Consider the following 144,179-nt stretch of genomic DNA (forward strand, 5'->3'; position numbering starts at 1 on the left):
ACGGGGATGGGGACAAGCATGGGAGAGCAGAAACAGTATCACCCAGATCTTCCTGGTAGAATTGCCGCAGCTCAGAAAGTGATCATAATTTCCGTTTCAAACGGTCTGGATTTGATACAGAATCTTCTGGCGTGGAAGCTTGACTGCACCGATTATCTGGGCGATGTTGCTCAAGGTCCTCCTCCATGGCTTTCAGCCCCAATTTCCTTATCTGTAAAACCTAAAACGAGGCTGTGGTGAGGGGGAATCGGGCAAGGCAGAGTGGGAACTTGTTAAACAAGAGCTGTTCTTGTTAAAAGAAAATGAATCATTTTTCTAATTCCTAAGACATCTTCAGGTTTACTTGTGCCTTCTTAAGAATTCTCAAACACCGCAGTAGTTTTCTCTACTGATAGTGTTTACTGCCTCCCCTCCTCCCGCCCTGGCCCCCCAAACCCCCCACCCCAGCCTTGGGCTGCGGGGTGGAAGGGGGGAAGACTGGGGCAAACCTTGCCCCAAGGCCCCCTGGCCTCCTGGCACCGTGGGGCCTGTCATGGCGGCCCAGCCACAGCTTAGGTGATGATCTCAGACTGCAGAGCAAGAAGAATGGAGCGCGCTGGGGGTCCGCGCAGCTCACACGCTGCCCCACCTGCAGGCCCGCAGGCAAGCCGGGCGGGATCGCCGCTCCGTGGGTCCCCGCCTCCAGCCGCGCGGGGCCCACTCGGACCCCGGGCTCATCCTCGCGCTCCGGTGCCCACCTGGGGAGGCGGGGGTCCATCCAGGCCAGGGGCGCAGCCCCCGAAGCCCAGGCGCGCTTGGCCTGGGAAGGACGCCGGCCTCCTGGAGCGCCCCCGGCCCGCGCGGGGCCCGACCGGCACCCGGCCGCCTCCCCGCCCCCTCCGCGCGTCGCCCCGCCGCCTTCGGCCCCCACCCACCGCTCCTCCCCTCTCCCCACCCTCCTCCTCCGCCCCCTCCCCTCCCCCTCCGCCTCGCCCGCTGCTCGGAGGAGCGACGGAGCCGCCCGGGCCGGAGCGCAGGCGGCGAGGCCACCGCACCTGCAGCGCGCTCGGCGGCCGCACGGGCACCTGGCCTCCTGCCTCCCGACCTCCTGCCCCCGGGCGCGGGTCTCCCCGGACGCCCGAGCCCCCTGATCCGCTACGATGACCACTTCCCTGCAAGATGGGCAGGGCGCCGCGGGCAGGGCGGCAGCCGGGGAGCCGCCGCTGGCCGCCCAGGTGTGCGGCGCTGCCCGGGGGAGGGGCGACGCCCGCGACCTGGCGCGGGGCCCCCGGCTGCACGCGCGCGCGCTCCTGGCCCCGCCGGACGGGCCCCGCGGCTGGGCGGCCGACAGGTAGGCGGCCCTCCGGGGCGCGGGGGAGTGTCCGGGGTGGCGGCCGGCGCGGGGGTGAGGAGGCGGTCCTCGGGGGTGAGCCATGTGCCCAGAGCCGGGCCAAGTTTGTGAAAGTCTCTGAAGACGAGTCCCTCGGAGCTGGCTGCTGCCCGATCGGCGGGACATTGCGATCTGGCAGAGCCTTATAAATAGCATCGCCGGTTCGGGGAGAGCACCCGGGCTCGCGCGCCTCTGCCCATCCGTGTCAAGTGGGAGGCCGAGCTGCAGGCCGACCGCCCACCTCCCTTCCTTCTTCCTGGCCCCGTATTGAAAAACAAATAAACAACGCCTTTTATTTTTATAGATTTACAAAATCCTACCGTAAACGAGTTCACCTCCCGCGTAGAGTCTTACGGCGACCCTGAAGGAGGAGAGCAGGGATGGACACTTGAGCAGTCTTGCTGTTCAGCAGGAAAGCATAGAGGCTTTGAAAGGTTTCCCAATTGCCACAGCATTCAGCTCTAAGTGCCTTTAGAGTTCACAATTTTACACGCACGTTAGAAAAGGAAAAGGTTGCAACAATACACGATTCTCTTAGTCCTTTACATTCATACATTTAATTGGGACTTCTTTCAGATGTTCAAAGTGCTTCAACTTCACTGAAGTTAAAATTACTTTCAGTGGACTAGATATCCCCACTAGCAACTTCTATCACTTACCTCCTCAAAAACACTGCCTCGCGATTTAGTATCTATAAGTACTTGAAAAACCAGCAGGCTGTGTGTGGGCAACATTGTGAATGAAATTTGAAGTGAGATGAACCACAGCTATAATTAATAAACCATAACTTCCAAAAGTGATTAGTAAAATGGCATAGGGATGCATTCACTCTATTTTTATAGACTTCGTCAATTCAATGGATGCATAACAATGCCTAACTCCTATGGGTGATTTTTGCATTCATAAATATATAGTATGTATTTGGGCTTCAGGGAAATGATCAAAGTGCTGGAAATGGGGTTTCCATGCCTGGTGACTTTTTACCCGCCCCCTCTTCCCAAAGGATAGGATACTATACGTGATTGTATATTAATTAGCATTTTATCTTAACCCACAGAAAGTACATCACAGACTGTTGTCACAGAGTGGTGCATGTTAGCCTTAGCTTTTTAATTCTGACAGCAATTATATTTTACTTTCTGTTTTATATAAATTTCATCCTATGTTCTCTTGGTGTAGGAGAAAAAAGAAAGATCTTGATGTTCTGGAAGTGTCATCTATTCCAAACCCTTTTCCTGAGCTATGCTGTTCTTCATTTACATCTGTGTTATCAACAGACCTGTTTCCCCAAACAAATTCAAGGAAAAAACAGGTATGCATTTAAAAAATCTTCTAATTCAAAATTATCAGGAGTTCTACATCTATATAGTCTTTACAATGCTCAATAACTTGCAATATTAATAAAGGCCTATTTTAAATAACTCTATTGACTGACATAGTTCTTTGGCATTATTTGCCCTTAAGGCCTCAGTTTTCACAGTTGTATAATGGGAATTTAAAACTTACCTGTCAGGCCTGTCCGGGTGGTTCAGTGGTTGAATGGTGATCTATGTCCCAGGAGGTCACAGTTTGATTCCCAGTCAGGGCACATGCCCAGGTTGTGGTCTTAATCCCCAGTGTGGGGCATGTAGGAGACAGCCGATCAATGATTTTTGTCTCATCATTGATGTTTCTCTATTTCACTCTCCCTCTCCCTTCCTCTCTGAAATCAATAAAAATATATATTAAAAAAAAAAGGTTAGCTGTCAGGCTTTTTGGATGGTTTAAATGATAAAATATCTGTATAGTGCAGAGTCTGAGAGCTATTATTCACAGAGTAGGTGGAAGAAGTCTATGGGATAACTAGATTATTAATTGTAGGTCAGGAATTGGAAAGGGGGGGCAGTGATATGGGGGATGAGAAAGGGATTGGCTGGTTGTTTAATACCAAACCAACCTCATTTACTAAAGGAAAGTGATATAGTGAATCTGTGGCAGAGGTAATTGGAGTTTAGGACCCCATGTCTCCTTTATTTCAATGAATTCCTCTTACTGAAGGCAGAAGGCAGATGACTTGTAAGTGATCATTAAAAGGAGGACTTTTATTTTTATGATTTTCTTTCTTTATGAGTTTCTAGTGTGGGACCGACTTAAGCAAATTAGATTTCAAGGTTGAAGCAACTAGGGGGAGATCCATCACAATTACACATTTTGCAAAAGAAAACAAACAAAAAAATCAGTATATTTTAGAATAATCCTATCTCTTCTTAATATTCTTCCTCCCAGTTTTGAATCAAGAAAACAAGGAGAGGCTTTACTAGGCAAAATGTATCTTGTTCTTGCAGGGTAGAAGCAGTAAGTTTAAACAGTCAGATGCTTGCAGTGAGGAGAGAGAGGGATCATTTTCGCCCATCTGTTGTTCCCTTTCTTTTTTTCTGCACTTTTACTACCTGTGGTGGGCTTGGTAATGTATGTTTATAGTTTTAGGGATGGAGGAAATGCCCTAGGAAAGAGATGAATCCTTGGTAACATGTAGTAGTAATTCCATCCATGGGATGTTGTGTTTTGACAGAAGTCTGGTATAACAAAGCATATATACTTCTCTTTGGTGGAGGGAGGGTGAAATTTAATTGGTGCATGTACCTTTGGAGAAGGACTGGAGAGAGTGGGAATAAACATTCCCAGAGCAGATGAATGTTATGAGTTAGTCCTTAAGCGGTGGGACTGAGACTTTGGACGGGGAGATGAACAAGAAAGAGACTCTCTTGAGAACTTTATTGTCAGAGTGAGGTTTAAAGGAAGAGCCCAAGGGAAAAATGCCATTCTGAAATGTCTGGGCCCGTTGAGAGCACGGCTTTTTGGGATATAAAATGGATGACAGATTTGACTGTGTGTCAATGTGGTGGAAAGAATTGATTCTGGATTGTCCATGTGACCCAGAATGGGAGAAGGAAATGTCTGGTGGAGTTTCACAGACTCCCCTGTTTATGGAGGGCTTGTTATGTTCCTTGCGCCTAGGCCAGTGATGGCGAACCTATGACACGCGAACTCATTTTTTTGGTTGATTTTTCTTTGTTAAATGGCATTTAAATATATAAAATAAATATCAAAAATATAAATCTTTGTTTTACTATGGTTGCAAATATCAAAAAATTTCTATATGTGACAGGGCAACAGAGTTAAGTTAGGGTTTTTCAAAATGCTGACACGCCGAGCTCAAAAGGTTCGCCATCACTGGCCTAGGCTCTGAGACACTGAGCTAAGCAAAAAGGCCATCCAGAGGGTGTTTACTGAGGTGGGGCTTCGATTTGGGGTTGGGTTAATTTTGTGAATGGATATTGAGAATGCCTGTGTCTAAGAGATGCATCCATGGGGCAGGTTTCTTTTGAATAGAGAGATAATCAGTATTGTATGCTTATGCTAATAGAATTAAAAGAGAAAGAGTGGGTGTTGAGGTGAGGGTTAAGCCAAGCTGTGCCCTATGTGTGGCTAGTCATCATCCTAGAGTAAGACATCTTATCTTGGGGAAGGACATTTCTTCAGATCAGGCTTATTAGCAAATGGCAAGATGGGATAAGGGTGCTGTATTACTGTCTCTGACTGATTTCTTGCTCAGGCCTTGTGCCCTGTTTCCCCAGTGACCTTCTCAGAGAGCTCCGCACCCATACAGACAGCTGTGCTGTTTCATTTCATGAGCAGAGTTCTGGCCTGAGTCCTGGGGACCAGTCCCAGAGGGGCGTTCCCACCAGAAAGGGCACTTCCTGTTGATCTCTTCCTCCAGCCCAAGGGTTAGGGTCTCTAAGTAGAGAAGGCTGTCCCAAAGTGGAAAAGAGGAAGGTTCTTTTTCATATATTTTTTTAATGTTTTCTTTTCCCTACCGTGACTTTGCCTTAAGAATTTATCCTTTGTTTTAATTCCTTTGTATATGCTCAGTTCTTTGGAATGAGTGAAGTTTTGGGAACCCATGATTCTATGTCAGTGATTTCCCCAAGGTTGTGTCTTGGTAACACTAATTACCCTTTTACAAGATGATATTTATGGACCAGTTGTCTCTGATCTTTGGTTGAGATGATGCAAAAGACAGTATGGAATAGGTACTATTGAATATTATATGTGGGTGAAACATTCTAGGGAACGATGTCTCTTTCTTTATATTCTCTCTTTCTTTTGGTTTGACTATTCCAGTCATTTTAGCAATTCTTTCTCCCCTTAGAAATGCTAAATTTTATGTGGCTTTTCAAAACCACAGTCAGATCATTTCACAGGGTATATGTATGTATATATATATATATACACACACACGCACACATACATACACAATATGAGTTGCCTACATAATTCATGAGTGGTAAACTGCAATGAAACCACAAATAAGATATGCTTTATCTCTTTTTGCAAATACAGTATCCCAGAGTATTCAATACTGTTGGCATCTCGTATTTCTTTTTTAAATGAGAGCTGGAATAAGATAAAATCTGGATTCTTCACTTACTCTTCCATTCTGGTATTTTTATAATATTGGCCAGATATATTTCCCAGGCATATTTCTTTGTGTTCACCAATAAAGCAATTTCAAAGTGTATCGTCTTTTTGTACTTGGACCCGGCTCGTATAGTAACTCTGGTTAATTGCTTCCCAGGACTATGTAGTAAAACTAATTCAAAATAAAACCTCTGAAGATTTTAAAGATAAAAAGACACCCGTGAAAAATTGTGTCATGGAATGTTCGTGCTGGAAGAAGTCTTCAAGATCATCTAGTCCAGCGGTTCTCAACTTGTGGGTCGCGACCCCTTTGGTGGTCAAACGACCCTTTCACAGGGGTCGTCTAAGACCATCCTGCATATCAGATATTTACATGACGATTCATAACAGTAGCAAAATTACAGTTATGAAGTAGCAACGAAAATAATTTTATGATTGGGTCACAGCATGAGGAACTGTATTTAAAGGGCCAGAAGGTGAGAACCACTGATAGTCGAATGAACTTCTTTTACAGATGAGCAAATAGAGGCTAAGAAATGCTTTGGCCAAAATCTGGCTTTCTTTTTTATTTTTAAAATATATTTTTATTGATTTCAGAAAGAAGGGAGAGGGAGAGAGAGATAGAAACATCAATGATGAGCGAGAATAATTGATTGACTGCCTCCTGCATGCCCCACACTGGGGATTGAGCCCACAACCTAGGCATATTGACTGACATGTAATCGAACTGTGACCTCCTGGTTCATAGGTCGAGGTTCAACCACTGAGCCATGCTGGCTGGGCAAATCTGGATTTCTTGAGGCTTTGACCATCTTTTTTTGAGGAAGATACAATTTCCAAAGAAATGAAGAACCATAAGCGTTCTTCAAGTAATAAACTTATGGTAGTGTTGTTAGTGATAACTCTGCCCATTATGCAAGAGTAGGGGTGACAAATACCATTTGTTAATATTCTAATAGCTAAGGACCTGAATCTTTTTTATTTTTTGACAAAGATAACTGTGTCATTGTGTTTTCCCCTTCTAGCTTTCTTCTCCATCTTCAACCTAACATTGACAGGAAAAATTTACCAAATAATTAGTCATCTCACCAAATAAGATTTATTAGCGTTGCTAATAACTAGCTTTTGTATGTAGTTTATGGTCCACAGGATGTTATCTCACAAGCACACCAGTAAGTGGGTCTCTTATCCAAATTTTAAGCTTTAAAAAAGGAAATGCAAAAGCCAGAAGTGATTTGCCTATACATCTGCAGTTTAAATAAAAGGAGATCAAAAAGATGATTGTGTCTCAGTGTGCTTTGCCTCTTATCACACTATTTCTAGTGTATTCTGTATGCAATTAAGCCTTTTTGTTACTTAAGAAAAGTGAAAAATATCTTCCAAATAATTAAGAAATGACTTTTCCATAAGCTCTGCCTTAGAATTTTTTTCCTTTCATTTGTCAAGGATGATAAAAGGAAGTTCATCTCTTTTCCCAAATTAAGGGCCTCTTCTTTCAATCCTTTGTGATTAAGTAATTATTCCATTTTGTGCAGTGCTGAAACTGTGGGTATAATCCATTAGCCACACTCTCATATACTCATTTCTCCAGTATACACAATAGAAAATAATAAACTATAGCCCATGTTCCCGTTTATCAGGTTTAGCAATTATCAAGATTTTTTGTATCCTTTATTTCATTTATTCCTCTTTAAAATTTTTACTGACTTTGTTGAAATTTTATAAAGTAAACCCTGTACATACTGTTGATTGTATCCTTACCTAGTTTTGTCTGAATCTCTGAAAAACACACACATTTCCTTAAAAGGCCATTATTCCCTAACAAAAACATTAATTTACTTTTAAAACCATCTATAATCAAATTTTCTCATTTACAACCATCTATAATCAAATTTATCAGTTGGAATGGTACATCAAATGCTAAAATTATAAACTGGCTGTATTTCAAAGTCTTTAAATTAGTGCTTCGGAAATTTAAATTTATTTTCACATGAAACGACATTATAAGTTATATTTAGGCCACCCAAGCCATTTTACAAAATCCTATTTGATGTGAAATGAAATGCAGATATCATGTAAAGGCAAAAAAGAATAATAGAAACAGTACTTGCTTCTATTAGGGTTTGAAACAAATACGTCTTTCCAACAGCAATTACTACTTTTGAATGTTGGCACTTGATGAATATAATTTTTCTTGGAGAGGAATTTGAAAGTACACAGATCTTTGTAGCAATATTGAAGCAGGCTTTAGAACAGTACTTCTCAAAGTGTAGTCACTGGACCAACCTTCCTCAGAATGAGCAGGGATGCTTGTGAAAAATATAGAAACTTGAACCTGTTCCAAAACCCACTGAATAATAACACTGTGAAGGGCATAGGAATTTGACCTTTTATTATTTTTCTCTTTGACATATGTACAAAATCAGGGGTATTCTTATCCTCTGCTGCTTTCAAACTCTGGGGGCAATCTGACTTTTTAAAATTGTGGACAATTTCATTTAGTTGGTGAAAGGTAGGAATACTACAAATGGACTTCAGTCGCTATTTTGACCTGGTATTGATTGTTTGGAGGAAACAGAACCTCACATGAACTAGCCTGAAAGGTTATGTTATAGTGCTTCAGGGCCAAAAGTTCACTGATCTCATGAGAAATTGGAATTGGAAACTGGAAAGTCAGCAAAAATCACCACAGCCACTTCTCCCTTCTCTTTCTTTTGTTCTCCCCCAAGCATAGCACATAGTCTCTGCTTCGTGTACATCGATTTCACTTCATGACATTCTGCAGTCCTGCTTGTTTTGATTGCGTGTCAGTGCAGGTGTCCCAAACGGCCACCCCGATTGGAATAAATATTTCATCCTGGTAACTGACTGGAGTCTATACCTGGACAGAGATTTTAACCCAGAGTGTTAAATTCTTATTCAGTCAGCTGTGGTCAAAGGGACATAGGGACCTGGACCAAGGCTCACTAAGCAAGGGTTGTGGGAACACCTTTTGTGAACTGGAGGTGCAGGTTCAGTAGGTATAGTATAGAGTGGTGGAGAGAAAACAATGGACGGCTAGTGACCCAGAAAAAAAGATCCCACAAAACAAATTCCTATAATAAGTGTATGACGTGGTGACCCATTGATTGGTTTGGCTGACCAGTTTCTTCACCTCAGATCACTTAATTCACTTGAAGTCTATTTATTTGATATGGTTTCAGTTGGTGCCACCCGTCAGTGATGGGAAACCCCCTTGGCCATTGTTCTGAGCTTGCATCTTAGTGAGGCCCTCAGCTACCAACTCTAGTTTCTCCCTTGTTCATGTTAGTTACCTTCATTTGTAGCAGAAGACAGCTGTCTCTTCCTATTTTAAAACTTAAATCCCTGGAAAATATTCTGTTTGTCAAGGTTTTATTTCCAGTTCGAAGATTGCCTCTAAGTTTTGGTTAATTTGAAGGGTACATTGTAGTGCATTTGTCTCCAATATGCGTTTTGTTTTCCAGTTCGTTGAAAGCTCAGCTTCTGGTTTGTTTTCTCCTTGGGGCATATATTAAGTTCTATCAAGAGAAGGAAAATTGAAATCATTCATGGTTCAATATCAACGTGGATCTTAATTAATATAAAAAAGATTTCTGCAGTCCTATGCATGTTGGTTTCAAAAATATCAGTTTATGCCTGGCTGCGGGGGCTCAGTGATTGAGCATCGACCTATGAACCAGGAGGTCACAGTTAGATTCCCGGTCAGGGCACATGTCCTGGTTGTGGGGTCGATCCCCAGTGTGGGGCATGCAGGAGGCAGCTGATTAATGATTCTCTCTCATTATTGATGTTTTTTTTCTCTCTCTCTCCCCTTCCTCTCTGAAATCAATAAAAATATATTTTAAAGTAAGCCAGGTTATAGGAAATAGTAACAAATTATGTTGTGTAAGCGTTTGATCAGGGATAAGCAGACTTGGGAATTGTTCTTTTGGCACCTAGAGAAAGGACAGCTCAAGGGAGAACCTGGGAAGTGACTACAAGCCTTTGCCAAGGCGTGGGAGCCGAAGGGAAACTTTTGGAATGAATTCACAAGAGAAATGGGAGAGCCAGTATGGGGAGAACAGCCATTAGTTCTTGCCCTTCCCTTTGGTCCCACTTATTTAGTATTTTCTCAAAGCCGCAGAGAAAATAAGCACACAAAGAAGGATATTCTGAACAAGTTTATGACTGTTTCTATCTATTCCACAAGATCATTTGTAAGTTGGCTGTTTATTTACATGCATTTTCCTATAGGTGTAATGTTACATGTGGTGGTTAGATTGGTATGGCAGTCAGTAAAAAATTTTCAACCCATTATAGCTCCAAAGAATAGTACATGTACAACATCCTGTATACCATTTTTAATAAGTTTCTATGGAAAGAGGTGAGCCAATATGATGTGATTAAAAGATATTAGACTGGGAATAAAGAAGCCTAGTTTTTTTTCTTCTCTTTATTGATTTTAAGGTATTACAAATATGTCCTTATCCCCACATTGTCCCCCCACCCCCCCAATCCTGCCCTCACCCTCAACCCCTGTTGTCTGCGTCAATTGGTTAGGCTTATATGCATGCGTACAAGTCCTTTGGTTGATCTCTCCTCCTTACCCCCACCCTCCCCTACCTTCCCTCTGAGGTTTGAGCATCTGATCGATGCTTCTCTGTGTGTAGTTTTTAATAGGGTCCTGCTGCTGATGAGTGAGTGAGAAGAGACTGTTGCCTACACTTTCTGGGCCTTTGAGCGCTGCGATTTCTTCCTGTTCTGAGAGCAAGTGATTCCAGTGGCTCTTGAAGAACTAGTGACTCCATGTAGTACATACAGGAGTCTTGGGAGGTTTCTTTGGTTCCATTGCCCCAGAAGTTCTTTTCTAAGCCTTTGTTCCGATCTTCCCACAGGTTCACCACACCTCCTTTGATAAAGAGTCCATTGGGATTCCATGGGGCAAGGAGCAAAGGAGCCACCATGGTGGAAATGATGGGGGCAGGCGGGGCTAGTTAAACCACAAATTGTGCGTCAAAGTCAAGGTCCAACTATTAGAGAGTCAGAAAAGGTATATCTGGAAGTGGGGCCAGATTAGGTGGTACAGTTATATTTAAACTTAGATGTATGGATATAAGATTAGATGTGGACATTTGAGGCTGATGTAGGTCCAGTATGTACCTGGCTGTTCTCCACTTTCAAGTCATCCATTGGTTGCTCAAACCAGAAACCTAGGAGACCTCTTTCTGATCTTTGTCAAGTACAGCTCCATCTTTCATCACAATATACTAGAAGCCATAAACTTGTCTCTGTCTCCACTGCTATCATCCCAAGTTAGGTCCCTGTCTTTTCCTGTACAAAAGCCTCATAAATGGCCTCCTTGCTTCTACTTTCACCTGTTTTGGTCTATTCTCCATTCACTTGCTACAGTAAACTTTCAGAAATGTAGATCATATCATGTCACTCCCTGGTTGAAAACTTTTCTATAGCTGAGAATGAAATCTAAATTCTTATCTTGGCCCATAGGTCTGTACATGGTTTAGCTTCTGTACACCTCTTAAAACTCACCTGAATTCTACTCTTTGTTCATTATACTCCAGCCATGGAAGGGCGATCCTACGCGTTTGTGAACTTGGCAAGCTTTTTTCTACTTCAGAGCCTTTGGCTTGATTGTTTCCTCTGCCTAGAACCTCTTTTCCTGACTCTTCACATAGCTGACACCTTTTTAATCTTAGCTCTCAGTACAAGATCATCTTATCAAGGAGGCCTTTTTTTGACTAGTCTACCTAAGGTATCCCTCTACATCTGTAAAGGGTATGCATTTCCCCATTTCCATATTTCAAACACTAAATAATTCAACTATGCCATTACTCCCCCACCTCCATCACACAACCTGTTGTATTTTCCTAGCTGTACTTACCATAATCTAAATTGTCTTTTTTATTTATTGGGTCTAATTATTATTTTCCTCTTTAAATAGAGTGTGGTAGGCTCATTGTTTTGGAGTTCTTTGGGAAAAGAATAGATAATTGGGTTATTGAAGATAATTAAAACCAAATTTTAACAAATTGTATTTTGACATATTATTCTAATCATGATCAATCATTTTCGTCCTCTTTTCATCAAATTAAAAAATATATATCCAATTATATTAACAGAGTCTATGAACAAAGATAAAGTTATATGCTAGAATACTGGACCAACTGGATTTAGTAGCATATACATTTTGCTTTCATTACACACATAAGATCATGTGTAATGAAATTAATGACATATTTCTGACTTTATACATTATTTCATAGAGTTATAAGTGAAAAGTGCTTGATGGACTGCTGTACTTTCTTCCAGCTTACTTTGTATTAACAAAAATTTAGCCCTAACTGATTTGGCTCAATGGATAGAGCGTCTGCCTGCGGACTTAAGGGTCCCAGGTTCGATTCCGGTCAGGGGCATGTACCTTGGTTGCAGGCACATCCCCAGTGGGAAGTGTGCAGGAGGCAGCTGATCGGTGTTTCTCTCTCATCGATGTTTCTAACTCTCTATCCCTCTCCCTTCCTCTCTGTAAGAAATCAATAAAATATATTTTTTTAAAAAAATTCACACATTTAGCAGATTTAAGTGGAAATATCCATTGGGTTTATAATATAAGTCTTTCAGAGCAAGGGATTGGTGTTAGCACATTTTTTAATTATTAACTATTAATGGCATAGTTGAATTATTTAGTGTTTATAATATGGAAATGGGGAAATGCATACCCTTTAGTATATAAGACTTTCCAAGGGGTGTACAAAATCATAGATTTAAGAAAATCTGTTTCTAAATCCCCATCTTCCAATGTACTTTTTCCTAAAACTTATCTTCCTGAGAACCCACCAGTGTTCACAATAACCTTCTCACCTGGTGCATTACCCAGGGGCATGTAAACCTCCAGGGCATCACATACAGGGAAAGCTTCTTTTAATAATTAATCAAAGCACCACAAATCAGAAGCACTGCCTATCTTTTTATGCCTTACACATATTTCTCTGAAAGGGAGATAGGGTTAGAAATAAGAATTTTGGCTAGTGTTGAAATGTTCTGATTTAGATAAATGATGGTGTGATGGGAGTAATGACAAATTTTATTTATTTTTATTTATTTATTTATTTATTTATTTATTTATTTATTTATTTATTTTTGTTTTTCAGCTTTCAATTATTGACTTCAGTTCTTCCCTCTCCTGTTGTCAGAGAATGGATAACCTTTGAGGGAGAGTTTCCTAAGAACAAAGCAATAGTGCATCAGGGAGAAATATTGAATGCTGAAAGTGGCCTTTGGTCATGTAGTTAAATGTATTTCCCCTGTTCTCAATACTTAGGACCCATCAGTAGCTGAAGGAAAGCACACTGACAAACACCTGATATGATAGAGGTTACTGCTGTGGCGAGGATCCTTGGGAAGCCAACCTGAAGAGTGGCTTTGCCTGTAGAAAGTTTACTAGGGAGAGCTCATGGAAACATTGCCTGTGGGAATAGACCCAGGGGATAGACACAGTGCAGCCCCAGCAGAGACCTTAGCCAGTCCCATAGGAGCTCTGGATCTGGGATGACCCTACAGAATGATTCACAGTTAGGGCCGAGGAGCTGGGCTGTCCAGGAAGGACTCTCTTCAGCCTAGTGCAGTGGCTCGCAGGGAGGGTTTAGCCAGGAGGTCTTCATGGCTGACACTCTAACAGCTGGGAGAACGAGTGCGTCAGTGCTGAAGGTTTGGGATGGTGTGCCGCAGCATCTGCCACAGTCAGTAACTGACTCCTTTAAATGTAACAGAAATTCCTTCGGGGACTACCACAATTTTTAGATACATTAGATAAAACTCAATGAAGTAATATGTACATAATTTTTTTTCAGATTCTGTGTATTTTATTTAATATAGTGGTTAAAACCCATTTTATGAAATCATATCGTGAGATATTTATTTGTATGCTAGTCAATTCCCATTCTATTTTATTAAAAAAACTTTAATATTTCTTAATTTCTGTTGACAAAAAATATGCTAGCTGCTAGACTCATTTTTTAAAAAACATACACCTTTTTCTTTCATTAAAAACATAAAGACATTTTTATCACAATGTAATTCCAATTAATGGGGCTATTTCTAATTTTATACTGATTTTTATTTAGTTAAATAAAAAAGCTGAAAGTCAAGGTGGAAATGACACTCACGCAAAGGAATTTCATGCCCTTTTTGACACTTCATCATACTCCTCAGAACTCTTAGTTCTGTATTTAATTTTGATTGCTTTCAGCCATTTCTCTTATAAGATATAGTCAATAATTTTCAGTAAAGATTTTTCTTTCTCAGAATGCCTATTGATAATCTCTTATTGAGAAAAGTAAAGCGGATTTTATCTGATAGAGACTCTAATTGCTTTACTGGATGATGGATCATTAAAAAGATTCTAGCTCAGGTGGAATTTAAAACCGACATTGCTTTTCACCACCTCTGCACTCTTTTCTCTCTCACCCAGATTAATTTTTCTTTCTAGCTCATCATAGTTTGTCACATATATGTGTTCATTCTCTGCCTTTTCCCATTAGGAAATAAACCTTAAGAGAGGGTAAGGACTTTGGTTTATATATCACTGAATCAGTGGAGACTGCAATGCCTGGCACTGAGTACATTTTGCTGAATGAAAGAATAAATGAATGGGGAAGGACCAGAGAAGCGGTTGTTATTAAGGACAGAAATGAGGGAATATTTTGGAATTTACTGATAGTTTAATATAAATGATAAAGAATTTGCAATGAAACTTAGAAAAGTGAAAGTAACTAACTTAGTTTAGTTACCACGAGGGGTCTGATATTGTTGTTAAAAGAGATCCTAGAGAGGATAAACATTTAAGTATTGATTTGTCACTTTTAGCACCTTCTAAATTTGGGTCATCCTTACTCAGAACAAATTCTATTTTTTTGTCTCTTTGGTCCCCTTGTAAGCATTTTCAGTTTTACCAGCTCATGTGTGCCAGTTAAGAAGCATGTATACTTTATGGGGCTGAGTCCAGTAAAAGCTTTTCGCTCAACCCCCATTCACAGTGGAAGATTACTTTCATTCTTGGGAAGGGTGACATCTGCGTGTGAAGCCCAGTATTCAGATGAAAGGGTACTTTGGTATTATTCAACTGTGTATTGGCAAGACTCAGGCCAGTATCTAGTTTCTCTTTAGAGACATTTTGCATTATATTACAGTACTCTTACTGTGCTGTGCCAGGGAAATTAAGATCAGCTGGAACACTCTGTAGGTCATTGGCTTGGAGTCTTAGGGCACTGGGAACTTGATGTTTTGTTTTAATGACCTCATTTAGGCTGAACCTGCCTTTGTTCCAAAGGCATAAGGGCCTCTTACAAAACCAAGTCTGCACCTTTAGAGAGGTTTAGAGAAAGTGACCAAAATATTTAAAGGCATTGGGTCTACGTCCAGGTAAAGAGTACTTGATAAATTATGGCTCTTGAGTCAAGAAAGACGAAGAGGCACAATTCAAGTCTCCTCAACTTGGTTGTAGCCATTAAATGTCATGGTATCCGAAACCTGTTTGGGAGGTGGAAGGAGGTAGTTTTAAGAAAAATGGAAGGAAGAAATGTTGATGGTCATGGGGCTTGTGCTCAGGTAGATGGTCTCTGTAGAGATCTCCAGAGGACATCACCCCTGTGGAATGAAGCACCTCCTGCATATTTCTCCCAGTGGGACATGTATATGCACGTGGGGTGTGTGAGGATTGTGGGAGGGCCGTGCGGGAAGTTGTATGATGAACATGGAACATCTTTCTGGAACATAACTTTTAATTGAAAATAGGGGGAAACAGTTTTATATTTATAACAGAGGCCTGATGCACGAAATTCATGCAAGGGGCTTGGCCCTCGCAGCTCTGGCGTCATCCAGAAGGATGTCCAGAAGATTGCTAGGCGGTCCAGTTTAATTAGCATATTATGCTTTTTTTATTATAGATATTTATATTTATATTTATATTTATATTTACACTTACACACTCCTATTTTTAGAAATAGAATTCACAGGTTATGTGTATATTTAAGACAAATTAAATACCTTAGAGTTATTGCCTACCCTGAGATGGACAGGGCTATGTGATTACTTTCTTTGCATTCAGTAGTTCTGGTGAAAAAATTAAAAAAAAAAATTAGTGTTGTTTTCAGTTCTGTGGGAAGTGGCTCTTTACAATCCTCAAGAGATTTGGTTATCATCTCTTTTTTCCCTCTCAGTTCTTCTCTAGACAAGGTTCTTTATCTCTAAAGCTTCTCTTATTTTATTAGTATCTATGTCATTAATATTGAGGATATTGGCCCAACTGGAGTGGCTCAGTTGGTTGAGCATTGTCCTGTGCACTGAAAGGTTGCTGGTTCCATTACTGTTCAGGACACATACCTGGGTTGCTGAGACATCATACTTTCATGGTATAACTGATGTGCCTGATGGAACAGAACCTGTTTTAGATTTAAAAAAATATTTGTATTGATTTCAGAGAGGAAGGGAGAGGGAGAGAAATATAGAAACATCAATGATGAAAGAGAATCACCTCCCACACTGGGACAGAGCTCACAACCGGGCATGTGCCCTGACCTGGAATGGAGCCATGACCTCCTGGTTCATAGGTCGATGCTCACCACTGAACCACACTGGCCAGTCCTGTTTTAGACTTATCCAAAGGTTTCTTTCACTTAGCATTAGCTTGGACTCAATTAGTTTAGTTCTAAACATATCAAATTGTAGTCATATAAAATTTAAATATAAACATGCTTTTTACTTCTTTGAGAAAAATGATTCTTCAAAAACAATTATTAAGACTATATCCTGGATTTGGAGGTCGGTGCAGTTATAATGTAGTGTGATTTCTCTTATGCTGGTTTCTAAGGGGCATACATCCTGCTTTTATGTTAGTGATGATACAATTTTCAAGGTATTTTTGAACATGTTATCATTTCTATCCTTTGAATACCTGACTATAGTAGGTATGTGAGTTAGTTTTATCTCAGTTTTACAGATGGAAATGGATAGGGTCAAAGATCAAGGGTTAAATCGTACGGTATTGCATGACAGAGCCAGGACTTGAACCCAGATTTTCAGATTTCAATTCCAGCCCTGAATGCCTAACACAAAATTGATAGGTGAACTTATATTTAAAAACTAGACACAAAATCAATATTGCAGATTTTTATATGGTGAAACATGGAGTGTGACAATAATAAAAAGAGTTGTCCTTTAAGATGCACATGAAACCCATCCTTAATATATTCTGATATCCCATGACCTCCAGTTTTTTTCCTATGTGTTGGTATATTGCTTTCAGGAGACCAAACCTTTTCATTATGGTTTCAAAAAATGTCAGAAATCCTTATTGTTATTTTTTAATTTGTAGCATTTTGAATGATTTTTAGAAACCAGCAGGAAAATTGGATGATTCTCAAATCAGAATGTGTTTTGACTGAAAGAGTTTAGTTATACTCTGAGGTGTTAAATTAATTTTCATTGACAGGCCCTTGCCTGGGATTTAATTGAGATTTAAGTTAGTAAACGTCCTGCCCTGTGGCCTAGAGAACAAGGCCGAAGTAGATGGAGTGAAGAGGAATGTGTTTTCTCTTGCTTTTATTCTCTTGGACGGAACCCACGTCACCTCAGAAATTGATGTTTGGTAGTGGACCTGTCCTGCCACCTTAACAAGTCCAACACCCATCGTTAGAATAATTACAGGTCTATAATGTCAGTGTAGAGAATAATGGTTTTAAATCATGGGATAAAAAATGATTCAAATATTTAGAGATAGAATTAAATTCCATTATAAAAAAAGTTAGTAATCCTTTACTTATCAATATGATTACCCATTCATCTTCGAAAAGTTGTGGGCTTTTTTTGTTTTGTTTTGTTTTGTTTTGTTTTGTTTTAATCCTCACCTGAGGATATTTTTCCATTGACTTTTAGAGAGAGTAGAAGGGAGGGGGAGAAAGAGAGAGAGAGAGAGAGAGAGAAACATCAATGTGAGAGAGACACGTGGATTGGTTGCCTCCTGCACGCATCTCGACCTGGCGGGGAATCGAGCCTGCAACCAAGGTAGGTGCCCTTGACCTGAGTCGAACCTGCAACCCTTCAGTCTGTGGGCCAATGCTCTATCCACTGAGCCAAACCGAGCAGGGCAAAAAAAAAAACAACAACATTTTTTTATAAGGCTTTAGGGTGGCAGTTTTCAAATCTCCGTAAGCATGTCACATACCTGGAGTTTTTGATATAAGCATAAATTATTGGTCCTCATTTCTGAGCAGTCTCTTTCCATAGGTGTGGAGTGGGGCTGAGTTACTAAAACTTTTAACAAGCACTTGCCTGGAGAGTCTGATGATTCTGAGGCAGGCTCTCTGTAGAACACTTTGGAGGAAACCATGGTATAATCTGATTGAAACAGCAGTTGGCAGGGCATTTCCCCTACAGAGGAATAATTGGGAAATACACCTTCCTTTCTGGAGGTGGTCTTACTTGTACCTCCACATACTTTATACAGTATACGTTTGTGGTTCTGTAATATTTTTTCTAAAGGATAAATCTTGTCTAAATATTTTTTGCTTCATTTCAAAGCTGATTAGCTTTTGGTTGAACTTTAAATTGCATTATCTTTAAAAGATAAATTGTATTTGTTGTTTGAAAATGAACCTCAGTGGCAATGGGAATTGTCGGGGCTCCATGACTGTGAAAGTGGTTGTTGAAGTAGGTCACACAGGGGCGCTGTTGAGATATATTTTTGTCTGTGGTTAAGTTCCAAATACAGACAGCAGAGGGGGCATGCTTTAAATGACCCAAAGGATCTGTGACCTGATTGTTTTAGTCTAGATTAGTCTAGATCAGCGGTTCTCAACCTGTGGGTCGCGACCCCTTTGGGGGTCGAACGACCCTTTCACAGGGGTCGCCTAAGACCATCGGAAAACACATATATAATTACATATTGGTTTTGTGATTAGTCACTATGCTTTAATTATGTTCAATTTGTAACAATGAAATTGGGGATCACCACAACATGAGGAACTGTATTTACGAGTCGCAGCATTAGGGAGGTTGAGAACCACTGGTCTGGATTGTATTCATTCATGTCATTTAGACTTTTAGAGAAATATCATTCATTGAAATAAACGATCTATTTAAGAAAGGACCACGTGATCAGAAGCCTTTAGCAGTTAACTATTTGACAAAAAGTATTTTAATCATGTATTTAAATAATTCTGATTTCTATTCACATTTTCATAATACATTATGAACAATGGTTCTAGATACCATTATTCTTAGCTGCAAGAATCTGATATGCTAAAGTGTTATCATAAAACTGGAATCGACAGATACGTCCTATACATTATTTGTTGAATAAAGTTTTATAGTGTTTTGCTTAAGAATTAAAGATATATGTAATTCAGGTCATATTATATGATTAAAAACATTTGAAATAAATCCCATATCCTATAACTTTTTTCCCTCTCCTTCAGACTTAGTGTGCATGTAAATACTTTATTTATATATAACCTTGATATTTGCATTTTATGTGGCATTTTTACATTCATACTTTCATCAATAAGTGTTTAGTAATAATAGAATATTATTAATTATTGTATTATTTTCCATATGAACAACTATAAACCTGCTTTTGCCCCACCCTATATAACTAAGAGAAATTATAGGCATTTCTACTAGATTGTAAACCCTTGATAGGTGGGCTTGATTTTTTCTTTATAATCCATTTTCACATAAATTTGAAATACTTAGCAATATTAATCGTATTAATGAAAAAAGATTAAAATGTGACCTCTCTCTATGATTGCATATTTGTTCTACAAAGAGGTTGAATGCACCGAAGATTATTTTGAAAGAGGTTGAATGCACATTCCCCGCATTTCTAGCTTCTGTGTTTAATGCCAGTGTCTGTGAAAGTTAGTCAGTTTTTGCCTTTGGTTTTCTCTTTTACCATTAATGTTCACTCTCACTGATGGTCTGGGGATACTGCCTTACACTCTTGTTATGATACTATCAAAATGTGGAGCTGTGCAAAGGCACAGGTGTGATGTGGTTAATTCATTAATAATGAGGGAAATATCTGACATTATTTCTATTCATTGGAGTAAGATTAAATAAATGAAAGTTTTGTAGGTTATTTCAAGGATTCAAGGCTAGATATTGGAAATTTTTTTTTTCAGCTAGTTTTTGATAACAAGTGAACTATAGTTCTTTACTGAAGCAGAGTAATTTGCACTGTGACCATTCCAGCTTTCCTCAAGGATAAGACAAAAGTTATGCTTTAAAGTTCAAGGTAATTTTTGTTTTTTATGTTTCCTTGAGCCTGATTTGAAGTGTAAAAATAAGATTCCAAGAAGCCCCAAGTTAAAGAACATATTATTCCACAAAATGATATCTTTGTGTATTTATCAGTTTTTTGCTCTTGCTATTCTAAACTATTTTCTATTTTTATCTTCTAGACAAAATGTACTTTAAATAATCCTTCAAGTACTCAAGAGGGAAAACACAGCAATGAAGGAATCCCAAAGAGTAATTTTAAGAGAGACTTAGACTATGTAAGGAAACATTTTATTAAGGCTCTTGGTAATTCTTAGGGTTTTTTGTTTTGTTTTTTAGGACAACTGGAACTAAAGATATTTGGATTCTTTAGACATCCAATTGGGCACAAATTCTTTAGAAACTCAGTATTTCAAAAGATGGAACTTAACTCTATTTGCCTTACTAAACCTTGACTCATTAATGTCATAGCTTTTATAAAAAGCAACTGTTATGTCCCTAATCGCTTTTGTTTGGGAAAAATGTATATGTAATTAGCATGTTCCAAGTTGAAAGTTGATATGTAGGTAACCAATATAGAATGCAGAAGATTGGGGAATAGCTGGTCAAAGTGGCCGGTGCATGAGATGCCGAGAGAGAAGTAGCACAATGAGAAAGGAAATAAGGAAAATGGAGATGGGTATTTAGGACAATTTTCAGAGACTGAGGAATATTCCTACTTGTTCATAATAAAATAGTTTGAAGAGTACATACTTCATCACATATAAAGCGCCTACAAAGAAAGCAAAGGGAAGAAGGTTAGTCTTACCATGACTTCCCAGAATACCTAGTGAATAGCAAAGTATGAATCAGAAAGTCTTACCACTTCCAAAAGAGAATGCCTGTCTGTACACATCCTGAAGAGTTTTGATAGACTTGAGGTTCTTAAAGGGTTTCTGTGAGTTTTGGCTTCTTACATGTATAGTCAGCAATAAATATCATTCAGTGATTCAAACTGAGGATGACGCCTTCAAGGAAATTACTTTCCAGGCGTCTGTAACATCATTCTACAAAAACAATTATTCAAAGACTTTACTGGTGGAAATTCAGATAAGGATGCTGAATAAATAGTTCCATCAGGCTTTGTGTATGTGTAAGTAAGAAAGCTCTACTAAAGCAGCATAAAACAATACAAAAAAATGTTTGGTGACTGGAAAAAACCTTGCCTGATTTCTTACATCAATCTATATTTGTGAAAGAATATAATTTTATTTTATATTTATAATTTAAATTTACATTTCAATAATTTATTTGATTTTGAGATAGGCCTGTAGAGCTATAAACTTCCCTCTCAGGACTGCTTTCATTGTGTCCCATAGGTTTTGGATTGTTGTGTTTTCATTGTCATTAGTTTCCAGGATGTTTCAAATTTCTTCTTTGATGTCATTGGTAACCCAATCAATATTTAATAGCATGCTATTCAGCTTCCAGGTGTTTGAGTATTTTGGGTTGTTTTTATTGTAGTTTATTTCTAATATTATGCCATCGTGGTCTGCGAAGACGCTTTTTATGATTTCAATCTTCTTGAATTTGGGGATACTTTGCTTGTGACCCAATATATGGTCTATTTTTGAATATGTCTTATGAGCATTTGAGTAGAATGTATATTCCCTGGCTTTGGGGTGAAGTGTTCTGAAGATGTCTATTAAGTCCATCTGATCTAGTGAGTCATTTAGGATTGCTGTATCTTTGCTGATTGTTTGTCTAGAGGGCTTATCCAGTGTTGTCAGTGGTGTATTAAAGTCCCCTACTATGATTGTATTGTTGTCGATCTCTCCTTTGATATCTTCCAGGAGTTTTTTTATGAATTTGGGTGCTCCTGCATTGGGTGCATATATGTTTACCAGGGTTATATCTTCTTGTTGTATTGATCCCTTTAGTATTATGAAGTGGCCTTCCTTATCTCTTGTTATGGCCTTCACTTTGAGGTCTATTTTGTCCGATATAAGTATTGCTACCCCAGCTTTCTTTTCCTTTCCATTTGCCTGAAAGATATTTTTCCATCCTTTCACTTTCAGTCTGTGTGAGTCCCTTCTAATGAGGTGGGTTTCTTGTAGACAGCAGATGTATGGGTCATGTTTTTTTATCCATTCAGCCACTCGATGTCTTTTGTTTGGAGCATTTAGTCCTTTTACGTTTAAAGTTATTATTGAAAGGTACTTGTTTTTAGCCATTTCTGTTTTTGTGTGGCTGTTTTCTTTCTGAGCTTTTTATTTCTTATTTTTATACCAGTCCCTTTAGCATTCCTTGCATTGCTGGCTTGGTGGTGATAAACTCCCTTAGCCTTTTTTTGTCTGTGAAGCTTCTTATTTCCCCTTCAAGTTTGAATGATAGCCTTGCTGGATAGAGTATTCTTGGATTCAGTCCTTTGCTTTGCATCACTTTGTAAATTTCTGTCCATTCTTTTCTGGCCTGATGTGTTTCTGTTGAGAAATCATTTGACAATCTAATGGGAGATCCCTTGTATGTAACTTTCCGTCTCTCTCTTGCAGCCTGTAAGATTCTCTCTTTGTCCTGAACATTTGCCATGGTAATTATGATGTGTCTTGGTGTGGGTCTTTTCGGGTTCACCTTGTTTGGGACTCTCTGGGCTTGTGTGACTTTTTTCTTCCCCACCTCAGGGAAGTTTTCTGATATTATTTCTTCTAATAGGTTTTCTAATCCTTGTTCATCCTTCTGTTGTTCTGGTACCCCTATTATTCGTATGATGTTTCGTTTCATGTTGTCCCAAAGCTCCCTTAGGCTCTCCTCCTGTCTTTTCATTTTTTTCTCCAATTGCAGTACATTTTGGGTGTGTTTTGCTTCCTTGTCTTCTAATTCACTAATTCGGTCCTCTGCTTCACCCAGTCTACTGTTGATACTTTCAATGGAGTTTTTCATTGCAGCTATATCACTTCATTTCTTCTTGGGTCTTACTTAAGTTGTTGATTTTTTTCATCTGTTTCTTCTAGCTTCTTCCATATGTTATCGATTTTTTCATCTGTTTCTTCTTGCTTCTTGCAGAGGTTGTCGATTTTTTCCTCCATCCAGTTTATGCACTCTAGGACCCTTATTCTGAATTCTTTTTCTGTCATGTTGCATGCCTCTGTATTACTTAGCTGCTTTTCTGGAGAGTCCTCCTTCTCTTTCCTTTGGGGGTTTCTTTGTCTACCCATGTTTGATCTCACTGACATATCTAGACGTTGAGTCATTCAGTGGTTGCTCCCTTGGTGGCAGTGACTCCTTGGTCTGTGGTTGCTCTTCGGGCGGTTGCGGTAGCAGCTGCTCTTCAGTTGGCAGCAGCTCCTCTGGTGGGTGCTGTTCACAGCTGTGGTGGCTCTTCTGGCTGGTGGGGCGAGGTTTCACGTACAGCTGCTGTTCCTCAGCAGAGGGTGTGGTGCTCAGGAGGTTGCTGTTGCTTGGATCTGCTGCGTTGATTTAAAGGCACAAAATACAACACAACAAGGCACCACGTACCAGGCACTATACACAAATATATTCACGATATTAATAACCCCAAATAAAGGTGACCACCTGAATTAAGAGAATTAGGGGATAAGGAAGAAGGAAGAGAAAAAGATAAAAGAGAAAAAAGAAAAGAAAATTAGGGACCAAAAAAAGGAGTGCAAAAATGAAATTGGGAAGAAGGAGGGGGGAAAATAAAAGCGAGAAAAGAAAAGAAAAGAAAAAAAAAAGAGCGAAAAGAGAGAATGAAGTGGAAGAGGGGAAGAGACTTTTTTATATGAGGAGAATACTCCCATAGAACAGCCATTAATCCCAACAAATTCCAGCAACAGCTCCCTGGAGATGAATGCAAACTAGAAACAATCAATAATATAATGATGAAAATAGAATGGAGAACACTAATCCCAAAATAAAATAAAGAGAAAATAAAATGGCACTTTAAAAAAAAATGGTAAAATGGTAGCAGTAATAATACTGGTTAAAAATAAGAAGGTAGTAATTAAAAGGGTAAAATCAGGTGATGGAAAAAGAAGGAAAAAAAAAGAAAAAAAAGAAGAAAAAAAAAGAAAAAAAAATTGGTTTCTTAGTTAAAAGGTGAAAAAAGAAAAAAAAAATTGCTGTAGTGAAGGTCCTTCGGTTCTTCTATTCTTCAGTGTGGCTCGCCTTAGACCTGCCAGGTATTCAGGAGAGTGTTGAGTTTCCCTGCGATATACTGTTCCTCTGTGTTGTAAACCACAGTCCTTATTTTAAAGCAAGCCGCATTTGTTTCCCAGACTGCCTTATTTTGTGTTTAGCAAAGAGTCAGTTTGTGGGTCAGCCTCTGGGTGGCAGTGTTCTGGGGTTGGCCTCTGAGGCTATAGGGCCTCTCTGTCCAGTGGAAGTTCACTGCCCAGAGCTGGCTGCGTAATAGTTAGTTACTGGCGCTGTGTTGCTGCTGGGATTGAAAATCCCTCTATAGGCCAGACCCTGTTAACTCCCAGGGACTGATCAGGTTATTTTAATCCTTGATCTCCTACAGGGTGGAATCTGGGTGTGGCTGTGCTCCTTGCCTGGGGGCTGGGGGGAGGAGTCTCACTCTCTGGAGAGAATGGCTGCCCCAGACCTGGGCTCAGGGGTGTCTCAGCACTCAATTCGCTGCCACCTCTCCCGGCCCCCCTTCTCAGTCTCTCCCCAGATTCCACTCCTCCGCACCCTCTCCCTCTCTTCAGCACAGGTGAGTGTCTGTATCCGAAATGTCCCATGAACAGGATTCAGTGAAAACAAACAAACAAACGCCAGCCGCGGAAACGGGAAAGGCTTGGTTTCTGTAAGCTTCTTCTCTTACCGGGACTGCATGGTCTGGTCAGCTCTTCAGGCTGCCCCCTTTAGGCTCAGTCCTCCGTGATCACAGAACCCAGCTCTCAACTCCCCCGGCGGCGCCAGGAATCCCGCGGTTCTCCTTTCCCCCGTCAGGGGCTGTGCCTGTCCCAAGGGACGCGGCTGTCTGCCACGCGGTCTCCCTCCGACTCTCTGGGCTCAGAGGTCTGGCAAACTTTCCTGCCCAAATCCCTGTTTTTTTTTTACCTTTCCAGGGGAGTTCTGCTCTTCCCGGCTGCAAACCGTCTCACCAGCTGAGCAATTTCGCCAATTCGGGGTGGATGTTACTAGTTTCAGCTGCTCACTCCATTTGCTCCGGGACACAACCTGGGATGCGTCTGCCTATACAGCCGCCATCTTCCGTCTCCTCAATAATTTATTTGAACTATTAAATATTATAGAAAATTAGGAACTATATACAAATAAAAGATAAAACTAGAACTACTGAACAAAATCTAAAAACACAATTGTGTTGCTTAGAGATAACTCCTGCTGATGTCTTGGGCATCTGGCCCATCCTTCTTACCTTTTTAATGCATCTAAACATAATTTTAAAAATATTTATCAAATACTCTATATTGATCTAAAGTCACAAGCTTTTAGCAGAAAAGGGCTTTACTGAGGATTTCTTTTCTTGTTTTACAAATGTAGGGATTGAGCCCCAAATGAATTGAATTACTAGCCAGTACTTGGCTGTAATCCTTTATCAACCAGAGTGAAGGCAAGAGGCGAACCTGAGTTGATCTTTGTACAGTGTCACTAAATGCAGGTCCCAGCCTTCCTTTAATTTCTCAGATTGTTAGCAGGTTGCCATGCACACAAATGCCAGACTGAGAAGATGCAGGCTGCTTGAACACAGTGTGCCCAGTGGCTGATGCCAGCCACCTGCTTGGATCCCAGCCTGGCAGTGCCCAAGAGACAGGGCCTCCAAGTCAGAGCTGGCTTGTTCATGGTTGGGCCCCAGAAGCCTCTCTCAGATCAGTAGTAGCCTATGAAGCAGAGCCCTGGACCAAATTTACCAAGTGTGGGGCCCAGCTGCCCAGAGTAAAAGCTACTCTACTGCTTTGGAGAAGGCAGTGGGGTCAGGAAAAGATTTCAGAGAACTAGAGAGAATGATGGAGAAGTGAACTGGTCTGAGGCCTTCGGAAACCTCTGGCCTCCAGACTAACTGCCTGAGGATTGGAGGATCCCAGTCCTTCCTACATCAGTCCTCTAGTTCTCTGAGGATTAGCAAACGAATAAAATGGTGTTGTAGGACCCAGGGGGACCTGGGCAGAATAACTTTTCCCTTTTCCCTCTTTTATTGAAAAAAGTAAGTACAGTTAAGACACATTGAGCCCAAGGCTCTGCTTGAGGTGTTATTGATGTGCACAAGGTGGAGGCAAAGAAAAGGTAACTGTGTTTTGTTTCGGTTTTTTGTTGTTTGTTTTTTTTTAGTCTTGAAACACCCCAAGACTTTTGGTACTCAATAGACACTTTCAATGCAATGTTTTGGTCAAAACCCCTTACTTAATGGCCTGGGATGGAAGGCGGCCTCAGTGAGATGCTGACAATAAAAGCAAACACTAATGTAATCTGCCTGAGAACTTTTTCCATCCCTAGTCTTAGAAAGCCTACCATTCTGCACACAAGACTGATGTGGAAGAGGTTTTGTTTTTGTTTTTAAGTAAAATAGCTATTTATCCAGCCTCTTGTCATACCAAAATGTTTTGTGCATATACCGTTGCAATTAGCACACAGGCAAACTTAGACATCAAGTTACATTTCATGTTACCTAATTATATAAAAATGTAAAGGGAAGATGATGTATCAATTCCTTTTAACACAATGAGCAAACAATTCAGCAGTAGATATGAGGCACAAAATCTTACTAAAATGACACAGACAAAACAATAATGTAATTCTCACTTAAGTTTAACTTACCATATATTTTTATGACTATACAAAGATAAACTTTTAAAATGTTGTATTTACTAAGATTCTGGCCAGAGCTTTATGTAACAAGGCACAGCATACGAGGCCTGCCACTCGACTTGTATATGGTAAGCCTCAATGTTACAAACAAAACAAAACAGAGGAGTATTTTTAAGTGTCAACTCATCTCATTCACTGCGAGGTTTGAGAAGAACTGTCATTGAAATATACAGAAATTTCCATGTATTATTCCAATCAGTTTAGTATTAAAACTGAAAGACATTTCTTAAGCTTGATAGAAATTCATTAAGGCCAAATACTTTACTGGGTCAACCATAATTGAGTAGGATTACAGCCACGTATTGCCATGCTATTCTTACCCATGCGATGTAGATGTTTGCAGAATAATCAAGTGGCAGTTTTGCAAATATGGATTAGAATAGATTAGTCACCATTGATCTGGTCACCATCAGAAAAGATCAGATCACCATGACTGATTTTAATAGAATATTATAATAGCAAAATAATGGAGTTAATGTTTTCATATAATGAAGACTATCATGTGTCTTGTTTATAAAATTTAAAAAAGTGCTGTCAAAGTAGTTTCAGTTGTAGGAGCAGATGAAGCAGTGCAGCAGAGGAGACGTGTTGAATCTTGCAGGATTTCTCCAGTGTCAGGGCACCATGTTCTGAATATAGAGTATAGATTAATTCGCTCCTGATCATCACCTAAGTAATAGTTTTGTTGTTTTACTCTTCTCCAAACTATCGAATGCAGTTTCATTTGGGTGTGGCTTAATGCCATTCTGTTTATTAATGCCAATTCTATTCCGGGATTCATACATCAGAATGAGCTCAGTCTCCTTCAAGGTAGTCACTAGGAGATGATGTTGATTCTAGGGATGGTGTTACTACTCAGGAGTTTCGGAACAACTGACTTGTTTTAGAGATTGATAGCAATCTTCACAAACATTCCCACGGATGGCTGATCTTAATTCCTTGTGACTATCTGATTTTGAGAAAGAGCAAAAGGTTGTTGAGAGCCAATTCTGGGGAATGACATGAGCCCTCAACTGAGGAAGAGTATGTAGTCAGTGAGGCTCTGCGTTTCTTGGTTGACTTGAACGTTTTTGGTATTCCCTAGGGGGAATATAGAAACTGCTTGTGGAGAGGCACATTGTTAGAATGAGGACATAGGATGTTTAAAACTTTCTGTGACATCTTCTGGAGAATTGCAAAGTGGAATATTTTAACTAGGATAGTATTTTTTCCAAAGGTAATTTCAACTAAATACATCCTAGCAGGACAGCATCATGAAAGCAAACATACCATAGCCGCAAATCCCTATAAATAGCAGTTGAATACAGTCTTATAATTCAGCCCCTTTAAAATGCCTGTAAATATACACATTGGCTCCTGGCGAGACCTCTATGCCCTGTGATGTGTACATCTAACAGGTAAAAGCCGTAATTCTACTCAGTTTTGTTGTGCCACTGATATGCATCATTATGTGAATTTTATTTAAAATACATTTCTTAGAATAATTTATCTGAATTGGGGATTTTAATAAAGATCTGGGATGTTTAAACAGAAAGTATCTTTTTCTCAAAATAGCTTTTCCTGCAGCAAGCTGAACTCAAAACTACTGTATTGACTTTAGAACCATGTTACTAAAATAGCTTACAACTCCTTCCCTTTATGCCAGAAAATAAGGGTCTCTTCTTTGTAAGATAAACGGATAAAGATGGCTGAAAATAAAGATATAGGTTTATTTTTAAACATTTTAGAATGAAGCACCACATGACGAGAGCTACATGAATAACTCCTGAGCCAGTCACTTTAAAAAATATATTTTTATTGATTTCAGAGAGGAAGGGTGTGGAAGAGAGAGAGACACATCAATGATGAGAGAGAATCATTGATCTGCTGCCTCCTGCACATCCCACACTGGGGTTCGAGCCCGCAACCTGGGCATGTGCACTGACCCAGAATTGAAGAGTGACCTCCTGGTTCATAGATCGACGTTCAATCACTGCGCCACACCAGCCAGGGCTGCGACACTCACTTTTGAAGGTTTTGCTCATTTGCTGCATCCATATATTCTGCTATATTTGTTAAATCAGTATCATCACATAGTCACACCTCATAAATATTTGAACATGTGGTCAAAATGCATATTCTCCCACAATTACAGTTAAGAATATTTTTTCTCTCTCCACCTACAGACGGCTCTATAATGATGTCCACATTTGCTTTCTTGAAGTTTCTGCTGTGACCACTGGCAGAAACAGCATAGCGACCAGATGGTCTGTTGCATTGAGTAGAGAAATTCTTTGGCCATTGCTTAATTCAGTAGTTCTACTCAGCCTGCACAAGAAAGTCTAATGAGAGAACATAAGGATGCTGCTGTTAAGAGGAGGTAAATTGGCAATATTTCTGCATTTCTTGCCTACCCTTGGCTGGGCATCGTTGGAAGTTTCTTTATCTTTATAAAACCATTAAATGAATAATTTAAATATTAAATGCATTTTTTCTCCATGTGGCGTAATATTTTAAAAGGTTGTTCTACATTTAAAATGTTACCTAGAGAGGATATGAAGACTGGAAACACAAATTTGTCTCTTAACAATTGACAAGAAGTTGGCCATCTCATTTGGCTTAAGAAATATTTTGTGACTACTGTGATTCTAATGGGGAAGGACTGGGATGAGTAGGAGTGAAATCCGGAACAATGCAGGGACTGTCTTTAGGACTCTCTATGTTTTATATCAGACGTTGTCATGACAAACACCATCTTTGGAAAGACCCTTCGCATCCTCACCTCCTTCTGATGTTGTCTGCAGTGATTCCATGTCACTCCCTATGTGGTCTTTTACTTCTGTGAGAATATTGTCATGGCAGCTGCAGTTTTCTTTACAGTTGGTCCTAATATCTAGAGTAAAATTTTGCTTTGGAAGATAATGCTAAATGTCAGTTTCTGTTGGTAAGTTTAGCAGACTGAATTTGGGGAAAATAAAAGTGAGTAAGTATCTTTGCTTTGAATTATTTCCTGGAGCTTCACTTATTGACTGCCCGACTGACTCCTCTCTCCTCTCTCTCTCACCCCCTTCCCATCCCATCCCATCCCATCCCGCCCCATCCCATCCCATCCCATCCCATCCCATCCCATCCCATCCCATCCCGCCCGACCCCACCTCATCCCTTCTCCTCCATTCCCTTTATTGCCAGTAAAGTTATTTGTTAGTTTGTTGTATGAGAGTTGATGGGTACAAACATTAATACATTTTTTGTGTCAATTCCAGTATTAAAAATACTTATTTGTAGAAATATTGGAGATGAGGATGTTTGGGGAATACAGCATTCCAATAAACTTATTTTAAAAAACAATCCTCACCTAAGGATATGTTTTATTAATTTAGAGGGAGAAGAAGAGAGAGGGAGAGAGAGAGAGAAACATCGACGTGAGGGAAACATCAATTGGTTGCCTACTACATGTGCCCGGACCTGGGATCGGACCCACAAGCTTTTTTTTTTTTTTTTAAAATATATTTTTATTTATTTCAGAGAGGAAGGAAGAAGAAGAAAGAGATAGAAACATCAGTGATGAGAGAGAATCATTGACCGGCTGCCTCCTGCAAAGCCCCCTACTGGGGATTGAGCCCACAACCCAGGCATGTGCCGTTGACTGGAATCGAACCCGGGACCCTTCATTCTACAGGCTGATGCTCTATCCACTGAACCAAACCAGCTAGGGCCCCACAAGTTTTTTGATATATATAGGACAACACTCCAACCAATTGAGCAACCCAGCCAGGGCCAATAAACTGAAATTTAAAAAATATTAACCAAAAGACAACTTTTTATGCAGAAAATCTGCCTTGAAATAATGAATGCCGAGCACCATGCCTGAAGCACATAGGGTATTTATAGTGCATTTGAGAAAAAAGCTCTATTTTAAAGGATTTTTTTTTCACTTGACATTCACTCTTGTTTAATAATTTGTCTAGGTATAGAATTCCAGGCTCAAAATAAATGTACTCTCAGACTTTGAAGCTATTAATCCATTGTCCCTCAGCAATCAGTTTTGAAAATAAAAAGTTTGTTGCCAGTTTGATTTCTGTTTATGTGTAAGACCTTTTGTCTTGATTTTGGGAGCTCTGTAGTCTATTTTCTTATTGTTGGAGTTATGACATTTCACTAAAATATGTTTAAAACACTGTCTTAAAACATTCACTCTTCCTGCTCTGTGCTTGGTTGGCTCATTTCATCTGAAACCTACAGTCTTTATTTAGCTAAAAGAACATTATGTGTTTCATTATTTTCCCTCTTCTGTTTTCCCCTTCTGGGTCCCACTTTTGCCAAGCATTATGTCAGCACTGTGGTTTTGAGCAAGTTAACCTCTAACATCTTTGATCATCAGTTGCATTACTATAAAGTGGAAATTATCATCCCCAGGAGGCCAGTACCCAATATGGTAATTATTCTTTCTCCTGCAGATGCCTTGCTCCTCTAGGCTTATCGTTTTGATCAAGGCACTTGAATCTAAATATAGACTTCTGGCTCCTAAAGTGATGTCGGGGCTGTTTTTAGCATGAAGGTTATTGGACATGCCTCTGGTCTTCTTCAAGGTAGCACTGGCTCACTCCTGAAGGCTTCTTCGGATACTGTGGCCTGTGTTATATGGCACATTCAGAGGTCAGCACAAGAGGAGACAGAGCATATGTGGAAACAGGAGGTAGAATGTTAAGTGACAGGGTGACACGACACTTTGTTATAAGGTAGAAGTCTATGAAAGAAAACGGTGGCATCTACAGTATTTTCATATGGATTCACCTGATGACTGTCTGCCAGAGTAACTTCCCCAGAAGGACAGCTTTAGTCACATCACTCTGCTCAACAATCTTCACTGGACCCCCATTGCCTACAAAATTAACATCAGATTCTTAAAGTTAATTTTCTAGATGTCCAAAATATTGACTTCAGTGAACCATCCCAATCTTGTAGCCTGCTATTCTCTACCTATTCCTTTAGTGTAATCAGAATATATTACTGTTTCCAGATCTATGCCATGTTCCTTTTCCATGCCTGGAATTCTCCCTGCCTCCTGCTCCCACCAGTGAAATCCTTCCCTTCGAAGGTCCACGGCCTCTTCCTTTAGGAAGCCTTGGTCAGTCTCTGTACTGTTTTCTCTGTACGGTCGAAAGCACATAATTTGTGCATCTCTTCTGGCACTTAACATACTACACTGAAGTGACTTTAGGTAAGAACTATGTTATACTCACCTGTGATCTACTTAGGTCTAACAGTGCTTCGTGTGTAATCTGTGCTAAGTAAATATGGTTGAATGAATAAATGAATGCATGCATTACAATCACACTGCATAGTAATGTTTTACATGGAGAGAAGTAAATTTGGAGTGTTTTGTTTTGTTCTTTTGTTGTTTTTTAATGGAGCTGATGTGACCAAAATTGTACTTCATTGACTATTTTTTTTAAAATATATTTTATTGATTTTTTACAGAGAGGAAGGGAGAGAGATAGAGTGTTAGAAACATCGATGAGAGAGAAACATCGATCAGCTGCCTCCTGCACACTCCCCACTCGGGATGTGTCCACAACCAAGGTACATGCCCTTGACCGGAATCGAACCTGGGACCCTTGAGTCTGCAGGCTGATGCTCTATCCACTGAGCCAAACCGGTTAGGGCCATTGACTATTTTTATTAGAGGTTTTTATATTGTCTGTATGATCACTTCTTATTTTTTGTGTGAATAATTGTAAGTGTTTGCTAATGACGCAGGAATGATGTCAGCTACTTGGGAAATAGTTACTCAGCTTTCAGTCCGTTTTCAATAGTTTATATGAAAAAAATGAAAATTAAATATAATACTGCTGGCGACTGAAAATATTGTATGCATTTCAATGAAATTTCTTGTGCCATCCAACTTGTTTGCTTGGGAAAAAATAAGCCAACTTGTTACTTGGGATTGACGGTAATAAATCTGCTGAGAGTTGAGGTCTATTTTAAAATGCATTCTGTCTTCTACTTCTTTTCCCCTGATGAAGTTGAAGATACTGAAAGATCTTATTCTTTAAGTTACAGCATTCCCTGTAAAGAAGTGTGTAACTTTTATACAGGCACTTGGGGTTTCTTGATGAATATGAAGAGGAGTAGGGCAAGACATCCCCTGGGAGTTTGTTATGAGTGATTTATAATATTTGGGAGAACAGCAGCCAAAATTTTGTCTTTAGTCGGTAGGCTGCCATTGATTTGTGGCAAATCCATGTATTCCTTTATATTTTTGCGCATTGATGACATTTAAGAGAAAAGTACTTAAACTTTCTGTAGTGACTTATTTATTTTTTAAACAATGGAGAATACTTTTTTAAAAATTTATATTTTCATTTATTTCAGAGAGGAAGGGAGAGGGAGAGGGAGTTAAAAACATCAATGATGAGAGAGAATCATTGATCGGCTGCCTCCTGCACACCCCACAATGGGGATCCAGCCTGCAACCCAGGCATGTGCCCTTGACTAGAAGCGAACTGGGACCCTTCAGTGGACAGGGTGATGCTCTGTCCACTGATCCAAACCAGCTAGGGCTGAAAATGACTTTTAAATTGTAGGAAATTGCATTATTTTAGTCATCTGATAAATATACACATATATTAGTTTCTTTCAGGTCGTGAATATGTTTATAAATTCATATTAACATTTTTCTCTTTATGAATAGGAAAATACTTAAAGATCATTTTGTGTAAATAATTCATTTTACAGATAAGGATTGATTCTCTGAGAGTTGGTAGAGGACTTAGGGTCAAAATTCAAGTCTTCCAGCTTGTACTGTAACATAGGCATATCTTCTGGGGATAAGGACATGGACATTTTGGGAAGAACCAATATTCAGCCTGCCACAGGAAACAAAGCATAGTTGGAGAGACAGGCTCTAGAGAAAAGAAGGGGACATTTTCAAATATACTTGAAAATATATTTTGTTTAGTCGTGGAAATCTATTTTGTGGTTGATGATTCCTCTTAAAATGGAGTATGTTTCACTTGCTTGAAGGGAGAAGCACAGATAGGAGATCCACAGATGACAGTGCCACCCTACCAACTAGCGCGCTCTTGCCTTTAGCTAGTAGTTAGTGAGAGCCTGCTAGAGACAGTAGGCTCAGGGATACAAAGGTACCAGCACATGGTGTTTCTTACTGTCCTCTGACTAGAGGTTCTGAGGGAGTTTTGAATGACCATTTGACCAGAGGTGTTTAGAAAAGATTCCTAGGTACTAAGTGTCATGAGATGACTTCATAGACAATTCAGATATTTGCTGATTGTATGAGTAAAGTCAACTTTCTAAATATGATACTACTATATTGTAAAGATATGGATAATGTATCATAGAATGTACTAGTATTAAATTCAACCGCAGAGATTAATTACTCAGAAGTAAAGGATACAGGAAGAATTCTTAAGGAGCCATTGTCAGTATTAGAGCAGTCAGAGCTTGTGGCTTTTTACTTTCTTTTGACTTTTAATTTCTTTATTGATTAAGGTGTTACATATGTGTCCTTATCCCCCCATTACCGCCTCCCCCCCACTCAAGCCCTCACCCCCCTGTTGTCTGTGTCCATTGGTTAGGCTTATATGCATGCATACAAGTCCTTTGGTAAGTGAAAGATAAATATCACATGATCTCACTCATTTGTGGAATATAATGAACAACGTAAACTGATGAACAAAAACAGATCCAGAGAATCATCGATCAAACTGTCAAACCTCAGAGGGAAGGTAAGGGAGGGTGGGGGTAAGGGGGAGAGATCTACTTTCATTAAGTACTTTACCTTTAACTTGAGTAATCTTATAGTTTTTTTTTACATTTTAATTTTTATATGAATAGTAAATGAATTATAAAAATTAAATACCTGAAAATAACCAGCTCATGATCACATCTCTTCTCAATCTCACCTTTCTAACTAGAGATGAATATAATTAAAAATTTGGCATGGATTCTTCTAGTATTTTTCCTATGGGCTTACCTATACATACATAGATAGCTTGATTTTACACAAATGGGGTCACACTAAATTACTGTTCTGTAATTAAAAAAAAAATTCAACAGTATGTTTGGCAACCTTAATTCTTAATCCAAACCTTAGTTCTATCAACTGCTACCTAACAATCCATAGTCTGACTGCAGTACATTTTATCAATCTGTAACCATTTTTAACACATCAATTATTTTCAAAATTTTCCTTTTATAAACAATGACGCAGTAAACATTCTTCCAGATGCCTTTCTAAATATTTATGCTAGTTAGTCTGTAGATTATGGGAACAGGAAGGAAGTAGTAATAGCAAAGGGCATGGCTTCTCAAGATTTTTATAGTTGCCTCAAATGTCCTTCCAAAGTCTGTTCCCATTTATTCTACTTTCATCAGTATCTGAGAGTATTGCTGTCTTCCTAACACTGTGTCATAATTTGAAGTTTTCAGTCTTTGATATTTTTGTCCAGTAGTGAAAATGCCTTGTTTTAACGTTGAGACCGAATATCTTTTTCTGTTTCTATATTCAGTGAGAGAATATGTTTATGTGTGCATGTAAATTGTGTAGTCATATCTGCCCTTTGTTCATTTTTCTTTTGGGATGTATTTTTAGGAACTCTTTGTGTATTCAGGACATTAGTTCTTTCTTAAATATGTTGCACATGTTTTCTCTCAGTCTGTGCCTTGTACGGTATTTGGATTTTATATGCGAGTCTTCTATGCTATAAACATTAAAGTATTTATGAGTTAAATTTGTTAATTTTTTATATGGCTTCTAGGTCTGATTTAGCAGGTTTTTTTTTTTTTGTTTTTTTTTTCTACCAGAAGATTATTCAACTACTCTAGTTATTTCTTCTAACATGTTTATAAATTAGTTGATTTTTTAGAAATTTCTCTATAGTTTTCTAATATTGGGAGTGTGTCATGTTGGGCTATTTTGAAAACAAAATTCCACTGAGTAAATTTGAAGATCTAATGAGCTTTATTAAGTGATCATGAATCAGGCAGTGTCCCATCTAGAAGAAGGCTCCAAGGGGTTGTACAAAATGGAAGGTTTTTATAGGAAGAAGCGTGTAGCAAGAAATTATTATCAAAGGACAAAGGATTATTTTTAGGCCAGGACAGTTTTGTGTGTGTGTGTGTGTGGGGGGTAATAGGGGGAGGCAGGGGAGAGGGAGGGGGAGACAGGGTTTTATGGATAGATTGCTTTATTTATTTATTTATTTATTTATTTAATTTTTTGGCAGGAGGATGGAGAGGGATTTTGTCATTCTTGTTGACCAGAAAATTCGATACTTGAGTAATTGAGATTACATTTCTGGTGAAGGTTGAAACTGCGATAAAGTCAGGTATTTAGTCTAGGTTTGTTACAATGGGGGTTAGCACAGGTGATACCATTTTGGGCCTGTGATTTTCTCTTTGTAAAAAAATCTACATCTTTTGTTTACGCTTATGGGAATAGTTAGCCTTTTTTGGTTGTCTCATCTCTTTTCCATTCATTTCAACTGTTGTATGTGCACATGCATTTGTCAGTACCTTTTAGAATTTGAATGACTATAGTTTTATATTATATCAGTTATGGGAAACACTTTCTTCTTCTAACTTTCTTGGCGATAAGTGTACATTTTCTTTACACTGAAATAGTTTGAATAGCATAGAATTTATTTTTTCCTTAAAGGTTGTGTACAATTTACCTGTTAAAAAAACAATTTGGGACTGGGCCACTTTATTTTTGGAGTAGCTCTGACAACTTTTTTCTATGGTAATTGAATTTTCTATTTTCTGGATTCAATTTGTATAAATTATATTGTCCTAGAGAATTATCCATCTCATCCATGTTTTATTTGCATGAAACTGGGGGAAGTGGTATCGTAATACTCTTTTAATTGCTTTATTTCTCTGGAGTTATTTCTCATTTTATACACTGGTACTTTTTTCTTTTTTCCCCCTAGATTTATTTCACATATCTACTTACTTGAATGGTATTTTCTAATTTTGGATGTCAATTAATTTATTTTCACTTTTGTTTATTAGTAGATAAGATTAAGGATATGAATTACCATATAATGAGATGTTATCTGTGACCTGAAACTTGACCAAATTTTTTTAAACATTCTTTTAAACAAAAGTTATATTCTCTGATTTAACCTTAAGAGTTCAATATGTAACAGTTAAATCTATTTTATTAATTATATTAATCTTTATATTTTTTATATTTATACTCACATTTTAATCCACTGTTGCTTGATGGTTTGAGGGGGATGGATAATAGTCTATTAATAATGTTTTTCTATTTGATTCTCCTCATATTCCTTGTAAGGTATATTTTACAAATGTGTATTATATGATACCTAGATATTCATATCAGTATTTCTTTGTTGTAAATCACACCATTCAACTATACATTGGTTGTGCAGTGCTTTTCTGTTCTGAGTTCAGTCTTGCAAGATATTGACCACTGCATTGTTTTCTTCCTTCCTTCCCTTCCTCCCTCATTTCATTCTCCATTGCTCCCTCTTTTCTTCCTTTCCTACTGTGCCCCCATTCCTTTCTTTTCCAATTTTCTGAATCACTTGGTTAAAGGGGTCTCTTTCCCACAGACTAGAGTGCAATCTGCTTTATGCTTCAAATGGAAACTTTGTTTCTTTTCAGCAGGTGAATTTAGTTCTCTGACAGTTACTGAGATAAATAAAAGTTTGGTATCATTACTGTTATATTATTTTACAGTATGTTTTAAAATTTATGGATTTTGGAAAATTTCACAATTTGTTCTGCTTTCTTAGCTTTGTGTTCTTTTCATTAGAAAGGTTATATTTCTGTTGTCATTATGACTAACTGCATGAAAACCCTTAATCCTCTTATTTTTAAATTTATTTATTTTTATCGATTTTAGAGAAGAAAGGAGAGGGAGGGAGAGAGATAGAAACATCAATGATGAGATAGAATCATTGATCGGCTGTCTCCTGCATGCCCCACACTGGGGATCGAGCCTGCACCCAGGCATGTGCCCTGACTGGGAATTGAATCATGACCTCCTCGTTCTAAGGTCGATGCTCAACCACTGAGCCACGCTGGCTGGGCAATCCTTTATTTTTAAAACATTACCTATTAATCCCCTCTGAGGAGCAATAACAAAATTAATATTTTCCCTCTTCCTCCCCCTGTTTTACTAGCTAATTTTAGTATCATAAAATAATTTACTTATATTCTTCTGTGATTCATCGGTTTGAAACAATATCTTTTGATCTCAGTAACATTTTATGTTCTTCCTTCTTTAGTTTTCACCTTCTTTTTTGGGGGGGGGGATGGTTTATCATTTCTGCATTGTTAAGGCTTATGTTACTTATATTTTATTATAGCAACATAATCACTTAAGGATTTAGTTTCATAATTAGTTTCAGTGTTTATTCTCGTCCTTTTACTTTGATTTTTCAAACCATCTCTTAGATGACTACAGTTTAATCTTTTAATCAATTCCTGAAGAAGACCCATGGGAACAAGATTTTGTGTGTTTGCATATGTTCAAAACTTTTGAACATTGTCTGTTGCCTTAATGATTAATGAGTTTGGCTGGATTTAAAAATCTCATATAAATTTTCTTCCCAAAGGATTTCATGGGCATTACTCCATCTAGTGGAAATTATAACTAGTGGGGTTTACTGAAACCTGTTGAATGTTGTGGAGAAACTGCCCCCCCCCCCACCTCCTCGTACACACACTGTAAGATACTAGAGGCCCCGTGCATGGATTCATGTACATTGATAGGAAATTAATTAGAAGGTGGCTGGTGGGGCAGGACTGGGCGAGACTGGCCAAACATGCCCTGGAGCCAACCTCCCACAGTCCCTCCCCAGCTGACCGCACCTGGGGTGGTGCCAGGGCTCAAAGGATATCTGCAGAATGAGCAGGGTCCCTCCAGCTGGTGAGGTACCTCGGCCTGGCCTGCGGGGATCAGACCAAAACCAGCAGTCCCACATCCCCTGAGGGGTCCTGGAGTGTGAGAGGGCACCCTGCAAAGTTGCTGTTGTTCGGCAGCTCCTGCCTTGAGCATGTGCCCCCTAGTGATCATTGCGCATCATAGCTACTGGCCGGTCAGCTGGTCAATGGTTGGTTGGTCGGCCAGTCGCTTAGGCTTTTATATATATAGATTAGAGCTTTTTTGCCTTGATCTCCAAAGGATTTTTTAAATTTGAAGTCCAGTAACTTTACTAGGTGTCTTGTTAACTATTAAAGTGAGTTTCTCTGGGTAGCTGGGCGGCATTTTCAGTAAGTATTTTATTACAAAAAGTTTTCTTTTCTTTTCTTTTCTTTTCTTTTCTTTTCTTTTCTTTTCTTTGCTTTTCTTTGCTTTTCTTTGCTTTTCTTTTCTTTTATCTTTATATATTTATTCTTTTCATTATTTTGATTTTCTTTTGTGGAGATTCCAGTTGCATGTATTATATAGATATCCTTTACTTGTCTTTAGATCACTGTTTCTAATATTTCTTAAATTTGTAGCACTTGTCTACGGCCATACCACCCTGAACGCGCCCGATCTCGTCTGATCTCGGAAATTTGTAGCACTTTTTCTTCTCTCTTTGGCTGCTGTTCTTGTATCTGTTATCTATGTACTTCAACTCTTATTTCACTATAGATTTCAATACATAGCAATTAAATCTCTTGAACTCTGCCATCAAATGCTTCATCCCCTCTTATTATCTGTGTTTCTTATGCTTTAATTTTCTTCTTTGTATGTGAACGATATGATTTTGCTTATTTCTTTTATTCTTGGTTTAACATATGATCTTAACTTATATCTGATTGTAGGCAGTACTTTTGTTGTAAGTACCCTTTATCTGCCATTTGTTTTTCCTGTACCTTTTCGCTTTTCATTAATACTATGTTTGCATAGATTCAATCCGTTGTTACCGTTTTATTATTCATCTTTAAAGGGGGTGGGTTTTTCTTGGACTATATTTATGGGAGGATCCTGAGGAAGACAGTCATGGTAAAAAATATTTTCCTCTTATGTGTTTGAATTTTATTAAGTCTTTATTTCTTTTAAGCTAATGAGAATGGAAAAGTATTACTCTCTCTTTTGTTAATATAATGACTTCCCACTGCTACAGAGGTATGGTGTTCCCTGAAAAGATAGATTTCTGATCTGTGGTTTCTATTATTATTATTATTATTATTATTATTATTATTTGTGTGCGTGTGGGGGGTGTGTGTGGTCTATGCTCATGAGGGATATTGATGAGAAATTGGATAATATTCTGCTACCAGTGTGATTCTCATATCTTGCAGGTAAACATTAATTTTTCTCTAAGGAAGTGTTAAGAATTTTATTTTTTCTCTTTGAATTTATCACATTTTCTACTATTTTTTTTCATTCAAATTACTTAACCATCTATGTGGTAACTTTCATAAGGTCATTGAACTTCTACCTCTTCTTTTTTTATTTTTCCACTTTCTTTTTTAAAATTCTTTTTTGTAATTCATATTCTGTATGTGTTGCTCTTTGGGGATTTTTTTTCTTTTTCTTATCATTTCTTTGACTTTTTCTTTCATATTATATGAGACACTCAACTTTATCTCTCACGCTACTTATTAGTTTTTAACTTTGTTTATTATAATAATATCTTACATTATCATATTTCTATACTATTTATAATATCCAAGAATGGGGTGGTTTTTTGATTATTACTTTTACATAGCAGAACATTTTATTTTATCAGTACCATAGCACCTTGAATCTTAACTCTATCTGAGGAGTTCAGTTAGACTTTTCAAAACATTTTTTCTCCTCAAATCTTTCTCATATTTTTGGAGGGGGTTCATATTTACATTCTTTTTCAGGTTGTTTTCTTCAAATGTTTAGTGATCCTTGCGTGTCTACTATTAATGTACAATTATTTATTTAGATATATATTTTTAAATTTTCCATCTCTTGTCTCTTGGAAGTTCTGGGTTGTCTCTGTCTTTGCATTACTTTTCTCTTAAGTATTCACATAATATTTATAATGAGTTTGGATTTTCTTTAGGTATACTCTAAGTATAATTTCTTGGATCTGCTTTCATCTCATTTCTTTGATATGTAAATTTTGGCTTTAATTTCATATATCCTTCTCAACTTAATCCCAATAACTTTCTAGCTTCTAGAAATTTTTAAAATTAATGATTTACTGAAGGTAACTTTCTTATGTCCCAGCACAGTTTTTTTTTTAAAAAAGGATTTATTCTTTCTTAGCAAAATTTTTTTTCTTTTTTCTTGTCCTCTTCCTTCTGTTTCTTCTTGCATTTTAAGATTTTGGTGATATGAGGAAATATAGGCACTTGTTTTCTGACTGTGCTCTTGACCCATTCTCTGTAAAATTTTAATGAGTATTTTTCTTCTTTTTTTTTTTTTAGACCATATTCTTTTTTTTTAAAAAATATATTTTATTGATTTTTTACAGAGAGAAAGGGAGAGAGATAGAGAGTTAGAAACATCGATGAGAGAGAAACATCGATCAGCTGCCTCCTGCACATCTCCCACTGGGGATATGCCCGCAACCCAGGTACATGCCCTTGACCGGAATCGAACCTGGGACCTTTCAGTCCGCAGGCCGACGCTCTATCCACTGAGCCAAACCGGTTTCGGCATGAGTATTTTTCTTAAGAAAACCTTGAAGTGTCTGAAAGCTGAAGAGCTTAGACAAAATGTTTATATTTGTATAGCCTATACTTTAAAAAATTGTAACTTATTTTGTAAGCTTATATTCAGGAAAATGTAATGACTTTTGTATGCACTTGACTACCTGATCCTACTATTATCCTTGTTATCTCTGAACTCTTGACTTCTTTCTAATCTGGTAGTACAGATTTCTCTCTCTTTGGCCCATTTAAGCCTTTCTGTTTTCCTTGCTTCTAGTTACCATTCTGAGAAATAACACAGTTCATCTTCAACACTGAGGTAAAATTCACAACCTATCAAATATTGTTGCCTTCAAGGACAAAGTTAAAGTCTTCAGCATGACTCTTCTTGCCTGGTCACGCCCTCCATGTTCTTCCAGACTCATCTTTGTATACTTTTCCTTTACCTGGAATTGCACATATTCTTGAAATGTATGTCTTCCTGGGGAATTTGTCTACTACCTCATGGTGAAGTTCAACTCTTTCTCTTTTGTGGTTCCAGAACTTAACATATTGGTATAATTATTTTTAACTGTTGATCTGCCCTCCTGCTGACAATAATTCCTTGGTAGGTAGCATAATGCTCCTAGAAAAATATCAGGTAGAAAGCATATTTTTATTTTTATTGTTTTTAATATGTTTTTATTGATTTCAGAAAGGAAGGGTAAGGGAGAGAGAGATAGAAACTTCAATGATGAGAGAGAATCATTGATCACCTGCTTCCTGCACGCCCACCAGTAGGGATTGAGCCCGCAACCCTGGGCATGTATTCTGACCAGAAACTGAATCGTGATATCTTGGTTCATAGATTGATGCTCAACCACAAATCCATGCAGGCCAGGCACATGGGCATTTAAAAAATACTTGAATGAACTATGGATTGCTAATACTTACCATCACTTGAGCTTATTAAGTCATTCAGTGATTTCTTTGAAAGAAGAAATTTAAAAAATATATATATTTTTATTGATTTCAGAGAGGAAGGTAGAGGAAGAGAGAGAGAGAGAGAGAGAGAGAGAGAGAGAGAGAGAGAGAGAGAGACATCAATGATGAGAGGGAATCATTGATCGGCTACTTTGCAACCTGGCATGTGCCCTTGACCGGAATCAAACCCGGGGCCCTTCAGTCCTCAGGTTGACGCTCTACCCACTGAGCCAAACCAGCTAGGGCAAAAGAAGAAATTTTTTATAAGCATTCACATCAATGAGAAATCCTGTCAGAAGGAAATAGCTATCAAAATGGAGGGGAAAATAGGATAGAGGTAGATCAGATCAAACTTATCAGGTATGAAGACCAACACCATGTCCTCTACCTAGGGGAAGTGAGGGGTCTTAGTGGAGTAAGTTGAGCAGGTACTGAGTTTAGATATAAGATTTAGACTGTCAATTACTATATCAAAATATTTTAAGATTTTTATGAAACTCGTGTTCTCAGGATGAGTTAAACTTAGTGCTCACTCTACTGACTACTAGCAGAACTATGTCAGATAGCAAAAGAATATCCAAATGTTCCTGTGAAGAAGACTGTGTGCTTTCATTCAGAATAAATTATAAGGCCAGCAATTGTTAAGACGAGAAAGGAGTCTTGTTTGCTATGTAACCAGAGTGACTAATCTTTCCACATTGATTGTGCGTGAACATAATGCCTACTGTGTACAGAGAGAACACTCTACAGAGGAAATTGGAGACTAGGTCCAGACTGTAAGGTTTAATTTTTTTTTTTGTTAGGTTAAAAATAGGGCATATGAAAGGATTTGTTGGCTATCAAAGTAGTGTATTAAAAAGTACAGAGCATGACATGAAAAATGGAAAAGTTCAAGCCTTAAAAAGAGTCCAAAACAAAGGAATGCTATAATTCCAGATGGAAGAATGGCTTCTTGGAGGGGTGAGTTTTAATGAGTCTTTGAGGGAGATAATGGACCTGGATAGGAAATGCTCTATAAAAACAACAACAACACTTTTCTGTTTTAAAGCTTTTTTTTTCTTTTCTATATCAAGCCACCAGGTAAATAGTATCATGGTTAAAGAGAAGTTAGACATGTCCTACCCTCAAGGAGCCTACATTTCAAATGATATAAGTGCATACATAGCCCTGGCAAGTTTGCTCAGTGGTTAGGCGTCGGCCCATGGACCAAAGGGTCATGGGTTTGATTCCCAGTCAAGGGCATGTCCCTCAGTTGCAGGTTCCCCAGTCTCAGTAGGGGTACGGGAAGGAGGCAAACAATCGATGTGTCTCTCTCCTGCTGATATTTTCTCTCCTCTTCCTCCTCCTCCCTCCCTTCCATTCGCTCTAGAAATCAATGGAAAAATATCCTCTGGTGAGGAAAAGAAAAAAAATAATAAAGTGCATACACATAGGAAACAGTAGCTGAAGCTTGGCTAACCTAGTGTATTATAAAGGGTAAAGAGACAGTATGGAAAAGTTGGATATAGTTTGGATCTGTAAAATGGGATTAAATAATACCTGCTTGACAAGTGTGTTAGAATAAAATGAAATAACACGTAAAGTGTCTCACTGTCTCACTTGATAGGCAATTGATGTGCACGCTGTCTCTCTCTCCTGTTCTACTTCTCAATTCCAAGGTAGCTTGTGGGGTAAGGGGGAAAGAAGAGATGCTTGAAGGATGCATGATGAATGAAACTGTCCGAAGGGGTGTGGCTTGTCTTGGGCCTTGAAAGATTGTGGGGTTTAGTGAGTGAACATACATACAAAGAAATAGGAATACAGAATGCGCTTTTGGGAGCTCCAACAAGCTTTTATTAATATTAAGTGGTAGAGGTGATTTGTAAGGCAGGCTTGGAACCTGGAGGCTTGGAACCTGGAGGTTGGCTGTGCTTATATAGCATTCTTCTTCTGCTCAGATCCCAGTGTTTCCAATACTCGGACTAATTGCTTACGTGTCACCATGTGTCAGCTTCATAGTAAATAGGAATCAGAAGTTGATCACCTTTGGGTTCCACATAGCAAATGGCATAATAGGTTATACATAGTAAGGCCCTCCATACATATTTATGCAGTTAGTAAAATAAACACTTAGGCACATCAGAAACAAGGGCTGTTGAGTATTATGTGCTGATATTATATCAAATTCTGTAGCACAGTGTGAGAGAGAATAGTGTTGGGTGGAATAGTAGAGTGTCTTGGAGATGGCCAAATGCTATTTTCACCTTGGCTTATTGGCTTATGTATCTTATGAACTTGAGCAAGTTCTTGTTCAATATGTACTTTTATCTGAGCCCATTTCTTAGTTGTCTGCTCTTCTGACCTTAGTTTCATCATCTATTGAATAACGAATGCCTCTCTCATGAAGTTGTGAAGATAAAGTGAAAACTAGCTCAGTGCCTGGCTGATATTGGGTGCTCACATAAATATTATTAATGAGCATCATAATTTTTATTTTTGTTATTATTAATTCACATTGAAACCTTCTTATGCACTTTTGTGGTGGCAAAATTCACAGTTGTTCTATTAAAATATTGAGCAAAAATTGAAATGATGGACAGTACTATTCTATAGTGCTTCATTATTAACCCTGCTACATTAAGTTCAAAATGATGTTATGTCAAAATTTCACTTTTGGAAATAAAGACCTGTGAAAATCTAAGGAGAGTGCATCTTAGACCCAATACTGCGATAGGAATTCACAGAGTGTTTTTCAGCACCTGCCTGGGGCTCTTCCAGGCCATACACTAACTTGATTTCCTTGATCCTCACAGCAGTTCCAAAATTGTTGGCCATAGCTTTTTATCCTCATTTTTTGCAGCAGCTGAGGGAATGAAGGCTCAGGTGACAGCTTAGTGATTGTGAAAGTCATTTATAGTCGTGATAAAAAAGTTAAATGTTGAATCAGTGTCTACAATAACTAGGAAGTGAGATAAAGCAGGGTCATTATGAACACCGAGGAAGGCTTACTGAACAATGAGGCTGTTTATATTGTTTGGATGTCATCTCATTAGTCTTTCAGCCTGTTGACTATGAAAAGTATATGTGAGTTTTTCAGATAGATACCGTTTCGGTAACATCGAGTCACAGAATGTCACATTTTGCTCTTTGTGATTTTCACTGAAAATTTATGAGCTAGTGTTCCAAAGAGATGACATCACACATCAGCAGCTAGTTGTCTGTAATGTTTTTTAAGCCCTTATAGAGCAGGTATGCTGCATAATAAATAATTACAGACATAACTATGGACATTGTTTTGACTTGAGGGATTCAGTTTAGTGTTTTAAAAGCTCCATAGTGTGATATAAAATAGCAACTCTGATTTCCACATACCCAGTTTCAAACTTTGGAGTCAGCTTTGAGAACCTCACTCTGTATCCACATCAGTTATAAAATTCTGCATATTCTTGTCCCCTTATCACATTTCAAACAAAATGCCATTTCCTTCTTGAGGCCTGCCATGATCTTACTTCTCCTACCTTGGCGCACTCCTGGTATTTGGTATTTAATCACTATTAGACTTACCTGTCCCCTCCTGAGGGTGATTTTTAAAAAAAACCCTATATTTCATGTCCCTTGGCCTTCCTATGCCCTCTTTCGAAAAGTATCTATTTAGGTCCAGCGCCCATTTTTTGATTGGGTTGTTTATTTCCTTTTGTTAAGTTGTATGAGTTCCCTATAAATGTTGGAGATTAAACCCTTATCGGTGATAACTTTGGCAAATATGTTCTCCAAGGCAGTGGGCTTTCTTGTTTTGTTGATGGTTTCTTTTGCTGTACAGAAGCTTTTTATTTTGATCTAGTCCCATTTGTTTATTTTCTCTTTAGTTTCCATTGCCCTCGGAGTTGTATCAGTAAAGATATTGCTTTGGCATATTTCTGAGATTTTACTGCCTATGGATTCCTCTAATATTTTTATGGTTTCCCGTCTTATGTTTAAGTTCATTATCCATTTTGAGTTTATTTTTTGTGTATGGTGTAAGTTGGTGGTCTGGTGCAGCCACTGTGGAGAACAGTATGGAGTTTCCTCAAAAAACTAAAAATGGAACTCCCATTTGACCCAGTGATCCCACTTCTAGGAATATATCCCAAGAAACTGGAAACACCAATCAGAAAGGATATATGCACCCCTATGTTCATAGCAGCACAATTTACCATAGCTAAGATTTGGAAACAGCCTAAGTGCCCATCAGCAGATGAGTGATTAAAAAAACAGTGGTACATCTACACAATGGAATACTATGCTGCAGTAAAAAAGAAGGAATTCTTACCATTTGCAATAGCATGGATGGAACTCAAGAGCATTATGCTAAGCGAAATAAGCCAATCAGAGAAAGATAAATATCACATGATCTGGCTCATTTGTGGGATATAATGAACAACATAAACTGATGAACAAAAACAGATCCAGAGACAGAAGCATCTATCAGACTGTCAAACCTCAGAGGAAAGGTAGAGGAGGACGGGGGTAAGGGGGAGAGATCAAGCAAAGGACTTGTGTACATGCATATAAGCCTAACCAATGGACACAGACACCAGGGGGGTGAGGGCATGAGTGGGGGTGAGGTGGGGGGGCAATGGGGAAATAAGGACACATGTAATACCTTAATCAATAAATAAAATAAAATTAAATTAAAAATAAAAAACGAACTATAAACAAATAATCTCTATTCTACTATGAGGCAGTGACCATACCTTATTCATCAAGTGTTTTTACTGCCTGACTCAGTGCCTGGCACATTGTGGGCACTTCGTTTCATGCATTAGTAGATGAACTGCTTTGATTCTGTTGGAACCCCATTTTTGAAATTGGAGATCATACTTCTTTGTAATAATCAAAGGCTAAATGGAACAAAGAAGATAGGAAAAACCAAATATAGGTAAAAAACTTGAAAGTATGTGGTTACTGTGGGCTTTGTCATTGTTGGCCTGACAAAAAGGTTAAACTAGAATCTTTTGGTTCACAAATGGTATCTTTGCTCCCAGTAATAGTAGATTTTTGTTGTTATGTAGTTTTATTTTTAAAGACCATGACAAATTTAACTAGATAAGGATTAAATGAATGCCCCCAAACTAGATCTGTTTGTGACATTTTTCTTTATTTCACATTAAAAAACATTCTTTTCAATCACAGTTTACATTTAATAGTGTTGTGTATTAGTTTCAAAATACTGTATAGCAGCATAGTGGTGAGAAACCATATACTTAAAAAAGTGTTCTCCCTTATATTTCCCAGCACCACACATAGTTATTACAGTATTACTGACTATATTCTCTGTGCTGTACTTCACATCCCCATGACTATTCTGTAACTACCAATCTTCACTTCTCAGTCCCTTCATCTTTTTCACCCATTCTCCCAACTCCCCTTCTGGAAACCATCAGCCTGTTATCTGTAGCTATGAGTTTGTTTCTGTTTGGTTTGTTCACTTATATTCTTCAGATTCTACATATGAGTGAAATCATATGATATTTGTCTTTCTTTGACTGATTTATTTCACTTAACACAATACCCTTTAGGTCCATCCACGCTGTCACAAATGGTAAGATTTCATTCTTTATTATGGCCAAGTCATATTCCATTGTATATATGTACCATACTTTTTTTAATTCACTCATCTATTGATGAGCACTTGGGTTGCTTACATAGCTCGGCTATCATAAATAACGCTACAGTGAACATAGGGGTGCATATATTCTTTCAAATTAGTGTTTTGGGTTACTTTGGATAAATCCCCAGAAGTGGAATTGCTGGATCACAAGACAGTTTCATTTTTAATTTTTTGAGGAACCTCCACAGTGGTTGCACCAATCTGCATTCCCACTAACAGTGCACAAAGGTTCTCTTTTTTCCACATTCTCTCTAGCACTTATTGTTTGCTGACTATTTGATGATAGCCATTATAATAGGTGTGAGGTGATGGCTCATTGTGGTTTTGATTTGCACTTCTCTGATGATTCGTGATGTTGAGCATCTTTTCGTATATCTATTGACCATCTGTATGTCCTCTTTGGAGAAATGTTTATTCAGGTATTTTTCCCATATTTTAATTGGATTGTTTGTTTGTTTGTTTTTTTGTGTTGAGTTGCATGAGTTCTTTATAAATTTTGGATATTAACCCTTTCTTAGATGTATCATTGGTGAATGTCCTCTTATTCAGTGGGTTCTCTTTTCATTTTGTTGATGGTTTCCTTTACTGTGCATAACCTTTTCCATTTGATGCAGTCCCATTTGTTTAAATCTATTAAGATTTTATTCTTGTGTATGGTATAAGGTGGTGGTCTCTTTTTTTGGCATATATTTGTCCAATTTTTCCAACACCATTTATTGGATAGTCTGTGTTTACCCCATTGTATGTTTTTGCCTTCTTTGTCAAATATTAATTGACCATAAGGGCATGAGCTTATTTCTGGGCTCTCTAATCTGTTTTATTGATCTATGTCTGTTTTTATGCCAGTACCTTGCTGTTTTGATTACTATAGCCTTGTAATATGGTTTGTTATCTGATAGAGTATTTCTCCAACTTTGTTCTTTTTTCTCAAGATTGTGTGTTTTGTGATTTCATATACATTTTTGGATTATTTGTTCTAGTTCTGTGAAATATACCTTTGGTGCTTTGATAGGAGTTGCACTAAATTTATAGATTACTTTTGCTAGTATGGACATTTTAACAATGTTAATTTTTCTTATTCATGAGCTTTCATTTATTTGTATTTCCTTCATTTTCTTTCTTCAGTGTCTTATAACTTTCTGAGTACAGTCTTTTACCTCCTTGGTTAAATTTATTTCTAGGTATTTTATTTTATTTTTTGATGCAATTATAAATGGGACTTTTTCTTTAGTTTTTCCTTCTGATGGTTTTTTTTTTATTGGTTACATCTGTGACTTGTTATATCAGGTGAATTTTATTCCCCCTAGATACCATTGTGAGGAATTATAGGTTTTGAAAATCAAAGTAGGAAACCCTAGAGTTTGTGAAGAGTGTAGTGTTCCTCTTTCTTCCTTTCTTTTTTAATTGAGGAATATGAGATCACCATGCACATAAAACACACCCAAGTAAGTGTAAGGCAGTAAAGTGAACCCTGACTAAAAGCAATCTGGATAATGAAGTGGAAAGTTTGTGTCTGAGTTGCCGAGAATCTTTCATTTTGTCTGTGACTACAACAATTACGTTGTGTTCTAGGAATTAAGAGGAGTTCTTCATGATGAAGGCAGGGGGTTCTTCCATGTGTTATGGTTGAAGAGCACTGAGTAGGTGCTAATTGAAGGATCAGTTCAGGAGAAATTTTATAATTATAAAAACTCAGATTACCTTTGATCATTTTTAGTGTTTCTCTTACTTTTTATTTAGATATTACAGAATTTTTTTCTTGTCAGAGAGCAATGTTTAGTTTTGACCCTCCTGCAACTCTCAAAAGCATAGAATACAATTTTTAGTTATTGTAAGAAAAAAGGCAAGATGATCATTAAAATGTTGGTATTGCTTTGAGCAGTGATTATTGTTTAAGGGGTCTTCATTGAACGAAATATGCTAAGTTACACATACCTGTGCTTTTTAAAAACAAGCAATTTAGACTCATAGTTTACTATCCCTTTTATATTTAGCGTTATTTTTAGGTTGATTGTTTAGGTAATATTCAACAGGAATAGTTAAATGTGTAACCTCACGGATAGCTAAAAGGTTCCTGATACTAAAATTTTAGCTGTTTAGGAGATCAAATGCATATAAATATATTAAGAATCTTTTATTATAACGTGTAAATTAGCACTTTTGGACCAATTCTAACATCAGGATTATTTTTTGTCCCTCTAGAATGCATTCCAGTTGACCCATTTATCAATTTTATGAGTAGCATAAATAAATTTAGTTCATCTATTTATATACTTTAAGTAGACCAATGTAAACAGTTTCTTATCTGCCATATGTTGAAATGTTTTAGTAAAGTAAAGACAAAACTGGCTAGTCAACAAAGATGGCATTGAATTTCATTGTTTTGGAAAAAAAAGTTAAGTGAACTAGATGCCTGTTAATCTGGCTCTTTAAATATCATCAACAAAAGTATCAGAATGTGTTTCCAAGGACAAAGGCGGAGTTTTCCCGGCTTTGATTGGTTGCTGCTGGGTCCTGTCCCGCAGCCATCCTTAATTGGCTTTGGGTAGACTGGAATCACATAAGCAGGGTGACATTTATTGCTTTCGTACTTGTTTCTTTGCACTGAGCCCTGAGCTTCTCAAGGAGTCACTGTAAAAGATTTCTTTCATTTCGTCCATGGTCTACGAGAGGAGATCATACTGAGAAGAGCAGGCATGAGCATGAGTGGGAGGAGGGTCACTCTGCCTGCAATTACACCCTTAGTTCTGCAGAAGAGGGTATGTGCTGCTTTCCCTTTATTCCTTGCTGTTTTCTTTTCCTTGTTACTGTGTGTTTATTAATATGTTGGAAACTTTAGTTACATATCCTGAGGGAGACTCTAATTCGTTGAGGCTACAGGTAATTAAAGAATATGCTATTAGCTTTAGACTAAGGGAAAAAATAACATCTTTGCTAGGACATCTTTGTAGTAAAAGCTCCCTGTAACAGCAGTTTGGTCTCCATTTCAGGGCATTGTGATTTAGAGACTATTGAAGCTTTTACTTTTTTTTCCCCTTCTATTGTAACTTCAGGCCTCTTTGCCTTTAGTGCAATAGGAAATCTGCTAGCTATTATGTTTTCTATTTGTCTACTGAGGAACAGTTTCTTTGTTTGACTATAATTTCTTATACATCCATCTTCATTTTTGTATGGACTATATATAATTGTTTTTACTGCTTACACATGTAGCGCCAGCTTATTAACTCTGTGATTTCTACCCATTTGGATTGAGTTTCTCCCTATTTTGCTTAAGAAAAACTTCCCAGTAAATTTCCCTGCGAAAGGGCTTTCTGTTAATTATTAATGCAATCAAGCCTGTGTATGAAAATAGTTTTTCTGTTAGTTTTTTGCAAAGATTATTTTCATGTCTTGCAGCAATGTATTTTATAAGGTAATAAATACACTGTGTAACGTACCATTTAAGTAAAACTGAATATACTAAACTTCTCTTGAAATTACACCAAATAAGAATATTGTATTGAATTCTTTAAAGAATCAAATCTCTTGCATAGAAAAAGAAAGCACAGAAACACATTTTTGGCAATATTTTCTCTGAATTTATTTTGGTGCTACTAGAAACTGCAATATTTATTTCCATGCTTGACTTTTAATAGTTAACTGTTGGTTAACTATTAGTGTGTTCCACTAAGTCAAAGGTCATGGTTTAATTTATTTGAAAATGACAACTGTAATGATTAAGATGAATTTTAAAAAATAGAAGTATCTCTCTTTTGTTATTTTCAACTTTTAGGTTTCAACTTGCTTTCTTATCCTATCCACCAATTTATTCACTACGGACATTTTACTTGGCACTGGAATAGTATATGGTAATTTTCCCAACATTTGTTTGCAATCTTTCTTTATGCCTTCTCTCATTTTATTATTATTTTTTAATATAGTTTTATTGATTTCAGAGAGGAAGGAAGAGGGGGAGAGAGATAGAAACATCAATAATGAGAGAGAAGCATTGATCAGCTTGCCCCCTGCATCCCCCCCCCCCCCCAAACTGGGAATTGAGCCCACAACCCGGGCATGTGCCCTGACCGGGAATTGAACCATGACCTTCCTGGTTCATAGGTGGATGCTCAACCACTGAGCAACACTGGCCTTTTCTATCATTTTAAGCAAATTTAATTTAAAATATTTTGCTTTGAATCTTTATTTTGATTTAGGCTTGGCAGTGCATTGATGATGACCATATAGGTTTTCTTAATCATTGGGGATGTGAAAAGGCACATTAACATATGTCAAATCTATGTTCTTATGTTTTTCTTCTTTGTCCAGTTAATATTGCAGTGTAGATTGACCATGAAATGCTCATGAGGATTTTTGGACAGTGTGCTGGTGTGGTGGAAAGCATACCACCTGGACTCTCCATTGATTGGCTCTGTGACCTTGGCACGTCACTTAAACTCTCAGAGACATTATTTCCTCACCTGGATGAGGACAGCTGAGAGATTTTCATTTAGTGCTCTCTTAAGTCTTACTTGCATGTAATTCTGTGAATCAAATCATATATTTTGCATTTTCATAGTTATAGAAAATATTGAAACCATTTTTTTATTTTCTTAGAGTATAAAACATTACAAAAAGGTGCTGTCGTTTTTAAAGATTTTGAGCAGTTAGTCTAGGCCCTTCCACAAAATACCAACTTCTGTGCATGGGCCACGAAGTTTCAATCGCAGGTCTAGGGAAAGTGGTATGAGTACACCATGGCTCTGCCTGGTGAGTAGCAAACCAAGCATACTCTGGGAAGCCGTGATTATAACAGATGTTAGTTCTGAGCTGCCACTGGACACATCACTGGGATTTCTCTTGGTCTTTTGATAATAAGCTTCTTGCTAGGTTTCTATTATAATAATTACAGAAGTCAAAATTCCCTAAGCCCAAATCTATGTTACTCCTTTCCATTGAGTACAGGTATTAAATGTTCATATATTTTAGCACATTGTCATTTGCAGAAAGCACTTCTTTCACCTGATATTGTAACCCCCAAAGGACCCATCTATAATAATAAAAGTGTAATATGCTAATTAGACCAGATGTCCTTCCAGACATCCTCTGGACGACCTTTCGGACGAAGCCAAGGCCGGAGGGAAGCCCCGGTTCTAGGTGCCAGAGGGAAGCCTGGGTCCTGGGTGCTAGAGGGAAGCTGATGCCAGCAGCTGGGGGAAGGAAGGCCTACTCTTGCATGAATTTTGTGCATCGGGCCTCTAGTTGTGTATAAAATTGTTCTGAAAATTTTAGAACCTCTTATTTAAGAAATCAAAAAATTTTAAAAACCTCTTATTTTTCTGACTAAAAAACATACACCTGCTCTGGTTACAGCATACTTCTTTTTTTCCCCCCTCAAGATAGAAAATCATTCCACACTTGTAATTAACTTGTCATTTCCTGTATGCACCATAATATTTCTCAGAGTGTTTGGGAGCAGCTTTTTACGTTCCCAAGAAGGCAGGTACTTTTCCCACAGGTTTGGCATAAAGTTTGCTCATCTTTAAGGAGTAGTTCTTGCAAAATAACTTGCCAACTGGAATCCTAATCATTTGAAAAGCTGAGGGCATTTCTGAAAATGCTCAGCAGCACTAAGGAGTACATTTTAACCAGCTAGTGTATCTGGCTGTAAGTGTCTCCTGGGAGTGACTGGGAACTTGAATTTTAAATATGGCCCTCAACATTGTATGGGTCTTTTTTTGTGGCAGATCAAATACACTTTGATTTTTGAAGAGCAGAGTATTTTGGTAGATTTTCCGTCAAGCAAATTGTAAATAAATTTTTGGCTTTCTCTAATTGTATTTAGAACTGATTTCCTTGATTCTAATGAATCGAAATTCTAGTGAAGATGGTTTTATCACATCTCTTATAAATTATCACATCCTCACCAAAGGTTTGGAATGAATCCTTTACCTCATTTTTTCTCAGATAACTACTAGGTTATGCTTTTTTTTTTTTTTTTTTCAGATGAGAAGACTGAGTCTCATGGGTCTTGAGTGACTTATGCGGGGTCACTCAAAAGGTCAATGCCAAAGCTAGAAATAGAATCTAGGTCTTGTGACTTCGTGTGTTTCTCCTAGATACCTGTTACCTCCTGAAGTTAATATGTCAATGAAATTGCCTTATAGTGTGTGTAGTTGCCATTCAACTTCTAGTCTGAAAGTAGTTTAGGCAAATTCTTTCATCTTTCTTTGTACCTCCGCCAACTCCCATATGCTCTAGTGTAGAAAACATACTATTCAGAAAGCAATTGCAGGCAACAGAATGAGTGTGTTTGTGTGCCTGTGTGTGTGTGCCTATGTGTGTGTGCCTGTGTGCCTGTGTGTGTGTGTGTGTGTGTGTGTGAGAGAGAGAGAGAGAGAGAGAGAGAGAGAGAGAGAGAGAGAGAGAGAGATTTAGAGAAACAATTTCTACCCAGAGCTCTAGATTGGTACATTGCATCAAGAAAACACATGTTAAGGTTCCAAAGAGTTAACTAAAGACTCAAGCTAACTAACTTGTAAGGTATACATTAAGCGCGAAATATAATCTGCATTTTTTATAGAAAGGCTGCAAAGTCCTAAGGCCAGATGTCTATATTCTGATTCGGTGGGTAGAAATGTTTCATGCCTCTATCAGATTAATGTTGTTTTGTAGATTATGCTTACAGGCATTTCTGCATTCTTTATCTAGACTTTAGTTACAGATATATTGATAAACACACACAATCCTGAAGAGTCTCAAATCTCAGAGGAAAAGGAATAATTTTTAGAATATATTTTTCTTAAGATTCATATCCTTTTGAAAATATGAAGTTCGTGAGTATAATATGGAGTAATGCCATTTAACAGAATATTCAGTCCCCCTCTATACAAGAGAATAGTTATATTCATTTCCTTCATACAATTAGAATCATTGCTGTATTAAAAAAAAAACTGAACATGATTTTGCAAAGAATGAAACATCCTATCACTATTTTGTCCAGAACCTTTCAAGTATGTACAGAATAATCCAAATGTATGCTGCATTCACTGTGCTTCAAGGCCTGGACCTACCGCAGTTCCCCAGCTTCACGTGACACCTCCCTCCAGCACATTGTTTTTCTCCTTGTGCTCCCGGCAGCATTCTCTGTCTGTCCTTCTGTGCTCCCAGCCTTGTGCTCAGTGGCCTATAGACCACTCCAGGCTCCTGTTTGCTTTTCCGAAGATTGCTTATTGCCTGTGTCTGAGCTCTGGTACCATCTTGAAGCCTGGAATACTCTTTCTCATCCATTGTAATGGTATCTCGATTCAGCATCAGTGGACATGCCTTTGTTACTCATTTCTCAATTCAGTAACTACTGTCATGTGTCCAAATTTATTGTTACCTTTTATGATATTTAAGTCTTATTAGCTATCTTATGCTTTCTGGCTTTTCAAATTTGACTTCAAGCCTTCTTTGTATATCTTGGGTATTTTTTTGTATATCTTATCCTATGTGGTTTTTAAAATTTGTCTCTTTTTGTCTTCCAACTAGGTTTTTAAAATTTAAGGGAAAGGCTCTTCAAACAAACTGCTTTGTCAGTTACAGGCTGAATTAAATTTTATGTAATCATAAAACTCACAAGAAGCATATTAAACAGGGAAGATACTTATTTTTCTTTTACTTTACAGGAAGAATCAGTCCAAAGCTGATGTGGCAGCCTCAGCTTCTTGCTTTCTCTTACGTCTTCCTTAGTGTGTGTCCCTTTCCTTTTATGGAAAGATAAAAGCAAATCTGCAGGCATCCTGTTCACCTTCCCGGCATACAGCGTGGGGAGGACCTAAGGCATGCTGGCCACTTCTGTGGGATGTTAGTGTGCTGCTCTGAAATAACCAGGAACGTCTGCTTATGTCTTACTGGCTAGGACTGTGTCACATGGTCAACCCTGGACACAAGGGAGGCCAGGAAATGTAGGTCTTGAACTCAACTCATTGCCCTCCTCAAATCCTCATCCAATCAGGATTAGAGGAAGGGAGAGGGGAAGCGTGGCTCCTGGTGGGCAACTAGCCATCTCCACTACAAGTATCTTGGCTGTATTAGGCATCCAGTATGTATTTATCCCTTGGATTTTTATTGTTGTTACGACAGATACAAAATATGATTATGCTCTTTGAACAAATGTTTTCTATTTCTTGTATGCAGATAGTAGAAGGGGTGCTGAGTGGGGAGAGAGCAGGTTTCCTGAGTAGGAGAGTTAGAGAAAATCCACATATGGGGCCCTGAATTCAGATGGTTGGCTTGCTTGGAAGGTGGCCACGATGTGGTCGTGAGTATAATTATTGCCCAGAGCTCTCATTCTTGCCAAACCTTGATCTTTCTGCTGCCCTTTTAATTTTTAATATGGGGTAACTTACTTGCATATTCACCCAGGAAGGATGCCACTGAGATGAGTGCGTTTTGTGTTTTTACAAAGTTTTTTTTTTTTCCCCCCCTGAGAAGTGAGTTTTTGAGAAGTGGTGTAGTAGAGATCGTGTGTTTTGGAGCCAGGAAGACCTGAGTGTGAGCTCAGCTCTGTCACTGACCAGGGGTATGACTTACGGTGCCTCTTTTAAACCTTTCTGAGAATCAGTTTTTCTGTCTTGGAGATAATGATGCTTCTATACAGAACAGTTGTGAGGATAAATAGGGTAGATATTTAAAAATACTTGCCATATAGGAGTTCAACAAATGTGAATTGCTACCCCCCTTCCAATTTGTAAAATGACATGTTTTACTAGTTTCATAAACACTTAAAAATCTCCCTATTTCTATGAGTGGTCTTTAATTTAAGTTAAAAAAAATTTAAACCAACTATTATATGCTGATAAGTGATTGTTAGGTGATAATAGGCAGTTCTGTTATTTCTCCTTTTTCTATCCTAGGGAGTATCTGGTAGGGACTCATGGGTTGTATATTTGAAAGAAGTAGAATTGTACCTTGTGTGTAGACATGTTTCAGTAGACAGAGGTGTCATTGCTGTAATGTTAGTGACATGATGGCAGGGCTGTGTCACTTTTCATCATCACTGGACTTAAGTGTCTGGCACAGGGAAGGTGCAGAGTGGGTTTAAATTGCTATCAGTTCAACAAACACAATTTTTAACAAAATAAAATTGGGCTCCTCTGGCACTCACCTGCTATTGACCTTTCTTCTCTACGTTTGTCTGTCTGAGGCATTCACATCATTTTTCTTGGGTTTCATAACTTGTGGTATAAAGTCATGTAATCAAGGCCCACCTCGGCTGGTCCCCCTGCCTTTTTGTTAGCGTATCGGCCCCAGCTTGCTGCTGCGGACAGTTTGGTGTACTCACTGCCTTCCACACACACCAATGAAAATAAAAACAGCCATCAGCTGTTCAGCGCTGATTACACATTCTCTTTAATCCTCATAAGAACCCTGTGAGGTTGAGGGACAAGTTGGGAGGAGAAAAATGAGGCTTGGAGAGGGTAAGTGTCTTACCCAAAGTACACCACTAATGTCAGAGCACTTCTCTAATATCAACTGAGTGCTATCAGTTTGCCAGCAGTTGGTCCATGTTCCGGAATGAGGAATCTGCGGCTGTGGCTGGTGAGCTGGCAGTCTAGGACAGGGGTCCTCAAACTTTTTAAACGGGGGGCCAGTTCATTGTCCCTCAGACTGTTGGAGGGCCGGACTATAGTTTAAAAAAAAACTATGAACAAATTCCTATGCACACTGCACATATCTTATTTTGAAGTAAAAAAACAAAACGGGAACAAATACAATATTTGTATTTGCATGTGGCCCGCGGGCCGTAGTTTGAGGACCAGGGGTCTAGGATCTGTTCACAGAGCGGGCTCCAGCGTCCATCACTGCTGTGAGCACCTGGACTGAATCTGCAAGAGAACAGGGCCCGTGCCCCATATCACTTTGTAAACGACAGCACTTGGTCCACATTTGGCAGTGAAGGCAGATTAAAAATAGCTGGCTGGTTAACAGTCTCAGACTCTTGCTGGGGCAGTCTTACGGCTGGTCTCCTGGCCGTGCCCCAGCACCCTCAGCCAAATCGAGAAAATAAGAATCTCTTTTTGGCAGAAAAGGGAAGCAAGATCTTTGGTAATTTCACATATTAAACCCTCTCACAGGATCAAGATTTTCTACCCCTGTAAGATATTAAAAATGCTTGCTCTTAAGACAGCTCCAAAAGAGAAATTAAAAACCACTTTGGCAAAAATAGCATTGTTAGTAGGTGATTATAACTTCCTACTTGGACATCCATATTTGGACATATACATCCAGTCGTGTTTGTGAACATGTCAGGAATAGTATCTCGGTTTCAGAAGTCAAATTAGTTTAGGTAGTTCTGTCAAGATTTGAAGAAAAATTTTGACCTTACCATTCTAAATGCCAGAGAGAACCTCCCTTTGAGATTCCTGGTGACTTCACATGCATGCGTGCGCGCAAACACACACACACACACAGTATGTACAAACAAATTCATATTGAAGTTTAAGATGTAGACATGATTTACCTTAAAAATTCAAAGAATTAAGGATATTTAAAAACAGATTTAAACTTTATTACAAAGCTTGTAATTATATTAAGCAGGACCTCCATAGGATTAATAGTGTTCAAGTTGTAATTGGCAAACCATCGTATTCTTTTTTTTTCACCCACTGAGAGATCAAGACTCCCTCTGCTGGCTATTTCAGTATATGCAACTTTCCTGGCAAATTATGTTAAGAAAAGTGAAACAAAGGAAAACGTTTTTGGATATTCAAAAAGCTAGGTCTTTGGGACACAAAAGCATTGTCATGTTCTGGTGTTCAGTTATCTAACACTTGCATATGCGGTGTTCTGTAGAAGTAGCAGCTTAAAGGAGCATGCAAGTTGCATGAGCAGAGTGGAGGGAACAGGATCAGGTAGGAGGCCGGAGACAGGTTCCACAGCCGGCTCTGCCAGTGACCAGCTGGGATCCCTGGGCAAGTCACACCCTCTCCGGCCTCAGCTTCTTCACTGGTAAAATGAGAGGATTTTAGTGCCTGTTCTCCAAGAGCCCATCTAATGGTTACATTTTAAGATTCTAACAGCATTGATTCCATTTCTTTCACAGGAAAATGTGCTACACATGTTTCACACTGACAAAGTAAATATTTAGGAAAATGAAGCAAAGGTAAAATTACAAAAATATATACAGATCATTTGCTCCTCATGCTGTCACAGCATGGCAATGTTAGATTAGGAAAGTGATATTTTGTTTGCTATTATAAGTTTGTAAAATAATACCCCCAGATGTCCCAGAAAGACCGAAAACCGCCTGTTTCATTGATTCTGTGAAACCTTAAATTATAAGATGCATCGTTATTTTATATGTTTCTAATTAAACTATGACCAGCCACTGGTGGTAAATTACATCTAAGTTTCAGGGAGGTCAAATGTGAGAAAATGTGCTTATCGGAATCCATGAGATAAGGTAGTGCCTACAGGGCTTCAGCTGATGCCAGCCAGCTCAGGAATTGAACAGTGTGATGTGTCCTGGCTTCCAATAAATCTCTTTCCTGCCCTGGTGTTTCCCCCTCTGTCTTCTGAACACTCGTCCTCTCCTCTTCAACTTGTCTTTCTTTCTCACCATGGGAGACGGTTTTTAACTTTTTCGCTGAGACATGTCCGGTGGTTATTCTGGGAAGAAATGATGGCTTAAAAGGTGAAATGAGACACTGGGGTAACACTGCGTCCAACATAAGCATGACCAGTGGTTTTTTGCTTTAAATATGAATACGCATTAACACTTGCGAAGGTCTTTTCACTTTGAGGCGGGATTAGTCAGTACTGGCATCTTCGCGGGAATTGAATGTGTTTCAAGAACACCAGGCCTCAGAGAACATTCCTTTGATGGAGTCATCGGATGCTTTTAGGGTGGGATTTGGGATTTGACCCCCTTTATTTTTCATATTGGATTTAGGTTCTAGGATAACATTTATATGTGTATATGTATGTGTGTGTGTACCTCTACATCCATGCTTTAGGATATTTTTGGACTTAGTTTTTAGTTTGACTTCTTTCATGATGAAATTGGAGCTGTGTGGTGTGTTTTTTTATTACTTTTTTTTTTTCTTAACCACATAACAGAGCAAACTGAAAGAGCTTCCAATTTCTCTTTGTAACATCTCATCCCCTCTAGGGAGAAAGGAGGCCCAAGGAAGGGACAGTCTGCAAGGCTCTTGGCCTGAGGCAAGGATTGCAGAAAAGTAAAGAACAGAGTCGGGGAATAGAGTAGAGCAGAGGGGCTCTGAGGAACTTTCTGGGCCTCCCTGTCCCTGCAGACTGTCTTTCTTCTCTTGGTTGGAAGCCTAGATGTGGCCTGATTTGGCAGTCTTGCCTCATCCAAGCTGCCAGGTGTGGCCATGCTAAATCCTCTGCCCTGCCAAGTGTGGCATTTCCAGTAGTGAGGCCATACTGGTCCTCTTTGGCCTGGCCTGATGCTGGCCGGGACACGCATTCATACCCAGAACCCCTGTAAGCTCTATATGGGCCACAATACACAGGTCCTTTCACCCTGAATTAGCTCATCTCTTTACCCCGTCATGCCCTGGGATTTTCCTGTGGAAATGTAGTAACATGGGAATGTACACAATTCAGTTTTTGCGGGGAGGTATGGGGGTGATGCATCTTGTGACCTTGAGGATTGCAGACTAATAGGAAGAGCCTGGGCCAGTGGTGACTTGATGACATCGCATCACCAAAGCCCCAAACTGCCTGCCTCTGGTTTCGAATGTGAGAAGAAACAACATGAAACCTAAATTGTGTAGGATAGCTTTTCTGTTACTTGTAGCTGGACTGCTTCCTAAATGATTAAATCATCATGTGATTACTTATCCTTTATTTTTTACCTCTTTGTAATCATCTGCTTGTAAAACTATCATTTACTAGTAAACGTAATTCTATATTTTCATTCATTGAAAAAAGGTACCCTGTCATTTATTTGTCTTAAAAATGATCCCTTGTTGTAGTGGCCCCCTCTCCAGTGTTCGGCAGTGCTGGGCAAAGATGCTTCTTCCACAGGCACCTGTGATTGCTCAGCTGGTCCTCATAACTTTGTCCCTCTGACCTTGGCATAGTGCTCTGTGTACTGTTCTCTACATAATTTTGCTCTTTCAGTCCTCAGTATCTTTGCTCATAATATTTGTCCCACTCAGATATCCTCCTCCCTTCTTCTTTTTTTTTTTTTGCATTTTCACAGATTCCCAGATGTGACATGGACCATCGAAGTCACCTGGCCCACCTTTGTTTACTTCACATATTTCATGAAACCTTGCCTATCTTTTCTGTTTGGTCCATATGTTTCTGTTCTTTAGAAGTTTGCAGACCTTGCCCTAGCCAGTTGGCTCAGTGGATAGAGCATCAGCCTGTGGACTGAAGGGTCCTGGGTTCGATTCTTGTCAAGAGCATATGCTCAGGTTTCGGGCTTGATCCCCAGTAGGGGGTATGCAGGAAGCAGCAGATCAATGATTCTCTCTCATCATTGATGTTTCTATTTCTCTCTCCCTCTCCCCACCTCTCTGAAATCAATAAAAAAATATATATTTAGAAGTTTTCAGACCTTGTGAGGTTTCAAAGCTGCTATTTTGGAATCCCTAATATTGTTTCCTACAGGGCTACACATGATGGTTTCATCCATCACTAAAAAATGTTTGTTTGTTCCCTATGTGCCCGGAGCTGTGCTAACTGCTGGGGATATAATGGGAAGCAAACATTGACATCATCCCTGCAATCATGCAGCCTTCTGAGGTTGGTGCATAGTAATTACATATTCGCACATCTGCATACGTGGAGCAAAGGGCCTAGACCTAAACTGCAAGAGTCACCGAGAGCTTCCCAGCAGAAATAACGGTTATCTGAATGGGGTGTTTAGAGAAGGTGGAGAAGCAGTGTTCCAGAAGAAGGTGGAGAGAGTGGTCTAGGCAGCAGAAACAGTATATGCAAATGTCCTGTGACAAGAAAGAGCATGGCTATTTCAAGAAACTTGAGAAAAAGTATGGTTAAAGATCAAGAACGAGAATGGAATCCTAGGGAATAAAGTTGAAAGGGGCTACTGGGATTTGGAATGGATCTGTTTGTGTCAATCAATTTCTGTATTATTTATATTGATGATATGTTTTGAGTTGATATAACTAATTGGACATGTACTGCTCCTGGTGAAGGAAAATGTATTGTTGAAGATCTCTTCATAGAAAGAATTTAAGACTCCTTACTACTTGATTTCTCTAAACTATATACTATTTTTACTCTAGATAAGTATTTGACAGCTAGCAAAATAACTCAGGATGGTAGTAGGAAACATCAGCTTTTCTTGAGCTGTTAGGGTCTTTTGGAACAATCTTTCTTAAAAATTATAACATTCTGTTAGAGATTTAGAATAAGTACTGATGAATATATTATTTTCCATTCTCTTCAAGGGAACACAATAAGTTGCTTAATTCAGAATATCTGAGATGTCTACTCTTATCTTAGGACACTGCGTTCCTTATTTAGAAGATTGTAAAAACCCAGGGCTACTCTGACCTCGATTAAAAATATTTCATATGACTTAGGCACAGTTGCATTTGTATTGAAATAATAGAGGGAAAAAACAAGCATTAAAAAATGGCTTTATAATCCTACAGTACTTGGATGGTAAACTTTTAAAGAGCTGTACAAATAACCTTTATTTTGGGATATAGTTGAGAGCAGGTTTCTATGGTCCTTGTTCCTTATTTTCTATTATATATAAATAATATATATATATATATATATATATAAATATATATATATATAATTAATAGATATAATAAATAAATGATTTTTTTTCGTTTAAAAGTTACATATTTTTCATCATGATAAGATCTTGGTATTAAATGTGGTGTTTAGTTATTTTAAGTTAAATATTAAATATACTTAATATTTGGGAGCTCTGTTTTAGAATTAAATGTGGTACTTAAAGGTAGTTAATGGGAAAATTAAATTTGTGACCTTAAAATTGAAACTTTGACCAGAAGATAATAGTGCTTCAGTAGCCCGCCCGCAACCTCCAGAATCACGCAAGCATCTACTGTCACTTCGGCTCTTGCTTTCGTTTCTTTCCTCTTTCTTCCTTCCTGTTCCTTTCCGTCCGTTCGTCTTCCTTCCTTCTTCCTCCTTCCTTCCTCCTCCTTCCTCCCTCCCTCCCTCCCCCCCCTCCTCCCCTTCTTTCGTTCTTTCTTTCTTTCTTTCTTTAATTCTTTCTTTGTGTCGTTCTTTCTTTCTTTCTTCAGTTCTTTCCCTTGTATCATCTGGATTCTTGCTCATATATTTGTTTAATCAATGATTTTTAAAAAATAAATTTATTAGGGTGACATTGCTTAATAAAATTATATGTTTCAAGTATACAATTAATTCTATGATACGTCATCTGTATATTGCATTGTGTGCCCACCATCCAAAGTCAAATCTTCCATCACCATATATATTATCCGCTTTACCCTTTCCTACACCTCTTCCCTCTGGTAACCACCATACTGTTGTCTGTGTATATGAGTTTTTGTCTAGCCTTTTTTTTTTTTTTTAACCTGCTCAATGATTATACCTCTTCTCTCCTCCCTTCTCTGGATAAGTGGGGGAAGCTATCCAGTAGCTAGATGCTTACCTATGGATCCAGGGCCCTTTCTGCTTGATGGTGTTGCCAAATGACCAGATGAAAACCCTGAATACCTTTGAAATACCCTTGTATGGATCAGGTTGGAAAAGGACATGGCTCTCCCTGCCATCACATTCCTGGGGTCTGCAGGGAGGAGGGGAAAGGCTGTTTAGCCCCTGCCCAGGGCTTTCCTAAGGCATTTCCTATAGTCTCTTCTGAGAATCAGAATCTCCGGTGATTGTGTAGAGATAAATACTTGGTGTGCTTTGGGAACAACGTGATATATATTGAGTTGACTTTCAAACTGGATCTCTTGACTTCATTTTTGCAGAAATGGCCTTTGTCTTATTTTTTAAATATTCTGTGTCTTTTAGTCTCAAGACTTCAGAGGCCTCCAGACTTTTCCTGAAAAGTTAACCATGTCTTGCTGTCTCTATATGAACAGTGTTGTGTCTACTGTTTAAAAATGGGTTATGTTACTCTTTTATCTCTTGCCTCCACTTAATTTTTAAGGAGGGCAGTGTAGGGGAGTTGGGTAGAAAGTGTATCAACTGCCTTGATAAGGATGTCAGCCAAAACAGAGATCTGCTCCACCCACATTCCAGCACACCCCCTGCCGCGGCTACTCTATCTGTGTGTTACATTTTCATTGCTCTGTGCCATGTGCTTCCAGAGCAGTTTTTTAATCTGTGAACCACTCCAAAGGCCAAGGTTGCCCTGATAGCCAGGATTGCAGCGACATGCAAGGGCTTCCAGAACACAGCCTGTATGTCTACACAGTTGGCTGTCCTTGGGCGCTCTGTGTATGCTGGTGGGATGTTGTAGACAGACCTTATCCGTACATGTCTCTCTTGCTAGCCAAGTGTTTGTCCACTGATGAAACAAAAGGAGGTTTTATTCTTCTTGAGGGTCTAGGCAGTATTTCTTCCTGCCGGTATGGTATACAGTTTCAAATGATCTTGTGGGTAAATTGATATGATTAATATTCTTCTCTCCCCATTTTTTAAGTTATAAAGTAAGCTGGGAATTGGGGCTACTGAACTGGAAATGTATAATATCCCTTTGTTAAATAGCATGATGATATGATCTTCCACTCTCTTTTTTACCTCTCAGTGTATAAAGAACACAGGAGACTGGTACTTTGCGATAGCGATTCTTAAGAACAGCTCTGATATTTGGTTTTTACATAATCACAAAAGCTTTTAACTTAGTTTTAAAAGCTATTTAAGTCATGTAGCTTTTCTGGTGACTTGAATTTTTTCTCACATAGGCAGTTTTAGTGAAGTGATACTTTTGGCAAGAGGCACATTAAACTCTGTTAAAGAGTTTAGGCTTGGATTAACTTTCTCTTTTTCATAACCTTTAAGGAGAAATAAATAGAAATAAAATGAGACTTTTAACAAAGGCATCCCATTGGTAGTGTAAGGGATTTTTCATAGTTACCAAAAAAATCTAAGAGATGACAGGGACTTACTACCATGGAATATCAAACAAAATAAAACTTTTTATTTTTGTTTAAATTCTTTATTGTTGAAAGTATTATATGTTTCCTTTTTAACCAAAATATAATTTTATTATTCACAGATGAATGTATATTTTGGATAAATGTCAGAATTAAGTAGAATTTTTTGAAAAGTACGGGTTTGAAAACTGTTACATTTTGCTCTCAGCAGGTGTTATTTATTTAAAATGAGTACTTGTTCCTATTCCAGACATTTAAGTTGGCCTAGCTCTTCTAAATTTATGTGTCTTGATTCTTGGCAACTTATTTTGTTCAAATTTGTACTAGCATAGTTTGAAGAAAATCCTGGCTTTCTGGGTTGGTTAGGAATCCTTTTCATTTTCTCCATCTTTACTTCTTGCTCTGTCCTTCCCTCGTCATGAATTTGGCTTAAGCTTCAGAATGTTTGCAAGTTTTCATTTACTTAGCCCTTCTGATATAAAAGCTAGAGCATGAAAAATAAAAGGCATGCTCCTGTTTACTGTAAGAAAACAAGGGGGTGTCAGGAAATGCAGGGAACCCTTTTAGCAGCCACCAGGCCATTCCCAGCCCCCCAGTTTCCCGGTGTGGAATGTGCAGCTGGTGTCTGAGGAAATGGAAACCATAGCTGGTCTTTAGGCTTGGCTCTCCTTGTCCTCTCAAGAGTGGTCATCTTCATGTTGCTTTTGGCAGGAGCACCCTCCAGTGCTCGGTCCAGTCATTAATCACAGCAGCATGGATATGGACAGCATCCTTTAGAGTCCCAACAGGGTGCTCTGAATCTAGCAGATACAGACACGGAAGGTGCACTCTAAGAGCAATGGCTTACCCAGATGCAATCATGATTCCAAATAGATCTTGGGATCTTAGGGACCCACGTGTATTAACCACAAAATAAGTGAACTGAAATGAAAGCTCAGACAATCACATCTGACTAAAACTCAGAACTGCCACTAATGATTGGCAATATCGACTGGGATTATTAGTATGAAAAATTATATATGAGTTGCTCATTGAGAAGAATTTGACAGGAGATTTCTGTGGGCTAGGCTTGGAAGTGCAAAATTGAATGGGCTTATATTTCATCTATTAAAACACAGTCTCATGGCCACAAGTAATTGCAAGGGAGAAAAGAAAAAGGATTTAGTGAACTTTTAGCAAGTCTGGCAAAACTACCATACTTGAAATAGAGAAATCTTTTCAAAAAGTCTGATTTTCTTTACTGCTTTTACTGTTAGAGTATATCTGGGAATAAATCACCCATGTTACTTGGATTATTTACAGGATTTAAATATGACATAGAAAATTTAAAATATTGATAAGAGATACAGAACTTTTGAATAGACCAGAGTGGTAGAGAAAGGTCATCCTCTTACAATTAATTTAATTAACATGTAACATTATATCATTCATAGTGGCTAATGGCTTTAAATGGTCTTTGTCCTCTAGTTTAGACATGGAAGAAAAGAGTGGAAATTGTTGGATAAAGTGACTTTGACATGTTACAAACAAGTCTTGGGATAAGTAATCATTCACTTAATGTATAAATAAATTAGATGTTGATCAAAATGTATAAGCAATTTATAATCAGCTCAGCCAATAAGTTTGATGACTTCCTATAATGTTTCTAATATAATATTTTAGCTTATTTTCTTATTTCTACCTACACAGGTAATTAAAATCTACAGTGAAGATGAAACCAGCAGGGCTTTAGAGGTGCCCAGTGACATAACTGCCCGAGATGTTTGCCAGCTGTTGATCCTGAAGTGTCATTACGTTGATGACCACTGCTGGACCCTTTTTGAGCATCTGACTCTCCTAGGTCTAGGTAAGGACACAGAACCATGGTCACGTCATTGCTTTTCTGTTCCTTATAGTTTTGATCATATGGCAAAAATTTTCTTCAGATACAGAAAAATAAAAGAAAATAATGAATAATTCTTTATTCTTATTACTTTTGGTATTGGCAGTTGAAAGATGAAAATGGTAGAACAAAATGGACATAAGGATTATAATATTACACATTCACCACCCTTGTTTTTTAAATAATGATTTATGGGAATTTTAGAGCTAGAACACTGAGTCTAAATTGATGGAGGGCTATATTTCATAATAATTTTTAGTAGCACCATTAACGTTTTTAAAGAAGTTAATAAATAAACTGTTATTTGGATTATTTTTTGAATTGATTATAGGACAGAAATGGGGAGTATCCACAGTGGTGGTTCTTTTTATGAGAGCATACACCCTAAACTTTTCTTGAGGAAATAAGTAATTACTTCACATTTTAAAATCATAAACATAAAGAGTAACGTTAAAATTTTTTAAATTGAAAATGCATTATTGTATTGTGCTTCATAGAGAGCTTTTGCTTATTTTTCCAAATCTTTTAATGAGTTATACATTTTTTTCATTCTTCTGCTAGAGTGAGACAGGATTGGCAACAATTTTGTCTCCCCCCTTTTTGTCTCCCCTTTCTTATTTTTGCATATATCAGTGTTAAAAAACATGTTCCCATAATAAGTAGATGAGAAAGAAAGAAGTTACGGAAATGCTGTTCAGTGCTTTGAATTCTGCACTAATTTCCTGCGGGCACTGTAACAGATTACTACAAACTAGGTGGCTTAGAACAACTAAATATTTATTCTCTCGCAGTCTGGAGGCCAGGAGTCTGAAATCAGTATTGCTGATTTTTGGGCTGAAATGAAGGCATTGTTAGGAGGCACTTCCCCTTCAGGTTTCAGCAGAGAGTCTGTTCCTTGCCTCTTCCAGCTTCTGGGGGCAGCTGCCATTCCCTGGCTTATGTCTGTATCACTTAGGTCGCCAACTCTGTCATCATCATGTCGCTGTCTCCTCTTCTGTCTTTCAGATCTCCCTTTGCCTTTCTACCATAAGAACAATAGCATTTAGGGGTCTACCCAAATAATCCAGGAGAATGTCCTCAATACTAGTTCCTTAACACAATCATAGCTGCAAAGTCCTTCTTCTAATTCATTTTTTTTTTTTTTTGCTATGCAAGGTAATTATAGGTTCCAGGGATTAAGGTGTGGAGATATATATATATATATATATATATATATATATATATATTCACATATATATATATTTTTTTGGGGGGGGTGCGGGTGGGAGTTAGACATAAACTCTTTTGCATTATATGTCTAAAATTTTAGTGATAAATCATCAAAGTGATTTTAAATAATCACTTTGTAGTGACAGCTACATTATTTCCTTCCATTTGTTTAAAGAATTGAGAGTTGTATACCTTAGTCATGAGTCATTCACTTTCTTGCAAAGCTAGCTACCAATATATAAAGTGCTGCCTTTGTTTGATGCATAGCGGGTGTTTACCCAAAGTAAGGTTCAGTTCAGAGGAGAGGCTTACCTTTGTTTTATGAAATGGAGTAAAGATGATGCTGGCAGACAGGGCAGGTTCTGCTTTTTAAAGATGCTGGAAAGTGGTTCCCCTAAAACTCCCTGCATTCCCTGGACCCTTCAGGAAGTGTTTGTGGACTTCCGGTTTGAAGACTGTTGTCTTAGGGCATGCCAGAACCTCAGGGAGAAGACAGAGTGGAGCCCGTGGGAAAGAAGCTGGTAGTCCGACAGTGTCCACAGTGATTCTGAACCCCAGCCCATCCTGCCAACCCCCTCTCCCCAGTCACAGCTGATGGTCCATGAGCTGCAGTATGTCAGCTGATCTTGACAGCTGAGCATGCACCTGCCAGGAACACCTGAATTCTGAAGGCATATACTACATTGGCCCACACGATGTAGTCTCACCTTCCCCGGCCAGAAAAAGCTCCACCTATACTTTCTTCATTGCCACTTGTGACTAATTTAATTCTATTCATGATAATTCATCTCCTAGAAATAAGGTGTTAACTCTCAATAGGTACCTGCCATCTTCCAAACCATTTCACTTACTTATGCTTGTCGGAACATAGCTCTTAATTAGAATAATACATAATTACAGTATTTTAGACTCTTAAATTTTTCCTTTGGTGAGACTTTAAACACACCTTTTTTTTTTTTTGTATAGTCACTAAAATGTATCCTTAACAAATAGCTTGAAGTAATAAAAATCCTGTAAATCAGCAGTTTTCATTGAGACCAATGCAAGTTATATTAAGGAATAATGCACAAGTCTTTCAATGTAGAGACTTAAAATGGAACGCTGAGAAGTAATTTGAGCTACATACTAAATTAGGCTTTTAGACATCAAATTGAAATAAATTTCTCCATTACTATATTTCCTGGAAACTACTGAAATAAAATCAAAGGTGTGAGAATATTGTCTCATGGCTTCATCAACCATGCATTAGACCAAAGTTCATGAGAAAGAAATTTAATTCTAGAGCTTCCTTGTATTCTTTTGTTTTTTACACAGATTATACTTTACAACAGTAAAAAACTTATAGACACTAATGCTACCCAAATACTAATGAGTAATTGATTTACCAGCTTCCATTTCTTCATCTAACAATATAACAGCATAACACTATTGGCCTTCTTCAGCATAAAATGTAAAACCAAGATGTTTATTTACACACATTTAATTTGCATGTGTGTGTCTGTAGATTATAAATACTCTTGCAATATCCCATCAATCTAATAGTGATATTGAGTAACTTTTTCTTCATTTGCATATTAAAATGAATGAAAAGAACTGGAACAGGTTTTTCCCCCTTAAATGTGATATGAAGTGCAGATGCTCTTTGTCAATAGAATGTAGCACTGACACCATCACCTTTAATCTGCTATGAATGCTATTGATATAAAGAACTAAAGCACAAACGATTTGCCAAAATTTTGATGACCAGCTTGTCAGTTCTGTATATTGCTGAGGAGACATCCTTGATCTCTTTGCGATTAACGTAATGAATTTTCAATAAATAGAATTCCAAAAGAGAGGGGTGGTATCTGTTATTTAAAAAAAAAATATTTTCAATACAAAAATAATTCAGTTCATTGTAAGTACCCGAGAGACACTGTCAAGAAAGAAGCATTATTATCCATAATTTTACAACATTGAGATGATGTTGACTAGTTTTAACATTATCACTAATTATACTGTATATTCACTTTAGTAGATTACTTCTTTTTGTATATGGGTGTACTACAAAAAATTTAGTATTTTAACTTTTTTTTTTCACTTTATAGATTCTAAAAAAACTAGGAACTCTCGCTTCCCCTGTTGCTTTCCTCAGAGAATTTATCAAATATCTATTGACTGTTTTATATCAAGCACATTCTGTGTGTGGATCCTGGGGACATCATATTAAAAAAAAAAAAAGACAGAAAGCACTGCCCTTGTGAGTTTTCATTTGAGCAGAGAGAAAGATGACTAAAATGTGTGGTCTCTTAGGTGATGATGAGCGCTGGGGCGAAGAGGAAGGCAGGGGGAAGAGGGACAGAGTAGGAGGCGAGATGGAGGGGAGATGCACTTTAAACAGAAGCACCAGGGAGGGCCTCTCTGACAGTGAGACATTTGAGTAGAGACCGAAAGCAGACAGCAGCTGGCCTTGCAGTTAAATGGAAGACGATATTTCTAGACAGAGGGAACAGCAAGTGGAAAGGCCTGGACGAGGCAATGCTCTCATGTGCAGGAAGCAGCCAAGTGGTGGGTGTATCTGGAGTGGAGTCAGTGATATGGGAAGTAATGGGAGGAGGAGTTCATGGAGCTGCCATGGCGCGCGTCAATTCATTGAGGTCTCAGAGGGCTTGGAGGGGACTTGACTTGCACTGAGTGAGAGGAAAAGAATTGGAGGTCTGAGTCAGAGAGCAGTGTGATCTGATTTGGTTTTTACAGTATACTACTAAGGAGGCCAGGAGACAAGTTTTGACCTTTTGGAGACTGGGCAACTTAGTTTTGCATTTACATCAAACTCCCTGTGGCTTCCTGGATTGGTCTTTGCCCATCTCTCATTTCTGCTAGTTGTGCAGGCTCCACTGTGCCATTTTCGCAGGGTGATCGGCATACTTACGGGGTTTAGTGTTTGCAAGGTCCTGAAGCCTTAAGGGCAAGAGCATTTTGACTTATGGGATGAGGAGTATTGAGGGTTTTCTGCACTTAAGTTCACTTTAATGTCAGAGATAAGCTTGGGAAAGTTTTAGAAACATTCTGTAAGTAAATGTTGCTTCTGATCCCTTAAAGCACACTTCAAATTACTAACGTTAGAAAGACATTCAAAATATATACTGGTATATTTATGGATTCTAGAGTATGTTTTCAGAGTCTTTTCTGTGGCAAAGGAAACCTCAATATTCTTAGTATTTTTTTTTTTTTTAAAGAAGGGCCTTCTTTTTTTTTTTAATATATTTCTTTATTGATTTCAGAGAGGAAGGGAGAAGGAGAGAGAGAGATAGAAACATCAATGATGAGAGAGAATCATTGATCGGCTGCCTCCTGCACACCCCCTACTGGGGATCGAGCCCACAACCCAGGCATGTGCCCTTGACCGGAATTGAACCTGGGACCCTTCAGTTCACAGGCTGATGCTCTATCCACTGAGCCAAACCGGCTAGGGCAATATTCTTAGTATTTTTGATGTGAATGTATATGTGTGATAGCTACTGTTAATGGGTATCTTCTACATGCAAGGTACCGAGTGAGAGGTTTTACATTAATTTTGATAGATGCGGCTAATACTTCATCTCATAGCAACCCTGCAAGATATGTTTTTTAAATATTCATTATACCCATTTTGCTTATAATAATACAATGACTGAGTGATGAAATACCTTGCCTAGAGTCAAATATGATACAAATCTACGTTCTGTCAGATTCTAAAGTGTATGCGTTTCCATGGAAGCATGTTGGTTTCTCCTCACCCCAAAAGGTCAGGCAAATGTTCCTGGGACTCCATGGTTAGTTTGTCTCTGTCACAGTCTCCATCTGTGTCTCTCATGGGTGCTATAAATATAAGTAGAAAATTCAAAATTTTGAACCCTCCAGAACATTTTCAGATAAATCTTCCATACAGAGGTAGTATTGAAACCATTGGGATCAATCCTGAAGCACCAATCAGAAAGACGGTAAGCACCCCTATGTTCATAGCAGTGCAATTTACAATAGCTAAGATCTGGAAACAGCCCAAGTGCCCAGCAGTAGATAAGTGGATAAAAAAAGCTGTGGTACATTTATACCATGGAATACTATGCAACAGTAAAAAAAGAATCTCTTACCCTTTGAGACAGCATGGAGGGAGAGTATCATGCCAAGTGAAATAAGTAAGTCAGAGAAAGACAAGTATCACATGATCACAACCATATGTGGAATCTAAGTAATAAAACAAACTGATGAATAGAGTGGATCCAGAGATATGGAAGCATGGAACAGAGTGCATGATCTCGGAGGGAAGGTCGGGGAGGGTAGGTGGGTGGGAGGTAATCAACCAAAAACCTTATATGCATATATGCATAACCCATGGTCACAGACAATAGGATGCTGTAAGCCTGGGGCGGGGGTGGGCTGGAGGGAGTCAATGGGGGAAAAAAGGGGACATGTGAAATGCTTTCAACAATAAAGATTTATAAAAGAGAGAGAGAGAGAGAGAGAGAGAGAGTGAGAGAGAGAGAGAGAGAGGAAGAAACCACTGGGATCAAAGTGATCCAACTTGGTTTACTTGATATCAGCTATTAATGTATTGACTGAGTCAGAGGATCACCTTGGAAATGACTTGTCCTTGAATTTATACACAACCCGAATGGTGATATGCTATTTGGAGCTTTGAATACAATATCAGTAGTTCATAGCCTCTGCCCATAATTATTAATAAATACTGCTGAGAATTTAAATAGGCAGGACTAAATCATCGAAGGCAGCTAAACATCCTGATTTTGTTATGAATTGCTGATGTGCCTGATTTTGGATCATGCTGGGATGAGTTTATAGTTGTCTACACATTTTTAGAGGCATTGAATTTAAAATATCAGCATATCAACAAATATTTCCCCTTCTCATGTGTTTTGTAACTGGTGTGTTTGCCTTCACAGCCACTGGATGTCACTATAGTCCCCCAGATGGAGTCCCCAGCTTTTACAATCATTGTTAAGAGGATGGTGGGGAGGAAAACTCCAGTTTTCAGTCCTCAGGAACTTAATGGGGTCCATGTTTGTCTTGCTCCCGTTCTGATTCCTAATTGAAGCCATGGTATGAAGCAGTGGCAATTAACACAATACCTCAAGCGCATACCTCTAGACTCCTCGGGAAGAGGAATTAATTGTATTTTAGTGTCCTTGCTAGGGACAGCTGAGATTTCCATGATGAATTTCATTGTGGAGTGGCTTTAATAAGCAAAATGAATGACTGGAGGCTTTTAATGATACCATTTTTATGTGTGCAGCTAGACCCACGTGGTCTCTTTAAGACAGAAGCGCTGCACAGTGGCAGCGGGGGAACCCTGCACAGCCACCTGCTTTGAAGCTGCTCCTTCACTTCTTTCTTTCTTACAAAAGCAGCTCGAGAGTTTTGTTCTGTTGTGTGGAGCTGCTGTGCAGTTGTCCTTTCTGTGCTGTTTGGAATCTACCAGCCATTAGCCTGTGACTACCCGCATCACCAGCAGAAGTACCTCTGAGGCCTTCAGCACACATGGCCCCGTGCTTCCCTCTCTGCTGAGACTTCTGGAGCCCTGCCCCGAGCTCTGGGAGACACGGTGTCCTGATAGCACACTAAGGTTAGAGATGGAAAATATGACACTAGCAAAGAGTGCTCATCGCTAAATCTGCCTCCTGGTCCAGATGGTTTTTTTTTTTCTCACTCTCATAGCCTGAGTTCAGATCTCACTGTCTGCTCCTGTTATCCTGTTTTACAGACCTCCCTCTTGCCACTGCTTATTCCACTTACCCATCTGCATGCAGGCCCGGTTCTCCTTGCATTAGGTTCAAGGTCCTTTGCAGGGCTTCTGTGCCCTGACTGCTCCTCCTGTCCCCAGCCTTCGGTCTCGCCCTCCCTTTCTCCCGTTTATTTATTAAAGAACTGCCTATAGTTGCTGCATATGCTATGGTTACTGCTCCTTGATTTGCTTGCTCATGCTGTTGAGATTCTCAGAAAGTCTTTGTTGCCCATCTTTACCTGGCTAATGGTTGTTTATAAAAATATCAATAAAGTATAACCCTTAGCCTTTTCCTAAAAATACGTAAGAAGACAAGGTAAGAAGAAAACCCTCAGCTGTCCAAGCTTACTGACAGCTAACCTAGTGCTGCCATCTAGAGCAGTGGTTCTCAACCTCCTGGCCCTTTTAATACAGTTCCTCATGTTGTGACCCAACCATAAAATTATCTTCGTTGCTACTTCATAACTGTAATGTTGCTACTGTTATGAATCGTAATGTAAATATCTGATATGCAGGATGGTCTTAGGCGACCCCTGTGAAAGGGTCATTCGACCGCCAAAGGGGTCGAGACCCACAGGTTGAGAACCGCTGATCTAGGGAGAGGAGAGAGAGAAAAACAGTGGGAGGCATTCCACGCTCAGATTTCTGAAGCAGAGTGGCCCTTTCCTTATGACAGTGGGTAGGAAGACACATCTGCTTCTTCCATGTGCCCAGCCCCTGGGCACAGGCTTTTGCTGCTCAGAAGCTGTTCCTTGAGGCAATCAGGATACTTGTTGGCACTGACCCTTCTCATACAGCCCTTAGGGAGTTGCAAATCCCTCATATAACAGAGTGGTTCGAAAGCGCTAGGCGCAGCAGTGATGAGTGGCCTCCTGGGAGCGGCTTCCACAGGTACACGCTATTGATGGGCGTGGGGAACAAGAAATTTGGACAAGAAATACATATCATTAGGCTGCTCAAGCAGGATTATCTATTCATTTACTTTTAATGATTCTTTATTGTTGAAAGTATTACATATGCCCCCCTTTCCCCCCATTGACCCCCTCCAGCCTGCTTCTGCCCCCCCCCCCAACCCCGGCCTTCGCCACCCTATTGTCTCTGTCCATGGGTTATGCATATATGCATATAAGGTCTTTGGTTGATTACCACCCACACACCCTCCCCTGCCTTCCCTCTGAGATTCTGAAATTAGAAAAATAAAATCTAGTGCTATAATAATAGGGGAATGTTATAAACTTTGGAAACCAATAGGATGTAAATTATGCAGCTTCTGCTTATCTTTTTGGAGTTCTTCTTTTGATGACTGATATGGGCTCATGTAAAATTATAGTGATGGTGATTGAACAAAAATACATATTTGTACCAAATGTAGGAATTGTATATATATATATATATATATATATACATACATATATTTATACACATATATGTTTACATGTATACAGTGTTTTCCAAATTTTGTGCAAAACATATACACAGCTATATATATGTGTATATATTTACCAGAGAAAAAGCCAGAGGAATATACTGAAACGTTAACTGCTTATTCCTGATTGACAGGTTTACAGATGGGTTATGATTATCAGCTCTCTGTGTTTTTCAAATTTTCTGCAATGGAAATGTATTGTTGTAGTAATCAGGGAAAAGGGGATAAACACAATTTTAAAAACTATTGAAGAGATTTTTGAAGACTTAGACATCTTCCGGAAGTCCAAGTTGGGGCAAGTACCCACCTTCTGTGCTGCTATAACACTTTTGCAACTATCTTCACAGTGCTCATATTATTGCAACGAGACAGTAATTCCATGAGAGCTGGAACTCTGTGTATACATACATGTTTGTAACCCAGGATTTAGGACAACTAAATGGCTTTTGGACTAAGCTGTACTAAACTGGAAGGTATTTATATCAAACAGTTCAAAGGACGGATTATAACGTATACAGAAGGCAGAGACTTGGAAAAGAAACCAACATGCCGTGCCCACATGGACATGTACTCTGAGTTTTTAAAGCATGCATTAGGTGACTTGGAATTCATAGGAGCCGTTTCTTAACTCTTCAGTTATTGGCAGGCAGCTTGAGATAATGTATATGCGAACACTGTGGGAAGAGAAGGTTTTCTATGAATACAAGTTGTGATCGTTGGGTCTGAGTTAATATGAGGACTATTTCGATTTGCTGAGGAATTAGCCACAGGCCTTTATACCCATCAAGCTGAAGTATCAAGATCGTTCTCTCCTTGGACCTGGGGAGCTGAGTTTGGCGTGGCGATTTTCCAAGGGACCTTGTTGGTACTAAGCAGTTTTCTTAGGTTAAGGAACCTTTTAGAAACCGAGCCCTGTTTTATTCTTTGCTTCTCCAGTTTTTGTTATGCTTGGTCAGAGGCTGTTCATTTTTATCTGAAAATAAGATTGACAAAAATGTGTGTAGTTTCTACCTCGCACAGAGAGAAGTACAAGGACCATTTGTCTCTTGGAGTTTCCTATAACAAAGGTATACAGAGAATTGTTTTCTGGGTGAACTAGAGGTAAAAGCCACTCTTGTTTCTTCTCTTATCAAGTGAGGAGAAGAGTAGGGACTCAGGTTTCTATTTGAGCCCCACGCTGTACTGTCAGTGGATTTAGCGAAGAAATCCCGGCAGAAGGTCACAGGTGAACACGTTCCATACTGGGAGGATTGAGGTTTTTTAAAGGACTTTCAAGTTAAATAAACTGTTTCAGAAGGAACTTCTTTCGTTTCTTTCTTTCTTTTTTTTTTTTATAAAGAAAACCTTTCTGAAAATTAAATAGAAAACAGTTATATGTAGTTATCATTATTTGTTAATTTCATTTTGCTACCATAATACTACACTGATCTATTAGAAACAAAAATTACATTTAAAGCAATATGAAGTTCTTGTTTTTGTTGTAAAAATATTTTTTTTTACTCTTTTGGAGACTTTTTTTCCTTTTCTTCCTCCTTTTTGGTTGTGGCTGTATTGAAGTGATTTAAGAGGGCCTCTCTCCGGTTTCCTTTTTCCAACATAGGAGTGGTATTGGATCCTTGTAATTCACTTTCCAATGCCTGAGAAATACTTCTCTTAAATTAAAAACGTTAGAAAATATAGCTATATCTTTAAAGTTTTAATAAGTTATTTTAAAGTAGTATTTTAGATGGATTTATGAAGCTTTAAAAATAAGATATTTAAAATCATCATGGTGAATTTATGGGAAAGTTGCCTGGAGTCGCTTTTCAAATAGTTACTCAAAAAGTATCTGAGTTCATTCTGGGTGATAGTTTCTAATGTCATTGTTTTGAAATGTTGCTACAAGGAGCCCCCTGTTTAAATAATTATTTGTTTTATTTAGATGTTTTAAAATATATTATAAATTACTAGGATTTCTTGGTTAAAATCTGCTTGGTTTTTGAATGGGGCTAAAGAAGACTAATGAGAAAGTGTATTGTAAGCCATCTAGACTGGTGTTTTGTTTTGTTTTGTTTTGTTTTCCTTCTTTTTCTTAGGTCTTGGTGATGATGTCTTATGCCTAGGCTCAGGGAAAACAAACCTGGTCTTCTGTAAATCTTTGCCTCCCCTTTAAGCATATTTCTCTTCCTCTCAAAGTAATCCATTTAGGCATCCTGTATCTTCATGGTAAACTTTTTTCCCTATTAAGGTCTGTATTTAGTTGGATATTTGCCTCTAAAAAAAAGCCCCACTAATTTTCTATAAGATGTGATTACCTGATCATCAATTATGCCTCTTGGGGTTATTTGAATTATTGTAGCATTAATTATTTAACATAATGAGACTTGGTTGAGGGGATGGAATATGCTAGTGTATCCAAATTGGGATGGAGATACATAAACTTAAAAAGATTGTTTTAATATAATATAATTTTTAAAAAGCCAGATTCTGTAATAAGGAAGTTTTAACTCCATTACCAGATGGATATATGAGGGAAGAACCTGTAGCTGCATTTGGTTCTCTGGACTTTATTTGCTTTTTTATACGTTATCTGAATTGTCAATGAAATAGTATCAAGAGCCCAGCCAGTGTTGCTCAGTGGTTGAGTGTAAACCTATAAACCAGGAAGTCACCATTCAATTCCTGGTCAGGGCACATGCCCTGGTTGTGGGCGCAATTCCCAGTGTGGGGCGCGCGGAAGGCAGCTGATCAATGATTCTCTCTCATCATTGATGTCTCTCTCTCTCTCTCTCTCCCCCCCCCCTTCCTCTCTGAAATAAATAAAAATATATTTTTTAAAAATGGTATCAAGAAGTTTATTTAAGGGATTGGAAAGTATGTCTTTTGCTTTCTTACATACTGTAGTATTTGTTAGCTTTATTTGAAGAAATTTTTCTTCTGAAGATTACCAGCAGGTTTTCCTGATGCTAGTACTTGCATTATTTAAACATGTGGTATTATACTTCTTTGAAATTTTCTATAGATATCATATCCCTTATTTTTCCTGTCTAGATTGATATGCTGGGCTTTATTTGCATGTAGCCAGCAAAGCCCTGGCTAGACTGCCGCGTCTTTGGTGAGCCCATGTATTTTCCTCATTCTTCTTTTGTTACATGTTTGCTGTAGCTCTTAAGAGCACTTGGATTTCCTACTCTTGTTGTTTTCTTTTCTTTTTTTGATGCTTCCCAGATTAAAATGATTTGTGTTACTTTTATGTACAGCTAAGACTGACATAATTGGAAATATTGCCCATTATTTTCTTTCCTCTTCCATTCAAAATGTGGTTGTTTATTTTCACTTAATTAGTAAATATGTGTTGAACACATTTCTTTTTTTTGGGGGGGGGGGAACACATTTCAAAATAAAATAATTGGAGGTAATTGAAACATGAGAACCACAGGAACATGAGAGTGATTTTAGATGAAAAAATAGAAGGAATGAGCAGGATATAAACAGACTCAGCAGAGGTGATTGAGGTTTCCCTTAGGTGGCAGCTCCAGTGATGGCAGAGATAACTCTGTGCAAAGAGTGTTGACTTGGGGCCAGACATGTGATGCCATTCAAATTCTGAGATTTGCTATTCTGAACTTCAGTTTCATTTTCTATAAAATTGAGATATAACTTGCTCATTAGATTATTGTACTAGTGTCCTAAGGCTTCTGTAACAAATTACCAAAAACCTAGTGGCTTAAAGCAACAGAAATGTAATCTTTAGGAATTCTGGAAGTGAAGCCTAAAATTAATTTCACTGGCCTGAAACCAAGGTGTTGGCAGGGCCATCCTCTTTCTGGGGGTGTTAAGGGGAATCCATTCCTGTCTCTTCCAGCTGTTGGTGACTGTCATCATTCCTTTGCTTGTGGTCACATCACCTGAGTCTCTACCTCTGTGGTCATGTGCCCTTTCCTCTTTTCTGTCAAATCTCTTCCTGTCTCTCTCTAATAAGGGTATTTGTGTTAGGATTTAGGGCCATCCTGGATAATCTAGGATATTGTCCTCATCTCAGTATCTTTAAGATAATACATTTATACAGGCTTTGCTATACAAGATAACATTTACAGGTTCCAGATATTCAGAACTATTTTGGGGCAGTATTCAGCCTACTGCAGATATTATAAGAATTAAATACAATAATGAAAAAGGCCTCAGAATGAGATTTGTAGATATATAACTTCCTTTATTTCTATAATTGAATACATTTTTGACCTTCTGTCTCCTGTCTTCTTAAGAGCAGACAGTTTAATCTTTATTTGTTTGCTTTATGGATTGTTCTCCGTCTTGTTGGGGTAAATAATAAATTCAGGTTCTAGAAAGGAGTTACATACAAGTTTAAAATATTCTCAATTGAAGAATTAGACCTACTTTTACTCCTCCAACACTCTGATTGGGCATTTAAGTCCCAGGAGGGGTATTTGTTTAACTCTAGCCCAAATCTTATCCAACTCTTCATGTTCTGAAAACTCTTGTTCCTCTCAAGCTTATTGACTATGCCATAAAGCCCCTTAAGTTCATGGTTTTCTCTTGTCCCTTCCATGCTCCTTCTGGGGCACTTGGTACCACTGCAATGCTCTTTCCCCATATTGGGATTCTATGGACTCATCTGTCTCAATATTAGACTCTGCTGTTGCTTCTTTACCGTGCTAGATGCCGAGCTTCTACTTGAGGCTAGAAGTCTCATGGGCTACAGTGTGGGTTGGACCACACAAAAACGTATCTGGTGTACATCACCATCAACTCCTCACCCTTGGGTTCTAGTTCTGGAAGGGGATAGGATACAGCGTCATTTGGGACCTACACCATCTGCCTACTATCTAGCTCTCTCTCAGTCTCCACTCCACCCTTTCCTCCACGAACCCCTTAACTCCAGCTCCTTCCCCAGAGGACAGAGGGTGGATTCCTTTAAGAGGCAATGGAGGATTGGCTAAGTATGATTCTCCCCAAGCAGTTATCTCTCAAAGATTGATAAAGTCTACTTTGAAGTACAAAAGAAAAGAAAATGCATCATTTTATCATTTCCCTCTCTGAGTAGTGTATCCTGTAAGGGGAACACATGTGCTTTACTTAGTGTTAGAGAGAAGCAATGGGTATAAAGAAACAAACAAGCAACTATCTTGCTTAAAACCTTGACATTTTCTCCCACTGTAATTGGGAAGAATATAGATCTAGTGCTTAGCACATATTATGTTTAATAATGTGGACATATATGTCATAAGCTTGAAAATATCAGCTGGGTTTGTGTGAGCAGACATATGTAAGGCTAGAAAGATGGTTAGGGATGCAACTTCCTCCTCAATAGCTCAATGACTCTTGGATCCTCCCTTTCCCCGCCCCAGCCTACTTCTCTTACAGTCTTTCAAACTCAGTAATGGCAACACAATTCTTCTGAGAACTTAGGCAAAGACCCTTGGTGTCTTCCTTAACTATCCTCTCTCTTTCATTGCATGTCAAACTTGTCAGCAAATCCCATTAGCTATACATTCACAATACATCCAGATTATGCCCACATTTTACATGTAGACTGCTACTCTAATCCAAGCCACATCATCCATCACCTTGTTAATTATAATATTCTACTTCCACCCTTAAGCCTGTTAAGATCAGTTCTGCCCTCAGCAACCAATGTAATCCAATGAAAACACATCAGTTCATGATATTCTCCGTTTGACATGACCTCTTATCTAACTCGGAGGAAAAACCGGATCCTCACTGTGACTCCAGCATTTGTCCCAACCCCCTCAGTGTGTTACTTCTCAAACCTCTTCTGGTACTCTCCCTTCGCTCCCTCAGCTCCAACCACACGAATTTGGGGCACTGGGCCTCTAGGTGTTTAATATTTTTAGGAACTGCCTTACTGACTTTGATTTTAGACAAACTGTGTCTGAGGAGGTAGGAAGTCTACCAGTTAGGAATGAAGTGGGACTGAAAGAAACTGTTGCTGGAGATTTCACTTCAAGGAACTTGACAGATGTGATGGCTAAAAAGGGGAGCATGAATTAGTTTAGAGAAAGGGAAAGAAAAGAATTGAGCCAAGGACTGCATCTTAGGATGGAGAAGGAGCTACATGTAGGAGCTAGTCAATGAGACAGAAAAAGAGCAGTCAGAGTCAGGAACGGAACTGAGAGTGTTGATACACACTTAGCTCAAACTCATCCATATTCATTGAGCACTCTTGCAGGAACTTCCTTTCAGAAGAATAAGCTTCTATTTAAGTATGACATTACTTTCAAGGGTTCGGGTGTTAGAGGTCACAGATCACTATTGAGTGTTGAATTTCCGAGACACGGATACTTTCAAAAAGGTCCTAGAAAAAGCAGATTCCGTATTTGGCTGTTCTCTATTTCCTGTTTTGCATCTGTAATTTCACGTTTCTTTACCATTTTATTGCAGTATGACATGCCTTAAGAAATGTGAACAAACCGTATGTGGACAACTCGATGAATTCTCAGATATTGCGTATACCTGAGTATTCACACTCAGATTGACAGAATAGTTCCCATGCTCAGTGGTTCCCACCAGGCATCCACTTACCCACCCACTATCCGCATTACCTTGATTTCTGACACCGTAGATTTATTTTACCTGTGTCGAACTTTATGTGAAAATCATGTAGTGAAATCATGTAGTAAATACTCTTTGTGTCTGACTTCTTTTATTTAATATTATGTTTGTAAAATTTACCCATATAGCTGCTTATCACTGTAGTATATATTCCACTGGGTGCTTTACACAACTTATTTATTCATTCTCATGTTGATAAGCATTTGGGTAGTTTCCATTTTGGGGCTATTATGAATAGTGCTGCTAAGAATGTCACAGTTTCTTATTGAATAGGTATTTTGCACCTTATGTTCACTGCTTTAAAGTTGTCATTGCTTATTTCATTTAAGTGACTTACCTCCTAAGTGCCTTCCCATCCTACCTAATTATCTTCATTGTTAATACAATATGTATTTCCCCGAACACTACTTTGAAAGTATAAAGTGCCACAATAAATTAGGTTTCTTAAAAATGTTATATACTTGAATTAATATTTTCCTTTTGAAGCATTTATTTTAGTTTTTCTTAACTATCCAGATTATGTGTTGTAAATGTGTATTGAATCTGTCAAAATTTTTCTTCTCTTCATGGGCTGCATTGTTCATCCTGGAGGCAAATATTTTAATTTTGGCAGCATGATGAGCTGGAGAAAAAGAATAACTACCATATTCTTAATGCTGATGTGTTATCAAACTTATATTATCATTTAAATAGCAATAAAAGAAGGTTCACAATGAGCAAAAAATGCATTGTGATATTTTATGTCATTTTTGTCTTCAGATTCCAGTCTGCTTTGGTATAAAAATCAGTTATTACTAATTCAAAATTGAAGAAAGTTTTATCTACCTATTTCAGAATCGAGTTGAAATTTTGTATCTTAAATAAACATACATACATAATATATTTTATATACTTGTATGTATCTATACATCCATATGTTTATTTCTCTACCTAGCTATATTTTTATTCATCCATCTATCCATTGACATACTAACTGAAACATTCTTTACAGAAAGAATAATAGAAGATCATGAACTGGTGGTTGAAGTGCTGTCTGACTGGGGAATGGAAGAAGAAAATAAGCTATACTTTAGAAAAAACTATGCCAAATATGAGTTCTTTAAAAATCCAATGGTAAGCGAAATCCCCATTAATAGTTGTGGAAAATAAATAAATTAGTTGAATTTTATTTTAGTTTATGTGAAGAAAAGTGTCACCATAAATAAAATATAATTCCCTGATTGGTAACATGTAAGTAAGAATTTTGGTCCTTTATAATTTCAGTCATATTTCTTTTTCTTTTTAATTTATTTTATTTATTTATTTTTTAAATATATTTTATTGATTTTTTACAGAGAGGAAGGGAAAGGGATAGAGAGCTAGAAACATTGATGAGAGAGAAACATCAATCAGCTGCCTCCTGCACACTCCCCACTGGGTATGTGACTGCAACCAAGGTACATGCCCTTGACCAGAATCGAACCTGGGACCCTTGAGTCCACAGGCCAACGCTCTACCCACTAAGCAAACCCAGTTAGGGCAGTCATATTTCTTCTTACTCTAACATTGATTAGTCAACATCATCACAGAAATTCATATACATGGTTTTCAAGAACTCTTGTTTCTTTTTCTTGCTTTTAAAGAAAACCAATTTCTATACATTTGATTTAGGGAATGAATTATTAGATATCCTGCTTGATGAAGCAGGTTTCAAAATATTATAGTTTAATAGTTTTCAGAGAATTAGGAAATTTAAAATATATATAATTTCTAAAGTAAAAATGAACTGATGATTGTTGGGGGTGTTGTAACTTAAACCAGAAATTTAAGATGGACATGAATCTGGCCCTGGCAGAATAGGATAGTACAGTTGGTTAGAGCATCATCCCAATATGCCAAAGTTGTGGGCTCAGTCCCTGGTCAGGGCACATACAAGAATCAACCAGTGAATGCATAAATAAATGCAACAAACCTCTCTCTCTCTCTCTCTCTCTCTCTCTCTCTCTCTCTCTCTCTCTCTCTCTCCCTCTCTCTCCTTCTCCCCTATCTAAAATCAATTTTAAAAGATTGACATGAATCTTGATATTACAAATTATTTTGTTTTCAATGCAGTAATCACTGAGCAAAGTAGAAATTAGATAAATTTCAGTGTATTATTTAGTAAATACTGTTTTCATTGTAGTTCTCTTTAAATGATAATAAATGTATATCACATTCTAATGAAGACTAGGGATCTGGAGAAGTCAGAATAGCCTCTGGGATTATTATTTAAATTGTTTTTTTTTTTTGTTTTTTTTTTTTTTTTTGTGCAGCTGTAGCACTTTTATACTAGGTTTTGGATAATTGGATTGAAATAATCCTTTAAGGAGAATATTTGATACTAAACATAAATAGAATATTTTCAAACCCTGAAAGACTTCTTACTGTTTTATTTGAACCTATTAATGAAAACATAATGATCTTTGACCAAGAAAATAAGAGTTCTAATAAAAATGAAATAGAATTAGAATTTGAAGGGAAACTGTTTTCTTGTTATGAATCTTTATAAAAAGCAAGAATTTAAAAGTCATAATTATAAACATATGGTTTAGTGTTTATTCTGAGTTTTATCTATTTTTTTAAAAATGTAAACAGGCTATACATTCATTTTGTAGACCTGTAACAGTGGTTCCCAACTGGGGTGGTGATTTGACAATGTCTGGTGATGTTTGTGGTTGTCACAAAGTGTGTGGGGAGGGCTGCTAGTGAGCAGGGGCCAGGAATGCTGCTAAACATCCCACAGTGCACAGGACAGGTCCCTCTCCCCTCACCACTCAGTATTATTAGACCAAATGTTAATAGAACTACTATTGCAAAACCCACTCTAGAAGAAGTAATCTAAATATATAAAAGGCTAATATGCAAAGTGTCCCCTTGGGGGTTCAACCGGGAGACCGGGAGTTCGATAGCTCCCTATGATGTGCGCTGACCACCAGGGGGTGGCACGGAATGAAAGAAGGCCCTGGCCGGCAGCCGGCAGCTGGGTAAGGAAGGCCCTGGCCGGCAGCCAGAAGAAAGACTCCACCAGCAGCCGGAAGGCCCCAATCGGCCCTGATCGCTGGCCAGGCCTAGGGACCCTACCTGTGTATGAATTTCGTGCACCAGGCCTCTAGTGTAGAATATATTTCCCCAAACTTGTCTGATTATAAAAATTATCCAGAGGAGGGGGAGAGTGCTTATTAAAAACACAAGATCCAGGACTACCCGGAACTATGGAATCAGGCTCTTCAGGAATGAGGCCTGAGAATTTCTATATCAAACAACTACTCTGGATAAATTTTATGATTAAACAAGTTTGGAAAAACAGTTAGTGGAAAGAACTGGATTTTTGCTCTCTGGCTCTTCTACACTGTGGGCTGTGACCTTGACTATGCTTTTCACTTCTATGAACTTTGACTTTCTAAAATGGAGAGGATCCTCCTTCAGCACCTGCTAGAGTGGTGGCAGGATTCAGGGAAGAGATGCAGGAGCAGGCCCTGTCTCGAGGGCAGTGTTTTGTGTAAAGTGAGGTATGGAAATCTCTTCATGGACATCATCTGAAGCTGTCTGCTACTCTGGGTCCTACTCTGACCATTTCATTGAAACACTTGAAGGCAGAGTCCAGGGACTGGCATTGTTAAAAGCACTTCATATTTTCAACACACTGATTTAAAGAACTTTTGCCTGAGATTTCAATGGTCATAATTGAATCTGTTTTATCACAGGTTGTGGGATAATGTACCCTGTATTTTTTTGTCAGTATTTTTTTCCAGAGCATATGGTGTCTTTCTCAATGGAAACCAATGGTGAAATATCCCCCGCACTGATTTTGCAGGTAAAATACATTTTCATTAAAATATTTAAGTAATAATAAAGAGAAACTTTAAGGTCCATATTTATAAATGTCCAGAATTTGCGATGTTATGCCTTGAATGATTAATTTTTGCTGGAGGTACAACTGAAAAGAGCAAAATCTGGATAAAGAATTTCTGAAATCAGTAAGACTCCCTATTAATCTTCCCAGTTTGGGCCAATTATCAAAGAATTTTAAACATTTAACAAGTATGTATCATGAAAGGAAACTTGCAGTTTTGCTCTGTGATGTGTTTAAAGATTATGTTAGTCTTTTGAAAAATTAAAATTTCCAGTAAAATGTAGTCATTTTAATAATAGGTATTTAGTATTAAGTTTTATAACAAATGCCCTCAATCCTATTTGTAATAAAATATTTAGCTATTAAATAGGAGGAGAAAAAAACTATCTAGAATATATCTATTTTATACACTAACATTTGTAATATCTATGACAGAAATATCTTAGCTGAATTAAAAGTACTGGTTATTTAATTAAAAATCTCCTTGGTTTTGCACTTTTTGGGCTGATTTCTGCTACACTGGCTATAATTGTAGGTGATCATTTCCCAAGTCATTTTCATTATAGTAAAATAATGATTTTTGTTATTTTATTTTATTGTTGATAGAGTAGTAGACTTTACACTAGCAGCACTAGAGTTATTACTGGGTTGAGGGTGAGCAATTTCTTTATAATGGGTGCTGTTTGATCTAAGCCCTGGGCACCCCCCAATCCACTCAATATTTTCTGAACATAAATGAAGAAAACTTTCAATATTTTCAATATAGATTCTACTTTAAATATATTGATAATGAAATATATTGGATATGGCAGATTCATTTTCTATGAGCTTCTTATGAGGTTATATTTCATTTTGCACTTCAAAATATTTTTAAAATATGATTAGTCTCGAGAAATATTTCTTAAAGCTACTTATATGGTACTGGGTTTTCACAGATGCCCAGTCAGAATATTCGGGTAAATGGTAGCAGCAGTACCCAGCACCTCAACTCTCAGCCTTTGCAGTGCCTCACCAGTGGGATAGACAGGGTGGTGGGTTGGAGTTTTTCTTCTACCACCTTTGAAAAATTCTCCTATAATGTAGTTATATTACTTTAATGTTAAATTATAAAAACAAGAAAAACCAAAGCCTTGGAATCAGATGGTTTTGCATGAGGCGCTGACCTCTTCTGTCCACCGAGGCTATGTTTCCAGTTTTTAAAATGTTTTTTCTTTTCTAGTGTGACCTCTATGGGCCCCTTTTAAAAATTTAATTGCGTTGCTTTAATAACTTGGAAAGCACTCAAACTAAAAATTGTACTTGCCTGTTTTGCATGTCAATTAATTAATATCTGTGGCTCATTAAATTAAAAAAATTTAGTAATTTACTTAAAGAACATAAATATCTACTAGCAACCTTTCCCTGAGTAGCCTTTTAAAATGTTCCATTGTTTTAGCTAATAATTTTTCTTACTTTCAAGTTTTACCTTTGCATTTATTTATTAATAGGCATTTTTAGTTTCTTCTTCTAATGAAATGCTAACGCATTTCCATTGTTTTATTAATGATACTTAGCACAGCCACTCAAAAAGCTATTTCTTTTCATTGTCTTTTTCCTGACCACCACATGTGCCAGTTAATTACTACTGTGTAACAAACTATTCCAAACCTTAGTGGCTTAAGTACCCACTCACATTTTGCCAACAATTTTGTGGGTCAGAAATTTGCAAGGGTTTCGCTAGGTGGGTCATTTCTGACACATTGATTCATGGAGGGGTTGAAGATTCCCTTATAGGTTGGCTTTTCACTACGTGCGCCTGGTCCTCCTTGGCCTCTCTGTTTCTCCCCACATGGTGTTTCATCCTCCAGGATTTCTCAGGGTAGTCACATTTCTTATGTGACCGTTAGCCTCCAGGAGTTAAGTAGTGGAAGCCATCAGGCTAGTTAAGGACTATAGTAACTAGTAGAATGGGCCGACTGTCACTTTTGCCAATTCTATTGGTCAAAGCAGTCACCAACAAGCCTTGCTGAAATTCATGGGGCATGAAGAAACAGATTCCACCTCTTTGTGATTCAGTGGCTAGATCACTTTGCATAGGAACACATGGAATGGAAGATATGGTTGTAGTTCTCTTTGGAAAACATAACCTGGCATACCTACTCACAACTGAGAACCCTAGAGACAAAGAGATAGAGTTTGCTTTACCCTCATCAAGGAGGTGAACTTGGCTTAACTTTCTCAATAATTGAATAACTGAAGTCAGGATTATGGCCCTACACCATAATAAAGTTGAAATCGTTAAGTTCTCAGGAAAAATCATAGAAAAGGGTGAAAAGTGTCAGGACTTAATTCCACAGATGAAGTGCAATTTTTCATATGGACATTCAAATAACATATAATTTTAATGTTTGGCTAAGTATTGATAACTTAGAATGTAAACATATTTTGTAAACCTATTTTCACTTGGAGCTTGAAAGACTGATTTATTTCCTGTTGTGTATGTATTGTCATTTCTATAATGGTATATAGGTGGTATTGATATTGTTAGATTTTACAAGTTCATATTTGAAATCTGAACATGATTAATATAAGGCTACAATATCATTGATTTAAAAACAGTATGGAAGTGTCTAATTTCTTTTTTCAGATGTTTCTGAGTTCAAGCACATATCCTGAAATCCATGGCTTCTTACATGCAAAAGAACAGGGAAAGAAGTCTTGGAAAAAGATTTACTTCCTTCTAAGAAGATCTGGTTTATATTTTTCTACTAAAGGGACATCAAAGGTATTTGGAAATATAAATGATATGCTATAAATCGTAGATGTTGTAAGTTCAAATGAGTTTTACTTTGTTTTCTTTATTACTTTATTACTTGATCTCAAGAGTTGGTAATGTTTTTGGATTCCAAACATTTGTTATACTCTGTTTGAAAACTAACTATGCGGCTTTATTTCCCACTAGATACATCCTTTGATGGACTCTAGATGATCTTATTTCAGTACCACATCTTCTGCTCATCTCTTTCCCATTATGAATTCACCTCCTTTTCTCCTTACTCTGCAGTGCAGATTTTGAGGCCCAATATAGCTCACACCTTTTCTTTTTACGCCAGGTCATACTGCTAATCTTGCCCACTTCTGAACTTTGATATTGATGCCATTAGTAACACTCAGCTGAGTCCGTAATTGCTCTTTAATGCCTTTGGGTCTGTCAGTTTTCTCTCCTGGAGGAAATTATGTTATGATCAGGGGTAAATGTATTTGTTTGTGTGCTTGAGTATGTATACCTGTGTCTACAGCTGCATAGACACACATGTGCAGATGTCCATACCCACATACATAAGCACTCACACATGTAATTCATACAGTGCTTGGCACTGTGCAGTCTGTGTTTCTGTGTAGTATTGTCGATGTAGACTGTGCCATACGGTGTGTGTTTTGTAAGTGTTGACATTCCATGCCATGCAGTCATATCTTTCAAGTAAAACTACTTTGGGGAGTTTTCATGAGAGGTTATTTTAATTGTATTTTGTCAGTGATGACATTATTGATTCTTTATGGGTAATCAGTCCTTTTTCTCTGGATGTTTTCCAATATTATTATAACCATTCAGTAATTTGTCTGCCATATTTCTAGGTGCATTCAAATATATTCTAATAAAACTTTCCTGATTCTCAACATATGCATTCAATCTTCAAATTCCTGTTTTTCTTTTATGCTGGGAATGTTCATCCATTATTTATTTCCCATTGTCGTTATTTGATCCTTTACATTTTTAGGAGGCTTAGCTGTCTTGACTAATGGATCCAGGTGCCCCTTTGCTTGTGACTGCCTAACTTCAGTCTTTTCCTCTGTCTTCCTGGGGCCTTCTTCCCTTTCTCTGTGTGTCTCTTATAAGGATACTTGTCATTGGATTTACGTCCCAAACAAATCATGTGAAATAGTTACAGTTTCTTGGGTGTTAAGACATGGACATATTTTTTGGGATGCTATTATTCAACTCAGTATAGGAAACCAGTGAAAATTTTTTAGCAAGAGAGTAAAATGATTAAGTTGTAAGATTAGTATGACCATAGTGAGTTTTAAAAAAATCAAGTAGAGAAAGAGAGTGAGGAGGAGGGAGCAGGGGAGGGAGGGATGGAGAGAGGAGAAAGATAGAAAGAGAGAGAGAGAGAGAGAGAGAGAGAGAGAGAGAGAGAGAGAGAGAGAGAGGAGGAAGAAAGAGGGAGATGAGCAGCACAGATCCAAATTGGATGATAATTTTGGTAATTTAGGGTGGAGGTGATGGGATCTAACCTGGATTCATAATTTTATCCTGGCAGTGGTCTTCCCCCTGCCTTGGCAAAATCCTAAGCATCAAATCCCTGTTCATAGTCTAGACCAGGGGTGGGCAAACTTTTTGACTCGAGGGCCACAGTGGGTTCTTAAACTGGACCAGAGGGCCGGAACAAAAGCATGGATGGAGTGTTTGTGTGAACTAATATAAATTCAAAGTAAACATCATTACATAAAAGGGTACGGTCTTTTTTTTTTTTTTTTTTTTTTTAGTTTTATTCATTTCAAACGGCCAGATCCGGCCCGCGGGCCGTAGTTTGCCCACGGCTGATCTAGACCGTAGCTTTTTCAATACAGTGTTTGACTTTGCTGTGCATCAGTACATAAGGTTCTCTTTAGTCTGTGCCCAGTGAGCTCATGTTCCATAGTCTGTACATGAAATGATTTTGAGTTCCACTCAAAAAATAAATTTGAGGTATTATGGAACCTCAAGAATTATGACTGATTCAAATTATGGAGATTATCTAATGTCTAATACTAACATTTCTACCTGGCAAGGAGACCATATCCTGTCCTTTTTCTGTGAAAAGGGTCTCAATTTATTTTACTTTCTAAAGACATAGGCTGTGTGGGAATTAGATAACCACTGCTGTAAGCCTTGGAATATGACTGTGACTTATATTTATAGGGAGGCATCTAATTACTCTCCTCTCCAAACCCTCTGATGTATACATGCACATGCTTAGCTTTTGCTAACCATGCCAACTCGGTCTTGTAGTCTTGCTAGTATAATGTCCTAAGCCTTGATATGCTTATAGTGATGGGAAAAATCAATCAAAAGAGGAAAGTCATCATGGCTGTATGGACTTCCAGTGTTTCTCGAGCTGTCTTTTCTCACATTCGAATTACTTGACTTGTACAGTATATCAGTGGACAGGGATGGTCTTATTTCATCTTCATAGAAATCAGACACTTATTACTAACAAATCAGTTTCGCTATAGGAAGTAAGCTTGAAAGGCCATACGAATAAGAGGATCTTTCTCCTTTCTCCTCCCCTGTTTCACAGGCCCTGGGCTGGGTCTATTTTAGCAATTTTCTTTTCTGTGTTATTTTCCCATGGAGTTGGAACTATAGTCACTCATTAGATATAAATGCCTCAGAATAGTAACATGCAGAGAACCACTTATGTGCATAGCAATTCTCACTGTGCCAATCATCAGGGACAGCATAGCCTGCTGGTAAATGACTGAAATTTCTGTGGATTAGGATTTGAATGGGTTGCTAAATTTGCTGAATAACTCCCAGGTAATGCTGGTGTGGTCCAGGACCACACTACCAGTAGCAGGGTTGTAAAGAACAAATGTATTTCAGTCAGTTTTGATTATAGACTCAACCCCAGAATTAAACACTTCTCTAAGTTATTAACCTATCGCAGAATAATATGACCCAGTGATTTCCCATGACCAGTTCTAAATCCCATGGATTTTCCAGAGAAGAGATTGCTGTTCAGGATTCCACTTTGCCTTGAAAATCAGACACAACCCATTGCCAGGTAATTTCCCTGAACTTGTTGGTACAGGCTTCCTTCTGTTAGCGAAGGGAGTAGTCATGCCTCCTATCGTTGCTTGCCGTGGTGTGTTTGGCAGTACACAGGCGTGAGGAATGGTTATTTCTGAACGAAGCAGGAATCATTGTCTGAGTCTCCTTTTTCTACTCTAACTGCTGCAGAAGCTTAAACCAACCTTCTTCCCTTTAGTGAACTACAGTGATTGAAACCCAGAAAGGAAAACATTTTCAAGAACCATTCTTTCTGGCTTCTGTCTTTTGGAATCCTTTAAATGGTAGTTAAAGGGAATAATTTTAGAATAGAATTTTTTTGTATATTGGAAGTCAAATCATAAAAAGTTGCTACTCCTCAAATTAAGTAAGATTGTGTCAAGCCCCTAGTTATTTAAGGATAGAGTGTCTTAGTTTTTCTTCCCTTCTGTTTCTGTGACATTATTTGGAGTTCCATGGCTCGCTATGATGTGCAGTGACCACCAGGGGGTGGTACAGAACATGGCGGGTGACCAGCAATGGTGGCAGGGCACTGAGGGAGCAAGAGAAGGAGGAGGCAGGGAGGCAGGGGAATCTGATGGGCCCTGATCGCCGGCCAGGCTTAGGGACTATACCTGTGCATGAATTTCGTGCATTGGGCCTCTAGTGTACTATAATAGAGATGCACAAGATATAGTATAAAATACATACCTATGTCAACACTCACACACTTTCTCTTTTTAGGAACCACGGCATTTGCAGTTTTTCAGCGAATTCGGCAATAGTGATATTTATGTGTCCCTGGCAGGCAAAAAAAAGCATGGAGCACCAGCTAACTATGGATTCTGCTTTAAGGTACAGGCTTAATATTTTGATAGATGAATAAAGCAAGCCTCAGCCTTTTAGGTAAGCTTGAGTTTCTTTTTGATTTCTTTAAAAAAAAAAAAAAAGAGAGAGACAGCTTTCTCTTACATATATGGGAGAATTTTAGTGGCTTTTATTTCAACAGGTGTTACCTTCAAGATATGCATTAACGATAAACAATGTGCTGTGGCCTTCTAGCCTAACAAAGCGCGAGGGCCCCGAGACCTGAAAATGCTTTGTGCGGAAGAAGAGCAGAGTAGGATGTGCTGGGTGACGGCGATTCGATTGCTCAAGGTAATCTGACCGTGGTTGGGAGTTTCTCTTAAATGCTGGGAGTACCATCAGGGTTTGAAAAGAGCTGTAGTTCAAAATGCAGAGACTCACTATGAGCCTGTGTGGGTATGTGAGGAAGAAGAAAAATCACCACCCTCCAATGTGTGTATTTTATTTTTGTCTAAAAGATAAACATTTGCAGAGTAGGGGTAGAGTAACCTAATATTTATCTTTTATGTGTGAAGTAAGTATTCCATGTTTAGAAATGTTCTGCTTTTAATTTTGTCTAAGAATATTACACATAGAGCCAGGAACAGATGGGAACTTCTGTACATGACTTAGTGTATATTTTAAAAACATGGCCATCCATCCAATATGAAGTGCGTTTTAAAATGGGCCCACCTAGATATAGGTTCAGTGTTGTGGTTTCGTGTTTCATTTAATTGTTGTGTAAATTGATTTCTATTTTAAGTACAACTCAAATTATTATGTAAAGATTACTATAGATATATTATTAAAACATCTACCTTTGTGTTAAGTAGAAATTACAACTTCATAAGCATAATTTGTGGGTAAGCATTTTGAAAGGAGTAAGAATGTTCTAAAGGTAGGTAGAGAAGAGAGACATAGAACTGATGTCTTCCAAAATGTATAGAAAACATTTATTTTTCAAATGTATATGCTTGTACGTTTAACAGAACTTTACCACAGAAGTCGTGGCTTCAAACAATACAAATTTATTGTCTTGCACCACTGTCATTCAGAAGTCTTAACTGGCCTAAAAACAAAGTGTCAGCGGGGCTGCGTTCTCTGTGGGAGGAAATCTGTTTCCTTGTCCTTTCCAGCTTTTAGAGGCTGCCCAGACTCCCCGGCTCAGGGCCCCTTCCTCTCCTGAAATCCAGCAACCTGCACCGAGCTCTATTCACACAGCATACCAATGGTTCTCTCTCTTCCGGTTCCCCCTTCTACTAGATCTCTTCCCACAGAGAATGCAATTCTGCTGACACTTTGTTTTTAAGCCAGTTAAGACTTCTGAATGACAGTGGTGCAAGACAATAAATTTGATTCAGATGTGGGCATCGATGGGGCCATTATTCTGCTACCACATTGGTGTCCCCTATTTGCTTCAATTATGGTAAAGCTTTTCCAGGTGAGGCTGGAGAGGGAGGCAAGCATCAGGAGGCCCTATTTTTAAAACAAATTATATATTTCAGAGAGGAAGGGAGAGAGAGAGAGAGAGAGATGATGATGAGAGAGTATCATTGATCTGCTGTCTCCTGCAGGCACCACACTGGGGATCAAGCCTGCAACCCAGGCATATGCCCTCTCCTCCCCCTCTCCGCCCCCATACCAGAATCGAACCTGGGACCCTTCAGTCCACAGGCCAACACTCTATCCGCTGAGCCAAACCAGTCAGGGCTCTTTAAAAGGAAGATAAAACAACCTCAAAATGAATGATGTATATAACAGATTAATTTCCAGAGCATTCACAGATGCCATTTATGTTGCAAGTCTTCCTTCCTGAATTGTTTTCAATTTTCAATTGAGGGGTTATTTTAAAGCAAATAGATGAACCTGGTGAAAGGGAGAAAGAGAGTGAGGAGGGAGTGTGGGAAAGAGAGGCTTTGTAATGACTTCCATGTGAGGACAGCCTGGGGCCCCTTTCTCCAACCTCATCTCCTTCCATCCTTTCTTTCATTTTATTGTTGGAACACATCATAATTCCCCAACTTGTACACTAATTCAAGCCTCTGGGGCCTTACTTGGACTGCTTTGTGTCCATGTAGAGCTCTTTTTCCCTCCATTTGGTACGGATTCAAAACCCTCTGCCTTTCTCCTTTCCTTCTTCTAGGGAAAAAGAAGAGAGGAGGAGAGCCCTAATTGGTTTGGCTCAGTGGATAGAGCGTCGGCCTGTGAACTGAAGGGTCCCAGGTTCGATTCTGGTCAAGGGCATGTACTCTAGGAGAGTCTTTCTAAGTACCTTTTCCTGTCTGTGCGAGGCACCCTCCGCTGGGGCCCAGTGCTATCCTGTGCTTATCTCTGTCATGGCTCTAGGCATATTGGATGGAAATAATCACGCTGATCCTCTTTTCTAATTAGAGTGGTTCTCAACCTTCCTAATGTCGCGACCCTTTCATACAGCTCCTCATGTTGTGGTGACCCCCAACCATAAAATTATTTTCGTTGCTACTTCATAACTGTAATTTTTCTACTGTTAGGAATTGTAATGTAAATATCTGATATGCAGGATGTATTTTCATTGTTCGCGACCCACAGGTTGAGAACCGCTGGTCAATAGAAGATCCAGAAATTGACCCAAGCCATTATACTCAATTAATATTTGACAAAGGAGGCAAGAGTATACATTGGAGTCAAAACAGCCTCTTTAATAAATGGTGCTGGGAAATTTGGTTAGATACATGCAAAAAAAATGAAACTAGATCACCAACTTACACCATACACAAAAACAAACTTGAATGTAAGACGGGAAACCCTACAAGACTCCATAGGCAGCAAAATTGCAGACATTTGTCGTAGCAATATCAATTTATAACTGCCCAGTTCAACCGAAATAAAGTTGTAGTTTTGAAAAAAAAAAAAAAAGCAAACCCTGTCAGAATGGCTACCATCAACAAATCAATAACTAACAAGTGCTGGCGAGGATGTGGAGGAAAGGGAACCCTCGTACACTGCTGGTGGGAATGCAGACTAATGCAGCCACTGTGGAAAACAGTCTGGCGTTTCCTCAGAAAATTAAAGTTTGGCTGAGAATCGAACTGTGACCTCCTGATTCATAGGTTGACGCTCAGCCACTGAGCCACACTGGCTGGGCCAGTCAGGCCCTTTATTCTGGGGCCAGTGAGAAATTGGTGAAGGGTTTCAAACAAGAAAGTGATATGATCTGTTTTATACTTGAAAATATTCAGAGCCAGGAGTCTGGGCTTGTCAGCACAGACATGCTACTGGAGGACTGAGTTGGTTTCCCTGGCAGGTGGTCAGTGGGGCCTCTGTTGGATCCTGTGGCTAGTGCCACTGGCCTTGCCTGGTGTTAGGGGTATCTTTAGATGGTCTCCTTTAGTTGTCTATTGTGCTATTTCCAGAGTTTATCATGGCACAGTAAGTCCTCACTTAATGCCCTTGATTGTTTCTTAGAAACTTCAACTTTAGAAATGATGTATAATGAAACCAATTTTATTTTAGTCTAATCGATAAAAATAAGATTTAAGTTCCTGTGGCATATTTTTAATCACAAAAACATCACCGAATTTCTAAATAAATACCCCAAATGCTTCTAACATTTAACCATTGCAATAAATGTGAGCTCTATATACAGTTAAGAAAAATGTATAAAAACAAGTGAGGTAATGATTTCCCATTCTGTTCAGGGTTGAGGTTGGCGGAGCCCATCCTGGCAGCTCATGACCCAAGGTGGGCCCAACGCCCTTCCACCCCAGGCCCACACACCCACAGTCACTGAGACTGGGACAAGGTGGACACGCCAGTTCACCTCAGTTGCACATGTTTGGGATGTGGGAGGAAACCGGAGTCCCAGAGAAAACCCACAAAGACATGGGGAGAACATGCAAACTCCACGTAGACAGTGGCCCTGACTAGGAGTCGATTTTTTTCCTCTTCGATGTTATAATAAAACTAGAGGCTCGATGCATGAAGATTCGTGCAAGAATGGGCCTTCCTTTCCCTGGCTGCCGGCACCGCCTTCGCGGTAGCATCATAAGACTTGGGCTGCCAGGCTGCAACTGGGAAATGGGTTTAAACTATAGAAAATCGTAGAAAATCCGAGACTTAGGCAAGGGATTTGCTCATGTACAATGTCCTAGTTACATGTCTCCTTCCCTTTCCCTCAATTAAAACTGTGCTGGCTTCACTCTAACGTATTTTTTTTCCTTACCTGCCCCTCTATAGGGGCAGGGAAGTGTTAAGGTGACCCGTGCCCTACCCCTCGGCCAGAGTTAAATGCCTACCAAAGACCTCCAACAGCACTGAAGCAACTACCTAACACCACAGGCACCCGGGACAATACATCTTTGAAGAAAACAGTCATATTAGTCGGTAGCGGGCTTTTCACTGCAGATAAATAAAAGGTGGCCAAGCAGCATGCACCTTGTGAAAGTGTTGGTTGGAGGTTATTGTATATTCTCCAAAATGAACTTGACTAGGAATTAAGCTCCCCTGTGTTCTTTTTCAAAATTATTGTAGGTTTAGAGTTGATTTATAATAAAATTTATTAGGTCTCATTAATGTCAATCAGACCTTAAATTAGAAAAATAATTTTTAGATTTTGAGAGGAAAAAAAAAGAATAAAGAAGTCAGCACAGAGAATTTTAAATGAATATGGGTTTATTTCAGGTTGAAAGCAAAATTTTGAAAATAGTGACTTTCTGCACTCCACTCTGATTTTCTGTCTAATTACCAAATCTATCCACCTCACTGAAATTGCTTTTAAGGAAATAGTCTTTATAGTAGAGACTGTAAAGACTATTGGAATGTTTAAATGGTATTCACCCCAAAGGTAAAATTGGATTCCGTAGTATCTCTTAAATCTCTTTTTATAGAGGACCTACTTTAAAGTTCATCCTAGCTCCATGAAATGGAGAGTTGTAGAGTGTAAACAGCCCCCCACCCCCTAAAAAAAGCCCGTCTGCCTCAGGGGTTGCTTCCTTCCTTCCTTTGTTTTAAAATAAAGTGACCTAAATCTTAGGGGTTATCTTCCAGTTTCAGATGGGGACCCCTGCAAGATAAGTGTGGTCATTGCAGTTGGCATACTTAATGTTTCTCAAACTAATAATCCGGTTTATAGTTTAGACCCATTTCCCAGTTGCAGCCTGGCAGCCCAAGTCTTATGATGCTACCCCGAAAGTAAAGACGCTGCAGTTCTGATCTATTGCCATTATGTTGTATTTTGTGACCCTTTGTCTGAAATTAGCCTGATTTCCCACCATTTTGATTTCCCTGAATGTAAAGCCATACATAAAACCATGTCATAATGGTATCGTTACCGGAGGAGATACACTGCCAAAGGTCTTTGACACAGAGCCCTGCCATGGATAGATCAGAGACGATGTGATCCATGCCATGGATTTATCAGAGACATTGTCAATGACTGATTGGTGAATTTTGCCTGGTTTTGCTTAGGAAGCGTTTGCAGAGTCTTTGTAGCATAAAGCCTGGCACCCTTCCCAAGCGAGTGTTCTTATCAGTAAGTGACATACCCCTCTAAACAGTTTTAGTGCTAGTGGTGCTAAAAATAACGTATAGAAATGTCAGTTCCAGGTCTTCATACTGGTGAGCTACACCTAAGAGCGTGTCCAAATAAAAAACACTGTGTTTTTAAATGTATCCTTTCAAGGAACTGAATGCTTATCTTACAAAAATTTTGTTACTAACTTACTGGTTTTAAGGAACACTTATAGTTTTTATTTTGATGGTGTTTAAGTAATGAAAGTATTAATTGCCATGACTTATCTGTGCAGTAAAAGTGGTGGAATGTGTTTTTATTCATTCGTTCTGCAGTATGGCATGCAGCTGTACCAGAATTACATGCATCCGTATCATGGTAGAGGTGGCTGCAGTTCTCAGAGTATATCACCCATGGTAAGCTCCAAATTATCAAACCTATATTTTATTTTATATTATATTAATTTGCAGTTACATGGCATTATAAATGCACATTATAATACATCTACATTCTTTCCTTTTGGTCAAGTAAAGCAATTCTTTGGCATTATCTTACCATAATGTTATATTGAATTACTTATTTTTTGATTTTGTATGATTGCAGCCTATGTGATAAAATCGCAGCAGCAGAGTATATATGAAATATTCAATTAAAATAGATAGCTACATGTTAAAGAAAATGTTTAAATATTTGAAAGAATTACTTGAGTCCTTTTGTCTCATTATTTGAGGATTAGATCTTAATAAGATGATATATGGAATATTTTCTGTGGGGTTGTAAATGTTTCCTTAATTATTGATTTTTAGTATGGGCTTATTTATTTCTGGAATTGTTATACTAGTAGTCTACTATAAATATTTGAAAATTTTAAAGCTGTACTATACACATGTGTACTTTTTTGCATTCTGGCTCTCTAACAATAACATTTTTAAAGTTCCATGTCCTTAAAAAACAAATGGTTTTACAGAAAACCCAGAAACTGCCAGCTGAAATATAGGTCATGCATTATTATATTAAGTCTACTGCTGCTTCTCAGATTTATACTGAATACAACATGGATATTCATTTGCAGACACACACACACACACACACACACACACATGCACACATCTTTATTCTTTAGGACCAATTTTAATTTTCTGTGCATTAACACAAGAATGTTGTTTATTTATTTATTTTTATTGTTGACACTATTAGAGATGTCCCCCGCTTTCCCTCACTTTGCCCACTTCCACCCAGCCCTCTCCCCCTTCACTCTCACCATCTCCACACTGTTGTCTATGTCCATAGACAATGCATATGTTTTTTTGGTTAATCTCATCATCTTCTTTCATCCAGTCCCCCTTATCCCAAGCCCCTCGGACTCCGACAGTCTGTTCCATGTATCCACGCCTCTGTTTCTTAAAGTTTATGTTCTGTTTTCACCTGTGCTTCTTCACATTGAATATATTAGGAATTCAGACATATGTGCCTGTGTTACAAATCAGCTAATGTGCTGCACTTCCATTTAGGTTAAAAATATGCTCCGCATGCCTGTGACCAAGGCAGGCACATTTCCCCACATGCAATGTAGCAGATGAAATGCTCAGTTCTAGGAATGAGGCATGAAATAATGTTGATTATGAAGCCTGATAGGCTAATATGGAAAAAGAACTCCAATTCTGTAGTTATGTTGCTTTAACTATAAGTTATGGAAGAGTAACTTCTCACCTTTGTATCCTATTACTTTTAAGCCTTAAAATAAGAAACAGGAAATGTAATGAAATTCTATATAAGCAACTGCTTTAAGGTATTTTTATAATTTGTCAGCTTATCTTTATCTTTCAATCTATATGAATAAAAAGAATAATGAATTTTATTATCTTAATCCTTTTCTAAATCCTTCTACATTTCTTTTAGAGTGTAAAGTTATTAGGATGAGTGTGTTAACACCAGCTTTGAAGGCAATTATTGTTTAGTGCCCTCTTAATCATAGGAAAAAATTGTCACAAAGAACTTTCTGGTCTCATCACTAGCATACAAGTATGTTGTTATTCTTGCTTGTTTCCATTGAAAGTGATCCTACTATTGATCAATATGGGTATGACAGTTTGGTTGGTGTAGCTTTCCTTGTTCAAGACCATGTATAGGAAATGACACTTCTCAAGTAAACCTGGTTGGAAATAGGATTGGAGGAGAAGGAGTTTAGGTGTCTGTGTGGTGAGGACCTGTCTGTCCTGTATGGCAGTTGTCATGATCAAAGGGCATTTGAGATTTGGGCTCCACTCTTCTTAATTTACATGAAGGAAATGAAGATGTTGGGGGAGTATTTGTATTATCCACACAAGGTCCTACTTTTCTAGATTATCAGTGACCTATGTAATGTATACCAGCGCCCTTCACCTGCCTCTGTTGGTTTTCATCCCAGCACTATTTTCGGAGAAACATCGAAAAGTTAGTGCATTTTAGTTATGTTTTTGAAGGAACAATAGTATCATCTTATCCTCAGAGATACATTTTGAGAAAGGAAATGAGAAAAACATGTTTTTATGCCATAATGAATATCTTAGCTACATATAGCACTTAATTGCCACCCCTATCAGCCTTTGAAATGAGAATCATCAGCAGATATTTTAGGAAGCCAAATATAGTTGGTCCTTTTTAGGGAAAACAAAGGATTCATTTAAAGGATCATCTGTTAATATAGTCCTGGCTGGAGTGAGGGGATGGGAAAAACAAGTCTACAGAAATTCTTATTCTTCCTCACTTTTTTAAAAAGAATATATTTTATTGATTTTTTACAGAGAGGAAGGGAGAGGGATAGAGAGTTAGAAACATCGATGAGAGAGAAACATCGACTAGCTGCCTCCTGCACACCCCTTACTGGGGATGTGCCCGCAGCCAAGGTACATGCCCTTGACCGGAATCAAACCTGGGACCTTTCCGTCTGCAGGCTGACGCTGTATCCACTGAGCCAAACCTGCCAGGGCCTTCCTCACTTTTGACCCTGAGCTGGACATCCTGTGCCACCGTTTCTTCCCTGTACCCCACTCTGTGGTACATAAGGGTACCCTAGATAGAGCCTGTCAGTCACTGCTTTTACCATAAGCTGCCCGTGTGACCTTAGTGGAGTCACTGATGTCCTGCAGTATAGACAGGGGGTGGTTGAATAATCTTCAGAATCAATTCCATCTCTGATGTCTTGTGGCTCTGTATGAAGCAGATGAGAGATAATGTATGAGGAAATTCTGTGCCCTCTTGCTAAGGACTGTACTGCAGTTTTATCTAGATCTTTTAAATGAGGTGGCAGAGAGTGAGTAGCTACCAGTTGCCACCTAGTTGAACTGCCTGAAAACCATTTTATATCCACTTAGAAGGACTGGATCTGATCTCGCTGTGTGGCCTGGATAATCCAGACTGTCCCAGGTCTTTTCTCTCATTAAAAAAAGAAAAAAGAGGCATGCCCTTAAAATCATGGAGCCTTTTTTTTAGGGCTTGCCCTGTTTATCCCACTAGAAGAAAGCTGGAATTAGGGACACATGCTTTGAAAAATACACCGATTCTGAATGTTACCAACATTGCTTTTCTATGTGAAAGAAACTGAGCTGAAAATGACCTTTTGAGTTCAAGTCTGATCTTGCTTCACTTCCATTTCTTTGTCCACCAAAGGTAAACTATTAATTTTTCATCCACCACCTGCCATTCAGCAGAAAATATTTGCTATATTTCTGTGTTTCCTTCTAGTCTAGTGTAATGTAGCAAATGAAAAGACTTATTTGTATTGTAGATTCCCTACTTATGTCAAGTAATTATGGAGCATAAGATCTTGTTTTATATACTGGCCTATCATATTATAGGAAACAAAAATTAGAACACTGGGTACATTTATTGTCCTCTTCTAACAGTATTTTTATGTCACTGGGACCTTGAGATTACAAAGCCCATCTTGGCATGTGAACTAGAGAGATAATAAGGATACAGCTACCATTATGAGTGAGATTAGGTACTCTGTGGTTTGAGCAGGTAGAGACTTTTCATTAAAGTTGGAAAAGCGGAAGTACATCCAACTGGTCCACAGCCCAGCACAGAAGATCACAGGTGAGGAGGGCAAAGTCAGGTGTGACCGAAAATAGAGATTACAGGGACAGCATCTGTCTGGCAAGAGCAACAGCCAGTTACAAAGGCTCCTGTAACAAATGAAAGATTGCAGGCCAGGTCTCTAGAAATAAAGTTGAACCTTAGTAAGATTGTGGACTACTATAGCCTGGTCTGAAGAGGAAATAACAAATGCTAAAACGTGCAGTGTGTGATGTGGGGATAAATGAACCCCCTGATTTTTCTGTGTGTGGACAAGGTTTAAAACACACATGTGACTGTGGTCTGTGAGGCCAAGCTGGGAATGGCTGAGTCCATGTGGAGAGAGATAAAACGGTCTTAAGCCAGGAGTGTCTTAATGCGCATTGGCTCCTCATTTACCATTAGACTTCCATTTTTTGTTTTGCAACTCTGTTAACTAGTGGAGAATAACTGCTAAACATTGCCCATGCTGTTTCTTTTTTTATTTTTTTTTTAATTTTAGTAAATCTTTATTGTTCAGATGATTACATTTGTTCCTCTTTTTTCCCCCCATAGCTCCCCTCCACCCAGTTCCCACCCCACCCTCTGCCCTTACCCCCCCACTGTCCTCATCCCTAGGTGCACAATTTTTGTCCAGTCTCTTCCCGCATCTCCCACACCCCTTTCACCACCAAGAATAGTGAGTCCATTCCCTTTCTATGTCCCTGATTCTATTATAATCACCAGTTCATTCTGTTCGTCAGATTATTTATTCACTTGATTCTTAGATTCACTTGTTGATAGATGCATATTTGTTGTTCATAATTAGTATCTTTACCTTTTTCTTTTTCTTCCTCTTCTTAAAGGATACCTTTCAGCATTTCATATAATACTGGTTTGGTGGTGATGAACTCCTTTAGCTCTTCCTTATCTGTGAAGCTCTTTATCTGACCTTCAATTCTGAATGATAGCTTTGCTGGATAAAGTAATCTTGGTTGTAGGTTCTTGGCATTCATCACTTTGAATATTTCTTGCCACTCCCTTCTGGCCTGCAAAGTTTCTGTAGAGAAATCAGCTGACAGTCGTATGGGTATTCCCTTGTAGGTAACTGAGTTTCTTTCTCTTGCTGCTTTTAAGATTCTCTCTTTGTCTTTTGCTCTTGGCATTTTAATTAGGATGTGTCTTGGTGTGGCCCTCTTTGGATTCCTTTTGTTTGGGGTTCTCTGCGCTTCCTGGACTTGTAAGTCTATTTCTTTCACCAGGTAGAGGAAGTTTTCTGTCATTATTTCTTCAAATAGGTTTTCAATATCTTGCTCTCTCTCATCATCTGGCACCCCTATAATTCTGATGTTGGTACGCTTGAAGCTGTCCCAGAGGCTCCTTACACTATCTTCGTATTTTTGGATTCTTTTTTCATTTTGCTTTTCCAGTTGGGTGTTTTTTGCTTCTTCGCATTTCAAATCTTTGCCTTGATTCTTGTGCTCCTCTGGTCTGCTGTTGGGAGTCTGTATAATATTCGTTATTTCAGTCCGTGTATGCTTAATTTCTAGTTGGTTCTTTATCATAATATCGAGGGTCTCATTAGATTTCTTGAGGATCTCAATAACTTTATCGGCGGCTTCTAGACAGTTCTTGAGAGACCTTAAAAGTGTGGTTCTGAATTCAATATTCTCCATTGACAGTTTTGTCCTGTTTCTTTGTCTCCACATTTTTTTATGTTTTCTTGGTCCTCCCCCTAGTGGTCTTTGTGGGCAGTCTTGTAGTTAAGCCTTGATTGTCGGCAATACCAGGGGTGATTTGACCTCCAGGCTAACTGGCTGTGAGAATCAGCTGTGTCTGCAGTGGGAAAACTTCTGTCCTCTGTGGAGGTGCTAATCTAGCCTTTGCCTGAGGCTATCCAGCAAATGGCTCTGCGCAGGGCTTGGACAGGGCGGGTCGCAGGGGATCAACAGCGCGGGCGGAGGGAGCAGTTATGGCTGCTCTCAGTCCCATCCCCAGAGGCTCTGCCTCTCAGAGTCCCAGCAAGCGCTGCAAACCTCGGAGAGAAAGCTGCCCTCGCGTTCCAACCGATGCTAGACATTCCCGCTTCTCCCGTTTGAGTCTGGGTCCCTAGAGACTTGCCCAGAACTGGATCTCAGAATGTGAGACTCCCTCCCGATTGAAAACGACAACCGATTGAAAACGACAACTGCGCCCTCAGCTACCAGCCCGCTCCGCGCGCACCTCCGCACCTTTGTATTTTCCGCACTGCACCTCCTCTGAGTCTGGGTATGATATTCTCTTTCCTTCTAGTTGAAGAGTTTCCCCTCAGCCAGCTTTCCTGTGGTTCTGGGTGATGTCCGTTCCGTCTTTTAGTTGTATTTGTGAAGTGGTTGTTCGAGGCAGCTAACTCTGGTGTTTACCTATGCCGCCATCTTGGTTTTCCCCCCATGCTGTTTCTGAATGTTTTTTTTTTCTTTTGGAGAGTTTTATTTTATATTTTTAAAAGTGAACTCAACCATATATGCATAACACATGGACACAGGCAATAGGTGAAGGTCTGGGGCAAGGTGTGGGGGCAGGCTAGAAAGGGTCAATGGGGGGGACATATGTAATATTTTCAACAATAAAGATTTAAAATAAAAAAAGAAAGGTTATTTTTAAAAAAGTGATTTGGCTCAGTGGATAGAACATTGGCCTGCGGACTGAAGGGTCCCAGGCTAGATTCCGGTCAAGGGCACATGCTCAGGTTGCAGACTCGATCCCCCAGTTGAGGGCATGAAGGAGGCAGCGGATCAATGATTCTCTCTCATCATTGATGTTTCTATCTCTCTGTCCCTCTTCCTTCCTCTCTGAAATCAATAAAAATATACATTTTTTTAAAAAGAGAACTTTGTAAACAATATTTTTAAAATTGATTTTTAGAGAGGGAGGAAGGGAAAGGGAAAGAGAAAGAGATATATCCGTGTATGAGGGGAAACATCAATCGGCTGCCTTCTGCACACCCCCTCCTGGGGATCCGGCCTGAAACCAGGCATGTGGCCTGATCGGGAATTGAACCATTAACCTTCTGTTGCACAGGAGGACACGCAACCAACTGAGCCACACCGGCCAGGCTCTTTTGCCGAGTTTTAATTCTTAAAAACTGAGTGACACTCTTTTTTTTTTTTTTTTTTCTTTAAATATATTCCACTGATTTTTTACAGAGAGGAAGGGAGAGAGATAGAGAGTCAGAAACATCGATGAGAGAGAAACATCGACCAGCTGCCTCCTGCACGTCCCCCACTGGGGATATGCCCGCAACCCAGGTACATGCCCCCGACCGGAATCGAACCCGGGACCTTTCAGTCCGCAGGCCGACGCTCTATCCACTGAGCCAAACCGGTCTCGGCCTGAGTGACACTCTTAACTGGAGATTTTGACAATTGTCTTTTTTTTTAAAGATGCACGATGTGGGGTGGCATACTTTTAAAAAGATGGTTGTGAAGTAGAGCCCTAAACAAACAAAAGGTATAAATAAAGTCCAGGTTTTGGATATTTAGTTCATGTTCAGAATAATACAAATACAAAAAGTAACTGACAAAAAATAATCAGCAAGATATTATTATTTGTTTAAAAAATGTCTTCTTGTTATATCAGTTCTTTTGTCATTGACCTATTTTTGCAGCTCTCATTTTGCCATATTTATCCTCACTAAATGAAACGTTATTCATAATATTAAATCAAATAAAATTTAATAATATGGAGTTATCTGAATTATTTTACAAAATTTTATTTTCTACGTTAGATGAAATTTGAGATGATAAACTTAAATACATCTTTTAGTTCTATTATAAAATGAGCACTATTGCCCGTCCAGTGTGGCTCAGTGGTTGAGTATTGACCCATGAACTAGGAGGCCACCTGTTCCATTCCTGATCAGAGCGCATGCCCCCTTGCAAGCTCAATCCCCAGGTAGGAGGCATGCAGGAGGCAGCTGAACAATGATTCTCACCGTTGATGTTTCTATCTATCTCACATCTCCCTTTCTCTTTCTGAGATCAATAAAAATATATTAAAAAATAAAATACAGACAGTTATAAAAATAGCACTATTTTTCTAAAGAAGTGATATAAGTCAATTTGTTATAGTTTTATCGTATCTTGAATCATAACATATAGCTGTTTCATAAGTAGCTAGATTTGATATTTAAATGATAATTGTCAAAGCACAATAGGGAGATGAGTTTGGAAGTAATGGATATTTTTACAGGAAGGGCTAAAAATTCATTTCTAAATTGGTGTTTTCCTGTTTTAGTAGAAAATATGAAGAGAGGGTTGTTTTAGGAGAAACCATACTTACGTTGAAAGCCTTTAATTCCTTTACTCAGCACTTAATTCAATGACCTTACCCAATACTGTATAACTTATTTAACCAAACTATCTTATAGCATTGTTTTATCTTGAATATGTATTTTTAACATTTTGATTTCTTGCTAGCCACCTTTGGAACCACATCCTAGAATGAAAACCTATTGCCAGCAAAACACTGTAAGATAACTTCAAATATATTTTCCTGGTAAAAACAAATGTTTTCTTTTCTTTTCCAGAGAAGTATATCAGAGAACTCCCTGGTAGCAATGGACTTCTCGGGCCAGAAGAGCAGAGTTATAGACAATCCCACGGAAGCCCTTTCAGTTGCAGTTGAAGAAGGACTCGCATGGAGGGTACAAATCGGTTCATGTTCTTTAAAATCATTGACGATTTCAGTTTGTTTTACCCAGAAAGTTGAAATGTGTTTTTCCCTTCTTTGTGCAGAAAAAAGCGTGCTTACGCCTGGGCAACCATGGCAGCCCCAAGGCCTCTTCACAGAGCTCCGCCATAAGCATGGGTATGTCTGCATCTGCACTGGGACTGCACGGGAGGGCATTCAGGCATAGTCACTGAGGGGCCATGGTGGAGAGTTTATATCATTAAACTGCGATCCTTTCATGCAGAGCTTTGTATTCCCTCCCTCTGTTTCTTCAGTTATTCACAGGTCCCAGCCGTGGTTTCACCACAGGATTTCTAGAGATGAAGCTCAGCGGTTGATCATTCAGCAAGGACCTGTGGATGGGTACGTTTGATTTTGAATGGTCGTGATTTTAAAAAAAAGAAAAATATGTATTATTTTAAATATATTTTTATTAATTTTAGAGAGGAAAGGAGAGGGAGAGGGAGAGGGAGAGGGAGAGGGAGAGGGAGAGATAGAAACATCAATGATGAGAGAGAATCATTGATCCACTGCCTCCTGAACGCGCCCTACTGGATATTGAGTCTACAACCTGAGCATGTGCCCTTGACCAGAATCAAACCCAGGATCCTTCAGTCCGCAGGCCGACACTATCCACTGAGCCAAACCAGCTAGGACCATATATATTTTTATTGATTTCAGAGAGAGAAAAGGAGAGGCAGAGATAGAAACATCAATGATAAGAGAGAATCATTGATCAGCTGCCTCCTGCACGTCCCTTACTGATTGAACTCACAACCCAGCATGTGCCCTGACGAGAAATTGAATGGGTGGCATCCTAGTTCATAGGTCAATACTCAACCACTGAGCCACACTGGCCAGGCGAATGGTCATGATTTTGATTTCTGCTACAGCCAATAATTACTTATTCAACAACACAAAGATTTTTGACTTCAGCTTATTGAAACAGAAGGGACTGTGTTCTATAAGGATGGTTGCCAATGTATCCTAGCAATATCTATAGAATGCCTGTTCCATTGTGTGTGCTTACTATTTGTGCATAAGTGAAGCTGATTTAATACTTTCTTAAATAATGATCACTAATATTAAAGTTTGATGCAGGGTATGTTAAGTAGAAAGTTGCTTATATATTTAGATGGTCTTTTTTTTCTTTCTATTTATATTCCAATTTTTTCTCTAAATTTTAGAAGCTTTTATTAAAAGTAATATAAACCAATAAGAGTACTTCTTGACTGTTTCTCATGTTATCTTTTAGTGGGGTACTACGGGAGATATAGTAGAAATATAAAATGTATTATGAATGATTGATAATTTAAAGAATTTTCCTTTTCTCAAAGTATTTCAGATACTTCCTATAATACTGGCTAAATTCTCTTCCCAAATGCAATACAAATTAATGAGGTTGTGTTGAGGTTTGGATGATAAATGAAACCAACATCAATTTAAAGAAGGGGTGACGGGATCTTATATCTTTCAATGGTTGGCTTAAGATGATGACAAGATTTCAAGGTGATTTAATACTGACATTTGGATAAAAATGCATCTTCACATGGAAGATTATTAATAGCAAGTCAGAATTCCACTAGACTCTAAATAAGAAAAGATTTTAATATGCTTCCCTGCGTGGAACATGGTCTTGTTAGATATAAATTTGGACAGTCAGCAGAATTACTATCTGATGAGACCAAGAAAATAAATAAACCACAGAGAACAGATAAAATGTTTTGTGAGATTATAATTTCCCTTATTTCTGAACCCAGTTTTTGTAAATTGAAAGAAATAATTGCATAAAGATTATAGTATCTTTGTATTTTTAATTTAAAAAAAATGTGTTGTTTTTTTTAATTAACGCTTTGGAAAGATGTGCTGCTGCCAGATAATCCACTAGGTGGCAGTGGTGATTTATTGGGGAATGGGGAGGGACTCACAGTGAAACTCCCTTTAGTCCCATCTCCCAGTGATACAATGTCAGAATCTCACACAGCATAGATAACATGGATAATCTCATCAGAGATCTATGATGTCTCAAATGTGGCTGCCTCTTTGCCTGAGCACACTGAGATTAGGACTGGAGCCACCAGTGGGGACTGGTTGCTCAGTCTGTGTGCCAATAAGAAATACAAAGCTGGTTTTGCACTGTATTGCCAGTGAGTATAAATCCATTCCAGGTAACACTTTTCTCTTAGGATATTACTTCATGTCTTGCTTTTATAGCCTGACATTATAAAGTCTTTTCTGATGCATTCTTCAAGGTCAAAGTACATGTTCTTTGGGTGTTTCTTTATCTTAAAATATTATGCTCAAACATTCAATAAATGATTTCTGGATTAATTTTTTTTTTTTTTTTTAGAATATATTCATTTCTCACTTTCTGTTGTAAATGTAACAGTAGGAACCAGAAACAAAAGAAAAGAGGGAGTCCAGAGGAGGAGGTTAAAAATTATTTCATTTAAAAAAAATTATTTCATTTTAAATAATTTTCTCTTTCAGGACCTATTATGACCCAGAACTTAAAATGAAAATATGCTAATGCCCCATTCATTCTCTGTACAAAACAGTTACATGTAAATACCCAAATTCCCAGTGGAAAAAAGGACACAACACTAATTATTGATACCATGATAGCATTACATTGGTTATTGAGAGCAAACAATCTGACAAGTGGGCTCTATAGTTATCCTTTTAAAATTAGCACTAATGACAGTTTTACAGTTGAAAGTAATGTTAATACCAGATCATTTACCAGGTTGGATAATCCCATCATTGAATAGACAATGAAAGAAAACTCTGGCTGCATTTATGTATATATTTTCTAGATTCTGTACATGCTGTATTTATATGAAAACCATAAGTAAATGTAGAAACATACTGAAATTCTTTCTCTCTCTTTAGAGTTTTTTTGGTGCGGGATAGTCAGAGTAACCCTAGAACTTTCGTACTGTCAATGAGTCATGCACAAAAAATAAAGCACTTTCAAATCCTACCAGTAAGTATTTTGTGATTTCACATTCCTATATTAGAGATGATTTTAATGCATAAGCTTTCAGAAACTTTGGGTTTCTTTAGTCCTTTTATTAAATATAATTTGGGAGCTTGTGCTTTGACTAGAGTTAAGGTTGGCATAAATGGTTTTATGAGTCTGAATTTATATAAGAAATACAGGAATTGTAAAAATTAAATTTTCTTTTTCCCATGAAATACAATTTAGCAATTTTGTATAGGCCTACTGCCACCTGTTGTTAAAAGGCCACTAAAGATTCTTTCCTAACTTCTGCTGGTGATTCTTTACAAACCATTATTTTAAAGCCCTTCTCTCTGATCCCCAAATGTTTTTTTGTGTTTTGTTATTTTTGTAGTTTTGTTTTTAATCATTGTGGATGGATACGTAGGTGCTGTAGAACTGGAGATCATTTAAACTATTCTGAGCACATTTAAAATGTTTTTGTAATTCTGCTTTGGAGTTTTTATTGCCTGTGTGTGTGTGTATGTGAATGTGTGTATGTATGTGTGTATGCATGTGATCTGTATATTGGAACCAGGTAGTATGCAATAGAGAATTATTCTACTTTCAGGAAAGTGTTACATGAATTGCTAAATTACTGTTTCCTTTTGAGTGGTTCTTTTTGGAATTATCCAAAGTCTATATGAAGTATCTTTCCTACGTCATTGATTATGTGAATGATGTCCCTGGATAGTATGAATTGCTTAATGCCAGAAGATCACACTGACTAAAGAAAAAAAATATCACTGTCATCCCATTAACATAATGTTTGCTTCAGAATCAATTTACAGATACAAATTGTGTGAATATTCATTTTTAATGTACTAAGTGAGCCTGTTCAGTAGACAACATTTAGAAATAGAAATTAATATCCGTAAGTGGGATCATTAATAGATTGAATAGTGCAGATTTCTCACTGTATATTGATTCAGAATAGTCATACTATTCCAATTACAGAATACTGCATGAAGTACAGCCACATTGCTTATTCTATGATCAAATGATATTTCCTTTAAATGCACGTGAAATTACAAAAAAAAGTAGGTGTGCCATAACATTTTTTTCACTGTCCTTTAGTTTTATAAATTTGTTAATTTTGGCCTATATAAAGACACATTATGCAATGGAATGTGATTTTCCTGCATATTTTGCCCTTCTTACCAGTTTGTTATGTTTCTTCCTGTAGGTGGAAGATGACGGTCAGATGTTCCACACCTTGGATGATGGCCACACAAAGTTTACGGATCTAATCCAGCTGGTGGAGTTCTATCAACTCAATAAAGGTGTTCTTCCTTGCAAGTTGAAGCATTATTGTGCTAAAATTGCTCTTTAGCCAACCTAGAAGTGACTTGTTAAACTGGTGAAGAAAACAAGGAAAAAAAATACAAAAGGAAAAAGAAAGACCATAAAAAGTGTGAAAGCATTGCTATGGTGAAAAGAATTTATTTCACCTCCAAGTTACAAAAAATAGTTTGTGCTTTGAAAATAAGCAAAGATTTGGTTGCTATTATATTCCTCATTTAAAATTCATTAGTTAAAATTAAACATCTGAAAAAGAATGGTTTGATGTGTTCTTGTGTGATTTTACTTTAATATATTATTTTCTTCAAAGATGCGTATTTTAAACAATTTTCTGTCCTTAATATAGCAACATTAGAACTTTCAACTGCAAAATATGAAAAAAAATTTGGTTCAGAATTAATTATTTGAGAACTGAGTTTAAATTACTTTTTTATATATTAAATATGATTAAAAACTCAAATTATCAATTAAAAGAAGCTATCCACAATCTGTCAATAAAACTAAAACTATTTTTAATTATATATTTTCTGAATTTACTATAACCTTAAAATCAAATGCTATTTGAAGTAGCAGCTTAAAATTATTGTGCAATATATTGAATTTTTTCAGGATGAGTTTTATTACATTTTAAAATTATTAATTGTACTGTAATATTTACACTGGCATTGCACCTATTAGTGACACATTACTCATTGCATTAAAAAAATTCATTTAGTGATTAACTGGAATTATCCAGTCATGTGTCCCTTAATAGCAGTAATACATTTTGAGAAATGTATCATTAGGCAATTTCATCATTGTGCAAACATCATAGAATACGAGGGGGCAGGTGCACAAATTCATGCACCTTGGAAGGAACTGTGGGCCATGAGGCTGCAGCAGGCACAAGGGGTGGGTCTTGGCTCATCCTCCACACCCCCACCGCTGTGGCCCCTGATCCTTTGTCTGCCAGCAGCCCCGCTCCCGCCGCCACCGTTCCCATGCGCTGATGGCACTGGCCCCGCTCACATCCGCTGACTGCGTGGAGCGATTCGGGCCGGCAACAGCAGCGGTGTGAGTGGGGCTGGTGCTGTCAGCGGGTGCGGGTGGAGGCTGCTGCCTCAATCACCCCTCAGGAGCAGGGGAGGTGGAGAAGCCCTCAAGGGCAATCAGGGCCAGCAGCCTCCACTCGCATCTGCTGATGGTGCCAGCTGTGGATGCAAGTGGGACCGGTGCAGACAGCAGGTGTGAACGCCGGGTGGGACCGTGGCACGCGGGAGCAAAAATTTTCAGTAACTACCAGAGGCTCATCCCAGGGATAGCGACCAGTGCCTCACCTTGGTCTGGCATCCCCCCCACTCACCTGCTCCACCATCCCGCCGCAGCCAATGCCTGCCATGTTCTGTACACATCCCCTGGTGGTCAGTACATGTCATAGCGACAGGTTGTTTGGTGGTTCTGGTTGTTCCACCAATTGGTCTATTTGCATATTAGCCTTTTATTATATAGGATGGGACCATTGTCATATATGCAGACCATCATTGACCATATTTAGTGCATGACTGTATGTTTGTGAGAAAATGGTCAAAATATAGAGGGAATTTTTATAATTTGCATATGCTTTCTTTTAGCATATAATCTATGACAATGTTACATTGTCACCTTGATATTTCACATTTGTCCCCATGCTGAAAACTTTATGAAGGCTCCTTAGATTGTTACTATACTACTAGATCATTAGTTTGATTAAAATCAGTGAAATCAAAGGCTTAAACTCTATTAAGATTCTAATAGGTAAATGTGTGCTAATATTTTTGACTGCCCCCTTTTCAGTATTTCACCTAGGCAACATCAATATAGAAGCCAAAGATTTTGGAAATGAGATACTAATCTCTCATCGCTTCTCTGAGATCATCTGGGAAGTTTTTGATGGGATTCTATGATTCTGCTTTTTCCATTTCCTGTGGCCAGGATATTCATTTTTTTTTTTTAAAAAAAAAAGATAAGAGAAACGGATTATAAAATAAACATTAAAATTATACAAAATTTTGCCCATTTCTTCTAATTGATTCTTATAACAACATTGTGGGAAAATTAAGTGTGTTTTTCTGAAAGTGAGATTTTTTAAAAAAACAATATTTCAAAACTGCAGATTTTAGTGTTAGATAAAAGCTGTACATTTTTTATAACAACATCTGAAAACATCCATAAAATGTTAATTTAAATTAATTATTGCTGAAAATAATTATTGATTAAATTTTAAAATATTTATTTAGCTAATGCAAACCTATTTCTAAAAACATTGAAACTTAGAACATAAATTTGATGCTATAAAATAGGGATCTGGTGTCTGTAAAGGCTTGGAAGACACATAGGACCACTAAATGGAGGAGATTTCAAAAGAGCTCTGAGTATTTCTAATTTATTTCCAATTTGTAAAAATTGTGTTTGAATTGAAATGCATTTTCTCATTTTGCACCCAGTTCAAATTGACAATATCAGAAAATATAGCATTTTAAATGCTACCCTCTAAACTGACCAATTTGTTCTTTGTTATTTGTGTCTCTAGCTTTATTCATAATCTATAGTTATTATGGAGCCCACATTTTGAATGTAATTGCTTACTTTGAACTTAAAGCATGAGTCAAGAAAAATCATTGAGGAAAGGTTGACATTATCTTTCCTTTTTCCTCTGATAAGTGTTTTAAATGTATATGTGTGTAAATCTAATAGGAAATTAAATCTGAGATTGTCAGACACACTTATAGTTAGTACAATATTAAAATGGCTTTCCAGGAAAAATGTGAATTACCTTTGAATTATTTTTTGTTTTAATTTAGCCATGTTCTGCTGTCTTGCACCATTTTGGATAGAGATTAGTGCAAATAAGCTCTGCTTTCTTCCTTTTTCTTTTCATATGGTGGAGTTTGTACACTTCCCTCTCCTAGAAAGAAGCAAACACAGCAGACCATCCGGTCCACGTTGTCTTTAAAATGTTCTATGGAAAAAGGAAGTGATCACTTTCAAACATTCAGGAAATCCAAACAAACAAGATAAAAAATAAGAGTTTCAATCAGAATAATTACTTATTTCACATAGATAATGGTGTAAGCCCTGACTGATTGGAATATATTAGGTGGAGATTTTTGTTTTAGCTCTGCTTTACGGGGCTCAACATCAATGAATTAGATTCCGATGTGGTCTCTGCCTCTGATCACCAACAATGCCAGCTCTCCCTGTGGTAGTTGTATTATGGTAGTTACATCAGACTATGGATTATGATTTTTCTGAAGAGAAAAGATTGTCATTGGTCATGGTTACAATTTGATGTTTCAAGCTAGTTCCACTATTTAGAAAGCTTTCTATTACCAGGCACTTTCTTCTTTTCATGCCTTGGATCTGTGCACAGAGTAGTATGCTTGAGAGGTAGAGTTCTCCTAACACGTATTGAACACCCAATCAAACTTTATACCTGCCTCTTGTGGGATGTATCATCTCCTTGCAGCCCTGGTTCCCAGTTTTACCTTCTGGGACATTTAGGCTTGTTGGTCACTGGGGCACTGCTTGTAATGTCTCCAGTTGCAAATACTTCATGCCACAAAATACAGATGTGAACAAGAGAAAGGCCAGCCAGCCACTTGGCCGAGCACATAACTCCACTGACCCAAAAGTTCATTACAGAGATCCCTCAACTTGAGAAAGGTATCCAAGTGAATTTCTAACCAGTATAAATAATTGTTCCTGCAGTTGGGGCATCACGTTAAGATTATAGCTCTGAAGTGGACTTTGGTGACTTGAATTCCAGCCCACTATATAGTAGCTATGTAGCCTTGGTTAAATCAGTTTCTTCATTTCTATCATCGTCATTCATTTTGTAAGTTGCCTGTAAAGTAGCACACGGTCTAGAATCTTAACATTTTTTTTTTTTTACATTAGTGATTGTACATTTAGAAACCCCACCTCACTGGGACATTGCCCTTCCCACCACTTGTATGCCCTTCCTGCCAAGAATAGTGTACAGCATATGTTGTGCCTCTGCTCTCGTTTCTGTCCTTCCAATAAGACTGCGTTTATGGAAGCAGCCATAGTTACAGTACTGTGTGTGTGTGTGGGGGGGGTGCCCAGCCCGTCTGTAGGACAACTGTGCCAACCTGTACCAGCCCTACAGATTCCCCTGCTTTCTTCTTACTTATTAAAAATCTGAAGTGAGCTTTGCGACTTTTACACATTCCATCTCCCTCCCTTGAAATAACACTGACTGTCAGACTAGGAAACAGGTGTGTATTATGTGCTGTTGAGTGGGCTCCCACTCCTGGTGACTCTAAATGTGTGATGTCCACAATGTTCTGCCCTCAAGAGCCTGCTCAGCTCCTGTAGACGCCTGCCTATGGCTTCTTTTATGGAGTCAATCATTCTCATATTTGGTCTTCCTCTTTTCCTGCTGCTTCCTATTTTTCCCAGCATTATGGTCTTTTCCAAAGAACCCTGCCTTCTCATGATGTGCCCCAAATGTAGAAGACTTGCTTTAGAGACCCCCACCTGTACAACACAGGAAATGGGCTAATGTGTGGCTGAGTGGAGAAAATTGAAAAGACTACTAAGGTGATTGGTGCAAGTCTGAGAAATTAATAAACTTTCACAGGATGAATGTGTCCCTGGTCATCCCCTCACAGTGGATTCTGCTTCCCTGAGAAGTGCTTGTAATGTTAGTGATCAGATTAGGAGCAAAAAAAATGATGTTCTTACCTTGTGTGCTTGTTAAGTTCACTTCAGCATGTATCGAGTGCCTATTATTTGAAAGGCACTTTCAGAGCCTGTAAGATTGAATAACAGAGTATGGATATGCAAGTCCCTGTCCTAGAAGCCAGGCTGGGTAAGTATCTATAAATACAGTGGGAGAGAGACACTGGCAACACTTGCTGAAAGATGGGAGGAATAAGGTGGGTCCCGAAAGCCCGGTAGGAGTTACATTTAGCAAATCTTGCAGAAAGAACTATACAGTGTCATCAAAGGGACAGTGGTAATGCCAGGCAGCACGGAAAGGACATAGATTGAATGTAGGAGTTTTTCAGCAAATGATAGCTTCACTGTAACTGGAGTATACAGGGTATTGTAACAGAGATGAAAGTCATGGAGAGTGGCACTAGAAAGGCAAGCTCCTGCTGCATTAGGGAGAGCTTCATTGCGAGGCATAATGGTTTATATTTAATTAAAGAAAGCCAGAAGTTCCTCAATGTATCACCCCACTAAAATTCTTACCTGTTTGAAATCAGGAATGGGCTTTATTCATCTCTTTATCCCTGTATATTGGAAATTCTCAGAAATGTCTGTCGAATGAATGAGTAAAATAATGAGGATAGAAGCACTCCAATCATGTCTGAGTTAGAAGGGCAACTGTGTATAAGGTAAGGATGGGCAAGGGGATAAAAGGAGGGTAACCCATCCAGAAGCCAATGAAAGAATCTTGCCAATAATCAGGAAAGCCTGCTCTAGAGCCATGGGTGTAAAGGAATAATTTTATGGAGGGAGAATCATTAGTGATTCGATGAGTGTGATGAGGGATAAACAAAGAGAGGAGTCAAAAATAATAGTTTTAGGGCCAGAGAAACTAGGAAGATGGTGATATATGAGGGTGAAAAGGTTATGATTTTAACAAATGTCATCAGAATTATTAGAGAAAGAACTGGTTTTTTTAGGTGGCAAAAAGACTTAAGAATATGGATATTGAGTACATAATTTTTTTTGATGTGTGCTCTGTAGTTTTGCAACTTAATACCCTTTCATCTTCCCAAACCTGACATAGTCATTTTTATTTTCTCTATTCAATGTAAGGCCCTGGCAAAGAAAGACTGTCTTATTCACGATTGTCACCTCAGAACTTTCTCAAAGAATGGTGGTAGGTGCTCAATGCCGATTTGTTGACTGAATCAATTCAATGTGCAGGAGCAGAACATGAGGTCAGCTTGGGACTCCTAAAACTGGAGTTTCTGTGGGACACCATGAGGAAATCATTCCAGACCCTGGAAATATAAATCAATTTGTCTGTCTACTTCTATCTCTCAGTCTGCCTATCTATGTATCTATCTGTCTGGTTTCAGATATTGTGCAATAAACATCAGAATTCAGATATACCCTGTGGTCATTTACCTACGCTTGAAAATCATTTTGGTTCCCATCCTTATTTTGTTTTAATTCATTGAAAATTTATACTCATTTTAAAATTGGTTTCATATTGAATTCAGTCGAAAACGTCCAAGAATCGCCATCTGTTTTTCTGGGCCAGTGGCATGGCGTTTTTCCCATTTCACTTTTTAAATTGCTGAATCTCAGCACTCATCAAGATCCTACTGGATTGTTTCCCTTGATGTAATAATTCTAAAATTGACAGGAAGAATGAACATACAATAGCCAAGACCATTTAGAAAACAGTGGGATGCTACTACCACACATATTAAAATGTAAAGTAAGAGTGATTAAAATAATTTTAAAATTGTTGTTGCTGACGACTCACCAGAGAAGAAAGCTACTCCTTTTCCTCTCTTTACTTCAGGAAACAGAGACCAACATTGTGGTTGTGCACATCTGAGGTGCCCTTACACATTCATATCCTACACATCTGAAAAGAGGTGGTAAAACCTCGTGTGTTTTTTTAAGGACTATTGAAGGGTAGTAAAGAGTAAGGTACTCAAAGAGGAGGAAAGGGATTTTTATGTTGCATGAAGAAGCGGCCTAACTGAAGAGAGAAATATAGCTCAGACATAATTGAGAAGCCAAATGAGTTGTTTGGAGGAGCAGAAATCTGTGTCCATCTTATCACAGCTCTGTGGAGAGGTGAATGATTGGAGAATGCCTGCTAGAATAGACTCAAGTAATTATCTTTGAGACTAGAGACAAGGGCTTCTGTGGCAGAACCTGTGATCAGAAGTAGCCTGGCCAGAGCGCCAGCAGTGACCTGATGGCAGGAGACCCATTGCAGCAACTTTCCTTAGCAAAAGGACCACAAGGTGCTGATTGCCAAAGAGAAAGATCAAGCCCTGGCCCACATTATCTGGGACCATGCCTTGAATTTCCATGAAGGTGAGACTTGTTGCACGTAAGTGTCATTGAGCAAATTCATATCCCTTTTAAATGGGAAAAAGAGAAACCAGTAAAAGAATTGAGAATAAGCATGGATTTAGAAATCAGTAAGTGACTCATTGCCTTTTTAGGTTTGATGGGACAACTACTATCTTATAGCTTCCTATATCACTATGCCATACTAAAATTCAGATAGTTCAAAAACCTAAACATATTGTCATAAAAAACTGGAAAAATTAATACGAACATTTATGTAAAATTGTGGTTGTATTTAATCATGATATTGAAGCTATAAATAAAAGAAGATTTGAAAAATACAAAATTAAAATCTATACAAAGGGGAATTACCACTATAAATAAGGCTTAATAACAAAAAATGGATAAAATATTTATAACATTATTAATAAGAAATAAGTTTAATATACAAAATGCCTTTACATATCAAAAAGCAAGATATGCATTCCAATAGAAAAAGGCAAAGAAATGAACCGGTAATTAAAATAATATATAGTCCCCCCAAAAAACACCCATAAAAAGATGTTTAGCCTCATTAACATTCAGCAATCAAAATTTAAATTTGATTAGTTATTTATTTTCCCAATAGTTTAGTATTAAGTATTGTCAAGAATCTGGGGAGAAAAATCAAACATCTCCACAATGTTACTGGTGTGAATTTCAAGTGTTGCCTACTTTTGGTAGAACAGTTGGGCAATATTTTTTGCCATTTTAAGAAACTGAGATATAATTGACATATAACATTGTATTAGTTTTAGGTGTACAACATAGTGATTTTGTATATTTATATATTCCAAAATGATTACCACAATAATCTAGTTAACATCCATCCCCACACAGTTACATTTTTTTCTTGTGATGAGAACTTTTCTCTTGTGATTAGAACTCCTTTAGTAACTTTCAAATATACATTACAGTATTGTTCACTATAGTTACCATACTATAACGTACATCCCCAGGATTTATTTATCTTATAACTTGTACCTTTTACCACCTTCACCTATTTCACCCCCACCTTCCAACCTTCACCTCTGGCAACCACAAGTCTGTTCTCTACATCTATGATTTTAGGTTTTTGGTTGTTTTTTTTTTTTTTTTTTTTTTTTTGTTTTTTTTTTTAAATTTATTTCACATATAAGAAACAGTATTTGTCTCTTTCTGTCTGACTTATTTCACTTAGCATAATGCCTTCAAGGTCCATTCATGTTGTCACAATTAGCAGGATTTATTTATTTATTTATTTATTATTTATTTATTTATTTCTCACCGGAGGATATTTTTCCATTGATTTTTAGGGCGAGTGGATTAGAGAGGGAAAGACAGAGAGAAACAGTGATGGGAGAGAAACACATCGATTGGTTGCCTCCTGCACTTACCCTGATCAGGACTTGGGCTGGGGAGAAGCCTGCAACCAAGGTACATGCCTTTGACCAGAATCTAACTCTGGACCCTTGGTCTGCAGACCAACACTCTATCTACTGAAACAAACTGGCTAGGGCAGGTTTTATTTTTTATAGCTGGATAATATTTGTCAATGTTTATGTAAAATAGAAAATGTGAATTCCTTTTTATTTTGAAACTCTATTTCTAGTAATTTAGTCTAAGGAGAAAACTGGTCAAGTGCATCAAGGTGTACTCATCAATTCACTTGATGAGTACATCAGTCATTTATGTACTCATTCACACAACAGATATTTTGTTAGTGCCTATCATAGGCTTGACTATGAACAACTGGATGCACTGGAAAGACAATGGTCACCGATTTTGTAGAGCTTATATTATGACTAAGGATATCGACACAAACCAGAAAAGCAAATTAAAAAATACCTTCCAGTTACTTGTAAGGAACTACTAACAAGAATAAGAGAATAGGTAATGTACAATAAGAACTCCAGAGAAGACCTCCCTAGGGAAGTGTCATTTAAGGGGAGACAAGCAATGAAAAGAGAGTTAGGTGAAAGCCCTGTGGATGAAGGACTTCCCAACCAGTAAAAGGACCATGTGCAAAAGCTCAAGGGGAAAAACAGCATTACATGTTTGAGGAACAGAATGGTTGGCATGTTGTGTGAGGAAGGAGTAGTACAGATGACAGTGAAGAGCCAAGTAACATTCAGGTCATACAGGCCCTGTTAGGCCATGAAAAGGAGTTTGGGTTTTATTTTAAGGGTAATAAAAAGCCATTGATGTCCTTTTAAGAAACAAAAAGTGATAAAATAGGATTTATATTTGAACAAGCTCACTCTTGAAGCTTTGTGGATAATGGATTGGAAGTGGGCAAGAGCAGATATTTGTTGCAGCACTATTTATAATAGTGAAAAAAATGGAAATAGAAAATACCTAGGGGATTGATCATAATAATCATAATGGAGAATTATATATCTGTATGGAAAAAAATATCCACAATTTTTGAGTAAAAGTGTGCATGTGCACGTGCTTGCTGGCAAGCACATATGAGAAAGACGGTCACAAAAATGATAGTAGAAGTGGTTGACTCTGCCCTTCCTATAATATAAAATGAGTGGAATTTTATGTGTTTTTATAGCTTTTTATGAATAGGTATGTGTTTTATAATTAGAAAAATAAATTGCTTTTCAATTTAGAGAAAAAAGACAGACTTATCTACACAGGGCAAATCGTTTAATTCATTTTATACTCTCTACTTTTCAGTTTGCCTCCTTCAATTGTTTGCCATTTCTTACTGTGAACTGGCATTAGAGTCCAGTAAAATACACATGTGGATTATTGGAGGTCTTGTCCCTCCAATGTACTGTTTCAATCTGTGCATGCTATTCTTCTGCCAAAACATGTGGATTCGTTATTTCCCATTAATTCTCAATGGGCAATGAACACACATCTTGGCAGACACCTGCTAATTCCTTAAAGAAAGAAGTCTAAATTTAGGCTCTCCTTCCAGGCTACGGTCTTTGTAACTCAAAGAAACTAGATAATTCTCATTAAAAGAGACCTTTTTGTTTTCAATCTTCTCATATTAGGCTAGCTTTGCTTTTATTTTGAAAGACGTAAAGATTACAAAGTGTCAGCTTCAAACTATCAAGTCCTCTTCCAACGACATTATCCCAGACACGCGTGAATCCTACACAGGTCTTTGGGAGCCTGGAGATTGTTTGAACATGTTTTCTGAAAGGGCATCCCTTTCTTGCTGCCTTACATTGGAACATTGTGACATTTTACTACAGTCAAAGGAAGAACTTACCTGGAATTGTAACCTATCTGGTTAATTTTCAATCCTTTCAAAAAGTGGGAAACAATAGTTGTCCTTTCTCTAAGTTCTAGATGCTGTCTCTCCTGCCCTTCCCATTTTATAACCCCATCTCTATGGTACATTTTCCTTGGTTTCTCATAGAAAATAGCTTCACCTTTGTGCTTTCTTGGCCTTATGTCTCTTACCTTTTTGGTTCTTCTCAAAATTGTCCTTTACTCCAAGTGACAATTATTAACTTAGAGTCATTAAATCATAGCTTTCAAGTAAATACTCAAATTCTTCGTGCATTAACTTGGTTCTTGAAATCATCCACAACTCTTCTGGTTGGTTGAAGGCTTAATTTTGGGATTTTGCGGGAAGAGGATGATAATAATGATGATGATGACGGGTTAAATATTAAGACTGCTGAATGCACCATAGAATCCTCCTGCATAACCATGACATCCCCGGTACCTGTATGTTTACCTAACTTTTGTTAAAAAAATTACATAAATCGAACATCTCATTGCAGAAAAGTCTGACAGAAGTAAAAAAAGAAGCTTACCTGTAATTTTACCACCCCCAGAGAACAAAATACTGCTAACACATTGATATAGGTGAGTATAAGTTATGGATTGCCTTTGAGTGTTTCACATTAGTTATGCTCTGCCTATTTAACATTATTTCTTTCCAGGTGTCTGACTTTTATTTATAAACAATCAAATTATTTTTATCTTATGTGCACTGCCTAGAAGATTTGAATATTTTTTCATTTTTAATAACTTTTGAATGATTTAATGATCAAATTTTGGGAAGTGACAATTTAAAAGAATTGTTCCACTTATAAAGATGAACCGCTCCCCCATGTTGCCTCCAATAGATTGTCTAAAATTTTCTGCATTCTGTATGGAATTCCATGTTTTGTGAATTAAAGATAAGAGGTTCTTTCCCTTAGTGCAGTGTTCCTCAAAGTGTGGTTTGTGAACCAACTGCATTAGAAACTTCTCTCAGTGATTCTAATAGAGCCCAGAAATCTGCATTTGTATTAAGCAGTCCAGAGATTCTGATGTTACTAAGCTTTCAGAGCCACTATCTTAGTGCACTTGACCACTCCTGCCCAGTGCTAGTCTATGCCAAATGTGTCCCTGTTTCCAAAATTATAGCAACAAGACAATTCACCAAATTCCCACTACTGTAAAATGATAATATTGATTTTCACCGAGCATATAACTAGTGAAGATGTTTTCTCTTCTCACTGTGTTTCAGTTTGTCCTTTATTTTTAGCTCACTGGGGTGAAGAACTTCATTTGAGTCACTCTAACTCAGCGGTTCTCAACCTGTGGGTCGCGACCCCTTTGGGGGTCGAACGACCCTTTCACAGGGGTCGTCTAAATACATCCTGCATATCAGATATTTACATTATGATTCATAACAGTAGCAAAATTACAGTTATGAAGTAGCAACGAAAATAATTTTATGGTTGGGGGTCACCACAGCATGAGGAACTGTATTAAAGGGTGGCGGCATTAGGAAGGTTGAGAACCACTGCTGAGTCTAATTCATAATACAAAAATGGTTTACGCTTTTAAAGATTAGACATGTTATGCATTAAATTGATGTATAGGTTAACCTAACTAATGTTAATACTAAAGAAAGAGTAAATGTGTAAAACACAGCAATTTTTGTTTTACAAGTCACACTGAAAATCTAAAGAATCTGAACATTACTAGGGGACAGCCAGTGGATGTCACCAGTGCGCCATGGATTTGTAGAACCAAGCCTTGTTTTTTGCTGTTACCTCTCAGAAATAACTGAGGCTGGTGGTTTTATACGTTCGCAACATCCATTTTCCCCCCCTTTCTTATAAATTATTGACTGATTCTGTACCAATTAGTTCTACCAGTTGGTAGGTTTGTTACCAAGTTAAGCTTTAAGACAAGAACCTGGACTCAAATCATTAAAAATTTAGAGGCAGTTGATTAAATATGCAGATAGTCTGTGAAGCTATTTCTTGAAACCATTGTATTGCCTTTTAATACTAATGATTTGTATAATTAATAAAAACAAGCTTGAAAGCATTAAAGAAAGAAATGAGATATTAAAGGCAATTGGGCTAAATTCCAAGAAGTAAGAATATAATGTGATCAGGGCACATTTACCCTATAAGTTAGTTCTAGCTGTTTTGTTTTAATAATGTGACTCCTTTTTAGCAAAGACTATGCATTGAACTCTGCAATTGTTTTGGAAATTATGTGTTGGATCAGTGAGTGGTCTGAGGTCTAATTAAATACATTTTGAGGATTGTATACTTTTTTCCTTCCAATTAAAAATCTTAATTACTCCAGTGAATTTTCTGATTTGAAGGTTTGTTGTGAAGTATAAGCAGTGAAGCGTAGATGTCCAGATCAAATTGGGATTGCTGTGGAGATCCCTTGGCTTACAATAAAGCTATTTTTAGTTAATTATAAAATTATGAAATTGCCCTTGCAACTCTGACCCTCAAATTCATGTTTTTAAAATGCATTTTCCTCCAGATCATGGATTCTTTTTTACCATGAGCACAGATTTGGAGACAGTCCAGGTCTTTCCATTGTGTGATAGCAGAAAAAAACATTTAAACTCATTATACTTCTGCTTTCTTAGCTGTATTATAGGGCGAATCAAACAATACCTATTATTGGAAGAGATATCTATCATTTAGGGGCTCTGCTAAGTGTTAGGCACTATCTATCATAGGGTCTTTGCATGGTTTACCTCATTTAATCACTGAAAAAAATCTCAGAATGTATGTTGTGCTATTCTGATATCACAGAACAGAAAACAGAAATAAAATACTGGAGATTGCTTTTAAATCCTGGAGTGTCTGGCTGAAATGTCTAAGATCTTCCACACAAGGGCTCTTTTTCAGTAGATACTGCTGTGGCCATGCTTTCGAAAACCCAGGCATTGCCAAACATTGCCAAAGCATTGGCTTTAATGTGTTCCATGGGTAGTACATTGACAAAGGGACTGGCAATGTGTGTGCCACTGATGCCCAAGTACAATGTTCCTGGACAGAAAATGTTTGACAAGCCTCCTCCAGTGCCCTTCAAAGAGGGCTCAGTCTGTGCCCACCCAAAGGATTGAGTCCAGTGACTTACACTTCCGAGATTGTGGAGTCAGAGCCATGTAGAACATTATTAAGTTTGGCACATTGCTATAGGAAAAAGAATATTAAAGAAATTTTCGATCGTAACTTAGAGATGGCAAGAATGTGAAGAAGATAAACAATAACTTCAAGGCAATTTTAAGATTCTGGATTTAACGCTGGGATTTACTGTTTCTTTGCCTGTTAGGCCTGGACATCACCTGTTTGGGGCTGATTATCAATCCTACCTCCGTGGGAGACATTTTTCTGAAGATTGCTTTTGTAACTCCAATTTTCACTGGGGTTATCATTAACTGTGTACTCTAATGTCATCCCAAACTCAGCACGACACAATTATATCTGTGGGTAAACATTGTGAGCCAATAAAATAGCAATTGTAAAATGATTTAAAATAAGCTAAATGATTAAAAACAAAGGTTCTGGATTTTTAGAAGCATATATGTATCTATAAGTATGTTGGTGGTATAATTTGTTTCCTATTTCTTCACATTTTAGTGTTTGTTTGTGTTATACCCCCCTCTCCAGGATTTTGATAAAACTACTTTATTTTGCAGTTGCTTATATGTGTTGCTTTTCAGTTTCTATTTAGTAATCATGTACTTATCTATATCTATACCTCTACCTAGCTATCTATATATCTCATTTGTTTTTCCAAACCAGACTATAAAGCCTTTGGGTAGAGGACCCCTGTCACTGGATGTGTGGTTGGAAAGGACCTATGGGAGGCAGTATATATGTAAGATGCAGGAGGTGGAGGGTGAAAAAACCATGAGCTTTGGGCCCAGAAAAACAGGGATTCAAATCCACTTAACAGCTCTGAGATTTGGGGACAAATGGCTTCTGTGTACTTAACTTACCATTTACAAAAGGAATTATTATCATAAGGATCGAGATAATATATATAAACCGTGAGGCCTAAGACTTGGCACAAAATCACTCAATAAATGCTGTTTTAAAAATTGTTACCTTTTTCCTTACTCTATGGGAACACAATAATCATTCAACATAGTTTGATTAGAAGGATAAAGGACTGCTATTATATGCATTACTTTTAAACCCATTGCTTTTTACATTCGTTCTTATCACTAGAGGCCTGGTGCATGGATTCGTGCATTGGTGGGGTCCCTTAGCCTGGCCTATGGGGATCAGGCTGAAACCAGCTTTCCGGCATCCCCTGAGGAGTCCCGGATTGTGAGAGAGCTCAGGCCAGGCCAAGCAACCACACTGGTGCACAATTGGTGCCCAGGAGGGACTGCAGGGGGGCTCTAGGGCATGTCCTGCCCATCTCGCCCAGTCCCAATCCGCCGGACCCCAGCAGCAAGCTAACCTACCGGTCAGAGCATCTTCCCCGTTTTGGTCAGTGTGTGTCATAGTGACTGATTGAACAGTAAAATGTTTGGACACGTAGCATATTAGACTTTTATTATATAGGATAATCTTCTAATGCTCTACCTCCCAAATAGTTTTCAACATGAGTTTGTTGTCTCCAAAGCTCTGTGGGTTCTACTTTGGCTGATCACTGCCTCTTTATTTTTGATAGGCTCTCATGCCCTCCTTTTTACATCTACTTCCCCAGAAGTAGACTTTTTCTTCACCCAAGGATGTCTTCACTTATTCACTGTCTTGCTGTACTTCAAAGTACAACTTGAAATATACCTTTTCCATGAGACCTTCCAAGATAAAAATATTAGATTCACACAGCACACAGTTCTTTCAAATTTTTACATCTCTGAGGCTATGATGAAGTAGACTTTGTAAAATTAGCATGCGTTTGAAACCCACTACATGGAAATGTATTTCATGTATTACTTTCCATCCTCTGGTTGCTTCCTAGTAAGTTAGGCACTCAAATATTTGCTAATTTGACTACTAGATATATTTCTAACCAAATCATATCAGAAAGAAAGAATATAAAACAACCAGAGGCCCGATGGATGAAATTCATGTAAGGGGCTCGGCCCTCACTGCCGCTGCGGTGGCTGCCTTTGCCTTGGCCCCATTGCCGCAGCTTCGTCCAGAAGGACACCTGGTCTAATTAGCATATTATGCTTTTATTATTATAGATCTTTCTCCAGAATTTTAGAAAAAACTTTCTCTCTCCACCATCACCAGTACCTCTATTCTTTTCTTTTTTTGAGGAATATGAAAATAATTTTAAGCCCATTTGTAAGTAACAAAATTTTCAAATAATGTTTTGGCCATAATTATTTTCTCTACCTCCAATGAATCTTTTTAATGTCTTTTGATCATCTCCTATGTCTTAGATACTGTTGTAGGTGCTAAGGAAATGAAACACAAAGAACATAAGGTTTCTTTCCTCAAAGAACCATGAAAAGGGAGGAGGACAAAGCCAGTAACAAGTAAGTATAAAATTATGGTTGGTGCAGTGATAGAACTCAGAATATAAAGGATACACACAAAATGGGCAAATTCAACCTGCTTTCAGCTACCACTCTTTTAAAAAGAAGATATTGAAAGGAATTTTAGAGACAGGACACAGAGTTTTAGGTAATAAAGAGGGTCCATGGGAGAGGACTGCATAGATGGGGGCTTGGAGATGCCAAAATGCTTATCTTACTTGTACAGAGAAAAGAGAAATGCCACAGGATAAGGGGGGAGGAAGACATACATTCAGGATAAAGGAAAGGCACAGGATATTGGGAAGAAGGAACCATATTGTCACAGAGGATGGGGGAATGCTGCAAGATAAGGGGAGAAAAAGAAGGGGGGTCACCACATGGGCTTTGGGCTTTGAAACTGATACTATGTAGCAAAATGACCAATGTGGAAAGCATGGGGGTCCTAATTTATGGAAGGGTCCAATTAGAAATGGTCAAGTTCAAACAAAGAACTACAGCAGCATATATAAACCAGAGACAAAGAGGCATGACAAAGATTTTTTTTGGATTTTGATTTTTTTTCCCATTAAAGAAAAGGAGAGAGAACAGGTTTTGCTAATTTGGGGGCCCCTTCCCAGGAGTTTGCCTTTGGGGGCACCCCTGTCTAGATGGACTTTGTGTATGATTCTAATAAACTTCTACATTTTTTATTAAATAAATCTGTTAGTCCACAAATTTATTCTTCATCTTCATCAGACAAAGACCCACGAGAAGAAGTCTGCACCCCGAACTCCATATTTCCTATAACCTCACATTTCAATATCATCTCACAACTTGCCCATGGAGATCTTGATTTAGTGGGCCCACACCCTTTCCTATATCCCTTCACTTCTTTTTCCTATTGAATTAACTTCAGAAAAATTTAACACTTATATCCCATGTTGGAAATTACAAATATATGCATGTATGCATGTGCAAATATATATTTACTTCACAGCCCTTCTCCATTTTATGCATGAAGCCACCATCTAGATTTCCTCTGATGGCAATATTGATAATATGGCATATAGACTGATGACATTTGCTATTACCTTACAAGATCATCAAGAATATGGACAAGAGCTATTGTTACTGTAAATATCTGTAAAGATAATAACATATTATATTTCTATATCACCTGATAATCTTCAAGGCATTTTTATGGAGATCTGAGCCATGGGGGTAATGTTTTCTAGGAAAGATGTACCATGTTCATAACACAGTACAATGGACAGAATATTGGGCAAATGCCACATGTGGCAGCTTTTTCTTCACAAAGGCAGTCTAAATATTTAAGTAATTCTTGTCATGTCAGAGAGTGCAAATGTTCTTCAGGTATGGTTGGTTGATTTTATAAATGAGTTTTTCCACTTTCCATAGTTACATCAACAGACATTTCATTAAATTATATTTAAAGATTTGACAAGACAGGTCCTGTGGAAAGCATGTTAGCTTAAATCTCACCATCTCGTCACACTGTGATTGGTCTACATGAGGTAGAGGCTGAAAGGGTGGGCTTAATCAGCATGAACATTTGCAGAAAGTAATGAAATTTAATAATAAATAATTCCAAGAGGCCTTGTTAAGCTGGAACATTATTATCAAACTGAATATACATGTTGACAGCTATGCCAATAAATTTGAGAGCTGTGAACATTTACCACATATAAAGTAATGAAGGTCCTTTAAAAGGCTGTGCTGCTCTTGTTCTAGGAGAAGGATTGCTACCTGACATTTTTTTTCTTTTTCAAAAGGGAAAAATGAGTCCGAAAAATACTTCCAGGGACACATCTGCAAAGAAATGCAGTAGGTCTAAATAAAATGTAAGAAAAAAAAATCCTAAAAAATGGTCATCATATTATCTCTATTATCAAAATTAAGAATACATATCTAGATTGCCACAGCAATTTCCTTGAGGTTTTATAGCTTATCAAACTGAGAGAGTGTTTTTGGATTTTAGTTATGAATAGAAATATAAGATGATTACTTAATCCCTAGGTCTTAATTCTGAATGCAGAACTGAACACAAACTCATTATAGTTGCTGCATTGAACTTAATAAAATTATGAGTGAATAATCAAATATAATAATTAAAGACAGATTGTGTTATTTTTGCAACTACCTATTGGTTTTTACAAAAAGGTAAAAGAAGCAGACAAGCTCTGTTAAATTTGTTTAGAATCCCTTATTACAAAACATGGATACATTTAGGCATTAAATTGCCTTGGACATAAAAATACCTAGTATGCAACTTCACATAGAGAACTGCCAGCATAGATGATTACAATTGAGCTAAGGCCAGAAGAGAATCAAATATATTATGGAGGCTAAAGGATAATAGATGAATTTGATAAGGAGACTCATTCTAATGAGGTTAGTTTTAGGCATAATTGCACAAACCCTATCATCTTTGAAGATAAACAACATAATCCCCTTAAAAAATTTTTTCACAGAGTGCTCTTTGGACTTCAACAAATTTTTATTTTCTTGTACTAGATCCAATAAACAGGAATGAAAGAATGAGGATGAATGACTATTCTTTGATTGTTGTGTTTTCCCATAAACATATCAAACCACGGAAGATTTAGCATCTACTTGTCAATTGTAGTCATCAACAGAATAAAAGCTATCTGGCTTGAATTGTCTGGGGGGAAAAAGTCCTGAAAATGCATGTCCTGTGTCTCTGATTCAGGGCATGTTGTAACTATTACACTGAATTCTACATTAGTAGCATTGGACTGAAATGATTTTTCCCTTAATTTCTGTGTGTCTATCAAATAAGGGATACTTTTAGGCAGGAATTAGGAAATCTGCTCTTTCTGTACTTCTCAACCCTGTTTCAACTTTGCATTGACTATCTTCTATGGATGTCTTCTCTAGCTACCCAGCTCCAACCCAAACTATACCATGATAGACATTACTAGGGCTTACCAATATCCATTTTTCCCGCTTCCAAGCACATAGAAGACCAATTTCTGGGCTGAATGGACCTTGTGATTTGTTCTGGCCAAAAGACTGTGTGTTGGTGAAAAGCCAGTAGGCCTTTCCTACTTGCTCTTGACACATGAATGGAAGGGATTTGTCCTCAGGGTGATCCGCTGCAAGGATTAGAGGAGGATCATTTATTCAGGGGTTGTCCCCCACAGAGCAAGATTCCCTTCACAAGGGCTTTGGTGCCGCTCAGTCTACCTCTTGAGTGTTTCCCTCGTGGAGGAGGTAGTGTCATGCTCCAGCATGGTCTGAAGCTGTCCACCAGGAGTGCTGGCTATGCGGCCTCCAGGAAGGTTCAGGACAAGGTCAGCCTCTGCCTTTGCCTTGCCCAGGGACACCTGACATGAGCTACAATATCATCTTCAGGTGGCTGCTACTTGTGCTGGGCTTGGAGATGCCAGGAGAAACCAAGCTTTGAACCATGATTGGCTGCCACTTGTGCTCGGCCTGGGGCCACTTAGCAAGAGTCATGGGGTATGCAGAGACCAGATGCTGCTTGTTTGGGGTTCATGAATTTTTGAGAGATTTTAGAAAAGTCTCAAGCATGAAGCAAGACAGGCCATTTATATGGAAAAACCACTGGAAATAGCTTGGGTTGGCCTAAAAGTTGAGTGGGATGGGGTCTCAGGGAATCACCAGGGTGGGCAAACAGTTTTAGCAAGATCAATGGAGACTCAGATATTGTGTCCTCCTGCTGACTCTGTGGGGGAAGAGCTCAGAAAAGGAACAATGGACTCTGCCAGCACTTCTGTCTGTGAGAAAGCCCTCAGCCCTCGATGAACAATTCAGTTCCTCCTTGTATGGCCTCGGTGCCTTCCCTGGCTGGACAACACAGTTCCTCCTCATATGTTCCTTGTGCCTTTTCAGTGCTGGGACTCAGAGTGAGTAAGTCTGTGTGCAGATTCTCTAAGTGAAATGTTTGGGACTCCAACAGCCTTATGTGTCACTCCACCACAATCCCCTCTGGTTTTCACAGCCAGGAGTTATGGGGGATTCTCTTCCAAGCACTGGAACCCTGGGCTGGGGATGCTGTTGTGTGGCTGGGACCCTTTGTTCTTCAAGGGTGACCTCCACTGCTAAGATATCTCAGCTCCTCCTACCAGTCTTCACGTGGCTTTTTCTGTATATCCTTAGTTATAGGACTTCTGTTCAGCTAGATTGCAGGTGGTTCTCAATGATGGTTGTTCTGTAGTTTGGTTGTTATTTTGATGTGGTTGTGGGAGGATGTGAGTACCACATTCACATACCCTGTCATCTTGACCAGAGCCCACCTTTTCCTTGATCTTTTTTTTTTTCTTCTCCAAACATGTCTGGCTAGTTTAGAGCTATGCCTCCCTATATGGATTTAAGAATCAGTGTGTCAAAGTGTATGAACCATCCTATTGTGCCTTTGATCAGAATTGCATTGACTTTATAGATGCCCATGGCATTGTGACTTTGTCTACATAATACACTTGAATAAAGACTGATACATACTCCAGTCTTTGATGATAATCGAATGGGACTCTCAAGAGATGTGAACCTGTGTTAGAGGTGCTTTAGAAAGAAGAGCAGGTGGTGTTTAAAATGGAAAAGAATTTGGGAGAGGATTCGATTTTTAAAAACAGAAATAAGAAATGAGAAAAAAAATATCACCATGGCAGGGAATGAAATGACATTTTATCAGATTTGTGGACAGGGTGAAGGGGGTCCTGGAAAGAAATCACACAAGAATGCCAGTTACATTGTTTGACTCTTCAGTGTCCTGAAGTTGGAAACTTTTGGAGTGCGTTTCAAAGTGGTAACCCTTTCCTGCAAATAGCAAATAAATTAGTTTTAAAAACCACTGCCAAATGCAAGCTTCAGAATCTGCCAGTTTAAATGGTCTGTGCCAATGCATTCTTGTACATCCCAGTTGCCTGTGCCAGCGTCACCGCTGATTGGATACTGATGGATGGCATTGCTCTGTTCCCCGGCAGCACTTTATAAATAACATCACGCTCGGATCTACAGCACAATGGCAGTTCCTATTTTTTGCAGCATCGGACTGGCTGGAAACAAATGATTTCCCTAACAGCAGGCCTCTGGATGGCTATTGGACTCTGGGACCACCTCCGTAAATATGTCAACTAGGTATTAAAACACAATGTTTATGTTTTTATTAATATAAACCGTTAGGCACAAAGCAAATTTACTATTTAAATGCACTTGTACTGCCGTTAGCGTGGAAAGAATAATTAAATAAAATAAGTGGATACCAGGGGAAATTTCAAGTACACCGCCCATATTTGTTAGGTAACCATTACTGGGTGGCATTAACTCAGGTTAGCCCTTTATGCAACCAGTATTTCGCTTACGATTATTTTGGAGAACATATGTGTTTTTTCACAGATTAAAAAAAAAATTCCCTGGCAATATTTGAGTGAGAAAAGTTTAACCATCAAAAATTTGGCCAAAATAAAAATGTTACCAAAATTTCAAGATTTGTCATTTTAGAGGTATAGGCACTACTAAACTTGATGGCATTAAATGTAAGTCGGGAATTCACATCACTGATCAGGGATTCTATAATAAGAATGCCAGGTGGTTAGCTAGATTAAAAAAGACCCAAGAATAAATTCCACAAGAACTTTACAAAGGATATTGTAAGAATTGTAGACTTTGTTAATTATTTAGAGCTGCCAAGGGTTATATTATCATTTAATCAAACTTTTCCATTTTACTGGTGAGAACAAAGTTCATCTCTAATCGAAAATTATATACAAGACTATTTTAATGTCATGTTGTATGCTTCCCCTATCCTGTCTTGTAGTGATACCTCCTTTCTGAACTCCAGCCTAGAGAATGCCCCAAAATTCTTAGATTCTGTCACACTCTCTTGTACAGACTTTTGCTTTTTTTTTTTCCAGTTTAAATGCTATTACATCCACTACTTAATCCATGCTGTTAACCGCCTACATTTTCTTTGATAAACATAAGAATTAGTAACATTCATTGCATACTTACTATATGATACTGTTCTAAGCATTGACATCACTTTACTCATTAAATTTTTATATTGACCTGATAAAGTACATAATATTCTCACTCCCATTTGACAGATGGGAAAACTGAGACACAGGCATCTTAAATAACTTGAACAAGAACACTAAGTAAGGCCCTAGCCACTTTGGCTCAGTGGATAGAGTGTCAGCCTGTGGAATGAAGCGTTCCTGGTTCAATTCTGGTCAAGGGCACATCCTCAGTAAGGGGTGTGTAGGACACAGCTGATCAATGATTCGCCCTCATCATTGATGTTTCTACCTCTCTCTCCCTCTCCCTTCCTCCTCTTTGATATCAATAAAAATATATTTAAAAAAAGAACACTAAGTCAGGTTATCCAATTAAAACTCAGAAAATATATCTCCAATGCAGGATATTGTAAATCTCTATGCTACCCTGGCACAGGTTCTGCTCATACTTAACTTGCTCTAAAAACCCTTCTCCTACCTAGGAAATCTCTTCTTGAAGCCCCCATGTATAGCCTCTTCCAAGGTGAATATTAGCGGATTTCATTTTGGCTCTCCTACTGTGAGCTTCTCAAATGCATGGGCGGCATTACATAGAAATTGAAGTTTATATAAAAGTAACAGTTCCTTTATCCATTGCCCCCAGTGTGACCGTGTGTGTGTGTGTGTGTGTGTGTGTGTGTGTGTGTGTGTGTATGTCCAAATTTGAATCTGCCACTTACTCAAAATGTGACCTTGGAAAAGTATTTAACCTATTGGAGCTCAATTTTTCTCATCTGCAAAGTGTGGATAAAAATAGTTGCTTCCTCAAAATGTTATATTAGAAAGATTAAGTGTATTATGCACATAGTTGCTCACGATGGGTTAGTTGTTATAATGATTATTATCTTTATCTTCTGAATGTATTATGCCATAGCGGCAGATTAATATTTGTTGCATAAATAGAGCTATGAGGGCCACAGGTGAGCCAGATTTTATTCTGAATTTACCAACTGGTGACACAGTTGTTTCCTGAAATTTGGAGCTTAACCTTCAATACAAAGACATATCCCTTCCTTTGCTAAGTTGTCTCTTGCTTAGGGTCCTGCTTGGTAATGCATTTGTTATCTTAGTTAAAATATAAACTCAGGCTGCCTATGATATTATTTAGGGCATAGGGAATAGATATGTGGTTTTTTAAATGCACAGATGTTTTCTGAACTGAAAGGACAGACATTGAGAGAACTGAGTCCTTTAAGTAGCTCCTTGAAACAGAGGGAGGATCTACAGGAGAGTGGTGATCTGAGCCACAGAGTTGCCGCATGACCTTCAAGGTATTATTCTAGTTTTGTCTAGAAAAAAGGAAAATAAAACTAAAACAACACTTGGTTCTCTTTTTCGGTTGCCCCAGTGTGACTGTGTGTGTGTCCATGTGTGCAGAGTTGTGGGCCAGGCATCACCTTTGTCAATAACTTTTTGAAGAGCTGGCTTAGCACTAGAGTGGAAGGTAGGAGTCATAGTTCTGAAGTTTTTGCTTTTAAAATTATGACCCTGCCAAACCCGGTTTGGCTCGGTGGATGGAGCGTCGGCCTGCGGACTGAGGGGTCCCAGGTTCGATTCCGGTCGGGGCATGTACCTTGGTTGCGGGCACATCCCCAGTAGGAGGTGTGCAGGAGGCGGCTGATCGATGTTTCTCTCCCATCGATGTTTCTAACTCTCTATCTCTCTCCCTTCCTCTCTGTAAAAAAATCAATAAAATATATTAAAAAAAATAAAAAATAAATAAAATTATGACCTTAAGTTATAAAACTGGAAACTGTGTAAACAAGTATGCAAGCACAGAAGCCAAAAAGGAACGATCTCCTCTCAAAAGAATGACACTGTCCATGAGGAAACCTGTTACCGACCCAGTGTCAAAATACAAGGGACTCATCAGTATGCTCAGCATCCGTGTCCCAGGCTACGTGGAGAGTACAATGGTGTGATCAGACATCCAGATAAGTGAGGCAACCGCTCCCCTCCCCTGACCTCCAGGGAAGTTGTCTGAGAGTATTGAATGAGGTCCCATTATTTAAGGAAAGATTTTGTCCAATACAAGATAATGTTGGCATGTGAAGAAGAGATACTTATAAATCTCCATGACCAATCAATTCTTCACTTATCAATCAAAATAATCTGTTAAAATGAGAATACAGACCATTGTGCCTCTGTTTAAACCTCTTCAATGGTTTCCATTGTCCACTGCACTTTGAACAGGCTAGAAGGTTACTGCTATGACCTGCAAAGCCTTCCATGTTCCAGACCCTGCTTCCCCTTGCAGTGTCATCCACAGCCCTTCTAGGTATCCCCCCAGACCCAGGGGCCTTGTCAGCTTCCTCAGTGAACCTGGATTTTCCCACATCCTTCTACCCAGAACACCCCCACCCCCACCCCCCAGATATATGCATGGATGGTTTTTTTCTCATCTTTAAGGATCCTTTTAAATAGTATCTCAAGAAAGTCTTCCCCACCCACCTTACCCCACTGCATCTTATTCTCTATCATTAGACCTACTTATATCTTAATAAAACTTCATAATTTGAATTATTAGTTTTTGTTCATTTGTTTACACTTGTGTATGGCCTTTCTTCTCTGTTCCATGGCGAGCTCCAAGAAGGATCTTGGATTTCTGCCTTGTTTATCACTGCGTAGCCAACACTGGGCTTACCGTGTGGAACATAATGTGTGGGTAGGTGTTCAGTAGCATTTGTTGAATGAAGAATGAGTGAATGAATCAGTAGTTCTAGTCCAGTCTCATAGAGATCTATTAGGTAAATCAGTCACATGAATTGGAGCCCCAAGCCAATAACTTCATATGTTTATGAGGATCCATCAAGTTAAGACCGATCTTTTTCTCCTTGCTATGACGGAATAGTGAGTTCTGGAAGCCAATTTAGAGAAGAACTCCAGATGGCAGTATGTCTGAACTCTGGTGAAGGTGGAGACTTATAAGATATTTAATGCGTATTTTCTATGTGCAAGGAACTCTGGGGGATACAAAGCTAAACCAGATGTGATCTCTTTCCTATCACATATTATAATTTAGAGTATGGGAGTGATCCTATAAATAGGTAAGTCTGGTGTGAGTGTGGTAGACAGCTCAACACTGTGTGTTAAGTGCAATTGTGACACTGTGTGTTAAAAACTATGGGGTAATACTTGTCTTTTAAAAATAGCACTTTGAAGGTAGTGGTTCTGTATCTTTCTAACTTAATCTGTTCTCTATATAAGCAAGCGGCTTTATGTATCTTTAAGTCTATGTGCCCTTATAAAATTCTAGAGGGGACTGGCAAATCCATCTGTCTGTCTTTTAGTTATTTAGCCAGGAAATATTCTTGAATCTTTTACACAGATTCGGGCCCTGTGACTAGTATGCTAGGCACCAAGGATAGTGCTGTGAAGTAGAGACTAGGTCCCTGTTCTCATAATGATCTTGCATTCATGTGAGAAAAATACATTAAATACGAACTATAGTGCCAGATTTTGAGAGATATATTGACAGGAAAGTATTGAAACATAGAAACACTGGGTTGATGAGTAGAGGCTTCCCTAAGCATGAGATATTTTACCTGAGGCTTGAGGGATGACCACGAGCTGCCCGGAGGAGAGCTTAGAGGAATAGCCTCCATTTAAAGAGGGGCAACAGTAAGTCTGGAGTTAGGGCAGGGATGTGTGTGTGTGTGTGTGTGTGTGTGTGTGTGTGTGTGTGTGTGAAAGGCTGGGAGAAACCAGCGGGATGAGAGTGAGAGAGGGTCATAAAGATAGATCACATGGGTCTTATAGGCTATGCATGAGTTTAAATTTGATTCTAAGAAAGAGCAAGGGGGAGTCAATGAGATGTTGTAAGTATAGGATTGACAGGATCTGATTTATATTTGTAAAGGGCTATTGCTATGAGAGTGGAGCATGAGCACAATGAAAGGCTTCATGATCTTTGAGATTGCTATTAGACATATATTTCCATTAATGGTCATGCAACTCAGCGAAAGTACCCTATGTGCCAAGCACTGTGCAGAAATAAGCAGTTGGCATTGCTGGGTGTCATCAACAATATTACTGGGCCATATTTTTCAAAATTTATTTCCTCATTCATTGTCAATTTCCTTTTCATGATTAACTAAATCGAAAGCAAATGTTTGGGGTCCTTTTAACCTGCTCACCTCAACCCCTCGTTCTCTTTCTAAGCAGGTCTGTAATTTCCCAAAGTAGCGCGTGGCTGTGGCATGCAGGACTTATCCTGAAGAAGCAGGTTCTTCTGGGGTTTATGCTGGAGTCCATTTTTCTTATCTTTCTCAAATGGCCGAAGTTAACTGATTTGAAAGGGCCTCATTTTAAATTACATTCATTCAGTGAAAACAGAAATTAACACTTAGAGACATCTATATGCTAATGATTGTGGCTCAGGGAATTCATTTCTAACCTTTTCAAAAGGCACTGGTAAAGAGCCATTTCACTTGAAAGCAACTTAGTAAAACGGGTAGATTAATTAAATACCATAAAATTTCTTTAAAAACCTTTATTTCATTTATCATTTATGCCATTATTTTTTCTTTTTTATGTGAGCTACCTTGGCTCAGATCATGCCTTTTAGGACATATTATTTAGCAGATTTGACATGAATAATGCCAAATCCAGAGAAGTAATGTAATGCCATGAGTTTGGAAGATTGTAAAGGAAGAAAAGACAAACTAAGAAAATCTGTTCATCAGGCCACTCTTAGCTCATGTTGTAGCTTTGTGCAGTTTTTTTAAGTGCCCTTCCCTCTAGTAGCAAAGCCCTGGGCGAGGACACAGGTTCAGGCTTGGTGAATGAAGTCCGGGTGCAAAACCCCTCTTACCCTTTCAGTCCCTTGCCCTCACACAGTGAACAATTTGCACAGCTGTACATGATGTGACAACTTTTCCTGGCTCTGAGCCTCAACTCTTTCTCTTATTTATCTGTATTAACTTACCTCTTCTGACCTTCATCCGTGATTGCATATGCCCTTAAGACTAAAGTTTAAGTTCTACCATCAAAGAAAAGCAGGCTTCCCCCCAGTCCACCCAGCCCTGAAGAGGAAACTCCACTCAACATTTTGGAGTAAATTGCATTTAGGTGAACTGCCTGGAGAGGAGATTATGTACTGGGACAGGGCAGCCCCTTCAAGGGGTTAGAATAAATAAGCCAAAGAATATGAGGTTATGCATAAGGTTAAATTTGAGTATAAAGATAGATCAAGTAGGGTCTTATAGGCTATGCAAATTTAAACTTATGCATAGCCTATAAGACCCTACTTGAGGATCTATCTGTAATCCTTCTATCTTCTTAATGCATCGAAACATTTTAGAGCATGGGTGTTTTTAGAAAATATTATTGAATAATGATTTCTGCTTTATTTTGTTAGATCATGGGGTTTTGCAGTCAGGCTTGCATATGAATCCTGGTTCTGCCTGTCATTTACTCTTTGTATAACTTTGCGCACCTTATTTTACTCTTTGAACTCCAGTTTCCTCATCTGTAAAATGGGTACAATAACACTTTCTGGGAGGATTAAATGAGAAAACAGATGCAATGTGTTTGATAAGATTCTAGGCACAGAGGAAGTGCTCAGTGACAAGTAATACCTGAAGCGATGAGGATAAATTAAAGGAAGAAACAATTGGAAATACTGCTTATTTCAGAAACTGTACTCAATAGTGAGTACAGTTTCTAATGATCCCAAATTAAGCTGAAATAAGGGACCTCATAACTAAGCTGGTAATGTTGTATGACTCTTTTAAAAATATTCTTTAGTCATTCTTCCCTTACTTCTACTTGACCCCATACCTCAAAAGTGACATTCTATAGTCATCAAAGGGAATCATATCAATAAATTAGTTCATGGTGCATTTATTTTTTATTACCCCTTCATTTTTAAAACAACTGTAAAACTGGATGCTTTGAGGTATATTTATGCCCATAAAACCTTTGCCACAATTATAATAATAAACATGTCTATCACCCCCCAAAGTTTTCTTGAGACCTTTTGCAATCTCTCCATTTACCCTTCTATCTTCTACTCCCACCAAACTACCTCTGCATCCCCAGAAAGCCACGAATCTGCTTTTGGTCATTACAGATTAGTTTGCAGTTTTTAGAATTTTATGTAAATGAAATAATACAATATGTACTCTTTCGTGTGTGTGTGTGTGTGTGTGTGTGTGTGTGTGTGTGTGTGTGTGAGTGGTTTTGCCTTCTTTCATTCAGCATAATTATTTTGAGTTTTATTTTATTTTTTTTTATTTTTATTTTTTAAATATATTTTTATTGATTTTTTACAGAGAGGAAAGGAGAGAGATAGAGAGTTAGAAACATCGATGAGAGAGAAACATCGATCAGCCGCCGCCTGTGCATCTCCCACTGGGGATGTGCCCGCAACCCTGGTACAAGCCCTTGACCGGAATCGAACCCGGGACCCTTCAGTCTGCAGGCCGACACTCTATCCACTGAGCCAAACCGGTTTCGGCTTGAGTTTTATTTTTAAGGTCAACATTTTGACCCCAGTAGAGGCAGCTTTTATACTTGAGCAGCACCCATGTTGTTGCATGTATCAATAATTTATTCCTTTTTCTTGCTGAGTAGTATTCATTTTATAGATATAACAATTTATTTATCCATTTACCTATTGAGGGATATTTGACTTGTTTCTAGTTTGGGGCTACTACAGATAAATATGCCTTGAACATTTAAATAAAAGTCTTTGTATGGACATATGCTTTCATTTTTTCTGAGGGAAATAGAAGTGAAATGACTAAGTCCTATGGTAGGTTTCACTTTGTAAGTAATTATTAAATTTCTTCCAAAGTGGTTGTGACATTTTACATTCTTTTTTATCAATGTATGAGAGTTCTAGTTGCTCCATATTTTCTCCAGTACTGGATATGTTAGACCTTTGTTATTTCAGCCATTCAAAGAGTGATATAGTGATATCTTACTGTGATTTTAATTTCCCTAATGACTATCTTGTGTTCCTTTGATGTCCTTATATCTTTTTTTGGTGAAGTGACTATTAAAGTATTTTGCTCCCCTTTTTATATTAGAGTAGAAGCCCAGTGCACGAAATTCGTGCACAGGTAGCATCCCTAAGCCTGGCCAGCAATCAGGGCTGATTGGGGCCTTCCAGCTGCCAGCCAGAGCCTTCCTACGTTCCACGCTGCCCCCTGGTGATCAGCTCACATCATAGCAGGCAATCGAACTCCCTGTTTCCCAGTTGAATTCCCAAGGGGAAACTTTGCATATTAGGCTTTTATGTTTTTTTAATTATTGAATTTTGAGAGTTACTTATATATTTTGGATACAAATCCTGTTTCAGAAATGTGATTTGCAAATATTTTCTTCCTGTCTGTAACTGTCTTTTCATTGTCTTTATGATGCCTTCAAGGGATATTCTTAATTTTGATGAAGTCCAATTTATCAATTTTATATTTTATGGAACTTTGCCTAATTTATGATTACAATTTTTTTCTATGCTTCCTCTAGGAGTTTTATAGGTTTAGGTTTTATATTTAGAATTATGACCCATTTTGAGTAAAAATGTTTATTTGGTGAAAGATATGGATCAATGTTCATCTTTTGGGGTATGAATATTTAATTGTCCCAGTACCATTTGTTGAAAACACAATTCTTTCTGCATTGAATTGCCTTTGCACCTTTGTCAAAAATCAATTGATCATATGTATGTGGATCTATTTTTGGACTCTCCATTCTGCTCCATTGATCCATTTATCTATTTTAAAGGCTGTGGTATATTTTGAAACCTTTTAATTCTCAAGGCAGTTTGCTGAGTGCCATTCTATCAGTCTCCCCCTCTTCCCATATAGCTCAACTGGACAGTTCAGTTTAATTTTGTCTTTCTGTGAAATTTACCCAAAGTATATTTTGACCCAATTTAAAATGGGTCAAAAATCTCTCTCTACCTTTTGCCAGTTTTGTTTTCTAGTTTTCATTTCTATTTGGTTTGTGCTTATTGGGGAAGTGGGTGCAGATGTGATGAAAATGTCTTGAATAACTGTATTTTATTGCATACAAACCTATAGAAATTGGCATAACTTGTCAAATTGCTCATGGTGGGATAAGTAGTGGCAGTGGAAAAAATCAAATCAAGAGCCAAATAAACATCAAACCCTCACTAAAGAAATTCTGCTAATGAATGTGTCCATTTCTAAAATTATGTCTATTTTTTCTCTGTCTCCTGTAGACACAGAGGGAAAATATTCACTTTTGCTTTAGATATGACATTAGGGGCTCTTGAAAGCAGAGGCAGGACAGAAATCCCAGGGTGAGACCCATTTGAGCCTGCTTGAGAGCAGGGCTTCCTCAGGAAGGATTCCACTTGTAAATCCCAGCTGTCAAAATGTGATGGACAGAGCCTTAGAGAAAAGAGCCAGCCTAAGGGAGGAGTCTGGAAAGTATGTGAGTTGCAAACTTTAAGGCAGGGAAGATGGATATCCACCCCTTAATAGGTCCAAGCTGATTGGTGAGCTCCTCGTTGATGATAATGAAGCTATTTTTATACTGAAAGCTATATTATGCCCAGCAATTGTCATGGTTACACAGACAAAAAGGAAAAGGCGAATAGTAAACTTTCTGAGTAAAGGAGATGGCATGAAATTGGAATCATTTAATCATTTTTGCTAACAACAAAACAGGTTTTTTCTAAGATGAGTTAATGAACTCTGGCTTACCCCTGAAGCCATAATATTCCACTGACATCAGTCTCCTCATCTGCTAAAACGAGGAGGTTGCACTACTAGTACATGATCTCTAAGGTCCATCCAGCGCTGACAAGTCTATATGATTCTATGGCTGCTTAATCTATTGCTCAGTGGCTGGAGGTTTTGCGTTTACTATATGCAGAAACAATGGGGACTTTGAACTTGGAAAATTTTAAATTTTACTTGCATCACAAGCTGGATTACAAAAGAGAGACAGAAAGATGTTTGAATTTAAAAAATTGACCTCTAATAGTTTGCACCAGAGATAGCAACTTGCCCATTTAATGATATGCTGTGAGGGCAGGACATGGAAGCGTGAAAAATCCTGCTGGCCCTGGTTAGAGGTACAATTTCAAATTCATGATAGGTTAGTTCTTCTCTCAGAAAAATAACCTGCTTTCTGTGCTAATGACAATCTTCTTTCAAAATGGTTCTCAAACATAATTTGGCAGAATGCTTCCAGCTAATATGGTGGCTGCTTATCAATTCTGTGCCTGACACAACTGGGGTGCTCATCTCCCGACTCTATGGAGACATTAAAAGAATGCATCAGAATTCTCTCAGATAGGAATCTACAAGCAGGTTATTAAGATTGTTATAACTCCGGGTCAAAAATGGGCAGGACTTTATTTTATTCTATAACATTTCTATATCATGGAATCTAGAGATAAAGTGGTAGCACATTAATCCCCTATTTTCATTCATTAAGTCACCTACATTTCTTCCAACTTATACCTATTTTTTTCGGGAAAAGGTAAAAAAAAATTATAGTCTATGTATGTATACAGCCTTAGCCTTGGCTTAGAGAACCTTCTGTAGCCTTTTCCTCAAGGAACTTACTATCAAAGACCTGATTAGCAGTGCACAGTAATGAATGCCCTTGGTGGGGGCACAATTATAGGACATGTGTATGTATTGCTAGAGGCCTGGTGCATGAAATTTGTACACAGGGGGTCCCTTAGCCCGGCCTGCACTCTCTCCAATGTGGGAACCCTCGGGGGATGTCTGACTGCCAGTTTAGGGCAGATCCCGGCAGTCAGACATCTCTCTCCCAATCCGGGACTGCTGGCTCCTAACCGCTCACTGCCTGACTGCCTGATCACCCCTAACCGCCTCTGCCTGCCAGCCTGATCATCCCCTAACTGCTCCTCTGCCGGCCTGACCACCCCTTATCCCCTCTGCCTTGGCCCCCGCCACTGTGGCTTTGTCCAGAAGGATGTCTGGAAGATGTCCAGTCTAATTAGCATATTACCCTTTTATTAGTATATATGTGTTTACTATGTATCAGCTGCTGGGCACAACTCACAGGTGAAAAAGATCATGTTATTTCTCTCTCTAGGATTAAAACACTGAATCTCAGGGGATCAAAAGGAAACACAAAATCCATGGTTGCACGTATGCTGGACTTTAGATTTGGGGTTTGAATGCTGGTTCCTCGGACGCTGAGGTTTGTCCTCTTTCCTCAGCACTAGGGATGGCAAACAGGTTTCATCTCAGCTGCCAATGCTGAGTAATTGACGGAGGGAATTGGACTGAGAAAGGTTCTGAGGACACATCCGGGATCAGAGGGATGGGCCTTGGTCTGTTTGTGGTGTAGCATGGATTCTTGAAATGTCCCATACTTGCCCTAGCGCCTGCTGGCCAAATATGTGACACACACCTAAACCATTGGAGGGATGAAGAGAAAGGAAAGCTCAGCAGAGCTTCCTGTAACGGGAAACTTTCTTAGAAAAGCTAAGAGATAAGCCAGCTTTGATAGATGGATAGCATTTGGACAAGTGGACAGAAAGCAGCACAGCACTCCAAAAGAGTTTGAGATGTGGAGCAAGTAGAGAGCGGACCTCAAAGAAAAGATGGTGTAATTTTATGAAGCTGAGACACTTGCCTTCACGCCTGTGTTAACCATAGGGTGCAATGGAATACGAGTAGTTTGTGCCTCTGCGTTTATGCCACTTGAACAATCTTTCTGTGTTTCATTAGTTGCCAATGAGTTCTCCCTTTGTTTCTGTGTTTGGTGTTATGGAGTCCATTGTTGTAGTGATGAGAGCTCAGGGAAACCATGTCATGACAGGGGGAAGCACTCGCTGGGGAAAGAGAAAACACTTTGAAGCAGTGGGACTCCCAGGCTGCATCTGGGCACCACGCCAGCTTTTCTGTAGCTGAGGAACTTGCCAAAGAAACAGCTGGCGATGGCTACAACTCACCTGTGATAAAGACCACCCACAGAGACCACTCAACAGACTAATCAATGATTTATTAATTGTATCAATGAAACAGATTATTTGATTGGCTTCAAGGGATTCAAACCCCCCTTGACAGTCAGATACTGCCTTTGAGAATGGCCTAACCTTTCTCAACAGGGGCACACATTTCCCTCCAGTACTTTTATTTGAAGACACTCCTGGTTACAACTTTTATACCAAAATATATCGAAACATCATGTAGTGTTTATTGACATTTATGGAAGTGTCAGGAAATTCCAGTGAATGAGCAGAGCTGTTCCCCATTCTGTCTGTCATGGTTTGTAGAATTTGTCCCTGGGGGCAGTGCTGTCCCTTTGGGGTCCTAGAAC

General features: G+C 38.4%; 1 protein-coding gene across 5 annotated transcripts; it reads left to right on the forward strand.

Annotated features, from left to right (window-relative positions):
- Window positions 1–966: 966 nt before the first annotated feature.
- GRB14 (growth factor receptor bound protein 14) lies at window positions 967–111,337 on the forward strand. Of its 5 annotated transcripts, XR_004969458.1 has the most exons (15): window positions 967–1,330; window positions 2,549–2,681; window positions 66,875–67,031; window positions 83,028–83,149; window positions 85,794–85,868; window positions 88,534–88,671; window positions 92,443–92,553; window positions 92,761–92,856; window positions 98,368–98,448; window positions 106,635–106,751; window positions 106,843–106,915; window positions 107,053–107,140; window positions 108,115–108,286; window positions 109,670–109,763; window positions 110,965–111,010. XR_004969458.1 is itself a non-coding variant. In XM_036320126.1 (14 exons), exons 1-14 carry the CDS (start codon window positions 1,140–1,142, stop codon window positions 111,109–111,111), a joined length of 1,623 nt encoding a protein of 540 aa, XP_036176019.1. In that variant the 5' UTR covers window positions 967–1,139; the 3' UTR covers window positions 111,112–111,337. The 5 variants fall into 5 exon arrangements, 4 of the variants coding, with proteins under 4 accessions (XP_036176019.1, XP_036176020.1, XP_036176021.1 ...); XM_036320126.1 differs by lacking the exon at window positions 108,115–108,286 and having other exon boundaries at window positions 110,965–111,337; XM_036320127.1 differs by lacking the exons at window positions 98,368–98,448; window positions 108,115–108,286 and having other exon boundaries at window positions 110,965–111,337.
- Window positions 111,338–144,179: the final 32,842 nt, after the last annotated feature.

The sequence above is a fragment of the Myotis myotis genome, unplaced genomic scaffold, assembly GCF_014108235.1.
Source record: "Myotis myotis isolate mMyoMyo1 unplaced genomic scaffold, mMyoMyo1.p scaffold_m19_p_8, whole genome shotgun sequence".
Lineage (NCBI taxonomy): Eukaryota > Metazoa > Chordata > Mammalia > Chiroptera > Vespertilionidae > Myotis > Myotis myotis.

Coding starts and splice junctions, on each gene's coding strand:
- GRB14 (XM_036320126.1), top strand. CDS start 1,140: ATGACCACTTCCCTGCAAGATGGGCAGGGCGCCGCGGGCAGGGCGGCA. Junction 92,857..98,367: donor CGGCGATTCGATTGCTCAAG/GTAATCTGACCG, acceptor TTCGTTCTGCAG/TATGGCATGCAGCTGTACCA. Junction 106,916..107,052: donor GAGCTCCGCCATAAGCATGG/GTATGTCTGCAT, acceptor CTGTTTCTTCAG/TTATTCACAGGTCCCAGCCG.